General features: G+C 42.9%; 5 protein-coding genes across 8 annotated transcripts in view; 2 read left to right on the top strand and 3 right to left on the bottom strand.

Moving 5' to 3' along the window:
* Nucleotides 1-10,988: 10,988 nt before the first annotated feature.
* bnip3lb (BCL2 interacting protein 3 like b) lies at nucleotides 10,989-26,301 on the bottom strand. The gene is made up of 6 exons (XM_037116501.1): nucleotides 25,794-26,301; nucleotides 20,799-21,030; nucleotides 17,421-17,499; nucleotides 16,899-17,002; nucleotides 15,518-15,667; nucleotides 10,989-13,438 (listed from the first exon to the last, which is right to left on the bottom strand). The coding sequence occupies exons 1-6, from the start codon at nucleotides 25,849-25,851 to the stop codon at nucleotides 13,390-13,392; spliced, it is 672 nt and encodes a 223-aa protein (XP_036972396.1). The 5' UTR covers nucleotides 25,852-26,301; the 3' UTR covers nucleotides 10,989-13,389.
* A 385-nt stretch (nucleotides 26,302-26,686) lies between these two features.
* Nucleotides 26,687-42,046, bottom strand: ppp2r2ab (protein phosphatase 2, regulatory subunit B, alpha b). Of its 2 annotated transcripts, XM_037116500.1 has the most exons (10): nucleotides 41,744-42,046; nucleotides 39,573-39,641; nucleotides 36,773-36,870; nucleotides 36,350-36,515; nucleotides 35,424-35,536; nucleotides 33,953-34,130; nucleotides 33,152-33,316; nucleotides 31,827-31,996; nucleotides 29,547-29,638; nucleotides 26,687-28,409 (listed from the first exon to the last, which is right to left on the bottom strand). In XM_037116500.1, the coding sequence occupies exons 1-10, from the start codon at nucleotides 41,748-41,750 to the stop codon at nucleotides 28,130-28,132; spliced, it is 1,338 nt and encodes a 445-aa protein (XP_036972395.1). In that variant the 5' UTR covers nucleotides 41,751-42,046; the 3' UTR covers nucleotides 26,687-28,129. The 2 variants fall into 2 exon arrangements, with proteins under 2 accessions (XP_036972395.1, XP_036972394.1); XM_037116499.1 differs by lacking the exon at nucleotides 41,744-42,046 and having other exon boundaries at nucleotides 39,573-39,651.
* A 7,866-nt stretch (nucleotides 42,047-49,912) lies between these two features.
* Nucleotides 49,913-72,703, top strand: gsna (gelsolin a). 2 transcript variants are annotated; one of them, XM_037116702.1, is made up of 17 exons: nucleotides 49,913-50,087; nucleotides 59,092-59,292; nucleotides 60,421-60,575; nucleotides 61,092-61,253; nucleotides 61,366-61,515; nucleotides 61,594-61,683; nucleotides 62,031-62,163; nucleotides 62,433-62,737; nucleotides 62,969-63,102; nucleotides 64,164-64,254; nucleotides 64,525-64,551; nucleotides 67,369-67,539; nucleotides 68,818-68,992; nucleotides 70,409-70,530; nucleotides 70,828-70,905; nucleotides 70,986-71,046; nucleotides 71,781-72,703. In XM_037116702.1, the coding sequence occupies exons 2-17, from the start codon at nucleotides 59,097-59,099 to the stop codon at nucleotides 71,948-71,950; spliced, it is 2,220 nt and encodes a 739-aa protein (XP_036972597.1). In that variant the 5' UTR covers nucleotides 49,913-50,087; nucleotides 59,092-59,096; the 3' UTR covers nucleotides 71,951-72,703. The 2 variants fall into 2 exon arrangements, with proteins under 2 accessions (XP_036972597.1, XP_036972598.1); XM_037116703.1 differs by lacking the exon at nucleotides 64,525-64,551 and having other exon boundaries at nucleotides 49,915-50,087.
* Nucleotides 72,704-73,606: 903 nt separating this feature from the next.
* Nucleotides 73,607-84,311, bottom strand: stom (stomatin). 2 transcript variants are annotated; one of them, XM_037116704.1, is made up of 8 exons: nucleotides 84,075-84,311; nucleotides 83,181-83,207; nucleotides 81,933-82,042; nucleotides 81,520-81,592; nucleotides 78,816-78,898; nucleotides 78,404-78,607; nucleotides 76,376-76,510; nucleotides 73,607-76,266 (listed from the first exon to the last, which is right to left on the bottom strand). In XM_037116704.1, exons 1-8 carry the CDS (start codon nucleotides 84,133-84,135, stop codon nucleotides 76,078-76,080), a joined length of 882 nt encoding a protein of 293 aa, XP_036972599.1. In that variant the 5' UTR covers nucleotides 84,136-84,311; the 3' UTR covers nucleotides 73,607-76,077. The 2 variants fall into 2 exon arrangements, with proteins under 2 accessions (XP_036972599.1, XP_036972600.1); XM_037116705.1 differs by lacking the exon at nucleotides 83,181-83,207 and having other exon boundaries at nucleotides 84,075-84,307.
* Nucleotides 84,312-119,436: 35,125 nt separating this feature from the next.
* The window catches only part of barhl1b (BarH-like homeobox 1b), a 7,056-nt gene continuing 3,297 nt past the window's right edge, over nucleotides 119,437-123,195 (top strand). Inside the window, exon 1 of the mRNA XM_037116303.1 lies at nucleotides 119,437-120,764. Within this exon, the coding sequence (XP_036972198.1) occupies nucleotides 120,314-120,764 (451 nt within the window). The 5' untranslated portion in view covers nucleotides 119,437-120,313. The remainder of the gene's footprint in view (nucleotides 120,765-123,195) is intronic.

Genomic DNA, 123,195 nt, shown 5'->3' with positions numbered 1-123,195 from the left:
TATTCCTCCTCCTCCTCCTCCTCCTCCTCCGGATCAGCGAACACTTTGGTTCTGCTTACTCATGAGTCTGAATTTGCCTCCAGCCTGCAGCCGATTTCACCAGCTGTAAGTCAGCACATAAACTGAAATAAACACCCAATGGTGCTACAGGGTGCAGGGAGGATGCCTCTCAATGAGGGGGGGGGGGGACTGTTACCTGTAGCCTGCATGAACCCGTCCAGAACATGCTGCTGCTGCTGCTGCTACTGGAAGATGGTTCTGGTCCAAAAGTGAAGAGCTTTAATCAGTCAGTCAGGGTACAGTGACCTGCCTGAGAGTCTGAAAGCTTTGTGATTCAATAAGAGGAAAGAAGTCAAACATGTGGTTTGTGTGTGTGTGTGTGTGTGTGTGTGTGTGTGTGTGTGTGTGTGTGTGTGTGTGTGTGTGTGTGTGTCTGTAGTGTGTGCACTGTGTTTGAGGTCAAGAAGGCGATCAGCACCCTGGAGAGTTCCCCAGAGTCACACCCAGTGCAACAATGAAGGGCGCTGTCCCTTCAGCACCACACCCTGCTGCTCCCACACACACACACACACACACACACACACACACACACACACACACACACACACACACACACACACTCAGACACACACGCGCCTCAACATGCATGGAGACTGTGGAAACTTAAATAAAGCATCAGCTGTGTGTCTTACAGGCAAGGCAGGGTTATTTGTGAAGCACTGTTCGGGCACACGGCTGCTCAAAAGTGCTTTAAATTGGTATAACATTACATTAAAAGACATTTTAAAAAAACACAAAGGGAGACATCATGAAACAAAACGTTAAAGCAGGTTTGAAAAGAGGGAAGAGAAGCTCAAATAGAATGGGATTAAAAGAGAGGAGACACTTAAAGTTACAGCACAGGTCAAGATTTTAATCAAAGCCAACAAAACTGCTTCAACAGAAGACAGGCTCGGGCTTCAGGCTTCATTAAAAACAGCTGAGAGTTACAGTTTTATGGGATTTTTTGGTCTGGATGGCAGCAGCAGATCACAAATGTATTTTGGCCATGAACCGTATACTCACTATACAATAATCATGGAAAATCATAGTTAATTAGTCAATAGTTATTTCACTGTTAATAAACAATGATGTGTTTTTTATAAAACAATTTTTAAGCAATTGTTGGCTGTGAAGTTTAAACTGATGTTTTTATTATTTGTAAAAGATTCATCTACAAACATCACCTGGATGGTCGTCATAAAGCAGCTCATGTCTTTGAGCCTGTACAGTTCCTTAATGAAAAAGTTATAAGGCATTTGATTGTTTGTTATCAGTGAAATAACTATTAAAGTTTAATTAAGTATAAATGTATAATTTATCAATGAAGGCTGAAAGCTAGTTTCGCCTGTGGATAAACTGCAGATGAAGTGATGGCGGTCCAGATGTTCTGCAGCTGTCCTGCAGGAAAAGACGGCCCTAAGGTCGTTCTTATTAATGACTTATAACAGATCTATGAAGTAAATTAGAAAACTAGAAAAAAATCTCATAAATATAACGACACCACTTATGAACCCATCATGAGAGATCACGTGTTCAAAACTGATGTTGGGACTTCATGTTCAAAGTTAACACGGACAGTGTCGGAGCAGCTGACTGTGCGGTATGATGATGGCACAGTGATCACCAGCAGGAACAGAACACATGTGGTCACAGAGAGAATAAGAGCAGAGAAGATGCTGAATCATGACACACTGACAGGCAGCAGAGCTCGGAGAGAGCTGATGATGTCATCAGGGTTGTCTGGGATTGAGCTGGGAGATTAAAACACTTAAAGTCCTCATTTAATACTGGAGACATGACATTGAGAAAGACAAACTCACCAGGCGGAGACGGTCTAATTAAACAACGCTGTGTGCTGCATTGTGGGAAATGTAGTGTATCTTTTGCTGGTTTCATTTTGACCGTTCCTTTTTTTAAAAATTCTAACTTGAACGACTTTATAGCTCAGGTGCCTCTTTAAATTAACTCTCCAGTGGTTTTCATCAAGTCAACTGTTATGCCTGTAACCTTAAAGGTTCTATATTAAGTTTTGATCATTATTATAACAACCTATTTGCCACATGTGGCATGATGGCATCCTGACCACAGAATAAAGTCTCACTTCCTGATATGTGTTTTAATCCAAGCTTCTCTGTCCTCTTTTGCTGGCTGACTTCAGCAGGGGCTACATGTTTGGCCGACTGGGGCCATGACAGCCCATCACTTCACCACAATTTTATCTTTGTTTCTTAGTTAAATGTCCACTCTAGTTACAGTTCTACTACTGAAAACAACCAGAGTCTCACACTATCCGGTAAAACTGTGAACCTCATTATACTCCAGGTATTGATTGTTACACCTGCAGAATGCTGCACTGCTAACTTCTGCTTAGACCAGTGTTTTAACATTAGATCGGCTTCTCCCGCATGGTTATACACCTCTACAGGTCTGCATGCAGTTACAGTCTGGTAGACAGACGCAAATGCGTTTTCTTGCACCTTTTGTGTCAGTAATGCGATTTCCACTGACCTTTAACACTTGAAAAACATCACCATGTCACTGCTGTACACTTACTGAACTTTAGGTATGCAGTATTCATTTTGTAATCAGTTGTTACATTGAATTACTTAAAAGACATAATGACTGACATACGGATGTGGTTTGATGGACAGGCACAAGCTCATTACAGAAAAAAAGGTTTTGTGACAAACAATCAAATGTTTCATGTTAGAGGGGTGTAGGATGTCGGTCTTTAGTCCAAAATATCAAAGACATATATTAAAAGTATGCCAGAAACTGCAAATGTTTGTTTTTTGTGGCAATCCTGGCAAAATTCTTAAGGCTTTTAATTCAGAGTGACACTGTAACACATCTTAGTATATTGTTTTTCACACCTGTCAAGTCATCATCAAGCACACGATGTTGGCAGATCATCAGTGTTCCACTGCTGGATCAGAAGAAATTATGATATACTATAAAACATGTCATGAAATTAATCAGATATAGAAATATCCTTTTCAGCACTTTAGAGTTATATATTTGGGTATATATACATATATACATATATACATACACACATACATTTATATTTAAAGACACTACAAGGAGCTTTAACTAGTGATGAAGCAGTCTCAGTTTTACACTGATGCCTCCATAGTACCTGCATTAGCAAACAAGACAAGCTGCGTTTGACTCTTTCTATATAGTTATTATAGATATTTGGATTAACATCTTCAGCAAGGCCATGGTGCTCATTCTGCTTTTGTCCACAGGGGCCGCCAGAATCAACACAAAATGAACATTCCATTAAGCAGCTTTAATTGAAAATATCTTAAAAGTATGACTGTGCTAACAAAACAACAGGTCATGAATATCATCTAGCACCGCAACCAAGAGCATGAATCAGGTGTGATGAGGTCATCAAGATGTGATAGGTCTTGTATTAAAAGTGTTATATGTAAGAATTGGCCACCTGTCAGAGAAAGAAGGGGTAGCATATCCCTAAAGGAACCGCTAACTGCTGCTCACTGTAACCGATGTTAGCTAGTTAGCTCAGTTAACGGTGTAGTAGGCATATTAGCTGACTTTGCCCGGACTGGGAGCTCTGACCATCAGGGGGGAGTTTTGGTGGAGTTCACAATCAGACGATCCCCATTCAAGGTGCAAAGTGGCTAGCTGGTTAGCATGCTAACTTTAAGAGATATCTCTGTGACACAATACAAATACTTCTTTGTCATCCAAACTTCTGTTTCTTTGCACTTTGTTGATGATTTCAGCTCAGTTTTGAACGTTTGAAACAAAGATTCTCACATATTAAACCGTGCATAACATTATCATAACAGGAATTGCATGTGTTATAAGTCATGGAAAAACTTGATGAGGAATTACAACTGATGTAATATTTCAGATTGTCCTTGTAAGTGATTTGTATCTGCATTAATTATGGTCTGCAATAGATATTTTCCATTGTTAGCCATGCCTCACAGAGGATAGATGGCTGCGAGGTATAAATAAATCAGTGCTGCATGGTGATCAATACGAGCGGGCAGCTAATGCTAACACACACAGTTAATTCTTGACTCACACTGTAACAGACAGAAACCTCTGCTGCCTGAATGGCCACGGAAAACATTTAGCACCGAGCCTGTGTCGGCCCAGTTTCCATAACAACGTGGTGGGCAGCAAAAACCATTTGCTGCTACTGTTTCCTCTCCCAAAGGCCTGAGAGGGCCTGTGTGTGTGTGTGTGTGTGTGTGTGTGTGTGTGTGTGTGTGTGTGTGTGTGTGTGTGTGTGAGAGCGAATGAGTGTATGTGCATGTGGGTGGTCATCTCTGCAGGAGAGGATCACAAAGTCTTCTGTCTGAATGTCAGAGGTGGACCTGGAAGCCCAACATATCGACGGTGCAGCCACGCCCAAAAAGGCCAAGACGGTGCACTGACACCACCCTCCCTCCCTTCTCGCTGAATTGTAGTTCCACAAAACAAAACAAGCGTCCCCCTGCTGAGAGCAGAGACAGGGGGGCGGTGTTAGATCATAGAGGGGAAAGTTGGCAGCGTGCCCGATAAACAGTTGGAGGAGGCGGAGGGAGAGTCTGGTCTCTGGACAGGAAGGGCACGGTCCTGGCATCCAGGAACAGATGTAGGACAAGTAGTGAGATCAGCAGTACGAGCCGACTCTCTCATCTGCTGCTCCTATTGGAAACATACTGGAACTGTTCATGGGGTTAGACTGTCAGTTTTGTTCAGGTTACTCAACAGGTTGTCGATCTGAAGGATGTCAATTTAATATTTGCTCTGATTTTTGCAGAAAGCAGATTGAAACAACAGCTGAAATTATGCAGAATGCACCTTTAATTACATTTTAAGACGTTTCCAAAAGGAGAAAAGTAAAGATTTGACAGAAACGATTCAAAAACAATAGAAGCAGCGTTCACCTCAGTTGTTTTTCTCTTCCTCATTTTACTCCACAACAGCGCCCTGATGAGCCCATGTAGGGGCCCTGGGGCAAAAGTGAGCTGTGGGTCCCCACTGAATTCTCTGCAACTTCAGTTGTTATCTTGGTCAGGTCTCTCTGCAGAAGACGACAACCTCAATGAAACCACTGACTTGGTTAAATAAAAGTTCAGTTAAAAAAGAAATTAAAGGAAACTATCACAAACCGAATGGCACTAACAGAGAGAGGGGGGTTCTTGGGGGTCCCTGGTCGTCTGAGGCTCCGGAACAGCTGCCCACTTTTGCACGGTGGATAATCCAGATTTATGTGTTCAAGTCACAACATACTTGTACAAATATCTCAACAGCGAGGCATGTTTCATCGATCGCCATCAAATTCCATGCATATGTTCACAGTCCCACGGGGATGAACCCCGACTGACTGGACACTGTTGTCAGGCTCAAGTTTAAAGTTGTCCTTTACCTAATAATGCTTGCCTCAGCTGTACTACTGTAGTTTTCAACTTTAGGCTTTGTTTCCACTAGTCTGACTAACATTTAGCCTTTTCTTCTTTGTCTCATGACTGCGGTCTGTCTGTTAGCCTACCCAGTATAAATGCTGCTGTTTATCTTCTGGCTCTTCTTCTACATGCAACCTCTTTGCATGTAGCCAGTCAACTTACTTCAGTTTGTGTAAAGAAGGCTAGCAAAACCGCCACGTCCCCCGCTGACTGAGGCTGACAGCCACACACAGCACAAAATGCTTCTGTTTTTAAAGGCCACGTTAAAGGTCATGTCTCCTCCTTATCTACAAGCATGGTCAAATGTGCTGTGATGCACACTGGCTTGTAAAACAGGCCAAACCAACGTTCAGCAGAGGACAGGCCCACAGCTAGTTAGCTAATAAGCTAACTTGCTGTAGCATATTAAACAGCTCAAAAGCCTTGCTGCAACAATGAAAAACTTTTTTTTTTTTTCAATTTCATTAAAAACAAAAATACAATTGAATATGAATTTAAGTTGTATAACTGCAAAAGGGGTGAAAGAAGTGAGTTCAGTTTGACTTTAGCCCACATTTTTCAAGACAAGTGCGAGTGAGCGAAGAGGGGAGACACGCAGGAGGAAAAACTAACAGAACAAGACATTTGTGTGAAACGCTGCATGTCTCTGACTTTGTTTTCTAAATCAATATGAACGACTAGACGTGGCTCCTGCTGTATTTCATGACTGCGTGTGTCTGCAGTGTGTCTGAGCTGTCTGATCAGTTGTTTATACTTCATAAATAAAGCACGAACGCAGCGGCTGTCTCACATCTACAGCACACAGCTATCAGACAGAGCATCCTCGCAGCAAATCTGGCTCAAGACCACTCTGAGTACACTGAATTATTACTAATTATCGATGGACTGTCAGGACTCTGATGTCTGCCTGATCACACAGTGTGTCTCTGTCTGGCAGTGGGAGCCGCTGCAGTGTCGGTGCTGCTGAATCCTGAGGAGATGAGGAGGAAAGTCTCCTCACCGGAGGGATGGAGACAGGGAGCTGGCCACCACCCTGTAACCCATGGTAACACCATCAGCTGCAGTGGGAGGTGCTACGTGTCTCGCTGAGCCTGGATTGGCTAGGAACAGGTGTCCTGAGGTTCCATATAGGGGAGACGGAGGAGGAGCGGAGGAGGCATTGTTGAAGAGGAAGCAGGGCTCAGGAGGGGGCTCACTTTCAGATGAGTTATTGTTTACCTGATTACAACTGAGCACGGTGACATCACTGACTTTATCCAGGGCTTTTTCTCAGATCATGTGAACGTCTGACAATTATATATGTTGTATTAATAAGGTTAACTGAAATGTACATTTGGCACATACAGTCAGCAGTCAGATGAACATGAAGTGGGGTTTTGACTTTTTCTAGAAACTTCTTCCTTGAAAAATTCCTTAATTTCTTCAACAAGTGCCCATTCTTAAAATGCTCTTTGGCACAACATATCTGGTAATGTGAGTTTTCAGATTCAGTCTTAAGCCTCCTGAGCTGCTCGCAGACTCATCCAGGCCACCTATCAAACATGTTTCATATTCACAATTAAAAAAAAAATCTGTGCTTTTCCAGACGTACCGTGACAACCAATGCGACGGCGCCCGCTATCATCAGCTAGCAAACTACTGTTGACATAAACCTAGTCCCACCTCGCGTTCTTGCTGAAGAACAGAGACCCTGTGCTGACCACGTCTCCCCCACTCATCCAGACTCGTCCAGCCTCCTGCTTCTGTTCTCTTTTGTTGCGCCACGCAAATCTTTTTTTTCTATTTATGTCTGCTTCCCCATGAAATCACGTTAAGGGATCAGGTGTGAGTCCAGCTTCAGTCTGCAGAGCCATGAAGCCAGAGCGCTGCAGCCGTGCCCCGTCTGCTGAACAGAGTGGCGTTCGCTGTCTATTCAGAATGTATTCATGTGGAAGGTGTGTTTCCAAATTGCCCCCGAACTACACACCACACATTACTGGGTCCTCAGGTCCTTGCTTTTTGCCCTGCTTCCAGTCTTTATGCTGAGTGAAGCTACCAATCCCCCGGCTTCAGCTTCATATTAACTTCTCATCTAAATCTCAGCAACACGAATAGTCTGATGAAAAATTTTACATTTCTGTTAATTTCACAGGGAATAATGTGCGGATCTTAATGTTGATGCAAGTTCTCAGTCAACAGGTTGAGTGCTTTATCATAGGCAGCTGGACTTGGTTCAGGATCAGGACTAGTTTTCATGGACCATAATGACAAAATCAGATGTATTTGCAGAAGTTGGCAGGTGTCTAAGAGTGAGTACCACTGCTCAGGAAAATCTGGATCTTGCGGTTTTAACTGTTCATGGCAGGTTTTCCTTTTTTAGCTGCCATATGGCAACAAATAGGATATCAGATTAGGCTTAATTGAATTAAAGGAGGGTGGGCCTCTCTACTGAGTACCATTCTAGTTGGCAGATACATTCCAACGCTGTTCATTTCGAGACAAACGCTTCCACATGGGGGTCAAAAGCCTGGTGAAGGTAGGGTGGTGGAGAGGCAAAGGCAGCAAAATGATGTTGTATGCAGGGTAGCTTGAATAATAAATGAGAGGTGAAACCTGGGTGTGAAGAAGAATCAAAGAATTACATTTAAGCTTCACGAGGCAGCACAAAACGGTGATGTACCATTGTTGCGTAGATGTCCTTCATATGGCTGCACTGAAGTCAGTTTCCCAGAGTAAGGAAGGGTCAATATTGTGGAAATGTAATGTCACAACAAGACAGAATTCTCAAACGGGGGCATGAAGAAGGTGTTTTCTCACACGGCTTCGATGCACGACATCTTAATGTTCAACTGAAGAAAATGCGGCTTGATTGCGAGTGAGAGTTCCTGGTTGTTGTGGGGAAACACAGAATGAATCAGGAGGCACCAGTGACTGTCAGCACTGCAGTGTGTCTGCCACTGGAGAGCAGTGCTTCCCCAGTCAGCTCCCTGCAGCAGATTTACTGCCGTCGTGTGTTACGAGCACGCAGGGGGAGAGTTGTACACACTGTGTTGTTCGGGGGGGGGGGGGGCTCGCAAACAGCTTCAGAAAGTTCCAATCAGTGCTGACGTGGCTGTCCTCCTGAAGGTGCCCCCCCCCCACTCAGGTTTCAGGCAGCTAAGACATCCAGGTCAGACAGGGTCAAAGGTTTGTTTGATGAGGGTACCGTGAAGAACAACTTGACATTCCTAGAAATGTTGGAGCTATTTGACAGGAACGGCTATTAACAGGTTGGTCATGTCGACTGAGGGTTAAACTAGGCACTCTAAGAACTATGTGAAACCTGACAAGTGCTGCTCTTTGACCCTAGAATTAATAACTTGATGTAAATGGACTGAAATGATGTAGCCTCTGAATCAGCACGGAAAACTAATTTCATACTTTTGTGAAATATTGAAAAACCCATTGACACATGGGATGAACCTTGGTATTTGCTAGATGATGCACAGATGTAGACTCATTAACCAACGGGGCGACATGATAACCATTATCACACTTATCAAACACTCTGGTCACAGCTGACGGTGATATACTGACATAACACTCAACATTACATTCTAGTTTTCCACTTTAAACAATGTATTGGAACATAAGCAACAGGTTAATGCTGGACTACGGCAAAACCACTTGGACAAACAGAACACACACCTGCAGTAAACCACATTGCCGGACATGGGTGTAGCGGACGCGGGGTACGCGGGTGCCCTCTGTCCCCCGGACTTTTTTACAGACATTATCGAGCTCTGTTTCCTCATTAAGATTTGTTTCCCCTGGTCCCGCCCCCATTCGAAATGGCCCAAAGGGCGAAGGAAGCGGGCGTTCACAAAAAGCTCGCCCCCGAGCAGTTGTGCTCTTACCACAGAGGCACTGTGGAGAGAGCTAAGGTTCAAAACTGACTTTTTTTTAGCGAGTTTTATCTGAAGCTGTTGTAGAAATGAAATCCAAATTTCATGACTGTCTAGTTAAATTGTTAAACTGGGACAACAGCACATGTGTTTTTCTTTTTATTTCTTTATTAACACAACCAACTACTTTTATTTCTATCAATAAATATATTATATTTGTGAGAGACTTTTCATTTTGAAAATTATGGTTTTTGGTAGAAAGTGTGCTCATTCATTTATAGGCTAAATATGAATTGCTATTTTATCATAATTGTCTTAAATCCAGCTCCATTATAGCAGCTAAAGCACATCCTGACAGCTTGGAATATTACTGTCAGATACTGTTCAGGATGCGTTCCCCCTGTTTTAAATGGTCAAATTGAATGATATCAGCCTGAAAATCACAGGACTTATCTGTTGTGGGGAAAGAAGTCAGGAGTATGAATTTCAAAGATGTGTGAGTCTCCTTTCATTTTAAATAGAGGTGGAACAGTACCTGACAGTAGTATTTGACACTGTCAGAATGCGTTCCCCATGTTTTAAATGTGATTTTAGATTTTAACTTCATATTTTGATAGTATATAATTATAAAGACCTAATTATGTTTAGTTATCATCATGATTACAGTTGATATAAGTGCTATTGGTGGGTGGTGACCTGTCACATTATTGCAATTAGTTGACTTTTTAAACTTATATTTTGATGTCAACATATTGTGTGGGTATTATTAGTTCCAACACCTAATAAATAGATTTCACAGAAGACTTCTCACCAAAGCTGCTTCACTCTCCTGACCAATCCAAGTAACTGCACACTGTAACAGAGTTCACAGGAATTTCCAGCGGGTTGGGAAACGTCTTGTGACTTCCCGAGAAGCCCATGCCTCAGGTCCCAGTTATGCGAGTGAACTCACCACGAAGATAAACAAAGCTTCTGCTGCTGCGGACTCTAATCATCTCCTAAAACAACAGTGGTGACCTGTGACGGCAGCTGAGGCTGACAGGGCGCGAAACCAAGTCAATGGAAAAAAATGAAACACGTTATCATGACAACATAATGCTAAATATGGACCGTGCTTTTGTTCTGCAGCGCTTTACTTCAACTCTTCTTGAAGCAGATGGAGTTTGCAGATTGTCACGCAATCGTAAATGTTTATACTTCAATTACAGGACTTCCGTGGCAATATCTGAGGTCATTTTGAGGTTTGGTTGCGTTTATTGGTTTCATATTACAGTAAATTGAACATGGTAGATATCTCTGAACCGCTGGTCTGATCATTTGAATAATTTATATCTTAATAATTTTTTTTTTTAGACAGAATGGTTCATGGTTCAATGGTTCTTAATGTATTATGGAATTGTAACACTGAAAATAATCAATTAGTTTAATGGTTAAAGGATTACGTGTTCATCATAAAGGTCATTACATTACAAGTCAGCGAAGCATTTAACAAAATTAGACAATTTATTTCCCTGACACCTTCAAATGAAATCAAATTAGATTAAATACTTCCTCCATTTCTTACAAACCATATTAAGAGTGAAGTGTAGTAATTAAAACACTGAGGGTTTCCTCTGAGAGTCTCAACAATGAAAAAGGCACACTCAGTGAATAGCTTCATTCAGGTAATCTTTAATGACAAAATGTTTATCATTTTTTTTCCAATGTAGTGGGAAAAAGAAAAATCAAAGCAAATGCATCATTACAATAACTACTGTTAGACCTTCGCAGTCTGAGGGAAATCTCTTTCCACACCTTCCAATTCCTATTCATGTTAGGCCCTGCCACTGACAATAGGGGATCTTTATTTCAAACACAATCAGTCAAACTCGACTCCCGCTCTGTGCGTTCACAATCTTTACGCAACACAGGGAAGAAAGAAATAAAGCAAAAAACGGACGAGTCAGAACAAGACAAACAGGAAAGAACGGTCCAAAATGTCGCTGTGGAAGCTGCGCGAAGTGCCGACAGTGCAGTACCTCTGTGGCTGTGATGGAGACAGTACAGAAGTCGTAGCAGTTAAAGAGTTTGTCACGAGAGGTAAAAGGAGACTAGAACATGTCCTGAGTCGACCTGCTGGGTCAAATAGTATTTGCAGCTAAATTATTCCATGGCTTTAAAAAAAAAAAAAAAAAGGCAACGCAGCAACGTCCATTTTTATCTCATAATGTCAACCTGCAAGTTCCACTCCTTGTGTCATTCTATGTCAAAGCCTGTACACCTGTCACTAAAGTGGTCAGCAACAAAGCAATTAGTGGAAGAAAACCTGCAGAAGCTCTGATAAGAGATTATGTAGTCCTGATCACCAGATCTCTAAGGGACTATTCACATCTGGTTGGTGAGAGTTTGCTTCAGAAAGGCCCCGATGAAGTCCTGCAGGAATAAAGACTAACTTAATGGGAACTACATCAAATATCATTTGACCCAGGTCTTCCTAAGGAAGGTCCACTGACTACAGTCCAGCCTCAGAGATACTGCAGCCAGGCGATTATGCTGCAGACCGTAATGAGCACGATGGAGCCAAGTACCTGTGTGTGCTACCCTCCCTGCATGCAGTCTGTCAGAAGCTGCTGCACGCCTGCAGTGAGGATCATTTAGTACCTTCTTCTTGTCTGCACTCAGACCAACCCTTCACCTGCAGCTTCATGAAGGATTACTGCTCATTTTGGCAAAAAGTTGCTGGGAGTGTAAGAAGGCAGGGCTGGCTACCACTGGAGGTTTTTTCTCAGCGAATGCGGCTTTAAAAAACTAAATCCCAAATCCAAACAAAATCAAATGTCTTGTTTTATACCAAATTAAAGATCTTTTTGTGAAATACGTCAATTTTTAAAATAAAATTCCATTGTCAAATGCCAATACAGCATACTCTTTATATGTTAAATCTCATGGGGTTCTTTTTGTATCAGAATAATTTCTGATGACCTTAAATTAAAAAACAAAAAAGGGAAACAACCAGTGACATCCAGCTCGATCTGGAGTAAAAAAAAGCACATGTAGCTCTGGGATATGTAGCAGACAAACACTGGAAGGACAGCGGAGACAGTTTGGACAGACGATTGAACCTTTTTCTGGACCATGCAGTGTCATTACCCGAGACCCAACCACGAAAATACTGTTAGTGGACACAATGAGAGGGACACATTGCCTGTCTGCACAACACATATCCACACCCTGGTTTCCAGTTATCTTCGCTTTGAAAAATATGTTCATTCATATGAAGAATTGAAGAGAATTCCTAATTTTCCGCCACAACAAAAAACGTCACATAAATCTCTCTCGTCTGGCACACAGAGCCAGAGACTTCCCGCCTCCAGTGCAATTCTTGAGCGCTTGTGGTTTGGGATGGCCACTATGGTAACTCCCTCTCATCGTCACAACTTCTCAATAAACCACTTCTTTCAAATAAATTAAAAAAACAAATGATATTAGCTAAAGAAAATGGCTACTTTCAAAAAAGGCAGGATCACTTATTCAGTTCGCGTAGCCGACTCTGAATTTTGGTCGAACCCTTTTTTCGAGATCGAGCGTTGGGCTACTCGTGTGGGTGGCACAATCCGTGGTCAGCTCTAAAACTGGGCAGTCCTCCCCTCGTTGTCAGATGATCAAAGGGGCGAGAGTTTGGTTTGATGCTGTGACCCTCCCTGAAAACCCACCCGTTATAAACACTGAAACCCAAATGGCTGGGGGAAGAGGAAACACAACCTTAATCATTCTTTGAAAAGCTTCTACAAATGAGTGAAGGATACGAGGGGAGGGGGAGGGGGATATCTACAGACGGCCGGAGAACAGCGATCGAGAAAAAAGAGGGGAAGGAAAGGGGAGAGAAAAGGGGAGGAAAGGGCTGATGCATTTTCTCCTGAGAACATGTCATATCTCAGGGACGAGGGATGGGGGGGAGGAGCTGAGGGGGCAGGCGGGACAGAGGGAGGAGAGACGGGCGTTCTTCTCACGACAGCAAAACTTTCTCCAACAACCCATGGCCACTTCTCAGGCACTTTTCTTCTGGTTCGGGTTCAGAAAGAGCTGGCGGGTGGTGTGGTCAACCTCTTTCCGATGTAGACTCTGGCGGGAAGAAGACGAGGAGAAGGTCAGGATCACAATCATCACAGTGTTTTTACTGCAGTGTGCGAATGCGACTGTTACCTGTTACAACAAACCCCATGACAAACATCCTGATCAACGAATGAGACATTCATTATTCTATCTTTACCTTTCAAGGGAGGAGCTATCTGACATGTCAGTCTACAGATGTTACTGATAACTAACTGCTTCATTTTAAGAACTGCTGGAACAGATCTGGTGTTGGTGTTATTGCTTTCCCCTGCACTTTTCCTGCAACAGACAAGTCGCTATATCCACATCTTTAATGCATATTCTAAACAAATTTCCATAAAATTGTCAAAAAGAAACGCAAATTCATGTGTGTTTCTATCGATAAGGTTATGGGTCATACCAGGAACTCCAAGATCATATCATGGGTGCAGAGCATTTGAAGCTGTGTCTGTGTATTGAGGCTCAAAGATTTAGATTATATCCAGACACAGAAAACAAACCAAGCCATTAAAAGTTATTACTTGCAAATTAGCAGAACCATATGATAAACAGGCCTAATAGATATCAGACAGATAGAACACCTTGAAGTCAGAAGTGCTCAAGGAAATTCAAGTAATCCTTCACACAAAACAGCCCAATAAGTGGGTTTTCCAGCTCTGAAGCTACAGGATGTTTAACAAGATCTGTGGCACTCATGTTTCTTATGCAGGATCAAATAACGTCTAGATGTGATACACCTACAATAATACGCCACAGAACCAGCATGTGGTTGCAAGAAAGTAAAAACTAGAATGATACGACCCTTATGTGAATATTGGGAGCTAATGCTTCAAGATGTACAGTTTGGGATGTTAATACTCGAGTCAAGTGGCATAAAATCAAGACAGAGAAAAACGGTGCAACTGGAGGACCTAATTGAAAAAGCGCTACGCTTAAAACCATCGATGAATGAAGTAGAAGAAAACGTGACAGAAAAGTCTTAAATATGCAGAGAGCTAGTATTTCACTCAGGAGCTCAGTTTTAAAGAGTGAAGCCTTGTGTCGTTGTGTGTACAAACTCATAGAAACTCACTCATTTCACTTTAAGCTAACACATTACTTGGGAATCATTCTGTTCCTGTTCTGTCCTATTTAACTATTCTTAGCCTGCAGCTTGACATGCAGACAAGGATTCAAAGATAATTGTGCATTTTTTGAGCTAAGACCATTACACTGTCCAATTCCAAACTAAACTCTTTTCAGTCATCTGAAGAGTAGAAAACTAGAATAACACATCCCCAAAACACTAATTTTGCAATCAGATGAATCAAATCCATTATTTTAAGCAAAAGTGATATTGGAATATAATCGATACAGCTTGTGTCAGGTGATATCAAGTAAAAATGATGCCTATGAGGAATCACTTCATAACAACTAAAAAACAACAAAAAAACCCCCAGCACTGTAGATCAACGGATGATTTGAAAAATTAAATGATTAAATTATGAGACACTAAAAAACAGAAATGATCCAACGATTAGCCCACAGTTCAGTGAGAACACCACAGTGACTTCTCACGTAGTCGCACAAACCCAAGAAAGGTCAACAGGGGTGTTGTGACTCTGACAGGTGTGTTAATGATACTTATTACATGTCACATCACCAACAAGAACAGGCGGCTGTCGGAGGCCATCAGTGCCGTGACACTATCTGACTGAGAAGGCAGGATTATTGCAACATGCATTATCATGCACACAGAGCACTCCTGGGAGCGTCGCAGCGCTCTGCCAGACAGCAGGTGTGCTGCCTCTCACTCAGCAGCTGCTCTGTCAGTGTCACACAGATATGAAGGGAGGGACAGCGCTCAGTCTGTGTGTGGCTCTACAGCTCCCCCTACTGGGCCTTCTGTACAACTGGAGAATGTTTGGAAGTATCAAAAATGAAACATAAATGATGTTAAAATACTAACTACAAACACAAATCAATGTGAGCTTTGAAAAAAAAAAAACATTCTGATGAGCAAAATTGGAATTAGTTCTATGCATTTCATTAAACAACTGTCTGATTCAGTGCCAGCGTGACTGGACAAGCAGTGTTTTTTTTACTTACCCCAGGCCCAGAGCCAGGATGTGTGATAGTAGCAGCGAGGGGATGAAGACTTTGAGGAACTCGGCGGAGAAGATGCCTCCTTTCTTCATGGCCCCGGTCTTCCTCATGCTGAGTGTTACTGAGCGCCGAGGGTGGCGGAAATGAAACTCCCTACACAGATCACAGTCGCATTAGACAGAAGTGTCTGCCCAGAAGTGACTGCTGATTGTGCAACATCACAATGATTCAGTCTGTAATTTGTCTGACAAGATGAGCAAATTGAAGACATCAAATTCAGTAAATGTGATGGACAAACAATCGCTTTATCCATAATGAAAATAATCATTAGCTCTAACCCTACAGTAGTTTTCAAAGCAGCCACTAAGACACTGATCTCAGGAGCTGAAATTAACTCCTAAAGGCTGGTTTAGAATGGCTCTATGCAGAGCCTACATTGTTATCTATGCAAGCAGTCTACACCATTGTCAAAGTTTACACATTTGTGCTGGCATGTCTGAGTTGCTCTGTGACTACTTTGGGTTTGGTTTTGAGAGTTTCCACAAACCATGGTGAAAAAAACTGAGTGCATTATTTTGGAGTGGAGCTAATAAATGTAGAATGTGAGGTCCTTATAGTGAAAGATCTGCAACACAGAAGTGAGAGAAGGCGTCAGAGGAGGTGGTCTGTACCACTACTTGAGGCTGAATTTTCTCTGCCAAGTCTGAGCTCTTGTGGGAAGAAAGGGATTTCGATTTTGGGTTTCTAGAGAGATTCACCTCAAACACAGGTCTCACAGGTACACTTCAATGTGAGGTCATAATTTAAAAATCATTACAACTTTAGATGACTTAAGCTCTCAGTTGTGGTGGCTGCTGCTGGAATAAATGGAAGATGGGCAACCTGGGCTTTTTCCAGGCCTCATCCCATATTTGTCTGAAACACTGGCAGCACAGAGCTAGCAGCAAGCAGACACACATCTAGCCCAGGTTATTGCTGCTAGCCCTTGGCAGACTACGTTTGTGTTGTTTCATCACTAATAATGGCACAAATAATGACCAAATAACTTGTTATCATGATTATCAGATTATATGACTGTGGCACTGAAACTAAATGTGTTGCTGAGCGGCATTAGAGAAACATTTGCTCATGACAACAATAAAAAAAGGAAGAAGAAGAAGAAGAAGAAGAAGAAGAAGAAGAATATGGCTTCACTTTGTAGCTCAGTTAACCTTCAGATCAAGTTATGTCAGCATCAGAGTTTCATACACATTGACTTTATATCTGTGCTTTAGATCAACTTTATTGCTGTACTAATTGACCATTTTCTGAGGACAAACGAGCAGCTGTCTGTGTTCAGTTGCCGTGGAAACAGTACTGCAATGTTTACCGAGTTGAGACTTACTTGGGTGGAATGTTTTCCGGTCGACTAGACCAGTCAGCAACCCAATCCGAGTCCTTCATCAGAATGTCCATGTCTCTTTCCTTGTCCAAGACGTCCTCTTCTGACTAAAGACACACACATACATATAGTTCGGCCTGCAATCTTTATGTTCATGATGAATGTTCTTTCATGCCAAAAATGAAATGTTCTACATATTCATGCGTGCATGTGTGTGTGTGGTGAACATAAAGACTCATTTTTAAATCTGTTCTTGACTACAGAGAAACGCACAAAAAATTTGTTTCCAGGGTGCTCTGAAAGATCAACAGAGAAGAAGTCTGACAGTGATGGTGACAGAGCACTGTGCAAAAGAAACAGACATCCACACTGGGTGTGGCCGCCATCTCCATGGAAACTAAAGGTAGGCAGCAGTTGTAGACACATGACACATGCTCTCCTGTACACACAGCACTTCAGGGCCAATGGCTGAGGTTGCCTTGGTAACAGACTGATGGAAAACCTGAGAGGCACATGAGCTCTTACTTGGCTGTCTCTTCTGCCGGTCACGTCCACGTCAAAGATGATCTGTCCCTCATCCTGGGGACTGTGGGGCCGCGGGGGGCTGCAGGCAGAGGAAAAATATAGACGACACGTCAGAGGCCTCACTATTAGCAAAGTCATGAACTCCTGACTTCTTATGAACTTCACCGCTTGCTGGGAAATTCTCATGTGTGAGTTAACAGGATTTAGACCATGGGAATGGAAAATATTTCAATAATTTCACAGAACATCTCAAACGTATTTCAGGTCAAATGTTAGAAAACCATTATAAATCAGTGCACAGAGGATTTTAACAAGTAACCATGGCAACAGTGCTTCAGATATGTCAATGACAATTCCAACACAGCTTCTGTTTTTTGCTCTAGGTACATTGTGGTAATACTGGTGCTTCCATATCCATGTTCCTTGGTTGGATTTCTTTATTAATACATGAATACAAGATCATGTATTGTACCATAAGGTCTCAAAGCTAAAAACATGTAATAAAAAATATCACCAAATCTTTGTACTTGATCAAATAGTCAACAAACATAAAATGAAGCAAAATCTATTCTGATGATCAAATAAATGTCATATGGAAAATATGTATTATACAATTAGAGGGGTAGTTAGAAGGGCAGTTTTTCGCTATCTCCCATCCTTAAAACATGATTTAGGGTATTAGTGGTTGTTCTGACAAAAAAATAAGCAACCAAACGCGCGTGCATGAATAGCAATGGGAAGATTACACGTTTGGGTTAACTTGGCCTTAACTTATTTTGTAGTAATTACTGATTGGACAGTGCCTTCAAGGCTTTCACCAAGCTATTCAGTCTGCCACAAGGCTAGATTTTTCCAGGAAAAAAGGACGGACAAATTACCGCACAAAAGCACCGCTGCCACTGCATAAATAGAACAGGAAGTAGCATTGTTTTCTCAGGTCAGTATCTCCGGGTAACAATGGAACTAGTGGAATCACTGTGGAAACTCAACTCTGGAGGAGATGAAGAAGGTGAAGAGGGAGAGCGATAGAAACTGAGGTAAAACAAGAACCAACAGGGGGGAATTTACTCGATGGAGCACTCCAGTGGTGTTTCGAAATCTGTTCCCCCACTGATACACGTTTCCCCTTACCAGCAGGACTGAAGATGTTTCAAAAGCGGCATTAGATCAGTAAGTTACAAAACTTGCCTAATTATTAATAAAAGCGGGTGTTTACTTTGCCTTCTACTAACAATGAGATCAGGGTTTCTAGGTCAAATTGGGATTCTGATGGTTGTTTTTTCCACTCCAATATGAAAACAAGCAAAATGAAAATAACTGTTGCTAACTTGCAGCTCTTGTGTTGGCAGTACTTGTCATGCATTAATGTTTACAAAGAGTTCTCCCTCCAGGCATAGATATATCTTTGTCACCCCCTGCTGTTTTTCAGTTTCATGTAGCTCCTTTTTAAGTTGGTGTGTAAACAGGAAGTAGGTCACATGCCATCCTGTTGTTTCCTTGGCAGAGGAAATGACTGGAAGTTAAAATATTATTGCTTATCACAAGACATTACTATTGTTTTATGGATATTCTTCAATATGGTTTAGTCCAATTACATTTATTCTCTGATAATAATTATTAATTTAACAAGTAAACTTTCTTGCCCATATTGTGTTTTCTAAGTTGTTGTTTTTGTTGTAAGTGGTAAAAAAAAAAGCAACATTTCTTGTGTGATATTACAACAAATGTTTATTTGTCCTTTACTGAGCAGTGAAGTCTAGCTGTTCCAGTATTGCGTCTCACTTACAAACATCCTCAGGTGACTCACTGACAGCTGGCTGACTGACTCTCTGATAAGCTTGGCTTTATCTCAGCCTCGAGGAGCACACAAAAGCACATGATGTGGCTGGGAGTTGAAGGGTCAGGGATTTTTTTTTCCAAGTGCTCAATAAATTACAGGAGACAAGAAGACGTCAGTTTATTTACAGAAGCCAACTCAGCTCCTTAGCATCCGTCACGTCAGAGTCAAAGCTGACACAGCATTTTGAGAAACGCAATCATGAAGGAGAAGACAAGTTTAACTTTTCGCTGTGGGCTTTTATTGGGTGGCTAGCAGAAAGAATCAAGGCCATCTGGACTGAAAAGTTATATTTCAGTCAAGACACTCAAGACTGCTGTTTTCTGAACAAGTAAACTATCCAGTGATTGTTGCTCTTAACTGCTTTTCACCAAAGAACACTGATTGTTTTAAACAAGTAAGATGGGATGAAGATGCCTTCCCCCTTGATTTGTTTTATGTCCCCACACACTAAAATATTATTCTCTTTTCTGCTGCAAGATGACACTGTTTGCTGTAGTTCAAAAGAAAGAGAAACTGAAGAAAACAACTGGAAGGGAACGCAAATAAGCTACTAATACACACCAGGTTAACATAAGAAGCAGCAGCAACAACAGAAATGGAGAATTAGAATAATCATCTGACAAATGACTTCTGAAGCGGTCTGCTCCTCTGAATGAAAGTCAAGAAGAGCTTCAGGCAGGAACAAACCTCACATGGCCTCAGTCTTTTAGACTATGAACACAGACTTGTATGAACCCAAGAACTCATGACTTTCTTTTAACTCATCAACTGTGGTGGAAATTCCCGCACCCTTATGTTCAGCAGACCAGGAAATATAACAACCTTTTGATTTAAATCTGCTTTTTCTTGCAAGTTTTCAAGTGAATGGCCAATTTGTTATTTCCATATGGTTTACTGCATTTTTAAATAAATATGCCTAACATTTTGCTAATGTCTTACTTATGTTGCCTGTAGAACAGCACCCTGGAGATACTGGGGACTAAGTGTCTTCATGGGGACCCTTCAGCTTCCCTTCAGATCCTGGGATATTTTGAACAACTGCTTCAAAACACCTTCAGTAGCTTCTGAAGTGTGTGCCCCACTGATTTAGCATTCTGTTTCCAGAACTTTGTGGGATTCATGAAGTACTGTTAAGAAATATTGTTTTAAAAGGATCAAAAAGAAGCACTGATGGCTTGTTTTCATTCCTAACATTCCTCTTCTTTAATAAAACCTGGCACCTACATTCCACACCACTGACTTGGTTGGAGATTTGCTAGTAGTGGTCAATGTAGCCTCAAGCTATTAACCTTTAAGCAGAAATGAGGAGCAGCCTATGGAGGTCTGGTTAGTTTATCACTTTAAAACTCCACACAGACAGATTTTAGTAGTAGTCCTCAGCCCCAACTGAGGTTGGACACCGATACAGTTTATCCAACTTCACACAGCTCCCTCTTGAGCCATAAATATTTACACAACTTCTGCCACATTGTCAGTACTAGCCCAACACCTGAAAACAGACTTCGGTGTTAATCGGTGGAGCTCCCCTTTAACACTACCTGTCACAGGAGGAGTTGCTGCGACTCGACTCATGCTGTGCGTCCAGTAGGATCTTCTCCATGTCTCCGTTGTGGATCGAGGACGATGACGGGACGTGCTCCAGCCCCCCCACCATGGCCTCCTCTTCCTCCACCTGAGGGAGGGGCAGCAGGCCCGGGGCCTGGCCTTCTGTGGGGGGTGACTGGGCTGATCCGGCTGTGCCTCTGTTCATCGCTAATTCAACCCAGGACCCTGCGGGGAAATACAAACACAACTTTCATTCACTCATCTCAGTCAGTGCTTTGAATACCTAATGTGGTTTTATGTTTTTTACCAAAACAACAAACAATTATATTTAAAATGTCATTAATTTCCTTTTTGTTCAATGGTAAACATATGACATATGGCGGCTTTAACGTGACAACGAGGTACAACTTTTCCTTTCTTAACCAATATCAGAGAAGAGCAGAATGACTGTGGTGAACATTTAATATCACACATTTTAAAAACATTAGTTTTTATATCTTTTAAAAACACACCTTTTAAAATAATATGATTGTGTCAACTCACTGTTGGGGAAAGAGTGAGGAAGTATAACTTGTAGTGGTGTGTCTATACTGCACATAATGAGAGACTGAACCAATCAAAATATTCAAAATATGCATATGTACTCAAATAACATTTTTGACAACATTTCTTTGTTGGATGATATCTAGTCTAAAATACATTGCATGGCAGCCAACTGTTTTACAAAGAAGTGTTTGAACTGAATTTATGAAAAAGAGCTGGACTGCATGAGGGTGATACCACATTAATATAAATATTAGCATGTAAGTTTTGCAACCTTTTGCATTGCCTGTCAAAGAGTTTCTCTGTTGAAACATGTCTAGATAAAAGGTGTCATGATCAACTGATAAGACGGACCCAGTAAAGCCATATCAATTACTAAAAGGTCAACATCCTGCTCAGTGCTCATCAGATATAATCTAAGCTGCAGGCTTTTTTGCTTACATGACCATAAAAATGATTAGGGCCCAAATGGCAGTGCCATTTAACTGTTACCTTGTTTCATTTGGGTGCATATTACCACATTTTGGTAACATTTCCAGAATAATAGCCAATCTTTGCCTCTGCAGCGGTGGAAAATGCACTGCCTACCTATTATATTTTGTTACAGCCACTGATGTTCATGTATACACTGACGTGTCACAGCAGGACAAGCACAGGTGTAAATAATAAGATTAATGTTGGCTCTCTATTAGTGTCCTGGTTAGCAAGCACGCACAATACAGTGTCCTGAGAACTGAAACAGACTAATGGATTTGCACACACTGTTAATGTTTTAAACTGCACCTTCACTTGCTATGACATGTCAAAACATGTCAGCAACTAGTGCAAGGATGTTCAAGAAGCCACAGCGCTCACAAAGTGCAGCAAAAAGGCCTTAACTCAAAAGCCAACGTAATGTTGGGGGATGAAATCGAGAGGAAAGATGTCAAAATGATTTCCTGGTCCTAAGCTGGGACAAGATAACAAGACGTACAGCCTGAGCCTGTCAGTCACAGAAGTTCAAGAGTAAAGCTCTATTTACTGCTGTGTGATGAAAGGGCAGTAAATGCCTGGACGTGTGTGTGTGGCGGTTTCTTGTGGACCTTGACTGTGATATATGATGCTCTCCCTGCTTGTACGTGAGCTCTGGCAGGGGCTGGCAGCTGAGGAGGCACAACATGTCGGAGTGAATTTCAAATATAGAGGAGGGGCAGGTTATTGGGGGCCACAATTTGGAAAGCGGGGGAGAGAAATTATCTCATATGCCTCTTTCTGCAGCTTTAAAATCACTTTCTCTCCAGGAACTCACCAAAATAAAAAATGAGAAAGTAATACTGAGGAGGTCATGTGACCCCATGACAGTAAGTAAACGCCATGTTCACACGAGCTTTCATTGGACTTATTTTCACCGTTCAGGCACTAGGCCAGTTATACCCCCTACTCAAACGATGCAACCCCTCCCCCTCCCCAAACAGGCCTGGACTCAGCACTCGCACCCATCCTGCAGATTAAATGGTGGACAGCGAGCCAAGCTGCTGTCGACAGCCCATTGTCTCCGCTCCATGGACTAAAACCACACTGCCATGGCGCTGATGCTCCCGAACATTCTGGCCACAGAGCCGTTATCAGCTGTTGTATGGGTTTAGAGGAAGTAGACACGATGTGACCTCTTTGATCCACTGATGCCGAGGTTCAGACAGGAGGGAGGAGCTCTGAGGCTGCCCCTCGCGTGAAGATCCCAGGTATTAGATAAAAATGTTTATGACTCTGGTGTAAGAGCTCCAGGAAAAGCCAAATATAACACAGTCTCAGATAACAGAGCTTGCTGCTGGCCTCTCCATCTCATAAGTCCAAGGCCTTATTGTCCCTAAAGCTGTGACTCAGTGGGACTGTTACAGTCAGTGTCCTGACTATCAAATGTTATGCAAAAGTATGGTAAACAACAATAATGCCGGGTGTATGTTGTGGAAGCAGAGGATTATGGGGCCCCAAACAAAACAGAATGTCTGAATGTCCTTCTTAAATGTTTGCAGGCCTCCTCCAAGACAGATTTACAAAATACTCGAAAATTCATTGTCAATTAAGGCTGTCACGATACCAAATTTCACTATGCAATTACATGTAGCCAAAAGAATTCATGAAAACGATATTATCCTGTTATCTATCCTTAAGTGTCTCACTCTTGTCCATCATCTTTTTCCCCTAATACTTGAAAGAGTCCCAGTAGCCACACACTGTGTCACTGTGCTGCAATCCAGTGCAAGATGGAAGTCAGTATTTCCACGTTGGAAGACTTTCAATCTGCATCCCAGTGCGTTTGCTGAGAAAAACATGGATGCCCAAAGCATATTAATGTTTGTATGGCAAGTCTGTGAACATCATGACAACTACTGCAGCTGGTTTAACAAATTAGGGCTCTTAAAAAAAAAGGAGTGGTAGTAGACTCCTTCTGCATGCTCACATACACTTCTATCAAGCAACTACAAAATTGTTGTTATAGCACATTTCACAACACAAACACTACATTAAGTAAAAAGTGCACCACCATACTACTGTGTTATCCTTTGTGTTTATATCAGAAAAGTCGGGTCTGGTGGATCTTGCCAAAGTTTCCGACCTGGAACTCCAACTTGGGTGACCATTCTATAGCACTTTTCCGTGACAGAGGTTGTTTTTTTTGTTTTTGTTTTTGTTTTTTCTGAGTGCAATGGAATTCAGCATTAGCTAGTTACAGTCTCTTTTTTTTCATGGAAGGTGACAACCACCAATGTTTTTTCTGCCACCTACTTTGACAAGGTGAGAATAGAAAGAAATGGAATGTTTTTAAGAGGAACTGAAATATTTACACAATGTTATTCTGAGTATCATCAATACTACGACACTCCTATTATTGATTAATCTGATGATTATTTTCACAATCAATGAAATATCACACAAATTTAAATAGTGTTCCCAAAAGCCCATGACCATGTCCTCAACGTCTTGTTTGAATTGTCCACAACTCAAATCTATTGAATTTACAGTCATAGAGGAGAAAAGACACCAGATAATGTTCACATTTTAGAAGTTGGAATAAAACAAATTTGATTTATTTTTTTTCTTAAACAATTACTCAAAATAAATAAACTATAAATCTAGTATCAAAATAGCTGGCAAATAATCTATCAATTGGCATCTAATCAATTACTTGAAAGATTGTTGCAGCACTATTGTTCTAAGGTACACAACAGAACTAGTAGACTTATAATATAATATACTGACAAAACGGTATTGAGTAAAAGAACACTTGTTGCTTTCCACGTCAAATAACAGGAAGTTACCGCCTCACTTTCTATTACACGTACATGACAGTTAACAGTTGTTAACCACAGAAGAAGGACATTAGTACCCACCACCCACCTTGCTCACACCACAAGTAAGTCTTTTATAAATGTAACCATCTATCACTGGCTATCTGACACGCTGTTAATGAAAAATCTATGTGTGTCTGAAAGTAAGACGAGTGGTTGGAAAGTTTTATTCCTGCCCAGATTGAGGCTTTGGGTCACTCAGCCTCCATGTTCCTACAGGGCTGTGTGCTGTAACACTTTCCACACCGTCCTCACGTCCGAAACGTCTGTCCCCTTGTCACTGTGGCCATAAATAGCTTGCCAAGTCTCAGCCCCCCATAGTGTGGTAAAAACTTAAACCAGAGCAGCTCTTTACAGAGGCCCTGAGTCAGTGTAGCAGTGCAATAAACAAGCCTTTGTTTACGTCTCCAATGGCCTGCGCGAGTCGAGGTCTTATAATGTAGCCTCTCCCATTTCAAGAACTGAATACTAAGGTGACAAATTGCCGTTTATTTAAAATGATCCAGTGAGAAAAAATGTTGTTTGCCAAATGCTAATTGAGTTAGTTAATAATTTAGAAACAGACGCCTGTCACTTTGAAAGACATTATTTTTTGATAACTCATATGTATATTCATGGATATGAATTCTTAATAATAGAATGCAGAAAAGATAAAATTAAGTATAAACATTAGATATCCATGCTGAAGTATGTTGTTTATACAGAATTAATTCACCATAACGAGTGAGTACGTGCAAGTTGTCATTATTTCTGTGCCCCCATTTTTGCTAGTTCTGACTTCTTCATCTCGCCTTGTTGACAATGCTTAAACCCACCTCCGCCCCTCCGCCCGGATCGCTGATTGGCTTATTTACCTGTCAGCGCCTGCCTGTTGAAACCCCATTGGTCCGACCACTGTCAATACACACACGGAACATAGCGTTCTTACTTCACCCCCCTTCAGTGTAGCTTCACGGCGAGAAAAAAAGAAAAACGTGCACATTAAACTATCATTAATGGTTTAAACCCCTCTACAAACCCTTCATGAACACAAAGCCACGTACCCCGACACGTTCCTCAGCGAAAAACACGCTGACAGACAGTTACAGACTAGCATAATGTTAACATGTAGCTTACCGTTTAGCCCAGAGTCTCCGTTGTTGTCTGTAGAAGTAGTGTTAGCAGCCTCGGACATCGTTCTGTCTGGCGAGCAGGGCGGGTTTCATAAAAGTCTGAAGTCAGGGCAAAGCGTGCACTACCTTATCTGCACACATTCAGACGTGCGATAGTACGACTGACCCCCTCGCCTTGTGTCCCGTTTTTCAGACAGCGGCTAGCTAAGCTAAAGCGCCGCTGCTGTTTGTTTTGCGTCTGTAAGCTAGTCTGTGGGCAGCAGCAGCCGCGAGCCGCTCAGACCCCCACCCCCAGGAGCTGGCTGATGACGTCAGACTGTCCCGTTGATAAACAAAAGAGGGACAGGAATTACATAACGAGCTCAAGACAAAAACACCAGCATGGGCGACTGCATGCATGAACCGCTGTGCATCGATCGTGGATCGAAATTCAAGCACTGCGGCACCTATCCATCAAGTGACTGCTGCTCGCTCAGTGTGCCCATGTAGGAGAAGGCGTGCGTGCACACACGTACTCAGCAGACGCCAGTCAAGTCAGGAGGCAGATGTGTCCCCAATCAAAGTCTACCACACACAAACCAGCTGATGTCAATACATCTTCAGTGACTCCAGCACTGAAAAGCGGCTGGGTTTTGTTACGTTCACCTGTCAGATTCACAGCTGGATTTACACCTTTAATATCAGGCAAACTCATTGCTTCATGATGGAGAATCTCCAGCTGGGGGTGCTCTGTGATCAGGGATAGCAGCTGGTCCAGCGTGTGTGTGAACATGATTCTTGGGTATCTTATTCTTGGGCAACCTTGAGGACTACCTATCATTACTGAGAGTCATCAAAACATTGCATAAAACAAGAGCATTGCATCAGATCCCATCAACCATGAGGCAATCACAAGGATGCAAAAAGTATTTCCTTTATTATCTTCACTGTCATAGATTAAAATTGTAGTTATACATTACTAGAGGCATCAACATAGTCTGAACTGACCACATTTTAAATACGGTGTGGAAACATCAATGGCTGCATGTCCTTGTGCAGCTTATTGTACCATCACATACAGTAGCAGTAATAATGTCTGCAGTAGTTTGAAACAAACACTTTTAAGTGACTTAATGCCTCAAATAATGTTTTCTTTTTAAACCGCAGTCTTATAACATATCCAAGTACTTTAAGTTGATGCAGTAATAGTCCAGTGTCAAATAAAAAAAAAGGTTTTTCCCTGTTGTGAAGTACGGCTTCAGAGCTGTGGTACACCATGGGAAGACAATACTTAGATCACTCAAAAAAAAATAGAGAAAAAAAAAAGATATGTGCAAGGTCCAGCTTCATTTCACAAAATAGGACGGAACAAATCTGGTGACATTTTTAACTTTGTTTTAATATAAATATGACAATCATAATAATTATCTTTGAATAGGCTATCTCTTATACCTGACTATTGTTGAACACAAACAAAAGGAGGAAGAGGAACCAATGCACAGAAGACGTGAAGACACAGAGCCAATCCAAGAAAGAAAATCAAACAAAAACATATCTCCTCTGGAGTCTGGACTTATTTGGCCACTCAGAGCCTGAGGCATAGCGAGAGTGAGCAGGACAGCTACTCACGGGGCCAGGCTTTCAATCTGTGAACACACTGTACTTCTCAAACTCCTGGAGGCAACCGCTGACGTGTTGCTGTCCAGCATGAGCAGTTAAGTGTGTAAAGAAAACTGTGAGCGTACATTTGTGACTGTTGAGTATGCATGGTTTAATGAAAGATGGGACACATGTGAAGAGACTCAACAAATACTTTGACAGTATAACAGATGAATTAATAAAAGGTGTATACACAAAAAAAATGTCTTTTTCTTAGAAAAATAAACACTAGAATGGCACAGGACAATAAGGGGACAAACTAAATAAGTGTTTTTTCTTTATCTACCACAGAGCCATTGGGGAAAAGTTATAAAAATAAGTGTGTCTGTATTCAGAATTTTAAGGAAACTAAACTGGTTTACCCATGTTAACCCAGGGGAAGAAAAGGGGAAGGTGGGCTGGCAAAAAAAAAAAAAAAAAAAAACATACCAAAAGGGAGGGGGAAAAAAATAAATTGGCACAACATCACTTAAACAACAAGGCGGGTGTTACTCTGCCACAGACAGGCCGACGATGGGCAAGAGCGAGGCTTCCTCTGTCCACATCTAGAACAAAGTGGCAAGGACTGGTCACCCAGTAGCGACGGACAAGGATGCTGGTTGTCGGCGTTACCACAGATCACCCTGGATGAGGCTGCGAGGCTGCAGGTGGGATGACACATGAAGTCACCCACGCCAGATCCCACATGAGCTCACCACCTAGTTAGTTCACTTTATCCTGGAATATGTAGAGGTTGTTGGTCGTCGCCACTGCGATGATGTTGTCCTGGGGATGCCAAGCAGTGTGAAGGATCTTCTTGTTGAAGTCCAAACTGTCCACGCTGATTTCATCCTTCTTACGTTTGCCACCAGCGCACACTTTGCGGGGCTTTAGGACCTGCATGGGCTTGCTGTTTTCCCGGGACGCTTCTAGAGTTACATCCCGTCTTTGGCCACGGTCGAACATCCGGAAGAAGTTGTTGTATGAGCCAGTCATCACCACACTGTCAGGGGGAATGTGAGAAAGGTGTGAGCAGTGTCCAATACAACATTTCTTCCCAACCTGTCCACTTGGCCAGTAGATTAGAGGTTGACTATACCATTGTATATTTTCACTGGTCGAGCAGCCCAGAAATAAAAATAACTTTTTTTTTTTTAACATAAAATAGAAGCAAGACAAACAATTCAAAAATGTCTTGGACGTGTTGCAGTCTCTCTACTGCTACACTTCCAAGACATTTCATTGCATAAGACTGCAATACAGGACATTGTAGGGATGCCATTATTTCTTTATATTACTGTGTGCTTAAGAAGTAGCTAAGAACAGCATCACTGAACAGGTCACACTGCTTGTTTAGTCTGCTGTCCTCCTTTGAATTAAAATAAACACTATCAAACATTATGACTTATTTTGTCTCTATGTGGGAAATTTGTGTGAGAATTGACTGCCTGCCCAAAACAGACAGTATTCGACATCAGACAGTCCATTACAGTACAAGCTGACATATGCGTTAGTTCAATACTTAAGAATAATGATACCAGGCAGGTTTTCTCTCCTCTCCGTCAGTCTGCAGAGCATGTGTGATTGACCGCAGACGGGAGAAGAGCGAGGGCACACAGTTCACTATTCAACTGACTGCAGGCAGCATATTTCTTGTGGATAGATTAAAGTAATTTAAGTATGAAATGCTTAAATGGGTCGCCAGATACATTTTGGAAACACAGCTTCATTTAAAAAAACAACCTCAGAAGTTACTGTGGCTGTTGAACGCGATAGAGATGGCTACATAGCTAACTAGTAGTAAGAAGACTGGGGGACCAGTGGACTGACCCTGTGCAGGAGCCTTTAACACCAGTCATTTGGACATAATATCATAGTTCAAATATTTCACGTTTTAGGTGAAGGCATAGAGTAAAAGCAACACTGGTATGGAGCCGATGTGGAGATTAATATAAAATAACATATTTAAAGGTCCTGCAGTCATTACTAACAGAGCTTTGAAGGTTAAAGTCATCTTTGCCCCAATTTGCAGGTGCATCACTGCATAAAACTGCAAAATGTAAAATTAGGACATCAGTCTTGAAAACCATGTAACATCATGAAAGACAGTCAAAGTTTTGTTTCATCCACGTGTCCTCACCTGTCATTTCCATTCCAGCAGCATTCAAACTTGTCAAAGATGCAGTCATTCTCATAGAGCGAGCACAGCTTGCTCCTCAGGTACTCATGAACCTGTAATGATTAGAGGCAGGTGTGACAAGGCTGCACACATCCACTGTCAAAAGATCTCCATTAACACTGCAGATGAGGATATCCTTAGAAAAAAATCTGACATAAACCACAGATACACATAAGCCATCTACGTGCTCATCATTTGACATAGAAACTTGTCACAATAGAACAAACAAAGCCAGAGCATGGCAAAACCACATATTTATGGCGCCTCCTTGTGGTCAACATCTAAAATTACAACAAGGACTCAAAAAAGGTGTGGTCACTGAAAAAAGTCTGCATTTTTTTTTTCACCAATGGTGCATTTGTAAAATAAGGCTACTACAACACTGTATCACTATTAAGAATGCATGCACATAACCTACTGAATTAAGTATGAGAGCAAAATAAAATAAATGTTCTGTTCCATTTACAGGCTGTTGATACATGCAATGCAATAATAACACAAATACACTGCTCAAAAATATAAAAAGGGGACCCTTTGTCATCACATTGTAACACTAAGTCAGTTAAACTTCAGGGATATAAATCTATTTAGGAAGCATGAGTGTTTGTAAAGCAATTTGGTGCAAATTAATGTGACAACAGGTGCAATGGAAAGGTAAAAGAAAACCCCCAGAAGGGAATTGTTTTGCATGTGGTGGCCACAGACAGTTGCTCTCTTCTTATTCTTCCTGACTGATTTTTCTATAGTTTTTGTTCTGCTAGTGTCCTTGTCACTACTGGTAGAGTCAGGTGGCACCTGCAGCCCTATCAGGTTGCACAGGTAGTCCCAGCTTCTCCAGGATGGCACACCCATTTTGTGTAGTCACAAGAAGGTTCACTGTGTCTCCCAGCAGAGGAGAAGGCTGGAGAAGGGCATCAAACCAGCAGCAGATCCGGCATCTGCTCCTTGGTGAGAGGAGGTACAGGAGCCCTGCAAGAGCCCAGCAAAATGACCTCCCGCAGGCTACTGGTGTGCACGTTTCTGACCAAACTGTCAGAAACAGCCTCACCGAGGGTGGCATGATGGCCCAGCGTCCTCTAGTGGGACATGTGCTTACAGCCCAGCATCCTGCAGCTCGACTGGCGTTCACGAGAGAACACAGGAATTGTTCTCCTCACAGATGAGAGCAGGTTCACACCAAGCACACAGGTGTGAAAGAGTGTACAAACACCATGGCAAACGTTATGCTACCTGTGACATCATCCAGCATGACTGTGGGTCAGTTTGGCCTGGGGAGGCAAGCAGTCCTCCATGTCATAGCCAACAGTACCCTGACTGCTGTTATGTACCAGGATGAAATCCCCAAGAGCAATTGTCAGACCTTGTGCTGATGCATTGAGCCCTGGGCTCCTCCTGGTGCAGGACAATGTCCAGCCCTCTGTGGCCAGAGTGTGTGGTCAGTTCCTGTATGACGAAGGCACTGACGCCACTGACTGGCCCTCTCGTTCCCTTGACCTAAACTTAGCGCCTATCGGACGTTATGTATTGGTGCATTCGATGTCGCCGAGTTCAAACAGAGACTGTTCAGGAGCTCACTAATGTCCTGATCCAGGTCTGGGAGGAGATCCCATTGGACACCATCTGTCCACGGAGTAAGGAGTCCATACAAGGATGCCAGGGCCATACACACTACTGAGTCACATTATGAGTTGTCGTGTTAAAGAAGTTTGATTAGCCTGTGATTTCAATTTCTTTACTTAGATTTACAGTGATGACTTTGTTTTCCCATTCTGATGTGATTAAAGTGTTCCCTTAACTTCTTTGACCAGTGTAATACCTGAGTGTTATTGTTGTTGAGACTGTATTAGGTCATCTGACTTCAGATCAATGGTCATTATATTCAGACAATAGATTAGGCCTATACATAATGAAATTTTTAGCCTGCAAGCTGAGGTGACTTAACAGAAATGTAAAATGTAGACCATGTTCAATTTAAATGCAGGAAGCTCATATTCAAACTAATTTCTTTGTTAGTTTGATACAAAACATTAGCTGTGACCACTAAAAAGACCACTCCAGCATGCGACTTTTACAACACAAACAATGTAACATTAAGGGACTGTCATTCTAAATGTTAGACTATTCCCTGATCAGTAGAAATTCCTTTGCAATCCAATGCCAACGATAAATCCCTCATAGCCTGTTTACATATGTGCAACAAAGCTAACACCACACATGCTGCTGTGCATCTGCCAGTCTCACCTGATAGGTCTCCACTGGCCTGCTCTCCATGTTTAAATCCCAAACCTTGACAGACAGGTAGTCTCTGGTCATCATGTATCGTCCATTGTGACTGAACTTAACATCCGAGATTGAGGATATGATCTCAGAGAAGAAGGAGCGATTACTGGGATCTTCTGGCTCCTCAAACACTGGACAAGAGAAAGTAAGAGGATAAAAAAGTAAGTAAAATGTCTGCAGTACAGACAGGCTTTTGAGTGACAAGAGGACACATAGGGGTTACACAACAAGCCAGAATGACTGAGATCTGGAGATAAACACAAGAAGATGGTTTTAAGCCATAAACTAAAGAAATCACAAAAGTAACAGGTGAGAAACAGTTGCACTTAATTAATTTACACTTATTTTTTAAGAAATCCCAAACGGGTCTGCAGAATCTAATTTCATGATTTTATGGGGCTGATAAACACTGAAATCCTTTATTGACATGGTGTGTTATGAGTGAAGCTGTCTGTTTACAATGCAGCCATCTCATTGGAGTTTTGCTGTTATGTAACAACGATATTTCCAGTGTGTGATATATTTTGAATAAACTGCATACATTCTAACAAATTTTATATCCAGAATGAAGGTGGTTCTTTGTTTTTGATTTGTGGGGCAGGTAAACAGCAGGTGTTTTATGTATGTTAATATTACATACTTTCTTCACTCTGTTGCTCTTGATGTTGCGAGGGCACAGTCACTGACAAGTGGCATCTGGTCTTGCATACCAGTGATGACAGAGCCAGATCACAAATATATGTCAGGAATGCACCACAAGAAGTATGGAGTCTGATTTTAGTCTTGTGGGACTGCTTTGAGGGCTGAGATGCATCAGCATTTCATCAAACTGTTTACTATGTCAAACCTTCCCGTCAGCGCTCTGACAGTCACTATTTTTCTGACAGATGAGCTCCTGAAAAATCACACAGCCAGGAAGTACTGTGTATTATGACAACAGCAACAGAGAGCGGTCATGTCATTACAGTTGCTGTGGCATAACTTGATATGAGGCAGTTTTTAATTAGGTGATTTTTCTGTTTTATGTGTTTGGAAATGTCAAATAAAAAAGTTAATTTAAATACTGCTAAATATGATGAAACTTGCAGGGCCATGATCCTAGTTCCAAGCAAGATGTTCATCCTGCCTGCTGCATTAGCCTTGCATTAGCCTTTGTACATGTTATGTAATGTTTCTAAAGGTAAGTTATGAGATGTGTAGGTCTGTGACATTGGGGTACTTGGCTCAATTCATTGGGCAATAAGAGCAAAAAAAAAAAAAAAAAGAGAACCAAATCAGATGCTCACACTTGGAGTGTTTGTCACACAGTGCTGAAATCCTCATGTCACACAGCCGGATGGTTCCTTTGCTGCTGCTGTAGACAAAGGTGTTACACTGATGGGGGTGGAACTCTGCTGCTGTGATGACCTCCGTTAGCTCCTCCATGTTGGCCGGTTTAATGTCAACAATATCTGAGAGGCACGGGGTTAAGAGGAATAACCCTTGTTTATGTGATTAGGATGTTAACTGGTTTTAAAGTACACGTGATTATCTGTCCTGTTCTGTTCCGCAGCACAAAAACATTTCCTAAATTATGCTCTAAAATCAGGGCAGTGTCCTTTGGCAAGTGTCTAATTTGGTGATTTCCCTGAATAGAGCAGTTGCACAGCAGGCAAAAAAAGAAAACAAAGACTTGAGACTGATAATGGACCAGTGTCTGGAAGCAAAATAAATATCAAGGATGACAATTAGGTTTTTTCAACCTAATTATTAGCTAGACATGAAAGACAAACAATGCCATGCTTTGTCACACAAGTGGAAAACAATTCTGAATAGCTTGTCTTTGTCAATGTTATTCTGATGACAGCATTGTTAATTTTCCTAAATTCTTTCCCTTTTCCCTGTCAAAGGTTCTGAGTGCCAACGCTGTCGTTTTCGTGTCAGGGGATCAAAACATGTGAGGCCGCACTATAAAAAAAAAATACTGCTGATAAACATTTTGCTCACACCTGACACTGATGATTATCCATCTGGCATTACATAACAGAGAGGGTTTTATGAATTAGGCAGGTGCACAGACACACATGGCCACATGTATTTAAGGATACTGAAGCTGCGGTCAGTAATCTCGAGGTGCCAGAGATTGATGCGGAGGTCATCTGCAGACAGGTAGGTCTCATTGTCACTGTTGACTGAGATAGAGTTGATATGGTAGGTGTGAGCGTTGGCGAACACCCTCCGTGGACTGGCTTCCACCATGAGGTCCATGGGTATTAAAACTGGTACCTGAGATGAAAACAAACAGGACATCACTGGAAACTCATATTCAAGGCAAGAATGAATTTGAAAAGGTCAGAGGGGTAGGTAATAAGTTTCCATTCTTATTAAAACCTGAATTGCTTTCCTTTAATTTTTTTTTTGGCAAGGAGTCCCAATAATATAATACTGCAGCAGGTCAAATTATGAGCTGCATTCATCTTTGCCATTGTCAACAGAAAATGAATCAAAACCAGTAGCCCTTCATGATTCATAATGCACCCATTAATACTTTTGCATTTGAGCATCAGATTTGGAGTGGATGTAGATCTAAAAATAATGGCCTTTGGCTTTTCCTCTAGTTTGAGTCACAACCTTATATATCTTGTACATTATATAACGCTAATGCCTTTGCACCCACAGTTGAAGCCCACACACACCTGTACCTTTACTCAATACTTGACCAACACTCCTTTTAGTTTTGTCACATCCGTCTGGAAATTGCATAGAGCTGAATACAGTGTCACTCATCTGCAGCAGCATGCTCGCAGCAGAGATTATTCATTATGATCAACTGAAGCTGCTCCACTGACCACGAAAGACACATGCACCCAGGCAGGAAGTCTTTTTTTTCTCCCTGCACATCTACACGGCCTTTCACATGTAAAAATGAGTACAATCTATTTAAAACTGATGAAACTAAATACCGCATTGTACCAGTAGAAATAGAGACATAGCAGAGCAACCATGTGGGAGTTTGCCAATTCATATAAATCACATCTGTGTGTATCCAGGATGGTGTAGTTAATTAATTCATTAACAGGTTAAACAGCCTTCGCTATTGAACCTTGCATAATCAACTGCATTTTCACGAGGCAAAACTCAATGAGCACACCGTGAAGCCACGCTACAAAGGCGAACTCCGTAGCAGCTACATCAAGTCTATGCCTCATGTTTTCCGGCCGTAGCACCCATTTGAATGTACTGAATATATCATTTGGTGATCCAAGCATACTGCAAGCAAAGTTTCACAAAGTACAACCTTAAATTAAGTTTAGTCAACCAAAATAACTGTGGCTATTCAGGGTGATTCTACCATAAGTAAGGCACTAGGCAAGTAATCTGAGCAGTCGATTACCTAAGGAAGCACACTTACTTAACTTGGCAGCACTGCTCTCGCACTGCTGTATATGAAGTATCAAATATGCCGTAGTGTAATGTACATGTAGAGATTATTTTGAGCTCTGTGCTGAAACCCTGATCTGGCTGGGTAATCCCATCTCCTGAAATGCCCCTCAGGCCGTGTCTGACTCAAGGACTGACCCGCAGTGACGTGATAGTGTTGGGGTCTTTGTAGCGTCCATCCTCCTCCTTGAGATTATAGCCCTCTGGTCTCTTGTCCCGTTCGCTGATTTTCCACAGCTTGATTGTTTTATCTGTCAAAAATGAAATAAATTATGTAAATAACAACAGCAAGCAAATGCACATTCTAGAGCGGCTTCCCTTCCCCGGGCACATCTCTATGATGTTGTGAGTGCAATGCGGTTTTGTTCTGTCTCTCCGCACAGCTTCACACCCCACACAGTGTTGTAGAAGCATGCCCGTTTTACACTGTTGACATAGATTAGGTTTATTCAGTAAGTTTTCCTTAAATTTGGGGTTCTCTAAGCAATTCCACAAATGATGAGTCATCATATTTTTAATAAGTGTCAAAAATGCTTGCCTTCTGCTTAGTTTTTTTTTACCATGTACTGCAACCTTTGCTCAAATATATCACATAACAGGTGGCAGTATAAAAGCAACCGATTATAGAGTGAACCGATGCTGAGGCTTTGAATACTTTGCCATTAGTCTGTCTGCTGTCAATGTGATTGCATCACATCTGCACAAAATGGATTTGTGAAACTTTACAGGTGTGTAACTGAGACCAAAATGAAGGCCACATTTGAAAACGGGTGTGGCCAAGCAACACTATAGTAATCACTACTGAGTAGTCATCTGTCAGCAGGTGTACGTGTCAACAGGAGTTCTTCTAGTTAAAAGAATGCAATCATTCAGGATACGATGGTCCAACATAGGTGCAGTGTGCCTGGATATTGTATTGTATAAGTGTCAAAGGGCCAATAATTACCTTCTCTGTTAAATATGGCTGTAATGATCCCTGTTGCATATAAAGTCTAAAACTCACTGCAGATTGGTGTTAAAGATTATCAGGGTGTGCAAGCAATGAAAAGGTTAAACCAACTTACCGTTAGTTGACAATAAGAACTGGGCAGCATTCTTCTGAGGAAGCCAGCGAATCTTGTTGATCTTCTCTTCTATTTCCAAACTCTTCAAGTAGTCAAACTCGGGCTCATGGCTCTGGAAAGTGCTGTAAACATTGTATTCGCTCCGGAACTGAGGCTGATTTTTATTCTTCAGGGAGCCAGAGCGAAATATCAGACAAAGATGAGAAGAGCAGACGTTAGACAAGAACAAGCCAGTGAGGATTGTTTTTGTTCTATATTTGATAAATTTCATATGTATCTCTTGAATAACAAGTGACAGCATCTTTAACTGAGGCATGGATGTATAGTGTACCCTTTGCTTACAGAACAGTTTCCAGAACAGTTTACTCTGACTAACTTCTGACTTTGATGTTTGTAGTAGTAAAGCTCAACTTGCAGCTGTACCTCTATTTCCTGCTGGAAGATGACTACACGCCCTCCCTTGTCTCCTGTGGCCAGCAGCTCCCCTGTGTGGTTGAACTCAACAGTAGATATGATGTCCGCTGAGAGAAAAACAAAAAACATGACAGATATTTAAACTTGCATTTGCAATAATGTTACTTTTACTGGTGGAGATAAAAAATGACTTCTCTCGAATAGTGAATACAATAAAGCACCACTCAGTTCCTCCTCACTGATGGGATATATCTGTCCTGGAATCAAAAAGCAGGATGGACGAGTGTGTAGGCCGAAAATGCAGAAGGATGTCAGAGCATGTAGAGCAAACGGAAAATGATCAGTAACCTAGTTTTTCTTTTTCTATCCCCCCTAGTCAGACAGCATTACAAGTTCCCCGAGCAGCAGCATCTTGCTTTATAAAACAAACCTCTGTCACACACATACACGCTTACTTAATCCTTTGTTGCCCACTGGAGCAGAAGGACAATGCTGCAAAAGGTTGTAGCAGGAGGTCTTTGTGTACATTATACTCCCTGAGGCCCAAAGTAGGGGGTAATACATTAGAAGCAGAGGCAAGGCTACTTGAGAGGACATACGTAAATCTTCTATCAAGGAAACAACTTATCATTTTTCATGATCAATAAATATCATTATCTTATTTATTCCATTAATTCAAGAATGTAGCAAATGTATGAAATACTGAGCAATGCCCATCACAGGTGTAAAAGCAAAACTCAGACACGGCAAAGCAACTACCCCCATTAGTAAAGTGCATTAGTTATTAATGGAATAAGTTATTAATGGCAGTCACTATTCGCGGATGCTGCCTGAATCAAGAACAGTGCAAATAAGAATGTAGGCTGAAGATAATGTACTATTTTTCTGTCACTCTGTCGTAAAAATGTGCGTGACTGGTGCAGGATCCATGAACTGAACATTACTGCCCCACAGTAAAGCATGCTGACATCCTTTAGATTTCAGCTTCTTGGTCGTCCTTAGTGTATTCAAAACAACAGCGCAGACAAAGAATTTCATTATCAAATAGGAATTTCTTTCAATCATTTGCAGATAGAAAAGACAGAACAATATTTGTTTCACCAGCTCACTGAAGCTTAAGAATAAATAGTTTCTCTTGATGATATACTTTTTCCTAAGCACAAGGTGCATCAAGGTTGAGGAAAATATTTTCCATCTCTTGGGGAGAAGCCACCAGCTAGAAATTTGACAGGAAGACCAACAAAAGCACTTGTCCCAAAGGAAAACCAAACAACACACCACACAAAAAACACATTTAAACAAAAACAGAGCTTCCTCATCATTTCAATGTGTCAGCTGTTTTGGGACAGGAGGAGTGCCACTATAACGGGGCTCCAGCAAAAACATAGGATTGTCCAGTAAAAAAGGTTGACTTGGGCTCAAGTTTTGGTTGAGTTTTTAGAGAGGGTTTCATTCCACTTAGTCATTTTTTAAGGATGCTGTTTGTGGTGCTGCTGAATTTAAGTGCTTTACACTCACAGGTGTTTGCATTGTCTCCACACCATTTATGTCTGTGAGGGTAGAACATCTCTTTAAAACAGGTTCTAGAAAAAAACGTTAAAAAATAAACAATTAGTGGGGTATTAATCCCTATGTTTTTAGGGCATCCATCACCTCTGTGGACCTTTATCAATGTGTAATAACTACAGACGACATCTGATCTAATCATGAATCTGCCATGTCCATAATTTGTAAAGTAAAAATTCCACTGCAAACTATATACCATATTTCACCAAACACAAAGCATCAGTGAAAATATCAGCACTGTGTGAATCCTCTTCTCTGTAAGTTTGGGTTTAAAATTATTTTTTGACTTCTGTTTTCTGGTGACAGACAACTGAACAGGCATCATAATTGTGAATTTGTAAACTATCAAATAATGTGGAAAAGATGCTACGCCTCTGAAAGTTGATAACAGAATAATGTAATGCAATGCAGCATTATTTGCATAGTCAATAGCCAGTCAAATACGTGAGCACTTACAAGTTCTAGGTAAATCCGTTATTTTCTACTTCCCTATATTTAGGAGACCCACTGCACACCATGAGCTCAGAATTCATGATGCAGGCAAAGCACAGGTGGCACCTGCCATCTTCTCTTCATCTGCCCAGCTCACTGTTGTGGTTTTAGTCGATACTTTGCTGGACTAATCTATAAAAAGGACATTGTAGTCAGTCACCAACCATAGTGACAATTAAAGATGCACTTCCTGCATCAGTAAAAGCCTTCCTGTGGCTTGCCAGTGGAGAGCTTTAAATGTGACTCAGCAACAGCAAGATGTGTTTGGTTTGCATTTGCACTACCTTTACAATCAACTCCAATGCAGCCAATGAATCAGAAAACAGGCTGTTGTGTGAGAAAAGAAGAAACCAAAGGAGAAAGAAAAGCATACAGACCTATGTAACATGGGAGCTGTAAAACATAGCGAGTCTTTTGAAAATGGCATTTTCTCTCTAGTCATGTGCATTATGACCTCACACGGTGAGCCAGGCGATGGATAGTCACAGTTAAGGTTAAGGTTAAGACCCATTATCTTATTGTTCTGCTGCATGGGTGTGTGCAGTTGAACTGCATAGCATCAAGGCTTGCCACACCACAGCAGAGTAAAACTGTGCTACCTCCAGCCGGTGGACATGGAACAAATGAGGAAGACAGTGCTATCTGCTTACTCACTGCAAGTTGTTTGTATAACCCAACAGCTATAACATTTTTCCCACTTCCCATCTGTGCTTTACACTTGTAAATGCTCAGTTCCTGGCAGAGCTCATACCTTCAGCAACGTCGTCATCGATGGCTCCTTTCACCTGAGAGAAGCACCACTGCATGTCACCTCCAGGTCCTGTAGACATTCAACAAATAATTAAGTTAAAAGTAAAATTCTGGCAGATTGCAAGTATTCCATATACAATTTAATTTCAAGCCTCATAACGTTTCCCAGAATCTAGCTGCACTGCCGTTGGCATCGATTACGATGCACAAGTGACAAACTTAGATGGCAGAGTTTAACTTTTCTGGCTGATTGCCTCAGCAATAATTTACAACATGATGTCCAAACAATGGACTGATTGTGTGGTGGGCCCTTTCTTGCTCACACATTCAAGTCATTCAAAAAGTAGCACATCTATAAAGCATAAGCTTTTCCTTCAGGACATTATCACCTTAGGCTGAGAGGGATAATTAAAATGATTTTGGAACTACAGTCAGATGGCAGCCATGCTGCAAAAATGTGTGTTGTCATACGTGTGCAGTGTGCACATCCTCTGACAATTTCTGCAAAGTCAAGGCTCAAAAGATAAACTCATTGTGTGTCACACTAATGATATCAAATTAAATTTTAAATGCATCCACCAAATCAAATATCCGATTTGAGCTTTACTCTGATTTGGTTCTCTCAGTTTAGGGGGGGAAACTTCAAATAATGTGCATACATACTGACTAGACTCTAGATCATGGTAACAGTAGGTGAATTAAGCCTGGACAACTCCTACACCAGCAGGAGATGCTCTCATGCCAGGCTCCTAAAAATATCAACAAGAAAAAACATGCTTCCTAGTTTGATAATGACCATCACTCGCCTAAACAGGTTTCTTCATCAACACAGCTCATTGCTCAATGAAGCTAATCCTGTACATATTTACACGTGATCATTTCTGTCATTGCACAATGAAAACTGGTCTGATTTGTCGATAACAATGTCCAAGATGTAGTGCAACATCTCTGCAGAATAATCAAGGACATTTATGAGTCACCGTGGCTTCATCATACACCCTTTTTATGAAATGATTCATGATTAAAAACTAAAAATGCAAGGACAGGGCTGCTCCTGGCTAGGACAAAACGCATCTCTCTAATAGACAACCTTCATTTATTGCAAATTAAAATGCACAAAGCAAACAGGTGTTTCAGTGTGCACATCAGCGCATCAGTTCAACAAGAGGATGATGTGCTCCTCTGCCCGAGGACCAGTGCCATTTCCCCGCCCAAACGGACCAAACACATGTACTAAATGTGATAGTTCTGATCCATCTCTTGCAAAGTAGATACATACCCGTCAATCTCAATCGACCACAAAGGGCCAAAATCGCGTTTAATTTTTTGATAACCAACATTCGCTGCTTTAGCGTCAGCTGATGAATGAAACGCGAAATGCTACGTTAGGCCAAATAAATCCTTGGCCATCTGGGTCTTAGTTGAGGGAGATTTTTCCACTTTTAATTATTTACTTCACCGACACTGGCTCTCCAGACTTAACAGTTCTTTCATTCTGAAATCGCACAGAATATCTAACAGCTTACTCAATCTGCAGCAGGCCTGAGGTGCTAGCCTGCATGTGGGCAATGTCAAAGTTTTAGCTAACGTTAGCTAGCCTGGCTTGTCAAGCCAGTCATGGCATGTTTAAGAAATGTGTGCAATGGAGTGGAAACCGCCAGCTTCGCCTCCAGCTAGTTCCATACTGCTCCGACGTTTAATGCAGATCATATTACTCAAGTGAGTGGCGTGTATCATTCAGTCTGGTGCACAAGTCTGAGAACCAGCCGTCAAAGCAACGATAAGTTAGCTTTATGTTAGTGTCACGGATAGCTTTGTTTGGCTAACGCGGTATGCGGCTAGCTTGCAAGACTGGTCCCGGGCCGGCGATAATGGTAAACAGCTACCGCTCGCTAGCAGCAGCAGCAGCAGCAGCAGCAGCAGCAGCAGCAGCTGGCTAGCTAGCTTTAGCATGCAAGGACAGGCCAGATGGGCGATGACACTCGAGTACGCTGGCTAGCTAACGTTAGCACTAGCCAAGTTGTGTTAGCTAGCCAAACTGACGCTCGGCTGCGTTAGCGAAATGTTGCAACCGTCGGGGCGGAGAGCTTGTCGGAACAGCGGCGCGTTGTAAAGAAAAAGGCCGGCCTGTTCGCCGCGTTTTCACATGTGTGCGATGTTTAAATGAATTACCTGCCATGACGAGACAGACAGTGGAGCTTGCCTCAGTCAGTCACGATCCTGCTTCCCACTCCCACGCGCTGGTTCGTGGGATCTGAACTTTCTCTTCCGCTGAATCTCTCCGCCGTCTGCCTGCGCAAAACCCCGAGTGTCAGGCGCCGAATTCTTTACCGTAACGCCACTTATTTTCACTGGGTTCCCTTCCTTTTATTTCCCGCTCCTCTTGCTGTTGTTTCACTGAATCCTCTCTGTCAGTCACTCTCCCCCCTCTGTCTTCTCTTGCCGCATCCCACAAGTCACTTCTTCCCCACCCCTCCGCTCTCTTTCCGCACGTGAACCAAAGGGTTTTTATAATGCGCGCGCACAGTGCATGGCAGACACACACGGACGCGCGTGCACACGCGAAGGAGCAGTATGGCTGGGGCGTCAGTGTTCCTGTGCGACAATACCACTGCTACTGAACACACACTTCACATTAATATTAATGTTTGTGTTCAACATTCGGTCACAGTGAAAGTGACATCTCGAGGTATCCATTTCAGTATGGCCAGAGAGCAGTCTTCACTTCTATGATGGCCTCCAAAGTAGTGGTCATGTTATATTTATGTGAGAGCCCTCTCCATTGTATGAGTAGCGGTATGTAAAGTCTAAGCAGACAGTTACATGCTGCACACAGGCTTCCTCTCCAGTAATATCAGTATGCATGTAAATCGTCTCTGTACAGGAAGTTATTATCCATACAGTTTGCCTTGCCCTGCCATGCGCTACCATAGTGGCAGCAACAATCTGGCATTAACAATCTCTTGCTTACTATTTTGAAAATGTTATCCTGTAGCTGTATTTCTGCAGGCTACTTAGAAAAGCCTTTCTTTGCAGTGTAGTGAAGGATTGCCAGAGCCAGAGCGCACAGGTTATAGTCCTTGTATTTTCTCAGTGACCACAAAGGTTTCATCTGATGAATCTCATGAGTTATATCCCTGACAAGGCAAATGAATGTATTATTAAATATAAATTTAAAGGTATACTATGTAGTTTTGCATAGAAGGGGGAGATCTTCACTGATTTTTCAACGGGAACACAAACTAAATAAACAATTCAACTCTATGTTTCATGACTGAATAACCTGAATAAACAAACTAAACACAGTTTCATATGGTTTTACTTTGTTTAGATGTGGTGGACCCTGCCACCTCTCTAGCTTCAAACAGTGTTCTGCAGGACTTTTTTTTCTTCTGAGAACAGCAGTTGGGAAAAATGAATATTTCTGAGTTTGTATTATTACCTCAATAATATTGTCCCTTTAAAGGGGCAGTATGTGACAATTATCCTCTCAAATTCATTCTCAAAATAAGTAGGGGGTAACTATGAAAGTAACCTCAAACTTCTGCTAACTGTAGATGCCCTTAGCTAGTTAGCTCAGTTAGCCGTGCAGCTAGCAGTTTGAGCAAGGAGCTCAGAGATCAGGGGAGTGTTAGTGTTTACGACACTAGCAGAGGCACTTTGGAGCCGGGATGGGCCAGAGCTAGCTGGTTAGCATGCCAACTTCGGTAGATATCTCTGGAAACGAAAATGTTATTTACATTATGTTGACGATTTGAGTGCATTTAGTTCATATCTTACATATTGCCCCTTTATGTAGACTTTAATCTTCCTGATGATGAAAGACAGCAATTCAGCGTGACTTTCCAGAGGTCGTTGAAAAGTGCTCTTACTGATTTTAGATTGTACTGAAACCAGGCAAAATTACTGTTTGCAGTCAGTCACCTGCCACACGTGACATACAAACATGAGCCCAATCCGAATCATCATCATCGTCATTTTAAACGTTGCAGCATTAACCCCTTTGTTCTCCACGCCTATTAAAAATGACACACGGTAAATATAATACCCATCCCTGCTGAGTTATACTGACATTGACAAGGCCGTACAAGGAATGTTCCCTTTCTAGTTTTGGGGGGGAGAGTCTCGGTGACACTATTAAAGTTTTACTGACACAGAGCATTAACAGATCTTTGACTGCTACATGTGAGACAAAAACATTTGGTTGTGGAACTCCTTACCTGCTTCTATCTGTGCTAATTTTATGCTTTCTTTTTAAAGCAGGAGCCAGATAAATGTTTTGGATCTTGGCCAGAACAACAATTTAGTGTTGCAAGACTATGTTCCAGACAATCCCAGCAATTATGGACATTTTGGATTCTCTGGGTTTGAGTGGTTGAGCTGACAGAGATAAAAAAAAAAAAAAGAAAGGAGGAATTACATACACTGCAAGAGAAGAGACACGGATACACTTGAATGTGCTTATGTCAAGAGGGCTGTTTCTACACACTTCAATGAACTGAAATATGAAAATAGTCACCTAACACTTCAGTCCCTATGTGTACCTAAGGGACTGTGCCTGTAAGCCTATCCTGAACATTTACATCCATTCGTGACTTTTCCAATCCAAAATGTAACTCAGTTGCGTCTTTTATTGCCTGTCAGAACAAGATAAGCTTCTCATCACATTACTTTCAGCAAGTCATGTATAGACTGCTGCTCCGAAGGAACTGCAGCCTGTTGGTGGACTCCAGCGAAGAGCACGTCTCAGCACCACAACACAGAGGCCTTCAGATGTGCAAGTGATAGTTTCACCACCCACACGGACACTTCAGATCCTTTATCTCTCTCAGAGGAAGTGTGCCCACTGAAGAGAAGAGAAAAAAACACCGCAGTGCTAAGCTGCAGCCTGCTAAGAAATGCAGGAATGTGAGGAATATCTTCGAATCAGATGGCAAGCTCGTGAGACAAGGCGCCGAGATGAACATCTCAGCTGGAAGCTTGATCAGTTGGGCTGCTAGAGCGATCAAATCTGCCAAGTGCAATATCTTATTAGGCCGAGTAAAGCTGTCAATTCACTCCCAGACACCGCTTTCCGACTCGCTTGAACCTGTCAATGATTTCACACCCTTTCACTGACGTTTCCCAAGACAAGATCCCCCTCGATCTTCTCCAAGCCACCAGCAGCAGCGCGCCCCTCTGTTGGCCCACCACCTGCCCCTCATCCCAGAGACAGACAGCACAAACAACCCTTCAGCAAAGAGAAGGGAGGCAGAGCGGGGCACCCCTGCGACCAACTGGCAGTCTCAGTTTTATGTATCCATGCTTAAGGATAAGCCTCAGACCTCAATGTCAGCAGCTTTCCCTGGAACCGGTGTTTGTCTTTGGAAGATTCCGATGATAAATGTTCAGTGAGGTCTGTGGACCATCTGGGGCAATTGGAGGAGACACTGCTGTTTAGTTTTTAAGTATCATTTTTCATGGTTTTAGGTCACACGTCAAATTCCATTTTGTAGACGCTGCGTTGCTTTGAGCTGAATGCCAACACTAGCATGCTGACATCCTCACTTTTGTTCTGCTCTTGGGTTGCATTGCTAACAAGCTTACGTTATGCAGACTTAACGTGAACACTGTATACTATATTAGGTTAGCCTCCTACCATGATATGATTTAGCTAATTACACTGGACAGTCCTACGCTAGATAAAAAATTCATAAGTCACTAAAGCAATTCAATCTGAAGTTAACATATTCACACCCCAAATTTCATACCTTCCAATAGCCCTTGAGATATTTCACTGAAAACCACAATTGTCAAACTCAAGGTGGGAATTGGAGGAAAAGTCAAGCTATCATCAAATTCAGTACGATCAATCCTCTGACGACCACGAATGTCTGTACAGAATTTCATGGTTTGTTGAGATATTTGAGCATGGAGAGCATCAGTTATTAGACAACAGTAATAAAAGCATCATGTTTAAGGCTAGTGTGTTGTAATTTTGTCAAATCCAATCGAAGCGATCTGCATGGCTGCCAGTAAAGCTTCATGGGAAAATCTGTTTTTGTGATCAGGGTGAGCTCCCCCTCGAAGATGAACTCATGTTCAAGTCTCAAGTGTAAAGCTCTGCCTGTTAAAGGTTGCTGGACTTCCTGTCAGACTGAAGGCAGCTTGTGTTGCAGCCTCACGCTGCAGTGATGGCACAAAGACAGGACTTTCTTGTTTGGATGTTTTCATCCTCGACTGGAGCCCATCAGTGCGTGCATGAATTACAGCTCCTGATACAGGAAACTGACAGTGTACATCAGTGAGATTAATTCAATATGCAGTTTCTGTCGAATGAATCAGCGATTTGCATAAATCTGTCAGCATTTTCCTGCCGCATTAATGCAACATGTTTGACCACATGTTGTGGCCATGCAACTGATTAGTGTCAATAAGAATGTAAAGTAAGACACCACTCAGCATTATCACAGAATACTGTTCATCATTATATTGTTACATTTCACATAAAACTCAAAGGTGGTAAAAGAGGAAGCGTCAGATAAATACATTACGCAACTGACAGTCGATTTTTCATTTTTCACTCAAATCAGATGTCCTGTTGTGTAAAGACTGTGACCAGCTTATAACACTACCCTTTCTTACCTTTCTTGTTCAGTCAGCAGTCTCTTATTTGTTCAGTACACATGCCAGCACCGGTGAGGAGTGGAGTTCAGCCTCTGTTACTCTGTTTGTGTCCACTAGGGGGCCACCAAGATTAGAAAATGTGGGTCACAAAGGTAGAGGGCCTCTGGGTTAATGGTTGGGGTCTCCTCACCACATACCTAATGTTAGTATATTGTTATATTCAAAATGTCTCGGTTCACTTTTTTTATTTCCACCCTATAACAGGAGGGAAAGTGAAATAAAGGCTAAATTAACATAAATAAATAAATAAATCATAGAATTATGAATTACTTAGCACAAAAGGTAGGTGCTAATAAGTAAGTAATTAAAGCAACAGCATTTTTATTATCACCATGATGAAAGGGTAAACAAAAATCTCACGTTACATGCTTTGGTAGCACAACAGACGACAGACATACATTACATTTTGTCACTTTAACAGTCAAACGTGCCGAATACGATTGAAGCCCATTCAGTTGGACAACATCTGCCAATGGCCGACCAGCATCCAGAAGGTCTTGTGCAACTCATAACTCTGTACATTTACTATAAATGCTATTCCAGAGATTACAAGTCACTTTGATTGTTATTGGCAGCAGTATCAGAGTGTATGAGACAGAAGACAGAAAAATCAAACAAATGTTCAACAACATAAAAACCCACAGATTCGACGGCAGCCTGGCAGTGTTGACGACTGGTTTCTCCGTGTTCTCTCTCATGTGTATTTATAACATTGTACAATATAAACAATTAGAGCAAGTGATTTCTGTGGCTGGCTGTGTTTGCTGTGTGACAGTATGCCTGGTTATGGCAGCTCACTATCATAAAAAGTTGATATAATGTTAATGGAGTAAAAAATGTTTTGCATCCATTAACTCCATAATAGGATCAAATGAGTGAAACATTAACAAGGTTATACAATAACTGGTTCAGTGTTCTGTGATAATGGACAACAGTGTCTTCTTGCCTCTGGACAGCTTTGAGCAGGTCAAAGACTCTCTCACTATGGTTACGTACTCTTTTCATTCCCCCCGAATATCTGCAGCATCCATCACCTATGACTTGAACATGTATGTGAGCCATTAGATTGAAAAAATATTTCATGCTCGCAGGCCTGAAAAAGAGATCCACAGGGACTGTTCGCTGATTTCCAAAAAGCCTTTTGATGGTTTGCGATGCTACAGATGGCTCCATGTTCCTATTATCCAGTTTTAGATCATATTTAAATAAAACTTAAACATGTTGTGCATGCAATACAGTGCCGGGTTTCCGAACTAGCAGGTGGCCACAAATCTTCATTTCAAGAAGACAGAAAACATTCAGAAATGATAATATACATGTTCTTAGCTATCTTCACTTCCCCTTATTTTTGTGGTAATCATTGCATAATGTTTCAAAGCCTAAAGAGAAGTGTTTTGCAATATGTGTTCAGACTCTTTTTGTAGACATAACAATCACACACAAGTCAAAGTTTGTGAACTGGAGATTACTGTAGTAACCACTCCAAGAAGAACCATGTTCTGTTGTTGCATATTTTTCATTGCACAGAAACATCAATCCAAGATGCAACCTTGGACGTGTTCAGTATCTCGGTATAATATGTCTACTTTCAGATTCATCATTATTAAACAGTGTTAACAGACAGGGAGACAGATTATGAAAATGCACACCTGGTGCCTCATGCAGGTGCTTACATAATAATTTGGCGCATTAGGATGATGTAATTATTATGATGTAACTGATGTAATTGCAAAAACAGTGTGCAGAAATCGCTTCTTTGTGAAAAAAAATAAAAGAAAGAAAAGATTAAATGTCACAGGGCTTCAATTCAGTTTGCCTCGTGACTAGAGCTGCAAACCTTCTGGGTCCCTGTGAGCACATAGAAATTAAGCAGAATCAGAATCAGTACCGGTTTTATTGGCCGAGTAAGTGCGTACACATAAGTGTCAATTACACTGGGGATGCTGATTCTGTCCCCACCACATTTTCAAAAGCCCAATTGTATCCCCATTAATATCAAATGCTAAAATAAATAAATAAATAAATAAATTGCACACAGAAATGTTAACCAAGAAATGATATTCATTATATTTTTTAGGACCGTTATGCAAAAGCTGTAATTATCAAAACTTTAACCACATAACATAAAATTCATGAATTGCATTGCCTAAAATTGCACATATTGAAAACTATTCAACAGGTTTTTTTTTTCATGTGAACCCCTTTGGGCCCCATCACTTTTCAGCACAAAGCGACACCCTACATGCAGGGGGCTGGACTCCGGTTTCACATTGCTGTCAGTGTGCTCATACAGAAACAGGCATACTGCCAGGAGCAAGGACAAGTAGAACTAAACGAATGAGTTCAAGAATAAAAGAATGATGAGCATGAGTATTGAATGGCACAGGACTGTGCTGTACAATATAGCATGTGTAATCTAAAGTAGGTGTATATGCAGTCTATCAAAATCACCAGTGACCAACACATTACATCAAGACTCAGCCGCGCTGTGTGTTGTGCGTATACGTAGTGCAGAGAGACAATAAAAGTAGTGCAAGTAAAGAATAAAGAATACTAGATAAATATGTGTACATGGGGGGAGTTATGTATATGCTCTATACACACAATATTATTCAGCGAGGTATGCAGTGTAGGCCTATTGATTATCAGGGATGTGAACTCCTGGTGTGATGTACTGCTTTAATGACGTGCAACTTGACCAGTGAGAAAATGACTTCACACCCAAACTGGACACCAGCGACTCGAGACATGATAACTCAAACGACTTGTCCGTGATCATTTTCTGTTTTTAGTTTTTTTTAGTTTTTTTTTAAATTCTGCCAGTAATTCACTGTCCAATGGTGATAGGAATGGAATACCTTTTTTTAGATTTCATATTTTATAAAATATCTTATGTGTTGATTACATTTATTTTACTGGACATGAATAATTACTGGACATACTTGCATTCTTTTTGGACAGGTTATGAATTTGCTGATAATATTTTCATGAGACTGCAGATACTAACACATTACTTTTTCTATTACAAAAATCAGGTGGTTGGGGGAGGAGCTTAAAACTTGATTTAGCTTAACTAAGGACTCAAAAATGACTTGGGACTTAGACCTCAAACTGCAACATGTGTCTTGAGTCACATTCACTATATTAAGTGAAAGATCTGTATTCTATCTCACTCGCATGACGTGCGTCACAGTGCAGCGCAGGTTTGGCCCGTGAGCACTGTGGCACGGCAGGACCAGGCAGCGGCAGTGTTGTTCAACACGCACCTTCTGTCGGAGGCCGGAAGTGTGGAGTCACTCCTGGTCCTGGTCTTAAAGTTACAACCTCTGCAAGAGGGAGGAAAAAAAAAAACTTAGTGCTTAATTATCCACTGAGATGCTACAATCTTTAACATTTGCGGCATTCATTTTAATTTACCTATTAAATATATAAACCTAGATGGTCCTACAGTTTATTTAATCCGAACGTGCCTCCTTTATGACACAATCATAAAACATAAGCAGAAACGTTATAGATAGATAGATAGATAGATAGATAGATAGATAGATAGATAGATAGATAGATAGATAGATTGATTGATTGATTGATAGAAGGTTAGACATCCGTGCGTGTGTCCGCCCCCCCCCCCCTCTGCGGGCGGTGCAGCAGGAGGCCCCGGGTACTGGGAGTGTCGTAACGGGGAGTGTCCCGGTCCAGCAGCATAAACAGCGGCTCTGCGCTCCACCGCCCCGCCGACTCGACGCCTCTCTGCTCCCGCTGCAGCCAGAAGCGCTCACCGCGGCTCAAGTCAAGTCCCCTCAGCTCAGCAGTCGTCCGTGCGTCCGTCCCCGATCGCGACCTACACCTTCAGGTACGTTTAAAACCCTTGATCCATCTTCGCTGACGCAGTAGTCTGACACGGTGGCACAGATTGCACATCTGATCCCTTTAATCAGAGCCGAGGAGGAGCGAACCGTTACTTCTCCGTGCAGGCTGGAACAAAAGGCTTGACACGCTGGTGGGAAGAAAGAGAGGCACACTTGGCTTCTTTCTTTCTTTAACGCAGATTTGGTTTACTTTTTAGCTCATTGAAAGAAGTGCAAACCCTGCTTTTATAGCTGCTGCCATATAAGGACAGGCAGTGGAAACCCTGGATGATGACTAAAAATGCTGTGGTTCCACTTAAACCGGCCACAGCCTCTTAGTCACATTCTTTCTTGACTCTTAAAGTGAGTTCAGGCTGGTATGATGTGATGCACATCCCATAGCAACCATTCACATGCTGCTGTCTGTTGCATTACAGGAGAAAGAGTTGAGTCATTTGAATGAGCATCTCATTTTCTAAACTCTTCTCATCAGCAGCAGCTGCTCCTCTCTTTTTAGAAACATCTGTGGTTGCCATAGAAACGCACCACCAAATAGTGAGGCTGTTTACTGAGGAAGTTGGTTACAGTATCCTGTGTGGGGTGGATTGTTACAGCAGAAGTGAGGAGAGTGTGTCAGACAAGTGTGGTGTATGTTTTGTGTGTGTGTGTGTGTGTGTGGAAAGGATAAAGACAGACCCTTGTTCGCCCAATCAGAAAGCGCTGTGTCAGATCCGCATTCAGCTGTTAGATGGGCAGAGATTACAGGATGCCTGAACCCAGTTATTGTGCTAAACCCCACCTCAGACTCAGACATAAACCTTCCAACAACTGTGTGCAGGCTCTCTGTCCACATGTGTGCACGAGCGCAGGGCAGTGGATGTTCGTATGTCAGCGTATTCCCCATATTTGGAAACCAGGTTAGAAAAGACAGGAAACATTGGTCTCATTTTCCTGGAAAGTCACATTTGTGGTGCACTGTCTGTGACATCACCAAACGTTTTCTAAGGGGACATGCAGAGGCCTCAAGTTCGGGCTCCTGGTCGCTGTAATGCAAGTCAACTGCTGGAGCCATGAAATGCAAATTTGGGCGACTGTCCTCACACAAAAAAAAAACTGACAGCATACGTCTTTAATTCAATTGTGAACATTGTTTGCATCTCCTGACAGGCATTCTCTTGCGGTCATGCAGTCATGTAATGACTGTCCTCCATGTCCTCTCTCTCTGTAGCAGAAGCTGAATCGTGACATTGCTGTAATACCACAGAAAGTGTCGGGGCGGACTCTTTATAGAAATATAGCATGTGAAACACTAGCTTAGACATCTGAAGACCTTTTACCTGTCAACAAAATGTAGCTAAATGTTAAACAGAAATGTCAAAATGTTTTTTCCCACTGAGCAAAAACGTAACCAAAAGTTGTTGATGGCGTTGAGCCAACCTTTGAACATCAGCCTACCTGATGAAAGTTGGAAGATCAAAACATGGTATTGAATAAAGCTGAGAAAGCTCCCTGGGTAAAGCTCATGCATCATGCAAGCTACTGAGGCTGAGGCTCGGCCTGTAAACTTTGCTGCGTGAGGTCGAATTTGGCCGTCATAAAAACTTCAGTGTTGAACCACTAGAAGTTCTTCAGACGCATGTAGCTGAAGTTGAAAAAATGTCTAAGATTACGTTGTAAAAACTTCAATTTTGCAAATCATCAAATCGGTGCTTACAAAGAGATGTTCGACAGTGTTGGTTCCCTCTTACAAACAAAAAATGCAGTCGTCTCCGAGTGTTTTTATTCGGGTCGTTTATATGGGTCGTGGTTGGGTGGGGCACTAAAAAGACCTTGAACATGCCCTTTGTTTCAGTCTTAATAACTTCTAAATGAGCAGAACTACTTTCAAAATTACAGACAAAACACCCTTTAAAGAGCGGAAGTTAGCAGCCGAGACCAGAAGTTGTAGAAATATTTAATGGCACCGTGTATTAGGAACTTTGTGGATTTCCCATTAATTATAATGAAGTCAATGTTTTTCAAGTAATGGGACAAAAGCCACACCTCTCCGTCAAAACACACATCGTTTCCTCTAGCTGCTCGACATTTAGGGCCTTGTCAGCAGGCGATAAAGTCAGATCCCATGTGAAATGCTTACCGAACTGTTAAGAAGATTGCACAAATACGTGTTTACATGCTTTATATGGTTAACTAGGCAAAAGAACTGGATGAAGACACAGACTAGAGGTAGATCACTCCTGAAACACCCATCCCATATCTTTTAATAACCATCCATATATCAGGGCGGTTATTTACAGAGCCATAAACAGTCATTTTGATTGCCTTTGTCTTACACCGTGTACGCAGATACAAGCGAAACAGAGTGCCTACGAAAGAGTATTAGTCCGTGCAGTGTGTTATCTGTCCCGAGCGAGCTGGAGAGGGCAGCTGCACAGTCCTCGAGAGACTCGGAGCGGCATGAGTGGAGAAAATGAGTCATTCAGAACCCCCCTTCCCTGCAGGAGGACTCTCTCCTCTTTGGAACAGAGGGCCATAATTTCCGATTTCAGAGACTAAACCATTATGCGCTTGTTTTTGAAGAAGGACACCAGCAGACAAATCACAAGGGGGCTCAAAACTTCCCATCATATGAATCCAGTGTTGCTAATCTGCTCTGGGGATCAAGTATTTTCTTGTGCAGGGCCTGGAGCGTGGAGGGAGCTGACACAAACAAAAGAGAGGCTGGTTAGAAAAACGGGGGAGGGGGATGGAATAGCTGAGGCTGGACTGACAGACTCGCTCCACGTTCGTTCGGAGGCGTGGTGGGCACAGAGAGCCTGCAGTGAGAGGGGGCAGAAGCCCCCGACAAATACCTCGGCGGAGGTGTATGGGTAGCCCCTGCAGACGCAGACACCATCTGCTTTTCCCAGCACGCCTGCGAAGGAGCACTTACCCAGCGGTCACGTGATGTGTTCTATTTAAGCTCGTGTGTGTGTGCTGAGTAACACGCTGCCCCTCCTTGAGTCACTCCATCCAACTCGGAGCAGCTGCCTTTACACCAACTGTTACTGTTTCATTCAGCACAACTTTGCTCGTAAAAAAAGAATCTCCCAAAAAGCTCAAACTCACCGCCTTCCCTCTCATCTCCGTCAGATTTGTTCTCATCTACCTTTTATCAGAGTTGTTATTATGTTTTTATAATACCGCCTTTGATTTTTTTTTTTTCAAAGTGCGAGGTGATCCAGACGCCGTGCATCCCCTCTGATGCTCTGCTTTATTAAGTCAGCGACTGTACGAGCGGCTGCCTAACTGAAGGGATAAAGCGGCCTTGATGTGCTGATGAGACGGTCGGAACAGCTCTCTCCATCTGAGGAGGAGATCACAGTCAAAGGCAGCCATGTTTATTTAGTGCCACCGTAACAAAGATCTTCAGAGTGTGGAGTCGCACAGAAGTTACGTTTTCAATGGGTGAGATGTTTCGGAGTGAAGGTAGTCGTCTGCTGCCGGATGAAAAGTCGCCTTGAACAAGTCGGCTTTTCAGGATTTTTTTGTTTTGTTTTGTTTTTACATAAGAGAAGCAGCTCTATTTTCAGGCGACAAGCTACACATGTTTTTGAACATTTCTTATGGGAATTATTCATGTCATGAAACTTACACCGTGCAGAAACACTGATGCAGAACTTTACTTCAAGTGAAAACTGAAGTGACAAGTTTCTCCTGTTTCTCTTTACATGACCACAGTTTTGGCCTTGTGTTACAGTCAGAGGCTCGGTTTCAAATGAAAGTTAATTTCTCTGCTGTCTCTGCGTTAATGAGGATCCCTGAGCTCGGCTCAGACGCAGTGTGCGAGCCGTTTTCATATTTCTGGGTGTGCCGGTTTAAGTAAATGAGTGACAATGGGAAGTTACTGATTATAACCAGTTGCTCTGGAACATGAAACTTATTGTATTCACTCACCCCAGTCGATTGAGGAGGAAGTATCAGACAGGAGGATGTGGTAGCTACCTCATTTAGATGCATTTCAGATAGTCTCTTGTGTTGTATTCAGCGAGGAGGATTTGTCACCAAGTATGGTTATGGGAGGCTAACTGGGGTCACTTATGTCGTCTGTTCTATTGTCATAGAAATAACTTAGCTTGCCTACTCGCCCTTTTGATTTGTTTTCAAGCATGAATCAGGGAGAACCACTCTCGTGTTGGTGTGTAAACCACGGAGCTGGCGATGGGAGGCGATTAGCCTAGCTGAGCGTGAGGACTGGACGTAGAGGGAAAACAGCTATCCAGGCCCTGTCCAAAGATTAAATAGACGCCTACCAGAAACTCAAAATGACCATCTGTGGTTATAGAGGGAGTTTTGGTGTTGACGCTGTTTGATGACTACTGGCACACTGGCAGTTTGACTGTGACAGCAGGACTCTTGCTGCCTCCTGCTACTGTTTGGCAAGAAATAGGCAAACCTACAGCGTGTAATTTCCAGTGGAACATTGAAAACTTGTAATTCTTGCATTATCGCTCCAGTATGGATCAAACAAGCAAGATATAGCTGACAAAGTGTAACTAATAGGGTTGGACTGATTATGTATTCTGGCCAGTAACCCTAACTTGAGTTAATTTTACTTTTTACTCTTTACTTTTTTTTCATCAATGTTTGTTTGAAAGTTTGCCACACAGAGTTTCATTTTACTGTGTCTGAACATCAGTTCCAAATATCCGTTTTCAGTCTCCTTGATACTCCTTGAGTAAAAAAGCCATATCAGTCGACCCATAGTACCAAACACATGCCAGTGGCATTAAGCCTCCATTCCAGCTCTTCTTAAAACAATAAGCACGTTTTCCAAACTCTCAAGCTATTCCTCTAAGTTTAAAAGTTATAATCAACGGTCACATTTTCCTTTGCTGACATTTTTGGGGAGATAACAAATCAACTCTTCAATATTTCAGACAACATACAGTCTACCACTGCACCGACATACACTGAACATCCTATGATGAATTGCTTGTGGTGTAGCTGGCCAGCAGTTGGGTCCAGACTCAGGTCTTCTGGAGGAATAAACACCCAGAGTTTCATCTGATTGTACTCTCATCTGGAGCCATTTACCAACGGGAGGAGAGCTCAGAAGTTACTTTTTAACTTTTGAGATTACAACACGGATTTAGCTTCACTCCTGTTTATCATCCTGACTGCAGCAGTAACGATCTGCGGAGGTCACCTCCACTGTCAGTGTTTTCTCTTGTGAGTGCTGAGTTCAATGAGGCTTCACCTGGATTCAAACACACTCAACGAAATATATAACAAAGGTCTAGCTGTTAAACATTTTAATGCAGAATTCTTACATGTTATATCTTTAACACACAGATTTTGGTATCCTAAAGTGTTGATTTCACTCATATCCAGCCTTTCCATTCGACTTTTTTTCCCATCACTGGGCTGAAGAGAGATCAAACAGGAACTCTCGCTGATTGCTCTTTAATAAATGCGGCTCTTACAAAAACAGAGGGGCTGAGATTTACCCAGATATGCTGGATCAGTATCAGCGCCGGATCAGCTTTAAAACCAGATGATCCACATCTAAAGCTGTTTCTTAGTCACTGTTGTTATTAAATAAAAATCTCGACAGCATATGACACCCTCTTTCCAAATTTGATCATCTCCATGCCTCAAAACACGACTGGTCAGTGTTTCCGTTTGAGGAATCCTTTAAATAAGTTTGTCAGCGTAACTCTTTTTTTCCATTGTCACTACTATTAATCTGCCAGAACCTTTGTTTTCAGGCTCGACGAATTACAAATTAAACAGTGCTAGCACCCTCCTGGGGTTTAGACAAATCTCCCTTTTGTGACCACAGACGCTGCAGATTTGCTGTCTGACTTTTATGGTGTTCCGAGCTTCTCCAGACTGGAAACTCCACCAGGCTACTTTAGAGCCACTGTAGGAAAATTCAACTTTCCACATTGTGCAGCAGCCCTGGTTTCTGACTGTCCAGCCAAACTTTGACACATGCACTGCGGTGTCAGGGAAGCTCAGACGGTGCTTGACCTGGTTTGACTCCAGGGTTCCTGATCGTTTCCGCTGCATTTCACTCGTGTGACTGGGTCAGTTTTCCTGTGAAGGCTGAAGGAAGTATAAAGGTGTTAGGCCTTGATAGTCTCTCTCTAATCAGAAAACTAATCTCAGAGACATCTGCCAGGCAGCCACATGTGACCAAATGGTCATTGCCAAAATTATCTACTTACTTTTCCATGCTGAAACATTCCACTGAGCAGTGAGTCCGGCCGTCGGATACAAGGAGATGGAAGAAATGGGGGAAAAAAAAGGAACCCCACATTTTTTGGCCCGGTTACGTGAATACCGGGCCACTTCCCTCTTTCAGGGTCAGGAGCAGATTCCTGCCATGTTTGTGGGCAGACGGCCGATAGAAGAATGGTCCATTCTTGCTTCAGTGTTGACGGTTAGTCATGCAAATTGAGAGGCAGCCGGTCCAAACAGCATTCCTGTGGAAAACTGGATTCTGTGTCCATTTTGAACTACATGACCTCTAGTTTTGAATGTTATTTTTCGTAATTCCTGAACCTGAGCATTATCAATGGCTCTTCACAGCTAAGAACACTGTTGGTTTGATTGTCTTATAATCACACCACCATTTACTTAAATTGGTAAATAAAGAGGAAATGCACCGTGACGGGTCACAGAAGCCCTTTTCAGAGGGTCAGGGTCTAATTTGGGAACACTGCATCACTTCACAGAATCTGTTTTCGCTCTCTCTGTAGTTTCTGTGTTCTGTGTGGGAGCAGTTAATACGTGGTGTTGGTCAGAGTCTGCAGCAAATTCTCAGAAGAAACATTGGTTCACATTTGCATAATTGTTTAAAATGATTGCTCCATACTGTGCATTTGCGCAATTCGACATGAGTTCCTTTTTACATTTCTTTTTTTAACCCTACACCATCATCCAAAACATGAACAGACTAAGCGAAGTTCCTCATTGGACGCCATAAACTCTTGTACAAACAGTGTTCAGGCAGCCATAACAAAGATTGTAACAGGATGCCTCGACCCCCATCTTACAAATCTCAAATATCCACACATGCTGCCGAGGGGGCCGGCAGGTTGTAATCCAATGCAGCACAGACACCTACTTCAAACTCTTCGTTTGGCGCCAGCTGTCTTTTATACTCTGAGATACGACACAAGTGTATGGCATGTGTGTGCATGAATGTTCGGATGTGAGTGTTGGTGAATTTGCATGTGATTGGGCCATCGACTGACTGCTGATGTGTCCATTGCTGAAATATGATTTCTTATCAGGCGACCGATTTGTGAACTGTTGGAGTTTTGGCTCTGTGGCTATTTTGCAAGGTTTCTACTACTTTAAAGGGGCACTCCACTAAATCTACTTCAATGTAAAGTTGAAAGAGCCCGTAAAACAATAAAACAACAACGTCTTCGTAGAAAGGCTGTGTGACGCACTGGTGGAACATAAAATGCTATCAAGTTAATCACGTTACTAGAAGAGCAGAAATCAGTTAGGTTGTCACGAAACCAGAAATTTGATACAATACTAGCATAAGAAACTGTACTTGATACTTTCGCTACCATAGAAAAAAGCAAAAAGTCATAGTTACATATAGTAGGACTTATACAATATTAATGAAAGGGGCTCTGTAGAACTGCTGTGTTGTGCTAGAAGCTGGTCATTAATTTATGCTAGCGGACTCCCTTTACAAACTAACATTAGCCACTGATGCTCTCTGATCGGAGTGGAGAAAGGCACGGAGAAGAGCGTAAAGTCACATCCTTAACAACCTGCACACATTGCTGGTACAGAAAAACACACCATACCAAAAAGATTTTTAATAATGTGTTTTTTTGTGTGTTGAATATGGATATTGTGTTGTTTCAAAGTGATGAGTTCAAAAAAGTGTCAATACTTCTGACAACCTCAGGATCCAGTGCTTTTGGAGCTTGACCAATTTTGACCACTCTATTTATTTTGTGGGATTTGTCTCTCAGAAGTCCAGTTATGTTCTGGCAATGCCCCAACTCCGAATCACTGAAATACTTTCTCATTCCCCTTGGTTGCATTAGGCCTGGCAACGACCATGACTTTTATGGCAATAATTGGATTTATGAGATTTGTGCATCAATGTGATGGATCTGAGACGTCAAGAGGCTTCTGTCTTTTTTCGTTCTATGAACTCCAAAAGGTCTGTATTTAGACCTGATCAGCCCGGCAACATTTTCCATTACTGTTGTTTTTCTAGTGCTTTAATCATATTATTTCTTTTTCAGTATTTTGAAGATTTTAGGTGAATGCTTGGTGTCTTTAAAGGTCTCAAGTGTACAGACCAGTGCCGCCAAGTGCCTGCTCATGGGGGAAATGTTGACGCTCTGTAAATAAATCAATCATAGAGTATGGTTAAGACCTGCTCAATGTGGAAAGTGTCATGAGATGACTTGTGTGTGAATTGGTGCTATACAAATAAGGACTGATTCATTGATTCATTGACACAGGCCTACTGCGATAGAAGATTTTCTCCCACCCTTAGTATCCATGTCCTGTGGCTGTGTGCATAGTTAGGACAGACTGAGGAACAGGATCAGTGATACACCAGTTTTTTCCTGCATGTAAATATAGGCCGTGTTTCTTTTGCCAACATCTCTGTTGGTTATGACAACGCTTGAGTCAGAAGTGGAAGGACTTCCTCTCCTTGTCCGCTGGAGGAAAGGCCCTGAGCCCAGAGCACCAGTGACTCACCCTGCTGTGCATTAATGTCTAACTGCAAACCTAAACTTTATCTTTGAATCCATGGCAACAGCTCAGCCTCGAGGGGAGTGGCTTTATCTTTTTCCTGAGCAAACGCCTCAGAAATAGGGAGTCCCAGTCTCACTTTTAAAAGGTTATTACACAGTGTTGGGACTGTTAGCTCTGCAGTGTTTGACCACTGAGTCAGAGCTTGTTGTTGCCTAAACGCTCCTGTTTGTTTTGGGCTGTAGAATTAAACTGAATCTCAGCCGTGCGATTTTGCTGCAGGCAGGATGGCAGCGCACCACCCAGAGTTCGAGCGGGCTGGACAGAAGCCAGGCCTCCAGGTGTGGAGGGTGGAGAACTTTGACCTGGTGCCCGTTCCCGAGAAGCTGTATGGCGGATTTTACACCGGAGACGCCTACCTCGTCATGAATACCATCAAGCAACGCTCCGGGAACCTGCAGTACGACCTCCACTTCTGGCTGGGTGAGTGAGTGCTACAGTGTGATGTGCCATGTGCCAAATGGATTCTACTTCAGCAATATTAAAAATGAGGTTAAAGCAACAAGAGACACACGTTTCGAAAGCTGTTTCTTTTGAGCGTGTATTTTTCTTGTTTCCATGGATATGTAGCCGAACGTAAAAGAGCTGATGTCAGTTCTCCAGGGCAGCTGCGACCTGTTTGGCCTGCAGAGCAGATGACAAGCTGAATTCGTGCCCCTGGAAAGTAATGTCTCATGACAGTGTTGCAGTGTTTACCCCACCGCTGCACCGCTGTGTTTCACACCTGTGCCGCGTCTCATCCTGCCCTCTCAGGATGTGACGTACAGTGTTTCCTTTTAGCAGTGTGGCACAGATGTGTTTGAGATACACTATCAGCTCATGCAGCGGAGTTTCATAGCTGACATTCTTTCGATTATCTAAAATCTCTCATGGTACACATGATGTTTTTTGGTTTCAGCACATGGGGTTTTTGTCTAAACCAGTGTTTTAGCAGACACAAATCTATTTGGCTGAGACACAGGCAGCAGTCAGATGTATTGACGACAATAACTTCTCAACATTAAAGCATGGGAGCATTTTCTAGTATAAACGCATGAACCTGAAATTGAACATGATATGGGACCTTTAATCTTGCAACCATGTATTCAGGTTTCACTGCAAAGCAACATGAATTTAATGGCCTCATCCAAACATATAGCAGTTTAAATAAGGGGTCAATTTGGTATGTAGATCAGCCAAAACAGCTTAAAGCAAACAGGAAAACCAGAAGCTGAGTTATGTTTTTTTCCCCTATTGATTTCATGTGCTTTTAGTCAGCCAAATTGATCATGGAAACAGCGTTTTCCAATACAGGATCTGATGTAACCCTCCCACATGCTGCTGAACCCATTTCTGTGACCAAAAATAGAATAATGTTTCATGTATTAATGTGTCCAATGTGGACTGACCCACTGCTGCTCCAGCATATTGATCCCCTGACTCACTGAGTCCTCACTGTGGGAATTCGTCAAACACAGAATGTGGTTGTCATGGTAGATGTACAGAATGACTGCTGAGACAAAAGAAGGAGCGGCACTGACATGAAGCACGTCTGTGGTTCCTCTGGCGCAGGTGATCTCTGCACCCAGGATGAGAGCGGCTCGGCGGCCATCTTTACTGTCCAAATGGACGACTTCCTGGGAGGGAAGCCCATCCAGTACCGCGAGGTCCAGGGACACGAGTCCAAAACCTTTCTTGGCTACTTCAAGTCTGGAATCAAATACATGGTAAGATGTCATGTATGTGGCTGCAAATAATTTATCTACAAAGAAGACGGTGCATGTTTTGTGAGGATTGTTGCTTTTGTTTTGAAGCATTTGATCGTATGTATGCATTGTTACATAACATAACATGAGAAGTGTGATTTTTGCCTCTATTGAAGGTTATACTTCTTATCTTATTATAAAATCATATTTTAAAACACAACATGCATTTTTTCGTCATCTGTGAAATGAAAGATTCAATCACTTTGTCAAATCAAAATCTGCAAGTATACATTAAAATGGCCTCCTATATTTATTTTTTTCATTTATTCTTTTTATTTTTCATTTATTCTTTTATTACAATAATCATTGTGAGAAAACACAAGCTTAATTAGCCTGTAATGATGTCATTATTTTATTTGGAAAAATGTTTAACACTCCAAATATCCATCCTTTTTTAAATTTATAGTGTTGAGATCTCAGCCATTTATTCTTAAAAGGCAGGTATTTTATTTTGAAATGCGACTGTTACCTTTTCAGAAAGGGGGTGTGGCATCTGGGTTCAAGCACGTTGTTACCAATGAGGTGGTCGTGCAGCGGGTGTTCCAGGTCAAAGGCCGCCGTTCTGTCAGGGCAACGGAGGTGCCGGTCAGCTGGGACAGCTTCAACCAGGGAGACTGCTTCATCCTGGACCTGGGAGACGTGAGTCAGACTGAGCAGAATAATCAGTATTACATATTAATGCTAATACGATGAGGCCCTCAGGAAAGGTTTCATCCAACTTAACCACCCGTGCCTCTCCTCTGCTCTGCAGGAGATCTACCAGTGGTGTGGCTCACAGAGCAACCGCTTTGAGAAGCTGAAGGCCACTCAGGTCGCCAAGGGTATCCGTGACAACGAGCGCAGCGGGAGGGCCCGGGTTTATGTTGTTGACGAGGGGACGGAGAGAGATAAGATGTTAGAGGTGAGATCAGTGGACTATGACAACACATGATGTCCAGAGAGTGACCCCTGTGTTAAAATGGCTGCTGCTTGTCCTCAGGTGCTGGGTCCTAAACCAGATCTGCCACCTGGAGGCTCTGACGACCTCCAGGCTGACGCTGCAAACAGGAAGAGGGCCAAACTGTACAAGGTGAGAGACACAGACACACACACACACACACACACACACTGTCTTTGTCTCTCTAATATCTCTTGTTCTAAATCTCTATTTATAAAGGGACTGTGATGCATAACCAGCAGCTCCTTTGCGCCTCTTCCCAGTGAGGCTCTTCATTCTCATCTGTATTTGCTGCAAAAACACAAGTTTTACTGTTGATTATGGTGATCAGTGTCTTCTGAGAGCAGGAAACAAACCTATGCAGCTCATCAGATACTCATGAATATTGTTTTAAACCAATCCTCTGATGAAAAGTCTGAGCACTTTAGTGAGATTTTGACCTCTAATCATCCGCTCTCATCCTTCGACCCCTCATTCAGGTGTCCAATGCCAGCGGCGGCATGACCATCGCGCTGGTGGCAGAGGAGAACCCATTCGCCCAGAGTGCCCTGGAGTCCGGCGACTGCTTCATCCTGGACCATGGCTCCGATGGTCGGATCTTTGTCTGGAAAGGTAAGTGCAGGGTGCTGCATCAGATTCCAGCTGGAGGTTAAGAGTGGTATCAATATTCTTGTCTAACTCTCGAAGAATAAGATTGTTTCCAAAAATGTCATTTTTGTTTGAACTATGATAACAACCTTGTTTTAGCCCCTTTAATCATATCAACAATCAAGATGATATTCACGAGCATCATCATCACCATCACGACTGGGCACATGAACATGTTTTTTTTCACACTGCTGACAACTGTTCAACTGTCTATCATGTCTCTTTGCCTGCAGGCAAAGATGCCAACATGGACGAGCGAAAGGCAGCGATGAAGGCAGCCGAGGAGTTCATCAAGAAGATGGACTACCCCAAACACACCCAGGTCCAGATCCTGCCGGAGATGGGCGAGACGCCGCTCTTCAAACAGTTCTTCAAGAACTGGCGGGACAAAGATCAGACAGTGGGCCTGGGCGTGGCCTACATCGCCAACAGCATCGCCAAGATCGAGAAGGTGCCTTTCGACGCCGCCACCCTGCACGAGTCCTCCGCCATGGCCGCCCAGCACGGTATGGTGGACGACGGCAGCGGAGAGAAACAGGTGAGAGGACTGAGACTGGACATTTGCACTGTCTTGTGCCAGGTTAGAGCAGTGGGGCCTTTTGTAGGGCCCTTTGTGAAGTTATGTTTGTGTGGGATAATGACCAAATGGCTTCTTCTAACACTGGTTATTATGCAATGTAATTTTCAGTAAATGAGATACAACATTTGAGACGATAATACTCCCTGAACCTCACAGAGATCTTTCTTTACTTTGTTTGTTTCTTGACAGATCTGGCGTATCGAGGGCTCAGACAAGGCGCCCGTGGATCCGTCCACATACGGACAGTTCTACGGTGGAGACAGTTACATCATCCTTTACAACTACAGTCACAGAGGACGTCAGGGACACATCATCTACATGTGGTGAGAATACGAGCAGCACATAATTTACTTGTATGTTTGATGCCTCCATCAGTACAGTACATTTAAGTATATTTATCTAGTATGTATCTGGCATAATTAGTACTCGATACTTTGAGGCTTTCACTTTTACCACAGTCATATTTAAGATGATGTCTTTACTTTTACTTTAGTTCTTGATACTTTTGCTACGTCACACTTTCAGAGGGAAAGCTCGACCTTATAGATTCAGTCTTCCAATGCAAAATATGTAATAGTCTCATGATACACAGATGGGGTAGTCCAATCTCTAAAATATCTGTTACGAGTCTTAACATCAATGATGGTCTCTGCATGAAGTCGATTTTCACTTGATATTCATTTACTAAGAATAACCTTGCGTGTGTTTTTTAATTATCAGGCCAGCGCACAAACAGTTCAATTAGGAAAGATAAAGACAAATGAAATTAAGACATTAGCAAGCTTGCGAATCAGCTCTAATCAACTGCAATCAAGTTTAGGAGGCTTGTGACGCAAAAAAACATGTTAATATTTAAAAGTGTGTCCCAAGAGTACGACATTAAAATCTATTTTCCAGTTTCAGAACTAATTAACTGAATGTGGAGTTGTTTTGTAAACACATGATAAGCACCAGTTAGTGCCTTACAGTGTTGTATAAAGCACCCAAAAGTCGTATTTGAGTAGAAGCAAAGATATAGTTAAAATATTACTTTGGCTAGAGTGAAAGTCTGATATTAAATGTACTTAAGTACATGTAAAAGTATATTTTACATGTATCTTCTACTGTATACTATGTGTTTACTGATTATTGAAAATCAGAGCTGATATTTTGCTTTTATTTCTGATTATCAGAGTAGGTAGTTACTACAAAGTAACTAGTAACTACAGTTATCAAATGAATGTACAATATTTGCCTCCAAAAAGTAATAAAGTGGAAATCTACAGCAGCAGAAAATGAAAATAGCCAAGTCAACTGCTTCAAAATTGTACAGTGCTTCACTATCACCATCACTGGCCTGTTAGCATATTTAGTGTAATGATCATGTGTTTATTTTCTCTTCCAGGCAGGGAATGGACTCCAGTCAGGATGAAATCGGGGCCTGTGCGATCCTCGGCGCTCAGCTGGATGATGAGCTCGGTGGTGGTCCTGTGCAGGTAAAGCTGACGGATCCTTTGGCGGCTTTATGTTTTCATCAGCTTGAATTCATCTTATCGTTCATGTTATTAAATTCTGTCCCTCCCTGGGCTCACTCAGCGCTGTCACCTCCTCCCTGACCTTTACATCCTTTCACTTTTTCTCCTCTCCTCTCCTCTCCTCTCCTCTCCTCTCCTATCCTCTCCTCTCCTCTCCTCTCCTCTCCTCTCCTCTCCCCGCTGCTGCTGCTTCTGCCCTTCTTGGTTTCCCAAACTTTTCTGTGTCTTCAGGTTGTTGGTGCTCCTATAACCACTCAGGTATTCCCCCCTTCCTCCCCTGCTCCTCGTCCTCCCAAAAATGACTCGTATGATTTTGTCCAGAGCCACTGACAATTTTCTCTTTTTCTCACACATTCGAGACGACGGTATTGGTTTCGATGGAGCGTTTATCTTAATTTCTGAGGCTCCTTTACGACTTAATTAATGTGTTAATGATTTACAGTAAAACCAAACACAAACAGGACATTCCAATGTGGATGTTTATGGGAGGTTTCCTCCTCCTCTGTCGCCAAGTCTGCCTGCCCCACATAAACAACAGCCCTGTTTCCAAACTCCAAAAGATATGATGAATTGTTTCTTCGCTTATCAATGGCTACTGATGCCGGAACTTAGAAATGACTGCGGAGATCATAAAACAGGATGAGTGCGTAGACTGTCAACTGGGTTGTTTAGAGTGAGTCCTGGCTCTGTACTCTGTAATGTGAGTCCTCATTCATTCATTTGTGTGTGCTGCACTCGCACGTCACTATGTTTTGCATGTACATGCATGACTTCCTGTGTGTGTTAGAGGATAGAGGGAACTTGACACTAAAAAGTAGGATACTCACTTGGTTTGTCAGTATTAGTTTGGAATTTAAACTTATAGTTTATATCAACTGTACTAATAGCTTGACACTTAAAATTTAGAATGGGGGACATAGTCTGAGTTAGAAAGTCTTAATGTAGAGCTGTTTGATACTATTAACACTTGTGTTTTTTTTGTTTTGTAACAGAATAATAGATATCTAGATATAAATACATGTCCTATATATATATGTGTGTGTTCATAAGGGAGAATGGCCACTCTTGTGGTTCGGCCGGCTATCAACTTATAAAGCAAATCATATTAAGATCATAATTCTTGTACAACAACAATAATACCAGGTGACTGAGGGGAAAACTCTTACACCAAACTGACGTCAAAGAACTAGCTGCGACAAAAGCTGACTGTTGCATCGCCTCACGTCTCCCGTGTCTTGGCCAAGAAGCTGCACTTGAACACGCCACAAAGACCAGAGCTGATGGCCAACAGGGCTTGTATATTCTGCATCTGCGTGAAAGGAAATACCTCTCTACCACACACAAACGGTTGTTCTGCTTAAGCAGAGATTTGTAAAACCACTTATGCTGATATAGCTGTGTTTGGTCAAGAAGATGTCTGATAAAAAGTTACAAATGACACTGGTGAAGAGGCAGAGAGAAAAAAAATAGGAGAGAAACTGCTCTAAAGGTTGAACTCACGGAAGCTACAGCGACAGGCTCAAGGAGCCGTCCCTTTCCTTTCCTTTCCACACTTGAAGAATTGTGAACTTGAACTTTATGATGAAGTATTTCAAACATCTGCACAAGTCAATGTTTCTTTGTTCCAGATGTTTTCCTGCTCTTCCAGCAGTCTTGCAAATGTCACTATCGTTTTTTACAGCTTCTTAACCTCAACTTGACCTGGCTGGGGCAAGCTATCATTTCTGATACTAGTCCTGATACAGAACCTGAGTTTAGGCACAAATACAAAATTGACATAAAGAGAAAATGTTTTCTACAAAACCTACTTTTGACTTAACTAAAGAAGCCAAATGTCTCAATAAATGTCGGCTGAGCAGAAGAACTTTGTGCCTAAATATAAACTTCTTCATCAAAATTCTTCATGTGGAAACAGACAATTTCTCCCCCCCCTGCTGTTCCTACATGGTATTACTGTCACAAACACAACTGGAGTATCAGCTACCAACGACACAGGACTGCTTGCTCATTGAGTCTATATTGGAGACATAAAAGCAAAGATTACAGGAGCCAACATTTCATTCATAACAATTTGTTGAGGCAAACAACTATTGCCTGTTTAAAAGTAAATAGATCAGGATAAATAAGAATAAGCCTGCGAGACGATGAATCCGAGCATTGAGTGTGAACTTGTTTGCACTGTGTGGCAGTGACACGTTTTGGCAGGTGCCAACTGGGTGTTGAGGTTCAACACACAGAGGTAGCAGAAACAGGAAGTTATATCGGCAAAAGTGAAAATATGAGGTAAGACTGCAGAAGACATGCAAACACTGGATTTTGTGAATTTCGGTGAATGTTTTATACCCTTTGCTCCGACTGACGGCGTCTAGTTTTGGGTTTAGAGGCTGAAGCCAGGCTTTGTGAAGGCCTTTGATTTGTTTGCTCGGGTGGGGAATATACACAACTTATAGACACCAAAAACAAAATATTTCACTGCCGATGTAAAATAAGATATCACAACTTGAACACAGACGATCAACCGTGGCTGACAAGACAGCTTGCAGGCAGACAGACTGTTTCTCTGATTGTAGCAGAGGATGCACAATCACAAGTGTGTCTGTTGTTTGGAAGTGTGCGACCTTGGACAACAACATAAAAATCCAGTGATTCACCGTCTTCTCTCCCTCCTGTCATATAAACTCAGGATACGCTTGATTTGCTGACAGCCATAAATATTTGCGACAAGGCTGCAGACCTAAGACTAACATAAAACAGTTTTCAGACACAACTTATGTCATCACTCCTCATTGCACAAACCTTGACACCCACCAGCCTGTGGAATAACACCTGGCTCAGCACCATGCTGCCATCTTGTGTCCGCACTCAGGATCGCAGCAGCCATTTTACACTTGCCGATGATGCAGATTTCACCCGACACAGCAGGGGGGAGGATCTGTCGGGTGTGATTTGGTTTCCCACTGCTTTGGGATAATTCACACGTCAGTGTGCACGAGTTTGTTTTGTAAAAGACATTAATACCGTAACAATCGTCTTGTCGTTCTTCCAAGTTCTGACTTTGCAGTTTGTTTTAACCAGGTGAGGGTGATTCAGGGGAAAGAGCCGGCCCATCTGATGAGTCTGTTCGGAGGACAGCCCATGGTGGTGTACAAGGGAGGGACGTCCAGAGACGGAGGTCAGTCGGCCCCTGCAGAGACTCGACTCTTCCAGGTGCGCTCCAACTCTGCCGGGCACACCAGAGCTGTGGAGGTAAGAGAACTTTATCACTGCAACTGGTATTTTTTAAAAGATCTTCCAAATGTTCTTAAATTGAACTATATGTTTGTGGCCTGTTTCAGTAGTTACTATTGGGTCAGACACTGCCACAGACAGGGTAGCCAGATGTGAGGTGACTAAGAAACACACTCATGTATTTGTGGTTTTTGCACAAGATGATGTAGACCAGGGGTGACCGAACTGAAACTTAAAGTTGGACTACAGGCCGACAGCACTGTCCTGTATTATTAAGATGTATAATGGTGCCATACAGGTTCCATCAGGGCAAGTAAGAAAGAAAATATAGTGATGTATCTGAAGTGAGTCAGGCTTATTTAAATTGTTTTCTTTCTTCTTGTTTTGTTCACGACTCAAAAACAGATTAAAAATCATTCCGTTACAGTGGAATCCCAATTTGAATTAAATGACTGACTTCCTGCATAATATTTAACATTGCCCACTACGATTAGATTATGAAAGATTTTTTTAAAATTTCAGATCCTTTGTATTTAAAGAGCACTTTAACCTCACCAAATATAAATCAGTGAAAATGATAATTCCATATATACTTTTTACACAGTGATTGAGACAAAAAGAAAAGTGAAGAATAACACCATATATCCTTTATCCTTTAAAATAATGTGACTTTTCTAGTACAACTTTTTTTTATACGTACAGTCAGGTTTTGTCTCACATTTTCAGGACTTTTTGAAATAAATCTATAATGACAAGTCTCAAGTTGTTTTTCATGGTTTCCTTGTAAAAATTAGGGTTAAACAAGAGAAAAGAAGGTTGATGGCTGCCCATATAAATCTCACTACACTGGTGGGATTTTTGTGACACTTCTAAAATTGACTATATAGCTTATATAGCTATATGCGACACACAGTATATCAATGTCTCGCTGCCCAGTACATTTTTTTCCCATTAATATGTGCTACCCTAGATTCTGGATTTTTGTTGGAACATTAAAATACTCATCGCCCTACAACCACATATTTATGTCACATAATGCGGTCTGGTTTGCAGCTAAAACAATCCAGTGTCATCTACAACCTTCCTCAAAATCACTGGGAGAAATGAAGTGAATAATCAGGAATTCAAGAGTGCAGATCGAAAATAGAAAAACAGAAATGTAATATTTGTCCCTGTATTGTGTAGCAATGAACAGAATTTGACCGGATACGGACTGGAACAGCTGGAAACACAAAGAGTGGCACCTCAGTGGAAGAGCTGCACATATTAACCTGTGTCACCTCTGTGCCCACGCAGCTTGACGTGGCGTCATCCCAGCTGAACTCCAACGACGCTTTCATCCTGGTGACCCCCGGAGGCACCTTCCAGTGGGTGGGAGTGGGCGCCAGCGACACGGAGAAGCAGGGTGCCCAGCAGCTGTGCGGCATCCTGGGAGTGTCGGCCTCCGAGCTGTCTGAGGGAGGAGAGAGCGGTGAGAAGAATAGAAGTGATGAAGACAGAATAACAATTTCTCATTATCTGTGCAAACTGAAATCCATTAGCAGTTAACACACTCGCAGTCGTGTTTGTGTTGGATACAAACCAGCTGTTAAAAGAGGGCTTTCTAATGTGAAGCTGGATAGTCGTCTTTTTGTACTTCAGCTAAAGTAAGTGCTTGTGTTCATCTATACTTAAACAAACGAGACCAGATTGCATCAGCCCTTTAGATGCTATCAGCGGTCTTGTGATTTGCTTTTTCAAAAGCTCTCCGCTCGCAATTTCAAATATAAAACCTCGGGCTAAAACATAACAGAGTAAATTTTTTATAAACACCCTGCTTTTAAAGGCTGGCCTCGGCTGAGGGCTGCCAAGACAACAGAGCAGAAATTCAGCGTTTTGATTCTGGGAGCTGGTGGTTCATAATCTTTGCGATACGAGATCCCCACAGTGAACCACAGATTAGAAACATGTTGTGTCACGCGGGGATTATTTAATCAATCATTCATCCAATCATTGCATTAGGTAATTATATATGTGCTCGTTTAATTAAGCATTCAGTGAAGGGATTATTTATGAACTGATATAGTTTCGGCCACACAAAACCTCCATATGTAAAACATGTGAACGACAGTTACCTTTGACACTGAGGAACACAAGTTATTCAACATTCTTTGTATTTCTTTATCACTACACTGATCAATAGTTGGCAACTCGATGTGATGTGAATGGAATTGCTCAAAGGATCAAATCCACAGAGACTTCGTTGGTGTTCTACAGACTCAGCACTCTCATCAAGCTAACAGGCAGCTGGCTAGCTGCAGGGGGAGCTAGCCTTACCCTAACCCTAGAGCGAAAAGAATATTGGATATCAAACAAAGAGCTGACTTAGCTTGAAGATGACTTAGCTTAAAGCTAATGCTGCTCGCTCTTTGTCCGCTGGATGTGTAAATAAGCTTCTTCTACTCCTAAATTGCCAAAAACCTGTAAATACATATGAAAAACAATAGCTTGACATTGTGGGAATAATGCCCGCTCACTATCTGGCTGAGAGTTAAGTGAGAGCAACACCTCTCTCATACGTGCGTGCTATGCTAAACATGAAGCTTGTCATCAGCCAGTTAGCTTAGAATAGTCTTGGAAATGCCCATGTGGTTACATTGTGTGTTATAAATTAAATAAGGGGGATGTAACCTAGCCTAACCATGCATTTCTTTTTTACCATCTCTCAGCAATGCTAGCTGTTTCACCCTGTTTCTACCATACACATCCATGGTTTTAATTTTTGGACTGTAGCTTCATCTAAGCGAATATTTATATTTCTAAAATGTCAAACTATTGTTTGGAGCCCTCTGGATGTTTACTGCACACTGACCTATGATAACTCGAAGATTGTCTGTCCCCTTCACAGACGAGTTCTGGGAGGCTCTGGGAGGAAAGACAGAATATCGCACTTCTACCCGACTCAAGGACAAGATGGACGCTCATCCACCCCGACTGTTCGCCTGCTCCAACAAGACTGGAAACTTCATCGTGAGTCTTTTGGTTTGAGCTTCTGCACTTGTTTTAAAAGGAGGATTTCACAGAAGTTCACCCTTTTGGTAATGCGATGGAAACACCGCTAAGACTCCATACTCATGAACAACTTGCCTTTCCCGAAATAATGTCCCGTTTCTGGAGATAATACACAGAAGTTTTTCTTTGGTGTGTGTTTTTCCAGTAAGTTAAGTGAACTTACCCTTTAAATCAGACTGAAGAAGAAGAACACTATCTCTAAAATGTAAATGTGCCGGCCTCTGAACGCACCACATCAAATTCTCTCCCTCTCAGATTGAGGAGGTACCCGGGGAGCTGACCCAAGACGACCTCGCCACTGACGACGTCATGATCCTGGACACCTGGGAGCAGGTAAAGAAAAAACTACATGGGTTCGAAGCACAGTCACTGCAGTTACAAACAAATATGCATAAAACTTTTCCATTTTTCAGGTGTTCGTCTGGATCGGGAATGAGGCCCAGGAGGAAGAGAAGACTGAAGCAATGGCATCTGGTAAAAACCTCAACGTTATATCATTAGGATATGATATATAACTATATGGCAGAAATCTTGACGACGATTTTTTTAAAGAGTAGCATAACACCCCCTGAAAATCTTGTCTTTGCTGACACCCACTGCTTTAACCTCACTCCTCACTGCAGTGATGTATGGGTGCACGCCAGTGCCCTATGACATCATCAGTGGGTGTGGTTACAGGTGCAGCAAAGCACATTGTGGATAACACCCCCCCCAGAGCTGGAGGTGAAACTGACCGGCAACTTTCAGCCACACGGGGGCAGTACAACGCTGCTGTCAGGCTGGTGTGACGTGATGATTTGACAAAGTGTAAAAGATTGCGGTGGTCTCTTTCACCTTTTGGGCAGCTGCAGGCTAACTGTTTCCAGCTGTGCTATGCTAGGCTAAGCTAATGTCACCTGGCTCCAGTTTGAGTATAGGTGTGACAGAGGTATCGAGTTTTTAACAAACTGTTAGCAAGAAAACGAAGAAGCGCATTTTTTTCCCAAATGTCGAACTTTTCCTTTAACTGCACCTGTAGTACATTGGCAGCCCTAACCATTACCCTTTAAAAAAGTCATACCAGTCTTCCTTTTTTTGTAAATTTGATTAGATCATTTTTGGCCCTTCACATACCTTCTGCTTGTTTAACCTCAATACACATTATCCATCTGTGATTTAAGATTACACTGTGACTACCACTAATACCGTCTTTTCCCGTTCTTCCTCAGCGGCCCGTTACATCGAGACAGACCCGGCCAACAGAGACCGCAGGACGCCCATCGTCAAGATCAAGCAGGGCTTCGAGCCGCCCACCTTTACCGGCTGGTTCCTGGGCTGGGACCACGAGTACTGGACCAGCGACCCCCTGGAGCGCGCCATGGCTGAGCTGGCCTTGTAAGGTGTCACCCGACCCTGCCTTCGTCACTATCAGCCCTGACCTTTGACCCTCCCTCCTGCTCTGCCGCAAGCACTGAGCTTCAGTGATAAGACTTTTTTATCTGCCAAAACTGCCCTGAAAAAGTTTCTTTTCTACTTTTTTTTTGTTGTGATTTTAAAAGGAAACAGGCCAATGAAGCCATGTTTTAATTCACTTTGTCTCACATGCTACGGTGGTGCCTTTGTACCTGCAACAAAACCAACCAATAGATGCTTCAATGAAAACACAGGCTTCCGTCAGGGTTTTGCACTAAATAGGTTGCTACTACAACTTCTACTGTAGCCAGTCTTTCTCATTGATTTTATATGTTGACAATAGAACCGGTTAACTAGTGACATGTCATGGAAATAGTCTTGGTGTGCTGCAACATCTGAACTCACTGCCAAGCAAACACCGCTTATAAAAGCAATACAACCAATGCCTTAATAATATTCTTTCCTTTAGTTTACAGTAAAATGGCTTCTTTTTTTTTTTTTTAAAAAAAGGTATCTTTTTAGGTAAGTTATGTGCACCTTCAGTTATGAAGCCTCTTCTAATATTTATTTTTGAAAAAAATGCCATAGATTAATTCAGGAAGCTTATGCGATGCTGCAGTGGCCAACCTTTAGACGGGAAAACCAACGCTTTGCTGCTTTACGATCCAGTTACGTCTTCTGTGACACTTTGAGGTTTCCCTGAGCCTTATCATTTCAATAAAAACCAAATAAAACACAAGAGTTTGGTGTCTCTGCTTTCACAAACACTCACAGGTCCCATATTATAGAGAATGAGATTACCATGTCATGTCTGTCAGCGTGAGAACTCTATGCACACAGCCACTAAACGAGTTTGTTTGTAGTTGGCGCCTACATTATGTCAGACAAAGAAACTGTGGGGAGCGCCAAATCTCACAAACTGTTCATTTCTACATAATGTTGCTTTAAGAGACTGTAGAAACAGGCTCATGACCTCCATAAGGTTGTGATGACAATTTGGGTGCACTTACCATCGGCAATCCATACCGTGCCCAAGCCTGTTTGAATCCCAAATTCCAGTTTGTTTGACCAGTGCGAGCGCTCTGTACAGTGAAGAGGCATGCTTTGTCACAGTATGGTTGCTCCTTCCAGGAAATCCAGGAATGTGAGAGGGCCATCTATGCCCAAACCACAGAAGAGCCACAGAAAAGTCAGTAAAGTTAGTTGGTTCTCTGTGCTAGTCTCAATTGTGCTGCAATTACGCTATGATGTGACGACACACGTACGTAAAAGGTAACCATGCTCAGGCCTTGTTGCAACCAGAGCAACGTGAGTGCAGGCCAGCACAGGAGTAAGGAGGGGGGACAATCTTACTTCTGCATGGTTCTGAGCAACCGGGCCAAGTGTGAGTGCACCTTTGTACAGCCACTGCATGGCCATGGATGGGAGAAGGGCCTTAAAGAGACAGGCACTAAAACAGACAGATGGTTAAGACGTGCTTAAGCAATGGACCACATGAGAAAAATTATGTATTTTTTAAAACATTAAAGCATATATCATATATCTTAATAGACAACCAACATTAGTGTGTTCACCTGAAAATGAGCATGTCAGTCCTTTAATTCAACACTGATCTATGAAGGAAGAAATCCATGGACAAAAATTCTTTTTGGTAGAATCTTTATTTAAAGTCTCATCTAAGTTTTGTCGAGATAAACCCATATCAAACATTAGCAAACTGTACAAAACATACGTAACCTGCAAAACTCAACATAGCAAATATGAAATAAAACATTGTGAAATTAAATTAATGTGTGTAACATTTGTCATGACAAGAGAGACTTAAGCACTACTACACTTTAATAAGCAAGGTTTTTCTAGCTTAGGAAAAATCCAAATAATTAGAGAGCTCAAGAATGAACCCTCACAAACTACTGGTGACCACGTTACCGAGGAGCTGCCCAGTGATGTATACAACCACTTCTTTCTGTAACAGACTAACTCAAACTCAACATGGGTCAACAGTAAGAACTCACACATGAAGCAGTAGCTGCAGTGAAATAATGTAACAGCCTTTGTATTACAAAATAAAATAAAATCTGTAATGTCACTTTAAATCTGCGTTCAGCTTAACACTGAACCCTCGTCTAGCTACAGCAAAACTGCAGTATAATATACAGAACTGCAGTCATATAAATTTAGATATATGTTATATGCACATAGAGAAATACTACTAAGTCACACATACACTAGAAACTTTAACATACATTTAGCAACACGTCTTCCTCCCTTAATACATGAAAAAAGGAGGAAAAATATCACAACTACAGCTTTAAAAACAAAAGATGACTGAGTATTTGGCTTAGTGGTTTACACCCAGAAATAGCATATGTAATAAAATAGTGTTTATATTAAAAAAAAATAAAAAGGAAAGGTAAATAAAGTCAGTCAGTTTCTTTTAGTAGTGCATAGAAATGTGGCAATAGGCTGTAAAATGAGCTGATGGCAGTAGGTTAAGGCTTTTGGCAGAAAGATTTGCGATAAGTGTTTTTCTAACAGTCTCTGCTTCTCCTCAGCAGTGAAGCCAGATGGGGTGGACAAAATTATAGCAACAACTGACAGCCCTATAATACTAATATTACTAATATTTTGTCCACCCTTGTACATATAAAGTGTGGTATGTAGGTATTAAGCATACTGTAAACAAATCCAAGTAACGTCTAGTCTGTCAGAACGACTGTCAACATCTCAGCCAAGGCAGAGCTTGTAATCTGAGACAGATGCGTTGACAAGAGAGGAAAAGTGTGTGTGTGAGTGTGTGTGTGTGTGTGTCTGTGTTTCTGGATTATCATCTATACATCACTCTGCTTGATCACCAATTTCTGAAGGCTATTTTGAGATTGCTGTATTTCTCGTGGTAGTTTGTGTTGTAATACCGAATTCGTCATTGCAGCTGCTGCATGGATCGGCCTCGTGCCTTTAGAATTTAAACAGTTCATTCTGTTTAAGCACCATATTAAATGTATGTGTAGCATAGCCAGCGTTTGTTTCTTTCAGTCTCCTGGTGTCAGTAGGAGAGCGAAGCAGGTCAAGTACAGTAAAGTGTATACTGTAAGTCCTGCTATGTGTTTGAACCTTCAAGGCTACAACGTTAGTGAAGATGAAGCTGGAATCACTGAACACTAAAACCGAGTGAAAACTTGCGATGGCATTTTTTTAACATGTTTAAAAATCGTATTAGTTTTGTATAGGGGATTGGACATTGAATGGCTGTAGGAGTCACTACTTCTACGTATAAAATTATCAGAGCACAATAATGCTATGATTCTGGTGTATGTGTGTGTGGGCAACAATATTCAGCAGGAACTTTACTTTGGGTTAGAGCTTCGGCCGCTGCTTTGACCGTCAGTTAAACACTGTCTGATTCCTAAATAGGAGGACAGATAAAAGTGCAGGATGAAAGCTAACGCGCCTGCTGCACCGTGGCTGGTTTTGGTAAAATCTCACACACAATATAAAGACAATAAATTCAATTTGTGGTCAGTTCTTGGCAGACACGCCAAACTGACTGAGGTGATAAGAGATCTTTCTCATCGGCTGTTTAGCCTATCAGATCAGTGCAAAGGAGAAACTGATCTGGGCAACACAACCAGGTCACGTATGAAGTTATATGTATCATTTCATTCATATAAAATGTAACACATGAAGTTACATTTCATATTTCCATTGTCTGCTCATCTGCTTAAGCTGTCAGACTAATCTAAAAGATTTCTTTAAACAATAAAAATGTTAATTTCATAACAAAAGTTCCACTTGCTATAAAATGGTTAGTTAATTTTTGTTATCTTTTTTTTAGATGATGAGTGCAGTTCTTTCCTTTGATAAAGATGCAGAAAATACGTTCATGTGGGCTGTCAGTTGTGTTTGCAAGCAGCCATGGCAAGGGGATATAAAGTAAATAAGCAGTGATTACTGGCTACCAGTTTTTGAAGCCTAACCCTAACAGCTGAGGTGCATCATGAGCCACAGGCACAACTTCCCAAGCACCATCTTAGCACTGCTTTACAGACACAGGGCCTATATTTTCGTGTATGACCGATGCATGTGGTGCGTGCCGTGTTTTTAAACTCCCCCTCAATGTTTGATGAACCCCTGCATCATCTCCAGCGGCAGCGGGAAAATGATGGTGGAGTTCTTCTCGGCGGCGATGGTGTTGAGGGTCTGAAGGTAACGCAGCTGCAGGGCTGACGGAGACTCTGCGATCACCAGGGAGGCCTCCTTCAGCGCCCGCGATGCGTTCATCTCTCCCTCCGCTGCAATCACCTAGAGAAGAAAAATTTAATGGACACAAAGGCTGACGGGTGGGCACTTTATGAGGTCTGAGAGGATCTCCTCATTTGATCACAATCACAGAGAGGCAGCAGCACTTTACCTTGGCTCTGGCCTCTCGGGAGGCCTCAGCCTCAGCAGCCATGGCTCTCTGGAGCTGAAGGGGCAGCTTGACGTCTTTGATCTCCACCCGCTCCACCTTGATACCCCAGTCATCTGTAGCATCGTCCAGAGTGGACTGAGGGGATAGAGAAACAAGTACATCATTATGAAACATTATTCAACATGTTTTGTTCCAAGTTTCCAAGGCCTCTATTAAAATATGTTCTTGTTAATGAACACAAGTTAAGTTGTGTTCATTAGCCCAGACTGTCTAACTAAGATTTAAAGAACTTTTTTCAAGATCAGCCAGAAAACTCTCTCCTGTTTCCAACTCAACTATGTGGCACTGTTCAAAATCCTCCAGCAGATGGCAGTCTAACCAGGTGTACGTTTCTCTTTCGTGGAGAAGAATTACAGTTAAAGCACAGCTGGTATAAAAGTAAAAAAATAAGGTTAATCAATCATGAACGTTGGCTAAAGCATATTCACAATTAAAACAATCCTAACATTAAACAACACTGTGGCACCAGCAGTCCTTTTTGTTATAATGCCGTGAATAACACACACTGAATGAAGAGCAAGAAGCAGATTACACCGCTTATTTTCACTTGTATGCATCAAATATTTTATAACAAGATGTTTTCAGATCAAAATGTAAATTGAGGAGCTTTTAGCCATAAAAACTGTTTGGTCTTAGTACTTGATACACGATATCCTACTGTGAAAACCAAATGTAAATGTCTGAGGCTATGCTCTGTGCTGTAATGGAAGAAGAGTTTAACCACATATCTGCTGTGGTTACATTTACAGTGTTTCATTGGAAATTGAAGACTGTAAACGCTGGTGTGGAGACAACAGAATCTGACACATGAGCAGTGTCTTACACTCTATCCACATCAGTGTGAAAACAATTAGCACACTGTAATCCTGAACTCATATAGTCTATTTGACATCAACGAACCGCCAAGGGATCGCTGACAAACCTTCTGACTGTGTGTGCATCAGAAGTTAATATTTAATCAATTACAGAAGCTCAGCATGAACTGGAAGTAAAAGTTTAATGAATAAATAAATTATTGAACTAAAGGCAAACTAACAGCTGTGCTCTACATGAACATGGGATTACCTCCAGTTTTCTTAGTTTACAGCTGATGCACATTTTAACTGCAGTTTGTTAGTTTAACTCAGAGTTCAGGCAAACCTGGCTCCGAGCAAGGTGGCACCCTAATCCTCCATTCTGTTTTCTCCACCAGTCAGTCTGTCTTACTGGAGCCTCACATTATTGCCTACACTTATTTTTACTGACTCCATAATAGGTTTTCTGCAGAATGCCTCAGTGTGCCTTCCTTCAGGGGTCCAGCTTTTCAGTTGCAGCATATTTACAACATTTTCTTTTCTGACAGTCACAGGAACTTTGGAACACAGTGAAGGCAATGTCAATATAATGAGTCAGAACTACAAAAATGACTGACGTCACAGCATTGTCTTAGCAAGACAGACCATTTTGGAGAGTAGATTGAACATATTGTCTCATAAATCATATAAGACAGACACAAAAAGCGGAAAAATGTACATACAGAAAAGGCTAGGAAGATAGGGCATGCTCAAAGTGAGTCTTGAGAGCTCTCTGTTGTGATTATAGGCTGTACATTTTAAATTCAACAAATCATTAACAGTACCAATATTTTAATTGTTAGAAATTTTACATAAAAACTGACAGCCAATTCTGGGACAGACATCAGTGCGAGCTAAGGTTATGTAAAAGAAAAAAAAAAAAAGAATCTCCATTCTTTTCTCCAACGATTCAGACTGGCACTGGAGCCAAAGCCTGAAAATAGACCCCCCTTCTCTATTTATTCAATCATTAATCAATTTGAATCGAGATTTGTTTTGAATCGCAAATCGATTCTGAATCCGATCGGACACCCAAAAATGATCAGACTGTCAAACATTCACACCCCAAGTGCTAGCTTGTTGTTTTGGATTATAATATCAGCTCTCAGTCTGTACAACATTTACAGCACTCTACCTGCATACTGTGTGCAATTTCTTCACGGTCAGAAAGGATCTCTGCCAAGTTCTTGGTACCCAGGACGTTCCTCAGGGTGGTCTGGGCCAACAGCCGGGTGGCAGCGTCTGCGTTAGTGATGTTAGCCACAGCCAGGGTGGCATTCTGGACGCGGTAGTACACCACACCATCAACACTCACTGTTACAGAGTCTTTGGTCAAAACCTGAGAGCAGGACACACAAATTAGATAATAAAAGACAGAAATTGGTATGTGGTGTCACATTTAAAATGATTGTGTCATTTTATTTACCAAAGATTGCATTACCAGTGGAACGTGCCAAAAACTTGCAAAAATGATTTTGATGTCTTTTGAATTTCTGTGAATGTGACAAAGTATTTGTTTAATGTAATTGGGAGTGTGCATGTCATACCTCCTGCGGTGGGATGTCGAAGGTGATGGTGCGCATGTCCACGTTAATGAAGCTGTCAGTGCACGGCAAGATGAAGAACAGCCCTGCGGAATCACAAGAATGCAAATAGTTTTAACAAAGACTAAAGCCCCTGTAAACACAATAATGAGGAAGCTTCTTCACAAATGTTTGAAAACACCGGGATGAATGAAATTCGGGCAGGAGGCCAAGTCAAGCTCTCTTTATAAGCCTGCAGCTGTGCTGACAGCGAGGCAAAGCTGTGGATATTTGCAGCTTTCATAAGCCCGTTTCAAGTCCCAATGATTGAATTAGTGCATTAAACAATACTAGGCATGTGCCTGAGAGAAACAGACATGTGCTAGGTGTGCAACCATTTAGCAAACATTAATGCCACACCAGTTTGAGACTACTGGGCTGCATTTCCTGTCAGGATATTGTGTGTTTAAATGGTGAGATCAGAGCCATCTGTTCCGGAGGGGAAATCTAGTCAACGTGCTGTTTCTATCATGACTTTTCCAGCATACTCAACAGTTATAGCTGCTGTCAGACAACAGGCCTCAGTCGCTCTCACACACAGACTCTGTAAACCATCTTGTGAAGCAGTGGAAAATTCCACTGATAGGCATCCTGAAAAAACGCTTTGTTCATGAATAAACATCTCTGTTCGTGTATACAGATGCAAAGTGTTCCACAAACATACTCTTTTCATTTATGACGGATTATCCCCATGAGCCTGTTTTAAAAGAAACACACAGGGAAAGGTTGTAATTACTGTTTTATAGCAGCTGTTGTTGATGAAGAGGGCGCCAGATTATGAGCTTGAGGGTATGGAGCATTACGGGAAACCAAATGCTGAAATAAACTTCGGCTTCGGCTCCTCCAGCCCCTCATGAATGTGGAGTTCGCTGGCAGGGAGCTATTATTACCCCACACTGTCATAAACAGGGTCCCCTGGCTCTCTGAGGAGTCACATTTCAGCATTTTGAGAGGACACTGCCTGGTTTTTAGATCCAATAAAACAAAAAAATCAAAGATAAAGAGACAGAGAGTTATGAGATGTATGCAAATTATCCCTCGTGGGAGGCTGTATTTTTACTTAAACAAATATGCTGCCTTTCAAAAACAGAAATCACATCACTGAGAATAGAATGATGAAGGCATTCAGACAGCGAACAGACACATGTGCAGCAGCACTGCCAGACATAGAGTATGGTTATGGTATGTGGACTGGAAGCGCAAATAAACAGAGCCGAGATGAACTTGTGTATGTTGGGTCTTGCGATAGCATTGGCTGAACTTTGAGGCGGGACATCCTCTTGTTATTATTAGGCCAGTTTATTTCCCATTTTTCAATTTGGACAGCTGATTTCCTTTTTGTCATCCTGCCCACCAGCAGGGAAAGGGTGGGTGGGAAAGTACAGTAAGCCCTCCCCCCTTTCTTATTCTTCCCTCCATTTCTTTTTTTTCCCCAGACATGCAGCACGGCTCGAGGGATGACAATGTCAGACTGTCTGTCAGTCATTCTAACGCTTTGGCCAAGACTGAAATATCTTCTCAACTACTACGTCTTGTAATATTTTGTTACTAAAATATGTACTTAAAGGAGGATTTGTCCACATGACTTTGATGACCTCCTTACTTTTCCCCTACTGCAGCAGGTCAAAGGTTTCACTTGTCGAGTTAAGTACCTTAATGTCTACTCAAAGGATTGGCACAAAATTTATGGTTTTTTTTGTTTTTTTTTATTAATTACAAGATGAAATTTAGAAAAACCTGATGGCAGAATTTGTGACATACAAACTATTTAAAAAAATGAACTTAATTAGCACAGATATGTCAAACAATATTATGTATTAATCTTAAGTATACAGAGCGGGATTCTTGTAGACAACAGCTTATATCATTTGGTGGCTTTTTTGTTTGTTTTAATGCAATGTACTTGTTTGTATCTTGAACTGTATATATGTGTTACTATTAAATGTGCTGTATTGGGGCGGTTCCATGTGTACTGCAGTTTGGCTTTATACACCAGCACTGACATTAAATAATGACCATAAGGGTAGTGCTGACTTTATGCTTTGAGAATGTTTAAGAGTGGTTAACTTCATACTGGGTGAAAAGTGGTAGTAGTAAAAGCCTGGCAACATATTAGCAGGGAAAACTTGTATTTAAAAGCTAACTGATAAACAGGAGATCTACACTGTCAGCTTTGTCATTTCTGTGCCTCAGCATGCACCTTGCAGGTCATAATAAATATATGTCAATGTTTATATTTTGATTCCTGCTGCCTGGAATAAAATGGTTTGGATAGTGATCAGGGCTCCTCCATGTGCTGTCATCACAAAAACATAAACAAATGTACCATGGGCTTTAGGGGAGAAAACAGTGACATTGTAAAAACCAGAGAACCTCTGTGGATCTCTGTGATGAGAGCTTAACACAGTTGGGAGTGTTCAGTTGTATGATGCAATTTTCAGTATTTTCTTCTAGGCCCTAAACCAAATTGTGGCTGTTTAGGTTCACTGTGTCAAATATAGCACTTGTCAGGCAGTAAACATGTCTTAACTAAGAGATGAAGATGTGCGTGAGATAATCCAGGGGGATTTACAAACACTGGAACCATGTTTGAAGTACATTTTAATAAAAGAACTGAGGACCTGGATGGAGTAAAAAATACATGGTGGTGTATAAAAAATGTTCTGACCTGGTCCTTTGGCTCCTCCTCGCAGAATGCGCCCCAGGCGAAAGATAATGGCTCGCTCGTACTCCTTCACAATCTGTGTACAGAGACAAACCGCATCAATAGCTTGTTGATGAGTCTCTTTTATTTGACTCCTACAGGTGTAACTGGATATTGAGATATGCTGATGGATAACAATTTAGGAAAAGGCACTAAGCAACCCTGCTCACTAAAGGATACCATTTAATTAAGTTAATGTAAAGCAATGGTTCGCCGGCTTCTAAAGGCTGTTCGATAAATACACATTATATAAGGGATGAGTCTGTATTACAAAACACAGAATAAACAGAGTGGGCCATCCCTCTATAATGTACTCTACTGTACCAGCCAGCTTTTCTGGTTAAGTGGAAAAACACTGGATCTGACAAGCAGCTGACCTTAATGCACATCCATATGGAGAGGGGCAGGGTAACCAGCATCAGGAGAAGGGACATGCCGACCAACAGCCAGCCACACAAGCCAATGTCAGTGTCTGGATTCTCCAAAGCTGGGGGAAAGAAGACAAACACATTAATGGAAAAAATGTGACTGATTCCAATTGCCTGAGGGCAAAGATTAATATGGACTGACTTAAGTACATTTGCAAAAAGCTGTCCAAATAGGAAATTCTTTCTGATGCATTTCCATACAGTATTCTGCTAAAAGCCTACAATGCTAATCCAATTACCCTTTAGAACAGCTATGAAACTTGTCTGCACCCGCATCTATTGTAGTTACATGTACATGGTTAGTCAGGTTTAAATGTCATCTCTGTCCCAACAGCCACCACCTTAAGGCATTTTGTTAGAATAAACACTGGGAATCACGTCAACCGCACTGCCAGAAGTGGGGGTGGAATACAGACACCAGGGCTGCAACTGGTCGTTATGTTCGTTGTTGGTTATGTTCATTCTTTTCCTGATTAATCGATTGGCTGATTGATCTAAAAGTTTTCTTTAAGAAAAGGCAACACATGGCAGTCAGTGTTTAACAAAGCCAAAGACTTTTTCTTGAGAAATTACTCATATTGGCTAATATAAAAACAAAAACAGCTGGTGATGATTTGAATTGTTAACAACTCCAGTCATGGCAGTTTATCATATTGCAAAAGGAATTCATATGCATCTATATATCAATATTTTTTTCTGTCTAAGTGAAACACATTCCTCTGCCAGTCTGACTCACCAAAGTCACTACTTCATAAATCTTTTTTGGTGCAAACACCTGAAGATAAACAGATTTGAGTGAGGCATAGTCGGATCCTTCCTTTAAACATTTTAGCTCCAGAACTGTTCTGCTTTCTGTCAGTTCTGTATTTTCACACAGTTTGAGGCTATTTGACACTGGAACGAAGACACACAAGGCCAAGTTGCAGTCAGTGTGTGTGGGTGTGTTTGTGTAAAAAGAGCTCTAAAGCCAACATGCTGTTTGTACGTTGTTTTAATCCATTTGTCAAATTGTGTTTATATCACAATGCACTTTTTTCCGTTTTTAGGAATATTTGTTCTTCTACAGTTCCACAGACATTGTGGTGTGCTGTAGGTGATTGTCTTTGCGGGTTATCTGTGATTCCCAGCCCCTAGCCGGCAGCATTTACTTTACTCAAATATGAGAACATGCAACCAGTCAGTGACTGGGATCCGTACCTTCCATCTCATCATGTCTGCTTGAACCTACAGACAGAGTTAGAAGTCAAAACGCCATCGGACGACTTGCATAACGTTACAGTAGTGATGCAGACATGTATACATTGACGTACTAACTAAAACGGTGACTAAGGGGCACTGACAAGTTACCTTAGTGTCTCGACTGGCCTGCATTACTGCTGGCTACGGACATAATCAATACTGATTACCATAGGGGTTCACAAACAGACCACACCCTGTGATTATGGATACAGTCCAGTTGAATCCAGCCAGCTTTTGGCTGGATTCAACTGGACTGTATCCTTAATCGATTCTTCTTGACGATTGACGATTCCCAAACTAATGCAACAATCTCAGCCGTTATTTCGGGATGTAACTGGATGCATGAAACTAGCTGTTTACCGCCGTTAGTAAACGGTGTTAGCTTCTGGACAAATTTATGAACGAATACAACCTGAAGAAAAAAAAAAGCACACCACTAAGTTAAGAGAAAAGAGTCTGTGTAATTTTCAAATACATCCATTATTATCCTGTTCTGTTGCGGAGTAGTGTTTCTTTGACACTGGAAAGTTAAAGTCACTAGTCACTAGAAACGTGACCGTTAACGCACGTTACGTGACGCTCACTGGTGTATTAGCTTGTGATCTCAGCATGCTAATCACAGTTAGCTTTGGGTCACTGTTAGCAAACAACCGCTGATTGCTATCGCTGCGTTTCATATTTTCCTAGTATTTCCACAGCAGTTGGACGTACCATCATAAGCTGTGTGCCGTTAATTGCAAAGTAAAAAATACTCGGAGACAGCGTTTTCCTTCACATTTGCGTAATTTATGATGCTTTCTGTGACCGAACCACCATTGCATATTGCATACATATAAAGTGAGCAAACCTTACCGTCTTGTCGTTCCCGTCTTTTGGAGTCCCTCATCGCTAATGCCTCGCTGTCTGAATGCATAGTTGACACCGGGTAAAATATCTACCGTGGACAGCTAGAGATTGTCGCCCACTGTTTACAGGAGTGACCGTGTCTCTGTTACTGCAGCCGGCTGCTGCTGCTGCTGAGGAGGCTGCTTGGGGATGTTTCAGCCCTCAGTTTGACTCGCAGGTTCTGTGACGCAAACGGGAGTCCAGTTTTCCTAGAATACTGCTGGGCGCGGTCCAGGCTGCAAAATAGTGGACCAACTGTATAAGCAGCGCATTTGAATTATCTGCCCTCGCAGAAGTAGCAAGGGAGTTGTGAAAAACCAAACCTATGTTTTTGTTTTGTTTTTCCCCCCAGATTGATCATTTGCTTAACATCACAATCAGACAGCGGTTACCTAAAGGCTAGACACAAAGCAATGAATTCCTGAGCTCATTGTTTGGAGCTTTTTATTTGTCAACTTAAGAAGAATTTGAAGTTCTCTCCCCTGTTTGCTTTCTCCTGCGATGTGGATGTCGTGTCCCGGAGTAAACTGTTCAGCCTGAAAGTACGCTGCAGCCTACACATATTCAGGGTTAAGGTCAGGGCCTCGGAGGTCCATTTTTAAAAAGCTTCCTGAGACACTGAGGGTGCGGTGGGAATATGGCTGTCTGCACTGTGGCAGCTGGTGTCTAAACTAGGCAGCTTTTTGAAACTAGCAAATCTCATCTGGCTATTTATAGGCCACAGTGCAGGATTAGATAACAGCCGAAAGCAGCTTCTATCAGTAATCTCCCCAACTTCTTTTTCAGTTGTGCCTTGTCATTGTTCAGCTTTTATCTCCTGCGTGGTTGTTTGTTGAGACAATGTCCGCGGAATTCCTGAACCATGATGAACCAGCACAAGCCAGAGTCTTTACAGCTGCCTGGCAAGTTTGAGATAATTTAGATACCCCAGTATAGCAAATTGTCACCTGACTCGTGGTAAGTGAGTAAAGAGCTTTGGTTATTTGTATTGGCTACATAAGAGAAATACCTATAAGGATGACATCTGTTTAAGACATGGTAATGGACAGTGCTATATAGAGATATAAGCGATGGAAGCAAGCAATCTGACATAGAGGCCATGGGCCGTTTCTTTTAATTCATCCAGTCACAGATCAATAATTCATCACGGATGAAGATGATAAGAAGTATATTGATAAAATCTCACTTTAAAGACTGTTTGATTCAGTAGTACTGTATCTATGTGGCTGCTTAGAAGGCTGCTCCTAGTCACACTGCCTGCAAGTCCTGATGCTGGACCCAGAATTCCCCAGAAACACTCTGGTCAGGCCTATTTATTTTGGGCTTAGAGAACAGTATGGATGAGTCTATTTATTCAGCTAATCCTCAAGTTATGCACTTATTTTGGTGGCTTCTGTTTTGTTTAGGTTTTCAATATTATTTTGATATTAATCTTCCTCTGCAGAGACTAATCAGAATATCTATGATAGTACGCAGCATACAGCCATAGCCTCTGTCACTGTTTATCCCTGGCATTGCTAACTTACATAAACAGCTAGGCTAACTTTAGGCTAACTTTAGGTTAAACATTGGGTTTAGCTAAGTTCACAAACTTTATACGTATTCACAATGTTTGTATCGCCAGCGGTTTTCATCATTCACCATTAACCCTAACCCTTACTTCTCCTGGCATGGTTGTGGTATGGTTTTGTATTACAGAGTAATTCTGCCATTGTCACTCTTTTCCTCCCTTGTTTGTTGACTCAGTGGTTGTTTTTTGAAAGGTCAGGGGCAACTTAGTGACAGTTAAATAATTGGAACTTTCAGAGCAGCACTCAGCAGTAATTTCAAGCAGTGTGCCACCAATAGTTGGGCCCCGCCAGTGCGGTTATATCGTGATCATGCAGGGGCACCTTAATGAAGGTAGTCAAGATGTCCATCTTCCTGATGGCTCCTGAGGTATTCCCAGGCCAGATGAGATATATAATCCCTCCAGTGTCCTCCGGGTCTACCTCTGGGCCTCTTACTAGGTGGACATGCCAAGAATGCAAGGGAAGGAGCTGAGGGGGCACCCTGATCAGATGCCAGAACCACTTCAACTGTCTCCTTTCAATCCGAAGAAGCAGTGGCCCTACTCCAAGCTCCCTCCGAATGTCTGAACTTCTCACCAAGGTAGTGCCCAGCCACCCTGTGGAAGAAGGTCATTTCTGCCAATTGTTTCCACGCGCTTAATCTTCCTTTTAGTCACTACCCAAAGCTGGTGTCCACATCTGAGGGTTGGGACATAGATCGACCAGTAATTCAAAAAGCTTTTAATCTGACTTAGTTGTACCTTCACCACAAGTCCGGGACAACAACAGCATGACCGGTGGTGCCACAAGATTCCACCTGTTCATCTCGCACTCTTGAACAAGACCCTGAGATACTTGAGCTCTTTCACTTGGTGCACCAACTCACTCCCTACCTACAGGGAGTAATCCACGGTTTTCCATCAGAGAACCATGGCCTCTGATTTTGAGGTCCTGATTCTTAAGCAGAACCGCATCAGTGCGTGCTAAAGGTCTCGGCCTGAAAGTCTTGGTCAGACCCACATCGTTTGCAAAAAGCAGAGATTTTCAGGTCCTAAAGTTGGACACTCCCCTACCTTAATTGGGGTAAAGGATGGCACCCGAGCTCAGTGTTGGGACTAGATTTCACAAACTGTTTTTTTTTTTTTTTTTTAAAAAGAATTTAAAAAATCAAGCGAATGTATCTTGAATCACTTTCGATACCTCCACAGCACAAAATAATCCATTAACCATCAAGATTCAATTTTATAATCACAAATTATGAGACAACATTGGAAACAAAGCCAATTTTGGGTATACAGATAGACCATGTGTCTACACCAGTTGGGGAATGGCTACAGTGCCTGTTTTTGGTCCAATCGATATCTGTAAGCCCCTTTAGTCCTGGCACCACCTATTTAAGTGACACGCCCATTCGTTGAGTTCAGGTGGTGGCCTGCGCAGAAAACCCAGGCAATTCCAGTAAGTGTGATTATCCTGGGAAAGCAAGGGGACGATGGCTATGCATGTTGGAGTGGCCTAGAGCTCCATCCCGTCTAATCCTCTTTTAATTAGGGTGAGAGAAATGCGGGACCCCTCCTGGATTAGTCACAGCACATTGACAAAGCACCAAGTGGGGACCAGTGTACAGGACTGGTGGCCAGAGTGGCCAGTTTGGTACAGCGAAGACCCTCTCAAGCGTGAAAAAATGCTCTCTCATCTCCCTGCGGCTACCTGGAGTTTGGCCCTCCTGCTTCTCTAAACCAAAGTGTCTCAGGTCTCTGGTGAGCTGGGAGGATAAGTTACAGCATATGATTCGCTCATTTCCAATCCTTCCCCCATTTTTCACTCTCACTTGATAGGCTACTGTATCTGCGGTCAGACTTTCTCCCTATTATCCACCCTTTTTGCTAATCCTACAGGGTACTTTGCCCTCCTCGTTATCTCTCCCCATCACTAACTATCTCTCTTCATGCTCTATCTGTCCGGTTCTCCATCCCTCCTTCTTTTCTTGGCCAATAATAGAGGTTTAGGCTCCTGCTGATGGGGACTGAGGTGAACAAAAGAATCAATTAAGAGCCAGATGGTCTGCTCTGCTCTCTCAGATCTTTGAAAATAAGTACAGATAGGGCGTCCACAAGGCAGTTTAAAGTCCTTCAGTCATTACAAGATTACAACTTATTACAGTGCAGAGGAATCTGGATGGAAGTGGCACATATAAAAAAAAACAAAATCTGAGGTCAGTGTGGGTTTTACTTTCTTGAAATATATATATATATATATATATATATATATATATAGACACACACACACACACACACACACAGTATATTGGCTGTAGTCAATACATAGTGATTGGATAAGTGGCCACTGGGGGTCACTGAGGTGGTTCCTTTGAGTTCCCTGCTTGCAACTATAAGCAGACAAGCAGCAGGGAGCAATGAGGGAATGGAACTGATCTGAATTAATTAAGTTATAACGAGTCAGTCTGAAAAAGGAGCATTGCTTTTATTCTAGTGTTCACATTACAACAATTTGGAAACAGTATTAATGATATAGCTTTTATATTACCTAAAATAAAACAGACCTTCTGAAAACAGAAATAGACTGACTACAGGACACAAATGTCTTTTTCAGATTAACACTCATTAATATGTAGACAATTATGTGGTTGTGAGTTAAATAAGTTGTGAATTTTCAGAATATAATTCAACAGGGGCGTTCAAAATTTGGTGAAAACAGATCATGTATTATGTATTATAATGATGAGCAGTCTGAAAGCTGTGATGTGGGAATGCCAGAATAAAGTAGTGACACACACACACACACACACACACACACACACACACACACACACACACACACACACACAACAACAACAACAACAACATTATGCATCTGTGACACTTTGTACTGAAACCATCAAGGTTTCATTTGTGGGAGGCAGGTTGGATACCTGTTGAAGTCGACAGCCATTTTACTGATGATGAAGTATTGGAGCATCGTGTTTGCCATGACTGATTTACACATATTCAAATATACTGACTGACAAACACGCCTCTCCTTGGTTTCATCCATTGCAGCTGGCAGGGTGTGTACTGCTCATTAACATGAATCCATTTCAGCAATTAGCTGAAATTAGTGTATTTATTGGGGTATTATTTTAAACAGTATCAACAATGACCACTTACTCAAATGAATTTTAAACCAGGTAACACCAAGTCCCTTGGAGAGCATGGTTATTTAGGCTAATATTAGAAATCCCACTGGTCAACCATTTTTTAATTAAAAAAAAAAAAATGTGTTTCCTGTTTAAATAAAATTATAGAAGAATTGAGGGTTCTACCATACATATAAACAATAGCCTCATCTGTGTACATCTGAAAACCTGCTTCATGCATGATTCTGTTAAATCATTTTATGTAATCTGATGCGAAGTGGAGCAAGGACAGAATCCTGTGGAACTCCTGTTTCACTCTAAAGACAAAACTGTAGGTAAGAGTTGGACCATTGAGGGTTCAAAAAAAATAGACTAATTTGCTTTCTTCCCGTAAGTTATCTGAGAACCACTCTGTACCACACTAATGCCCAGATGCTATGTGCAGATAGAGCGAGCAAGCAGTGATACTTAGATTAGCATAAAGATTGAAACAGAGATAGAATAGTGCAAGTCTTTCATTTTTTAACTGGTCAAGAATTAACACAAAACGGGATCTTGAGATAAATTATTTATTTAAAGTCTCTATTTGTGGAATTTAACATTTGTGACATTGCCGCCCCCTGTTGGTAGTGTGATCACAGACAGTCATCCTGTGTGCATCATATAACAGTACTGATCCTGTCCCCAGAGTCAGATTTGATTTGGATATGGATACGTACTATGTTAACTCTAGGCCTAGAAGTTATACTCCTGTTGAGGAGTCTTTCATTTCACAACATGTACAGCTCACATTAGTGGATAATTCACAACATCACTCAGCCAGTTGCTCTGAATAGAATTAACATCAACGAGATGTATTAATACTGACAAGTATGATGTGGAGTGACTGGTGTCAGAAATGGGAAAATAAAAAAATAAAATCTTTAGCTCTTCCTGCCTCACAGCCTTTAACACTGGGTGGCAGTGTGTCCCTCTAAACAAACAGATTTCACCTTCTGTCTCCAGCAGAGGAGCTCAGGCTGTGTGAGTCTCTGAGGTTACAACTTGGTTTGACCAGTCTGAAGATTAGAAGAGATGAAATAGTCTAAAAATGGCTGAACACAGTGTAAAACACTGGACATTATTAGCTTCTCCATCCAGAATGGAACTATGCTTTAAAAAAAAAAAATTAAAAAAAACAACTTGCTGGTTTTTGTCTATTCCCAGTGATGTGCTGTGCGGTAAATTAATTAATGAATGAATTGGAAAAAGTGCTAATACGTTTGTTTTTTTAAATAAATGCCTGAGGCCAAAGCGATAACAACTAAAAAAAAAAAATTGACAAAACAGAAGTTTGGTTTGCTTTAAAGATGGAACCAATCATACAGAAATAAATCTAAATTATTTGCTAATATCTGTGAAATACAAAGAATACACTCATTTGTAATAAGCAGAAAATCTATTTGAAGCTACAACATGTCTTGTTTATTAATTTAAAAGAAAAATCATATATTCCTTTTATACACTAACTGAATGTAATTCAGATTATTGGTATCTTTCAGACAGCACACTTCATATATTTTAGATCTTTATATAAATGTACAATCTGAATAATGTAAAAACAACAAAAGACCATTGGAGTAATTTCTCTAAACACCATTAAAAACACTGCATTTTAATGACCCTACAATCTAACTTGACATAGTGCTATCATACTTACCCCTTTGATTTATACTGACCCTTGTTTGGCATTAGCAGCAAACAAAGGTGTTAACATCAGATTCTGTATAGACAGCGCACGCACTAATTCACAATGCAGCCTAATCCCTCAAAGAGCTGTTGTTCTGTTCACAGTATCTTCCACATTACACTCCAACAGGCGGAGGGATTTATCAGCTCTGCGTGAAGGAGCAAGTAGGGTCAATTATAAAATCACACTATGTCCCCCCCCCTCTTTTCTCTTTTGGTATGAAAACAAACAAAAAAAATGAAAGAAAAAAAAAATCAATTTCCATTATTATATATATAATACCAGATTATCCTGGAAAAGTCTGCAGCAACTGCGAATAAGCCTCCAACATCTGATTTTTACTCCGAAAGTTGACAGTGAAGATTGAGGTCACGGGGGTCACGGCGCAGATAAGCTGAGAACTTGTAAATCCTGTCAATCTGTTTTCAAATTACTGCAGTAACAGCATGCGAGGTGTTGTTTCCGTGTATTATGGTAATGTAATAGCTGAGGCAGGCCTTGGTCTGCGGCTCCTGTTTGTTCGCAGGTACGGCGCTCGCTGCGTTTGGCATTCTGCTCCACTTCTCCCACTGAAATGAGTTCTCTCCCTCTCTCTCCCCCTCTAAACTTACTGAGGATGCGGCGCCCACACAGCTGTTCTCCCCTGAGCTGGCGTACATAAAACATAAAAGGCGAGCCTATATGAAAAATGCACAGAGCGCTGGAATATAATGTGCTTGATACCCTGCTGCTGTCGGGCAGGCGAGAGATAAAGAGAGAGGCCTGCCCTGGATAGATTCCTTTTTCTGCAGAATTCGTTTGACTGCAGGCTTGGATGGCTGCCTGAGCAAACATTTACTCACCGCGCTCGATTCGTGGATCACATTACAAAGATTGATTGTTCGCTTGCCTCTCACCCTGCACTGTTTCATTGGCCAATATGAAATCAAATGGGATTCTTGAAAAGAGGGGTGGAATCTGACGGGTAGACTTGTTATGCGCGAGAATAAGTGACTGTGCTTCCCGGGGAAGGACGTGAGCGCGGGTGCGCACCGGGTTTTTCGAGCAAATTCCTCCCATTGTTCTTGTGTATTCCAGATGAATTGAAATGCTGAGTGCCAGGCAGTGAAAAACAAATCAAATATGATTGTTACACTTGGAAGAGTGGCACGCTGCGCCCATGTTTCCTCTCCCTCATATCGCCATGTAAATCAGCCCCGCCGCCTTGTGAACTTGCCAGGCAATTAATTCGCGACACACAGGTGCCTCGCTACCTACCGCCGCGTAATTGCAAAGTTCACAAAAAGGGAAATTAAACAAGGCAAACACTGGATTGCGTGCGCTCTCTTTGGAGAATTTGTAGTCCAATTAAAGCTCGGTATTGGTTTGAATTGCGGTGGCGCACACGCCTGTGCCAAACCTTGGCTCATAATCATCATTTCAGCTCGAGCAATTGCCAAATATTTACTCAGTTGTTTTTAGGGGCCTCTGGGTACTGTATCAAGAAGCCTAACTAAGAAAACAATTGTTCAGGAGGCAGAGGAAGGAGAGGAAACTCAGAACGAAAAGGCGACGTGGATGAACGCCCGCCGGGCCCCTCGGCGCGCCGCCGAGAGCGAGATCGAAACAGGCATTACTCTGAGTTCAAGGTGACCCCTCAGCTTTTACCCCAGGCTTTTCCGACCAACTACACCAGCCACAGAGAATCACATCCGCCACGCGTAATTCTCTGCGGCGGGCGGGACATGATGCTCCCTCCCTCCGCCTGTTTTTAATCAATAAGCTACAGAAAAAAAAAGGGGGGAGGAGGGTAAAGCAGGTAGGAGTGAGCGCTGAGGATGCGGCTGTGTCAGAACTGCCGGAGTGGAAGTAAAAAGAGGCGAGATCAGGTGCTTTGACCCCGGGGACGGGAGGGGTCAGCACACCGGCCGCCAGGGGGCCTTTCTCCTCAGCTAACCTGCTCTCAAAATAACCAAACTGCTCCCGGAGACCCCGAGCAGCAACAGATTAGCCCCCCTCTGCTGCGTCTTGTCCTCTCCTGCCAAACACACGCTTGCGCTCTCTCTTTCCCATTTTCCCCTCGCGCGTCTTCCTCCCCATCATCATTTTCCTCTCTCTCTCTCTCTCTCTCGCTCTCGCTCTCGCCCCCTCACATCGTTAGCATTTAGATAGTTGAGAGCAGAGGAGCTTGGGTAATAGGCTTTTCCCTCCATCCCCTCTCTCCCCTCTCTCTTTCTCCTTCTCTTGCTCAAATCAGCTGAAGTAAGAGGGATTAAATCAAAAGAACAACAGTGATGATGAGAGCAACTGCGAGGGAGAGAGAGAGAGGGGGGGATCAGGGGGGCGGCGGCGCATAACGCTTGATCGGCTGTGAGCTCATTAACCCGGGCCATGGCAGAATTGATGTTAGAGGTGATTGGAGATTATCACATTTAGGGGATACTTCATCCCCTTATCTCTCCCAGCCCCCCCTCCCCCTCTTCGTCCTTCTCCTCGCCTTCACTCTCTTTTTCCCTCCCTCGTCTTTTCTCTTCATTTCATCCAGGTCAGCTGTCCCCCCCCCCCCCAGTTCGATTCCCCAGGTGCCGGGCGGGAAGGGGGGCCTCGCGGATACCATCCACACCAGCTCCTGTGTCTGCTTGATCTCCTAATTCTGCTTCATTTAAACTTCATCAACTGTTCCACTGGACCGGAAGCGGAGAAGAATGAAAACAGCTTATGCGGAAACAGCTTTCTCTCCCTCGCTCCTCTTTTGTTGTTCGATCTGATATGATATTCCCCAAAGCTGCTGCTGCGGCAACCCCCCACCCCCTTCCCGACGCCCACACACACACACACACACACACACACCTCACAACCTTCACCTCCCCTCCTGAAGCACACATTCTTGCCCATGTGTTGACACTTGCACCGGTAAAAAAATGTCCAACCTCATCAAGCAATTTTTGACAGTAAAGACCTAGAAATTGTGTTTTCTTAAAACGTGTGAATAAATCTTCCAGCCTACGTCAACTTTTTCCAGGAATTGTTTGTGTTTTGTGTTTTTTTTTTTTTGTGGCTGATCAAGTGACTTGACACTCGGTTCTAGTGCTGAAATGATTGTTCAGTTTTCATAAAATTCAAAACGTTCGCTTCAGGATCACCAGGCCGTTTGACCTCCACCACCAAAAGCGAGCAGGGTTCCTCGAGTTTCTCCTGACTTCCTGAAAAGTGAAGATATCTTGACTTCTGCTTCTCTTCCTTTAAAAAAAAAAAAAAAAAAAAAAGAATCTCAGTCCCTCAACTTTGTGGAAGCTCAAACGTGCGTCAGTGTAGAGGCCCTTAATTTGACAACAAACAGTCTCTGGTTCAAGCTTCTCAACCGAGAGGATTTGCTGCTTTCCTCTGTTCTTCCTCTGCCGAGGAGGTTCTATTTTCACACAGATTTGGATGAGGGATGGGTCTCGGCCCAGAATAGACCCAATTAACTTGTTGTGCCGATCTGCCTAAGAGAGACGGCTCTAGGAATTTTTTCTCACTTTCTTTAACAGAAAAAAAATGGAGGTATTTAGGCGGCTGGTATGTACTGTATGAGAGAGTGCAACTTGAAGCGAATCCTCGATCTGGTGATCTTAAATTATGGTTCAGCAGTTATGGCTGCTGTTAAATTTAGAGTGATACAGGGCTATTGAATCTGACATTGGATTAGGCTTGATTGAATTAAATAGGACTGTTTGGCTTTGGCAGAGGTCTGCTATGTGTCACTTTTGTCATTGTGAAGTGAATATCTTTTAGTTTTGGGCTCTTGGTTGGACAATAAAAGACTTTTGAAGACGTCTTCTTGGGGTCGAGTAACTTGTGACAGGCTTTTTTCCCTTCATTGTATAGATAATGGATTAATTATTCTATATCTTCTTTCCTTGTAACATATCTATAGATATGAAAATGACTTTTTTATACATGAGAAAAATAATTAATTGGAATTTATTTTTAAATATGAAACAAAGTTGGTTTAAATCAGAAACACATGGATATTAATTAACTGACTACACTTGTAGTCTTATTTAAATGGATATTCTAATTTATCACAATGTATTTTTGTATGTTCATGTGTCTTTTTCATCCATCAGTTACAATAACACTGTACATAATTGATTATCAACATCAGGGGAACACACAGCAAAGTCTGAAAGCTCAGACAATCGGAAGTTGGAGGAAATCCAGCATTTGGGCTGGATTATCAAAACCAGGCCCGTTTGATCGGCGGCTCTCAGGGTACACTGGACCCACAAGCAACCTCCATGTGGCCCAGCATGCAGAAATCCAATATATAACAACATATTTAAGCCATATATAAATATAATGCATACTAATACTGCTATTTTTTATTACATTCATTTGCATTTCTTTAAAATGTGTCGTTACCCAAGCTTACAAAAGAAATTCAGTTAGTAAATGAATAACCCTGCTGTCAACCATTTTATATGAGAATGTCGGTAAATATCCCTGACTGCACGGAAAAACTGTGTTCACACAACTATGGAAAGTAATGTGACAATGATTTAAATGTTTGCTTCAATTTGACTAACCTAGAAGTTTGTTTACAACCCGTCTGAGCTTGTTTGTTGACTTCCTTGACTTCTTTTCTAGTCGAGTCTCTGCATTCCCAGATCTTTGCATTAAATCTGGGAGCTTGTTACTAAAGCCCAAAGAACGAAGGTCATAACTAAGAAAATACAATCTGATTGTAATAAACCAGGATTAGACTTTAAGGACTCAATCGTAGACAAAAAAATAAAACAAAAAAATAACCTGTTAAAATGGATTTTTGCAGTGTGCCACAGCTACAACCCTGCAAACTGACACACACACACACACACACACACACAGATTGGGAAAAGTCACTAATCCTGCATGCCCTGGACGCCGTGCACACCCCTCCCTCCTCCTCCCATCACACTGGGAAATTTAGCATGCCCCCTCGGCTGAGGCAGAAAATGAGATTACTGTATTTAAATGACTATGGTAATGGCGAGCATGCTGCCGGGCCCCTGTAGGATAAGGGATTTCTCCTGTGCTCATTGTTAGCAGTTTTGCAAAGTGCCATCGTCCTGCTCCGCCTCACAATGGGGATGTCATTTAAAAGACATTTCTCTTTCTTTCTCCCCCCCCCCCCACCCCCTCGCTTCTTTTTATGCCCCTCCATTCCCCCCGTCAGGCCGTGTTCCAGTCCCCAGGAGGGCCCGTCCCCGAGCATGTGTACGCGCGTCAACCCTCTCAACCCACCGGTCCAGACATAAGGTGAATATTCTTCATTCAAAGGCACACTAGAGTGATTGGACACGGTCAGTCTGTTTGGGAAGACATAATCCAATCTATGTTTGTAATGAAGTGTACTCTGAGGAGTGACACCATGTGTTCCCTGTAGAAAGCAGAGGCCAGGTGGCCGGGAGGTCAAGTGCCTGGCCGTACCTGCCTGACTCGGAGCCATTTTCAAAGGCCAGGGTCATTTATAAAACGGACCTAAGATCAATTTGGAAAAAAAAGCATTTATTAGTAGTTATATTATAAAGCCTTACTTTGAGGAATAAATTTTATCCTTCACTAAAGTCTTGACGTAACTGATTTTCCCGTCTGCATCCAATGAGCACTATCAACGATGTGACGGGAATGACCAACATTGTTCACTGCAGCAGCGACACACTCCAGATCTTCATGGCTTTAATCACTAATCAGTCCCCAACGTTTCAGCAGAACACTGACATCTTCACATTTGAACGAGTTACAGAATACAGACACATTGGACATTACATGTTTGTGACCTGACATTCAGATCGAGAGACGGAGGCGATGGTGGTGGAGCTGTTCAACACTGCATTTCAGCATTTGTGAGTGAAGCGATGGGAGTCTTTGATGAGGGGCGACTTTCCAGGGCGAGTTTTAACATTTATCAGCGCGACACCCACTAGAGGTTTTGAAGAAGACCTCAAGACAATTTCCAACCGTGGCGACTAAACCAGGTATCTTAGACCTAAACATGATCTTTCCCTAACCCCAACCAAGTATTGCTGTTCCTACGCCTAAACCGGAGCATAATCGCAGCATTGTCACAAGGAAAAAATGTATAAGGTTTTTAACATGTCCATGGTTTGCGGATCGCATTTTTGCTGATTGGGTTGCACCATCACCATGACCTCATCTTCCAGAGTTACGTTTTGTTCTTTGTCCACTACATTGACATTAGATATGGGGAAATCTCAGGATAGGTGCTGTCAGTTTAGCTGCAAGTGTGATCCTTAGAACCCCACTTAAGGTGTTTTTTTTTTCATGAATCCAACACAAGCACACTGGCAGAAATGATCTTCAGACCAAGTAGAACATTTTTATAAAAGAGGCCTGTATCCACATAAAACTAAACTAAAGAATGAAAAGTGTCTTACAAAAGCCGTTGGTATTTGTAGACAAGATTTAGTATCTTTGTCAGAGTCAGATTTAGCTCACTTCCATCCATGTCCGTCGTATTTTTCTGCCTCACAAATGCACACGATCGCATTCTGATGTGTTTAACGATTCTGTCCACACATAAATGAAATGACAAGCCTGCAGCGGCTACAACAAGTGGATGAAAGGATTAGGAGCGGATGAACATGAGCAGATGAAAGGTGTCTTTCTCCGGCAGCTACTCGGTGAGCTCGTGTCAGGATCAGTGGTCACACACATCGACGGTGCAGTTTTACATCAGATAGCTTACGACCACGAATTTGTCCAAATCTCTTCACTCACCGGGGACAGAGCTGTCGTGAAGAGGACACATGGTCGGTCTTCTACAGGCCGGTTCCAGTGAGCTCAGATTTGATATGATTAACAAACAATAAAATGAATTAAAAAAACAAGGGCTGGGAATCAATTTCAATCCATTTTTGCATTAAAAGAACAGTCAAATTTCCATCCATCTTTCAACCAAATCAACTACTTCCATGTGAATACTAGGATATTGATACACTGACCTCATGAACAGTTGATAGAACTAATTCTCTGGTAGAGGGCGAGTTCTGTACCTCGAGTCCGAGTGTGTTAGAAAGCTACTGTCACTTAATGGATGGAAAAGCTCTTTGAGAAGAGGGATGAGAGCTAGCCACGGCAGACAAGCTTACCTTAGCTCTGATAAACAACAGTTCATTTCGCTAATTACCTGAAACTTCATCACACTGATAGTGAATTGGAAGAGCACCTCAGAGGGCACTTCTACCACAGGAGCATCTAAGAGGGCTGTTTTTGAACAGTCCAGTGTGCACCTTTCTCCAGCGCCGGCACAGTGATGTGGATACAGATCTGGCGACGCAAGACAAGTTTGCTCCTCAATCAGTCTATACTCTTATCGGTGTGTGTGTGTTTTCCTTAATAACAACAACAACAATAACAACAAAACAACCAGTTACTTAGCGGTTCAATGAGTGAGGGGAAAATGAACGGACACTTACATCCCCGGTCCAAAGTTAGAAAAGTTCCCCGATAGTTACTGTCAGTGGTCTAACATGTTTAATTCATCATGACATGTTGGATCTGATGTTCTGGTCGACTGGCATATCTCAATGTCTCTCGAAACCTTCTGATCTGACACCATGATGGTTATGCTTTGGTTAGGGTGAAGCAGGAACTGACTTGGTTAAGATCGTTCAGATCACGGTCTTGGTGATTTCAAATCAACATGAACAGAAGATGATTTACACTGTTCGCAGGAAGTGAAAAGTGAACAGTGGCCTACAGTGTTCCTTGGATGGCATTTTGTTTACCCAGCGGTCCAGCCTGACCTCCCTCCGTGGACTGTTGTGGCTCTGTAACAGCTTGGCACTATTTCCCCCTCCTCTCCTGACAGAGTTGACTAATTGGGGAAGAGTTACACTCCTGACTTCGGTATTTCCAGATTGTGGCTACGGCCATGCTCCGTTTCAGCCATCGCTCGGCACAGGGCGCTGATCCAAGCTAATTGCTAAAATTATCCCTGTGCTGATATTAAAATTCAGTCCTCATGAAGGAGGACGGAAGAGCTTCAGCAGGAGAGGACGCTTTTCTTTTCATAGAGAAAAGCAGATGATGACACTAAGAGAGACACAGAGAAGGACACTGGAGGAAAAGAAGAAAGAGGAATGCGCTCAGAGGGACGGCAGGACACCGACTGCGAGCTGTAATGTTGCTGTTGCTTTTCCTGCGTGTCACGGAGCACTTCATCATAGGTGGGTTTTTCTCCGGGTCCCCTCCCTTCCCATCCACCTCCCTCCGAACCACCATCCCCATCCCCATCCTCTGTCCCTTCTCTGCCTCCCGGGCCCCCCGCCGCAAGCCTGATCTATTGGTTTTCAGCGGCGCGCAGAGCGATAAATCATGGGAATGGGGGCCGGAGATGATTAGGTTGCGGGGTGCAGAGAGAGAGAGAAGAGAAAAGAGGGGACGGATGGATTGGAGGAGGAGGAGGAGGAGGAGGGGTGAAGGTAGGCCCAGCAGCCTTGTGTACAGCAGACAGGTTACTGATGGTGTTTGTTTCTCCCAGGCCTGTACCTGTGCAGGGGGCAGATTCTCCTGGGTGTTACATAAAGGAGCTATGGGTCTGCCGGGGCCCCGACGCAGCCTCGAGGACACATAAAGTGAGCTGGAATTACCCAGGCGCCGAGATATATACGGGCACGGCAGCATTGCTTATTCTGGCCAAGCCCATTATATCAGCCCTGCTCCTGAGACGAGGAGGAGGAGGAGGAGGAGGAGGGAGGGAGGTAGGGCGAGGCAGAGTGGGAGCGAGATGAGCCCATGGGAGCAGGAAATGTAGATTAATACTGTTGCATATTTTAGCACAATTAAAACTTCATTTGTCTAAATGTGTGGACTTTAGCCTCACTTAAGCCTCGGTGGCGCGGTAGTTTTTTTTTTTTTAAACAGGAGGAAAATTAAGAGATTGATCAGAAAAAAAAACATCCACAGCTCACCTGTAATAAACACTGCTGTTTTTTTTTTTTTCTTGTTCTGTGACATTTTAAAAATGGATAGTTACACCTCATTTTGCCCAACACCGAGAAATTGAGCTCCCTGTCAATTACCGATACCCCCTCCGAGCCTGATTATATAAATACTGGGGGGGAATGTTGATGAGATTTGTCCGGAACTTGAGCAAAACTTGAGTTTATTGCCTCGCTGACAGAGATTTGCCAGTCAAGCACCCTTTAGCCTGTCACCTTTTCCTCAGGTAACAAATCCCCCACAATGCACCCCAGCCCGCCACGTCTGGGGGCTGAGGGAGTCGGAAAACACAAACACAAGCGGGGATGATAATGAACAAGCTAAGCACGCGCGTGTGTGTGTCTGTGTGTGTGTGAGACTGAGAGCGGGGATGTGCCACAACAAGCCCCCCTCACATTGTACAAGTCGGTTTTACCGCGCGCCCATTTAATGGCTGTTCTCTGTTACTGTATGTTTCATCAGCGGCGCGGGGTGGCAGGTGGGAGGGATCCTGCCTTTGGAGGAGCGGAGAGGGGCTTTGTTTGCTTTAGTTTACACGCTCGCTCGTTGTTTGTTGCATGTTGGCGCGCCAGCTCTCTGCCGTCAGCCCCGCTATCATCGAGTCTGACAGCTCCGCGGCCATGTTTTGAAGGGAGAGGAGGAATTAAAAGATAGAGGCGGGTGGCGGAGAGGAAGAAAGGGATCCAGGTGCCGGCGCTTTAACCTCACCTGCCGAGATCTTACCAAGCGGTTCTCCTTTTTCAGGATTTTTCAGGTTTGAGGTTACAGAAGGCACCTTTAGAGCTAATGTGGGTGATTCTCTTCTTTTTCTTGGGTGTGGGGAGGAGAGGAGAAGGAGGAGGAGGATGGGGGGCCTTGGATTACAGAGATGATCCTGCCATTCATCCTAGCTCTAAACAGAGCCCCGTCTTCCCTCCCCAAACCCCGCTAATTCCCTTTTGATGAGGCGTGCTAAATAAATCCTATTTCCACGCCTTTATTCCCCACCGACTCCTGGAGCGTAGATCAGGGACGCAGATTTTAGGGGCTTCTGCCGCCGTTTGGGACCCACAATGGAGCCCGTCTGCATGGCGGCCCACTCTGTCCAGTCAGCCTCATTATGCTTTCACCCCAACACATGCCCAGTGGCCCACAAACACAAACACAAACACACACACACACACACACACACACACACACGAACACCAGCAGACTGACACATTTACACATATACTTGCACACTAATAAACTATGATGTCTTTGTGCAATTGCTAGGACAAATGCTGGACATCATGTCATGTACTTCAAATTTGTGGTTGGAGTGTGAGAGGATACTCCAGGTGACTCTGTGTGTGTGTGTGTGTGTGTGTGTGTGTGTGTACTGTACATCTCCCTCCTGTCCTGTCGGCCCTTCCACTCTCACATGCTGAGCCCCTGCGCTCGGCTATGACGCTAACAAGCTCCTCCGTCTCTCCTGCTCTGTCTACACCCGGGCCCTGTTATTAATGGGGACCAGCTGGGAGTGGTGGAGGTACATGCACAGCCAGACAAAGCCCCATATATAATCATAAAGTCATAACAAACGACCTGATGTAAATGAGGATGGGGGTGTTTTGAGGGAGGCTGGGTTTTTTTTTTTTGGGGAGAAAATAGGGCCACGGATGCTGGGCTGCGCTAAATGGAGAATCGAGGTGTCATCTGACATCAAAATGGCCAGTGCCCTCTTGGCTGGCTGGCAAAGACCTGCCTACCCAACCTTTGACCTCCCCCTGGACGTGGCAGACGGGGGGGGGTCAAGCCTTGAGAGGCAGCGCTGAGTGCCTCTCCGACGGCTCAGCCCTCCGCTGATGGGGCAGTTAGCCTGAGAAGAATGCTGCGCCTGTACGTGACCGGGCAAACAAAAGACAGCTTTCCAGACTCTCTGCACTGATGGCTTGGCCTCTTTGACATATGGCACCACTGTTACACGCGCTTCACGGCCCGACCGGCTTGCAGAAGCCTCCTGGAAATTCTTATTTTGTGATGAAATGATGATTATGATGTTACGTTTACAGGCGGCGAGGATCCTGGCCTGCTCATCTGCAGCGTGTCTGCATTGGCGAGGCTTACCCAGACACATGCTTCCAATTAGCTGGGCTTCTTCATGTAAATGCTTCATAAATTATCCCCCCTGCACTGGGATTAGGTGCTCATAAAGAGAGCTAGCATCTCAATAAACAGCAAAGGTTGTGTACAGAGAGCAAATTAGAGGGACAGTGAGAGGGGAGAGGAAGAGGCGGAGGGAGGGTGATTCTGTGAGATGGTCGTATGGGTGAGTGTGAACAGACCACACTGCATTCTTAAAGAGAATGTGCTCCATCAGGGCAATTTGAAAGGTGTCATGTTACAAAAAAGTATCTGCTAACATGCAAACTGTTCCTACTGTTTCAAATTTCTGGCAGTTTTTAGATGTGACAGGATCACCTGCCGGGCAAACATACCGCTTGGAAAAAGGAAAAGCACAATATTCTAATAATATTCAAGCAATATCGATAATTAATCACATTCAATTCTTCAAATCAACATGAACAGAAAGTGCTCAGAAAATTTTTTTAGAAAAATTGTACATGTCCCACTCAGGGAAGATTCCATCTGCAGATGAAGACTGTATGATTAAACGCTCCACAAAAGCTACTTAATGCACATTCTAGTTAAACAATTTATTATATAACACATAATGACAATCATCAGTATTCCAAAACAACCTAGTAAACCTACTGAATGATTTAAACTACAAATATATAAAATGATAATAATTATTTCTACCTGTATTATTTTATATACTAAAGCAATGTATAAAAAAGCGTCACATAGGGACAAATACACATTTGAATATATATATATATATATATATATATATATATATATATATATATATATATATATATATATATATATATATATATATATATATATATATATTATATTCACACACACACATATATGTTGTCAATATGTGTAACTTTTTTATACATTGCTTTTGTAAACACAGAGGTGAATTTTAAATACATAATTGTTATAGATAAATTTGTTTATCTTCATATATAAACTATGTTCTTGCAAAAAAATCAGTCAGTTATTTAAAGGGTTATTCACCTGTATTAAATGCATACATTTAAACTGAATGTGCTTAGTAGGACAAATCAGTATATACAACCTGTGCTGTTATTGATTTTTTTTTTTTTACGCTAGGTTGATTAGAGACATGTTTTCCTTACAGTTTCAGAAATAGGGCCTAATGTCTATCATTATTTCTATGATTAGTGAGCAGTTGTTTGTTTAGTCCACTGGATGTCAAAGCGCACATTAATAAAAGAAAATCACTACGTCCTAGAACCGGAGGTGTTCCTCCAAATGACTGACAAACTGTCTGAAAAATAAAGACACTCAGTTGACAATAATATAAAACTGTGAAAAGCAGCACGCCCTCACATTTCTGCTGTTTTTGCTTGGTAAGTGACTTAAAAATGAGTTACTGAAAGTGTCTGTCTGACAATTCATTTGAGCACTAGTCAGACATAAATTAGTTGTCAGTCATTTTCAAGCTGGAGTAAAACTCCTCGCTGCTCAAGTCTGGGGCATTCAATGGTAATGACAATAAAGCGTCTTACTGAGCACATACTGATGCAGATCAACTCCTCGTGCAGGAGGAATGAGTCAATCCGCGGCTGCTGTGTACGTCCACAACTTCTCCTAAACAGCGCCGGCTGTGTGTGGAGTACGTGATGGGATAATTTAATAAAGCAGCGCTCCTCTGTTCAATCCGACGGATAATAGCCGGGGCATTACGTGAATTAGGCCCCTTCGGTTTGCGCAAAGGTGTGGGGGTGAGCGAGGGCTTTTTGAATTCTGCCGGGAACGTAAAGCGTCTGTAAACACGACGCACAAAGAGTCTTAACGCGCTAAACCTCAGGCCACACTGCCCATACAATGGACTGTCATATTGAATTGGCCCGGAGCTGTGGGAGAGAGGCTGTTTAAGAAGACGCAGGGTGGGAGTTAAGCTGAGAAAGAACCCAGCGTGACAGACACTTGTCCATGTTAACAGCTCTGCAGAAACTCACACCGGGCTCTCAACAACACTCTGCTTTACTGTCGATCACCAAGACACTCAGCAACACCGGCTGTCACCCGTACATGTAATATAAATGCAATCTCACTCTTTCTCTGTGATATCTATCGACCATCTCAGAGGGGCAGACAGAGACTGACACACATGCGCGCGCACACACACACACACACACGCCTCACTTTTGAATACAGCACCATACAGACAGTCAATAACAGAATGGGGTGTGAGATTAAGCCTAAGCCCACCTTCTTTTCATGTGGCAGAGCAGCCGCTGCCCCGAGATCTGGCACCAGATGGCGCTGTGCCGGTCGGTGCCAGGAGATAATCGGGACAGATCGGGCCGCATTACTACCCATTATCTTCTAATTATTCTTGTGTGGAGCGCTGATCCTGCCGTTTGTGTAAGTGGATGGCACAGAGAGCCTGTCGCCCCCGGCAGCACGAAAATCCTCCCCACTTCCCTCACCCCCTCTGGGGATGGAGGGAGAGATCAGCCGGGGGAGGGAAGGAGGGAGGAGGTGCTGTGCAGGGGTAAGGCAGCTAACCTGGTAGAGGGGAGACACGCCTGAGATGCAACACGGCGTCCAATTTTCCTACCAAGGATGCCCGGTTGAGGAGATGCCGCTGACCTTTGACCTCTGCGTCGCTGTCAGGTGAAGTGACATCTTCCTCCGTGACAAAAAGCGGAGCGAGCGCGGCATCCCTCTCCTCTGATGACTCTATAACGTGTGATAAGGATACAGTTCAGGTCTCCCAGGCTCCATTTACAGTGCTTGTGTGGAGACAGGCCCCAACCCCCCTACCCCAAAGGATAGCGCTAACTGCGCAGAGGCATATGGCTTACCATGTGCTCGGTCCCACGTGCACACTCTTAAGCGCGATTCTACCCAGAACATCTTCGCTTAATTATCAGCATTTTGTTCAGCATCCTCCTATTTTGCATATTAATATCTGTCAGCTCTGTGTGTAAAACGAGGAGATGAAGGCTTAGGCTACGCTAAAATACCACCGTAAACGCGGGCTTCGCCGAGCGGGAATGTACACGTTCAGCCGCATCAACTCCCGCGGGGTGTGCCGTCCAAGATGATGTGTGTGTTTTCGATACCTCTTAACCAGGTCTCAAGTGTGCACGTATGCATATATGTTTGTAAAGTGTCAAAACCTGGAGGCGACGTGTGAGCTTGTGTGTGTTTTGCTTGCGAGCGTGTACCCGTCTCGCGCGCGTCACAGCCAACACCAACACCCACCGGCATATACACGCCTGCACACGTACACACGCGTGTGCCCACGGCGGGCGGGAACCAGCCTTCCGACTGACATGTAATAAAACACGGCATTGTTGATCAATCTCACCAGCCCACGGGCCGCACAGCGAGGGCATGTACATGCAAATGAGAATAGCTAAATGCCACTGAGGGGGCGAGAGAGGGAGGCAATCACTTCAGCTGACAAACCGCGCAGGAAGGGGGGGGAGATGCGGTCGGAGGGAGGGAGGGATGAGTGGGAAAGACTTGACATCCAGGGGGAAATTTTTAATGCAAGGTGATCCAAGAGAAGTAAAGACAGCGGGCTTAATTACAGGAGGCGCCGCGAGAGATGAGTTTATCTTCACCACAGTTTAAAGTACAGGTTAAAGAGAACCATCACATCATCTACTGTGCTGATCATTTTGCCGAGCGAAGAGAGAAGGAAAAAAAAAAGACCAGTGTGTGTTCCTGTGTGTGTGTGGCAGCGCTAGAAGCGACGGAGAGCTGTGATTAAAATGTAAGAGAGGCTGCAGCTAAGACCCGAACCATTCTCCGCCGAGCCGGGGTCAGGTCAGCTGATCTGGGGGCTACTTGGGCAAATCCCAAACACAAACATGGCTGAAGAAAAGCACAGAAAGCGCAAGGAGGCCGGTGGTAAAAAGACTGATAGAAGGCGTCCATGGGAAGATGAACAGCGAGGGAGATCATGAAGGGAGAGCTGATTAACTGGCTTTTAGATCTCTGGGAAATATCTGAAGGATTGTGCCTCCAGCGCCACAAATCCTGACCCCTGATACTGAGTCTATCAACCCTGGGAGCCCCTGCGCAACAATGAGAAGTCTATAAGCTGGTCCAAGCTGCTCCATTGACGGTTCATTAAGTGACAATGAGGACAGATAACCAGCGCATTGCTGCATTGGTGGCTTTCGCTTTACACTCAGAGAGGGCTTTTAGCTTACGTCACCCCAGCGTTGAAGCGGAGGGCATTCCCCTTATGCTAAGCCGGGGTGGCACATTCAAGAGGCAACAGAAAAAAAGATCGGAGCAGGTGTTTTCTCTCTCTCACACATGTGGATGCTGCGCTACATGTTCTAACTGTCAAACATGCCATCATCAATCCGTTTTTTTTATCTCCCTGACGATGAAATGGCTGGATGACATCAAGAGGAGAGAGGAGGGAGGGAAGCTGGGCATGGAAGCTGGAGTTGAAGGCTTCATCCAGCTTCAGAGGGCCTTTCCCTGATCAAAGAGAGAGCAGTGGGTCAAGGATCACAGAGCAGCTGGGTGGAATACTGGATAGGGAGCATTGTCCTGGAAAATGAAGGCTGCGGGTTTTATTCTTGGAGTGGCCGGCATGCCAGCACCTGTTAATGACCGATGTGAAGTGTTCCTAACGCGAACCTGGAGTCCACCCTTGAGTGTTACTGAGCGTCTTCGGCTGATTGTTACTGTAGCTTTGGTGATATTAACTCAAGTCGGCCTTTCTCATCATCTCATGTCCCCTTTCAGCCAGCGCTGCTCAGGTGCTGGTTGGGAGTCAGGGCCTATCATGGAACCATTTTTGAGAATGGCTCCAACACTTTGCTAGTCTACCACTTTTATCAAGGGGATATTGTGGCCAAGAACCAACTAAGACTGCCCTTTTTAAAAATCAGAGTTGGTGTGTGGCGTTTTCTGACTTAATTAAAGATCTGAACTGCTGTATTTTCACTTACACAAGCAACAGTGGTCTGAGATGTTTGGATGTCAATGTAGACTTGCAAAGCCAAGATCAGCACATATAAAGAGTCAGTGTAGTCTGCCATACATGTATCTGTTCCTAGCAATGCTGGGAAATTAGATATACATATAATACAAACACAGCAGCTTGATCAGTGGTAGAAGCTTCAAACTATGAAACTCTACTGAGCCCCTCAGTGGCAGCTATGCACATGCGGGACTCCCCGGTCAAGTGAGCAATAACAAATATGACATGTGCAATATGCAAAGCTTGCGAACAAACATCACATTTTACACATTTTGGCCAGTTGACAGATGTGGACTCTTGGTTAGGTTCAGAAAAAGATCATGTTTTTGGTTAAAACAAGCACGTTAGTTCAAGACGTAAATTATGCAGCGCGGGCCCTCACCAGCATGCTCTCAGAACCAACAGAACCACAGAAGATGCCATATCCACTGCCCTTCACTCAGTCTTCACACACCTAGAGAATAAGAACAGCTCCATCAGAATGCTGTTTGTTGACTTCAGCTCAGCATTCAACACAATCTCACCCACGTCGCTGATTGGTAAGCTTAACACTCTGGGCTTGGGTACACTCTGCAACTGCCAGTGTGCGTTGGAATTCACAAACAGGTCACCTTTGACATTTGTCTCACTCGGGTCCCCTGTATTTGACCCACCAAACCACCTCCTTTTCTCGCGCTTTCTAACATTTCGCTAGAGGGGTGCCTCCAGGAGTGATGCTACAGGGGTATCAACTGCAGGTGTGAAGCTTTGGGTCACTAAGCAACCCATCATTTATGATACATTGGGAGTGAGAACCGGCTGGAATTTCAATTCAATTCCAGCAAGACACTGCTCTCTTGGAGGGTGGGCCACGATTGGCTAGTTGTGTTGATTTTTACCCTATTTATCCATTTATGTTCTGATCATGTGACCACGCTGTTTTGTGATTTCCTCTGGGTTTCCTTTCAAGTGTGTTTCCCGGATGTTTTTTCGGAGTGCAAGTGCAGGTCACTCGTGCATGTTAGCGGTCAGGTGGCCACCGGCAGCTTCAAACGCAACTTCAAGCAGAAGACATGTGGTGATGTGATCCAGTGCATAAGTTTGCCTTTGTGGGCGCCAGGTCTTTAAGGTCAGTTTGGTGTGAAACCTTCTTCTTGTCCATTTTTTAAGGCTTGAATTCTTTGACAGCTGCTTGTGTTTGGACAGAATTCCACATATAAGAACTGTGTCTTCTTTTATTGTTTTATTTCTGTTTCTCAAGCAATTCCTTCAACATTTGTACCGAACACTAAGCCATTCATCCTCCGTGTACGTGCGCTCATTTGTGCCTATGTCATTCCTTGCACACTCCATGCTTTGATTTCAGGGCCTCGACCCTGACTCGACACCGCACAATCACTCAGCAGACACCTGTGTGTTCGCCCTCGGCAGAGGAGGTCAGCCATCCCGCGAGGCTTTGCATTCACTCGGAGATCAGGCTTCACTGGGAGCGGCGGGGTCCACCTCGCGACAACAGGCCACTGCTTTTTCTTCTTGTCTTCCCTGCCTGTGAGTGTCAATCAGTGGCGAGTCACAACCCCGTGTGACAGTAATCAAAGTGAATAGAGGAGTGAGCCAGGTGGTAATTGTGTATTATTCAACTTACAGGGAGCTGCTTTAGCCTGTTGATCGCTTATGTATAATTTAAAGCAATCTGTGCATGTATTATAAATGAACAGGGCTTGCGAAGTGGCAAATAGGGTGCAATTAACGTCTCGGAGCTCAGAGCATGCAGATCGACTATCTTTCGCCTATTTTTTTTTTTTTTCCTTTTTCCCGTTGCTCATTTCTCCCCTTTCGTCCTTTTTATCTCCCCCCTTCTCTTTCACTTCCCCTCTTTCTCTCCCCTGTTCCCCAACCTCTGCTGTCTCCCTCTTTCTCTGGGAGTCAACTTTATAAAGGAGTATGAGTGAGAGTGAGTGAGTGAGCACTCTGGAGGCAGTCAATACCTTATCAACTCCTGCCGAACGCTGACACCTTGACGTCCTTGACAGCAAATTATTACTTTTTCATGACGCAACCAGGTGCAATTACAGCAACATCTTTGCGCTGTATCCTGCTGCTCCTGCAACTGTCAAAAGGCGTTCCTGGTGGGATCCTGGAGGAGCTGAGACATCAGTCTCTCAGTCCCTCCCAGATCTCGGCAAAGACAGACTGACAGACAGGAGCGAGGTGGGGGGACGGAGTGCAAAGAGAAAATAGAGGGAGCCATTCAAACATGCCCAAAGATTCAGTAAATAGTTGCATTCTACTCAAATTCCTTTTTCTGGCAACACCGAGACGTTTGTTTGGAGGCCTGTTGACTGACAGTGAGAATGTGCCAGAGTTTTGTTGTTGTTGTTCGCTAGACACAGGTAGTGAGCTAGCTGCCGCCGCCGCCGCTGCTAGCAGCCCCGGTAAACAACCGTGTTTGTAATGTCATCACACGCTCCCCGCTTTCCTCGCCTCACACTGTAAACCCTGTAGGCTTGATTATAAAGTTTAACCACACTTTAACGCTCAACAACACTGAGGAGAGAAGAAGAAGAAGAAGAAAAAAAAAACACACCAGGTAAACCTCAATTAAGACTTCAGAGTGTCACTTTCTCCCCGTGGCGCGGCAGCAGAAGAAGAGAACACAAAGAGCCCACAAGCCTGTGATGCCACCCCTGTGAATATGGGGATGCTGGGTGGTGGGGGAGAAACTTTGCCATCCTGGAGGTGGAGTTGCCTCATGTCTCTTTGTGTGTTTTTTGGTGTGTCCCCTGGTTGGGAGCAGAGGAAGGGGGAGACATGAGGGTGGCGGTGGCAATAGTGTGTCTGTGTGTGTGTGTGTTTGTTGCTGTGTGTGTGTGTGTGTCATGGAGAAGAAGGACAGGTAAGAGGAACAGAGCAAACTGTGAACGTGCTTCAGAGACACCTGAGAGTCTCGCCTTTCATCTCAGACTCATCATCCACTGATCCTCACCCCTCTTCCCCCTTCTTCCTCCCCCATGCAGCCAATTTCCACACTTTCCCTTTAACGCTCCGAGTGCCTCGCAGATATTTCTTTTTTTTTTTTTTTTTTTTTAAATGCGCGCACACATCTGACTTATGTAGGTAATGACACCTCAGTGAGCTATTGGTTTTTCTCGGCCCTCTGTGTGTGTTTTTTTTCACTCTCTCCTCCTGTCGCCCTCTCTCCCTCCCTCCCTCCCCTCCTACCCCCCGTCTCTCTTCAAGCACTGCCTCCTCTCTCCTTTTACTCCCTCAGGCCTCCCTCCTCCACACCCCCCACCACTCTCTCTTTTTTTCCTGTGGTGTCAGACACAGATTTATTCTGCCTGTGATGCGTGTAGAGCAGAGGAGTGTGAGTGAGCGGGGAGGTGGGGGTGGGGGGTGGGGGGGGGGTTGGGGTCAACGGGGGAGGGAGGTGTGTGTGTACAATAAGAGATAAGATCATGGCTCCCCAGGGGCTTGTTTGGCCCTGTACCCGATCCATCAAACGCCGGCTGCAAGTGCCAAGGTCAACTCTAATGAGCATTTTCTGGGGTCTTATTCTCCACGCTGAACACCTCCACCCACACCCCCACCACCACAGACACCGACACACACACACACACACACACACACACACACACACACTTTCTAAAACACACCTTAGATGTACCTGCCTAGCTGCAGGATGGATGCTTGTGACAGGAGATATAACATGCGAGCATTAATCCCAACAGGTATTTGACTCAGGAATCAGACGCCGCTGCAGGAGAGCGGGTGAGTGATCCGCGTCACGCATGGTGACGCAAACCCGACCTCAGTCTCTAAATACCCACAAGACTGCGTCCGTAGTATCAGACATTTCTGAATCTAAATCAAAAATTGAATAACTCCAATCAGATACACCCTGGGGTTAGGGCCGACCTTAAAACTTGACCCTAACATCCAATTTCAGATATTAGAACAACTCTTCATAGATGTTTAAACCCATTTAAATATACAAATCCAAGTAATTCATTACACATTTCCCCCAAATTCTACCCGACAAATGTTGTGTTTTTGGAAACTCTCTTCACCCTGACCGAAACACAGGTGGGTCAGCAAAGAGGTTCACACTGATGCATTGGGAGGTTTGAACACAATGCTTATTACATTGGCAAAGTATCAAAAACTTAGGTCATCTCCTCTGCTGCGAGTTCTCAGGTGTGACAACCGGAAAAAGCTTTCACGCCGGCTCCCCCAGCTGTTTCGCCTTACTTTCTGCATCACCAGTTCGAACGCACACTTGGACAAAAATGGGCCACGGCGCCAGGTAGGTGGGCTTTTAGTAGAAAGAGTCCCTCATCATCTCCTCATCACGCACTGATCTGCCAAAAGTTGTTAGGGTCTGAAGGCTCGCCGAGCGTGGGTGTGCGCCGGAGCATGTGGAGCATACTAATGAAGCAATAAAAGTCACGGCGGGAGGGGGCGAGGGGTGAAGGCATGTTGGAGGGGAAGGTAGTGGCGAGCGGAGGATTGGGAGCCGCTGACAGGAGGTGTGATAATTGAGATGTTGCGACCCCACATATTACCTGCATATTGGCCAAATTAGGAAGCAGGTAGTTTAAGGCCGGAATGGAGCGTTGGAACCCCCACCACACACCAACCCCCCGCCACGCAGTGTGTGTGTGTGTGTGTGTGTGTGTGTGTGTGTGTGTGTGTGTGTGTGTGTGTGTGTGTGTGACAAAAATAAAACAAGGCCTGACATTTTTTTCCCAGTAACAACTGCTCAGTCTGGCATCGGAGCAAAAAAAAAAAAATAGATGGATGGAAATATCCTTTACAGCCAAGTATTCATAGTAAATTGCCTCATATATATTTTGCAGGATTACATTTATGATCGGTACAACAGAATTTAAGTTTTGCAACATTTTGCTCTTGACTAGATTTATCGATTTGGACAACAGAGTTTTGCAAAAACAATATCAAACTTCTGTTGGGAATTTCAGATTCATCAATAACAAGAATCAACAAAATGGATCAGTGATGATGATAATTGAATGTCGCGGCTCTAAAGAGCAGCCAAGGTCGTTACTTGGCTCGAGAAAGACATTAGAACCACTTTCCAGAGCATCTTGTCGAACATCGGTTTCATTACTCTTGCATATGCGTGTGTGTGGGCGTGTGTGTCCTGAGTGACACACAGTGTGATTCATGGATGTAAGCACGGCCTCTTCAACGCCTCTGTTTCCCCACATGGAGGGAGAGGGCCAAGGGCCCGTTCCTCCTCAGTCTCCCCTGGCAGGGTAGAGGGTAGAGGGCAGACCTGGACCCTGTGCCCTCTCCTTGGAGGTACAGGAGCTCTCCACACTGTCCACCAGCTTGTGTGTGTCTCCCTCTGGCAGCTGCGGTGGACCCCCCGCCCAATGTGAGCCCACCAATACACCATCGCTCAAGGGGTCCGCATGACAGGTTAACATTGAACTATGAAACCTTGCAAATATGCCTGTTATCTAGCACTGGTTTGGCTGCTGGGATGCAACATTCACTGGTTCCAGTTCCTCAAATGTAAGAATTGTACTTTATTTTATATCTTCTTGTTTAATCTCTGTGCTCTAATATGTATATAATGCTTTTGCTTCTCTTGTGTTTTTCTTCTTTGCTTCTTCATCTTCGAGGCTTCTTAGCATTTGGCTAACAACTGGTTTTGTTTGTAGTTAGTGGTGAGCCTTCTTCGACTCTGTTTATTACAGTCATGAGTAAAGCTTGTCAGTGTTTTTAAAGCGTTGTAAATGTTCAGTGTTGGAAAATTTTGCCTACTCGAAAATAAAGTATCCAATAACCAATGGAAAGAGTATATGCAAAGTGATGCGTACATTGCTTGTTACATTATATTCGTTGGCCCATTATCTGACAAAGGCAATAATGTTACGCTAACGTTAGCTCATCCAGGTTAACTGCATGTAGAATCCACACGAGTCCATTGAATGCTTACAAACCAAATGTACACAAAGCTACGAGTGACAGCAGCCAAGACGATACAAAATGTAACTTTTGATTTAAAAGGGAGGTGCATTTTCCTTCCTGTGGATGAGGCAAACCCACTCTGCTGCTACCTAACACATCTCTCTGTTCACTGAACTGAGAATCAGCCTCCAGACATCTATCAAACTTCAGGTAAGATAGCAAACACATCGATCCGCGGATTAAACTTTACTGAGATCAGTAACTGTAATGTTATTACTGAACTTCACTGGGAAACTTCACTTTCAGTAGAGGATTTGGCCATTGCTCCGACAGATGAAAGAGTCATAATTCACAAGGCCACAAGGGATCTGTGTAACTTAAACGTTAACGTACAGTATCTCATTCTAAAGTATCCACACAACTGGGATGCTTTGACTAATTGGTGATTAAAACAATAATGAGTTGAAGGCTTACTGCTAATTAAATTCCTGATGGCTCTAATAGTCTACCTGGTTTAGGCCCAAGGGGTCAAAGGTCAGCCAAAGTAGCGTTGGCCCTAGTTTGAAGGAGCTGGCATTCCTCATGAGGGAGACGGTTATGATGGATGGTTGTGGGTGCTCGTCCTCCGCCTGCTCACACCCCTCTCCATTGGCTCCTCACTCACCTCTCCGCCTCTTGGCACTGTCCCTCCATCCCCTCTTATCCTCTGACCAGATGTGTTCGCTGAACTCTGTCAAGAATAATAAAACACTGGCTGCAAGGGGCGCACACCGGCCCGACAGCGCAGGACTGGAGGGGAGCTGCATATTCAGATGCATGAGTGGGCCTGCAATTATGAAATACACACACATTAGTCAGGAGAGCCAACTGAGGTTTCCCATCATTATTAGAGAGATTAATTCAGAAGTTATGGTCTTTGTGATGGTGTTTAGAGGTGATGCTGAACACATTTAAAAATCATTTCAATTGCAATGTACTGATTGTTCTTACACACACACACACACACACACACACACACACACACACACACACACACACACACACACACACACACACACACACACTATCAGTCTTAGTTTCATCTGGCACCTGGAAAAATTGTAATGTCAAAATGCAGCTTCAGTGGCATTACGGAAATGTCATATATACACACTGTTATGTAATAAAATATAAATGTAAATATTTACTCAGGTAAGCAGCCCTGTGGGAATCCAAATGTAGGGAGTTAACAAGCTGCACATCAGCCACAAGCAACATTAGTAAGTTTTAACACTGTTGTCGGGTGATGAGGCCTGACTCACAGTTCATTCTGTAGGTGCTGTGAGGTTGAAGGCCAGGACTCTGGAGGGCCTTCAGCACCAAACTTGGAAATCTATTTCTTAATGTGTTTATCTTATCATCTTCACCTTATCACAAAAAAACCCCAACAACATTGTGAGCTGTAGAATGACATGTAACTCCACCAATGTTCCACATTTAGATGTGTTTACAGGTCTTGGGGAGTACTACAGCATGATATGTGTCAAAGTAGTTTAAAGCCTTTTGTGGCTCCAGAGGAAGTTTATGTAATCTGATGAATTGCCCCGGTGATGTCAGTTGGTGGCTGAATTACACTGTGGGTAATGTAGGCAGCATGTTTTGAAATAGTAGAAGAATGTGTTGAGTAAAAAAAGATGGTATTGTGGGTTCCGCTGAATCAATTTTGATCATTTGTTTTAAAACTGTTCATAATTCAGCATCAGGCCAGTTGATTGTTTTCATGAACTGGTGCCTAAATTACCCAAAATGCAACTACATCACTAAGTGACATCACTGGAGGTAAATTATTAGATTACATGCAGCTTTCTCTGGAGCCACATAATACTTAATAATTTTTTTTTCCCATATGCAGTAATACTCTACAAGACCTGAAAACATACTTTAGTGTGTGAAATTTGCAATGTTACCCTTTAATATTTCCATTATAATAATTCCAAAAAGTTTTTCTATTAAGACTTCTGATCTGACTTCCAGGTATAAATGCTCTTACAAATGGCAGAAACAAGTTTCCGGCCCAGTTCAATACAACAAAAACAGAGGCTACACAGATACACATTTCACTGCTGGATTCAGATTCAGTACACTAACTCCTGAACCTAAACTTGGGTTTTGTCTTTATTTTCGCTCCATGCTCCATTTGCACTTTAGCATCAACTGTTTTCATATCCGTCAGCTTCCAGCAGACACGTCTTTAACTAGCACAATGGATGGACACATTCACTGTGCGGTCGCCTCACTGTGACATTTGCTCTCGCAGAGAGAAAAAGTTTATGATTCTCCGTCTCACCTGGTCGGGCGAGTTTTCAGCCGACAGAAGTGTGCGAGAAAATGTCAAATATTGCTCATTCTGTTTTGAAAGGCTGGCATCTGCGGCAGGAACCCGACTCTCTGCTGATGGAGGATGAAGAAAAGGGGGGAGAAGATGAAGGAGAGGGGAGAAAGCGCTCCTCGCTCTGATGTGGCGGCTCGGGAGGCCCCCCCCCGGGGACGGCATCAAAACCTGCCTCTCCTGAAACCCCTCTCACCGCGGGCGACCGGTGACCACTCGCCCCCGGAGGACGAGCAGCGGTGGCAGAGATGGAGGCAGGGCGAGAACATTGATGGCTAGAGTGATGATTTCCTTCACACGCGCAGACACAAATGCCCCCACTCATCCTCACACCTCCCTTCCACCTCCCCCTGGCCCTGGCCCTGCAGGCAACACACACACACACACACACACACACACACACACTTTCTACCTCACACACACACACACACACACCATGGTTAGGCCTCCAATTAAATCAAAAGTGGTTTGTTTTTATTGGTCTTTTGCGCTGACAAGTGGGCTATCATTCTGACGGCTCTACCTGTCAGTGAGCAGCTGAAAATCCTCCGTTGACAATGCCCAATGCTTCCAATTAGGGGAGAATCAGACTCCTGGCGCGCTAGCCATCTTTCCACCCTCCCCCCCAGGCCCACCTTCCCTCCCTCTTTTCCTCTGCACTCGCTCCACGATCCTCCACAATTCCCCTCTTTCCCTCTCTCTCTCTCTCTCTCTCTCTCCCTCCGTAATATCTCCTCCCTCCCTCCCTCCTCCTCCTCCCCCTTCTTCCTCTCTTCCTCCTCCTTTCCCCCTCTTTCTCTCCAGGAGAAGGGGGTCTGTCTCCGCTGCAAATTACCGACACAAAACGAAGGTGGTGGCGGCGCTGGCGCTGGGAGCTGGCGGTCCAGGGCCCTGTCAGCATTAATGAGACGATGAAGGTTTATTTCGCCCGCATGCATGTGCTAAATTCTTTCTTGTGTGACAGCTGACTGGGAAATGTGAGTGTTAACCTTATAAAAGATTCAGCGAGTTCTCATTATTTTCTGTCAACTCCAGTACCTGATGGCGTTAAGGTGCATCATTTGCATCCCTGACTGGTCCAGGGTGCAGCACCAGCTCCAGAGCAAAAGCCGTTTCCTTTTCTTTTTCTTTTTTTTTTTATGCTGTTTGTTTGTTGAGAGGAGTCATCTCTTTACATACATACCCCTCGAAAGACACGCTTTTTTTTTTTTTACTCCGTGTTCCAAAACGACAGAGATGCCAAAGTTTATACAAAGGCGACACACATTTTTACAACACATATCTAGATATATATTTAACACACCTGCTCAATTGAGCAAGTAAATAAAATGTTTGCTGTTTCTTTCCCCCCTCCCACCAACACACAACAAAAAAACCCAGGGAGCTGAGGAGGCCCAGCAGGCATTATTAGCAGTAAAGCAGACGGACTGGATTCCAATAATGCAAAGGAAAAAAAAATAACAGCAAAATAAAGCACATGTCCACAGGTAGATTATTAACACTGACAGGGACTATTATGGTGCCACATCATCTGGTTTTAGAATTCATATTTTCTTGATATTTTACTAATTATTCATAGACTAACAGCCTGATCAGAATAAAATGTTGTTTTTTTTTAAAATAAGTACACAGAGATAAATTAAAGTGCACAGCTGTCAGCACAGCCAGAGGAAAAACAGTCCACACTTCACTGAAATGGCCCAAGGGTGCCAACTTTACTTTGAAAAAAAAAAAAAAGAAAAGAAAAGAAAAAGTGAGTGGAAGATGTGAGGCTGTTTAATATGGATCAATAATAAAGTATGATTTAACCTCATCTGATAAGAAACAGATGGAGAGAGAAGTGAAGAGACAGACAGCCAATTCACCACTCGCTGACCATCTCCTCCCTGGAAACATTCCGGTTTCCTCTCTTTAACATGGATCAATAACATCCTCCCACAACATCACTGTGTGTGTGTGTGTGTGTGTGTGTGTGTGTGTGTGTGTGTGTGTGTGTGTGTGAGAGAGAGAGAGAAAGAGAGATGGAGAGTGGGTGAGCGTGTGTGTGTGTGTGTGTGTGTGTGTGTGTATTTCATCACTGGGGTAACAGTTGCTCTGGCCCTCAAATTCAGACCACTTCCTGGAAAAAAAAAAAAAAAGAAGGGAAAAAAACTGAGCTTCGCTTGACCAGAGGGACACTTGTCCAAAATCAGCAGCAGCATGAGCCAAATCATTACACTACACTACACTACACTACACTACACTACACTACACACACACACACACACAGTTACAGTCTAGCTGTACTGCCTTTTGCCAAAAAAAAAATGTATATGTCAGATTTTAAAGGATTTGTACATTTCAGCAGAAGCCTGCATCATTAAAGCTAATTTTAGCTGCACAAAAACCTCTTTATTTAAATCAGCGTGCACACTTATCATAGATTACAGTTAAAACAATTATTCAATTAATATTTCGACAATGTGCTAAACATTTAAGGCGCTAAAAAGGCAAAACTGTTTTTTTCAGCGAGGATTTGCTGCTTTTCTCTAGTGTATCACATTTTAAACTGAATACATTTAAATATTCTGATTTTAAACTATTAGTTTAGCTTAGTTTTTTTTTTTTAAAAAAAACATACAAAACTAAGAATAACTCATGCTAATTTAAAAAAAATAAAATATATATATATATTTTATTTGCTGACAATTTCAAAAGACTGCGTGTTATCAAAAAATGATTCTACAGACCAGAACAGCAACTTTGGATCATTTCCATGTGTAATGCCTCTGTCAGTGTCCAACTGTTTTATATATTTTTTTGGAAATGCTTCAACATTAGTAATGGGTCTATTTTATATTTTTCAGGGAGCCACTGGTTGTTTTTCATCAGATGTAAACACATTTCATTTCACACAAGTCTGACATAAACACATGTGGTTAAAATAAAAAGCTAAACTCAAAAGCAGCTTGGATTCAAATTAAAATCAAATAACTGAGCACTTTGGAGCTCTTTCAGGAGACAAAATCAAAAACAATTGAAGCTTCTCTCTGACTTCCACAGGCCATGTGACGACCACAAAGAGGAAGGAGTCCGTTTTAATCACCTTATGATTTATTTACTCCCAAAAACGACTGGAGCCAGTGGACATGCGGCGCGGCGAGGATAAAGAAGAGACGAGGACAAAAAGAACTGTGAGAGGAAGCATCAAACCACTGCTCCTTTTCATGCACCAGCAGAGGAGAAAGAAACAGCTAAGTCAGGGTGGGTGTGTGCTGCCTTATATCTGTGTTGTCCCCGCCTCGTATGTGACAGCTTGCAGCCGTGATGGGACCCCATGGGAGCGGGGAGCGGATTCACTAACCTGCCGGTGTCTGAGACCGACGCGCGCCTCCAATCTGGTGGTCACATGGGGTGGAGGAGGAAGAGAGAGGGGTGGGAGGAAGGGGTGAGGCGCGGGGGTGTCGATGATGATGAGAAGGGGGTTAGTTAGATTATTAGGGGCTGTCGGGGCAAACTGTTGTGCGGGGTTGGGTGCTGAAAGTGCGCACAATGGTATTTCACGCGTGTTAAGGTGAAGAAGTGCGCACAATGGCGCCTCGCGCGCCTTGAAGTTCTGCGTCACGCTGCTCGGACCATTGTCTGCAATTACCAGAGAGTGTTAGAGAGTTAATATCCTCTTAATGAGCCCTCCTTCAAGATACTGTGCGTGCCTAAAAAAAAAGAAAACATTTATTATATTTGTTAGATTTTTCATCCTTAAATTCGTCTCATTTGAAAGAGAGCAAAATAATAAAAGGTGTCCACGGTGAACGAGCGAACACTGTCCTGGGATTCTGAAGTTGAGATTTTAGACGGAAGGTAAAATGTTGACCGCTGCAAATAAAAATATCGAGGGGTTCACAGTTATAATATTTAGAAATAAGAGCAAATTAAAATCGCTTTAACAATATAATAACAACAAAAATATAATGATAATAATCATTAATGTAATAATAAAAATAATAATAATAATACAGTTCTAGTTTTAGCACTTTTTTCCAATTCGCAGTGTGGAATCGTATGAAACTAAACAGTACTAAATCGGATTATTTGATAAATAGAATATAAAAAATAAATAATAATAAAACGGTGAAAAAAAAGTCAAACGTTAAAAAAAAATAAATGTGCAGGGGGGAGTGAGAGGAGCGGTGGAGGTGGAGAGAGCTCCAGCGACAGACAGGGAGTCGAGGAGAGAAACACGGCGCCGCTCCACATAATAACCCCATTATAAGCCTCATCAATGATGTAATGAAAGCAAACAGTGTGAAAATTGCCTGTAAACAGTTGGATCTGAGTCTCCTGATGAATTCAGTGTCTCTTTTATCAAAGTGAGGATGAGCCAGGGAGGAGAGGGAGACGCTGGGAGGGAGGGAGGGAGGGAGGGAGGAGAGTGAGTGGGCGTGTAGGGAGGTCCACTTCCAGCTCCCCTCAGCCAATGAAGGCTTGTCACAGGGGACTCACGTGGACGGGGCGCTCTTAAAACCTAGCTCCTGACTTTTCCTCAAGTTCAATTTTTTGGGATTCCCTCCCACCCCCGTCGCATCTCGTCCTTTTACTTGCCAGTTGTGACTATTTAACCCAGTTTACCTCTCCTTTCTTTCCGCTCCTGCGCCGCGCATCGCCTCGTCCCGCGTCTTCCGCCTCTTCCTCTGCTCCTGCTGCAGCTCTCGGACTCCCCCCTTCTCTCTCTCTCTCTCTCTCTCTCTCTCTCTCTCTCTCTCTCTCTCTCTCTCCCTCTGCCTCCTGTTTTTCTTTAAAAGGTTTTGTTGTTCTGCTCAGAAGAATGCGAACAGTTTCCCCGTGTCGTCCGTGTGGCCACATGACGAGCTGCCCTCGACGGTTTCCTCCGGTCCGGCTGCAGGTCTGAACCTGTCCATGGTGCTGAAACGCGCTTTACGCCGAAGACATCACCGCCGCTGCTGCTGCCGCTGCTGCTGCTGCCACATCTCCAGAAAACAGTCAATTGTTTCTGCGTCTTTTTGGGTTCTGTAGGTGAGATCATTTCAGCAATAACTCTTTTCGTGTTCCCGTCGAGGCACTGTGAAGTCAGAAGCTGAAGGAGTGAGGGACTGGAGTGTGACTCTCCCAGCGGCGGCATCGATTTCAGGAGGACTCATCTCTCCAGACTTGACGAAGAAAAAAAAAAAAAAAAAGACCAGAACATCGGATGAATGGACGTTTTGCTGTAACGCAACTTAGCCTGGAGATATTTTCTCTTTAAAGAACCAGTTGGGGAGCTGGAAATAGCGGATGAATAAGCTTCATTTGTAGCGTATCCAAAAAAACACCTTCCCTGGCGCGGGGAGGGGGGCTCTTTCTCTTCTGCTGGACCAACTGAGACTTTCGCATCCCCCCCCTACCCCTCTTCCCTCCCTCAAATAAAACTTGTCCTGAATACCAAATGGTAGTTTGAGGAGGCCTCGATCAAGACAATGGAGGCGTCCGCCAACGGGTCCAGTTTCGGCATCGACTCGCTGCTGTCCCACAGGCCTGGAAGTCCGGTGTCCAAAGGGGACAGCCTGGTGGGGGAGTGCCGCTCTCCCCTGGAGTTCAGCCCGAGATCAGACGTGGAGAGCGGCTGCTCGTCGCCCCCGTCGCCGAGGAGGGAGTGCGTGGAGGAGGTGGCCCAGAGGCAAGGTCACGGCGTCGGCCTGCCGCCGCACCTCCAGCACGCACAGATATCTGCGGGGTCGCAGCAGAGGACCGTGACCTCGTCCTTCCTCATCAGAGACATTCTCGCGGACTGTAAGCCTCTGGCAGCGTGCGCGCCCTACTCCAGCAATGGACAGCCGACCCAGGAGGCGGGCAGGCTCGTCTCCAAGATAGCGGACGACTTTATGGAGAAAATCCACAGCAACTCGTCGTCAGACAGTGAATATAAAGGTAAGGACGGTGGAGGGGCTGCCGTGCTGAGGACAGATTGGAGGGGGAAGTGATTTGGCCTTCTGCTCTTACTGACCGGCTCCCGTAGGAAAATGCTGCTTTTTAAAAATATAAATTTAGTTCTATCTAAAGTAGCTCGCTGATCATTTGAGATGCATTTTTTCTTTTTTACCCCCCTACAAGTCAACATTTTTGTGTGTAGTTCGGCTGCAGCTTGTCTGGTCTCGGTGTTTCAGTTTGTGTCTCAATAACTTTTTTTTGTTTGTTTGAATAATAATTTAAAATTAAATTTAAAAAAAAAAATGTTGGCAGAGACACGTTGACACAAAATGTGTGGTGCAATCTGGAAAGATAGCGCATGAAGTTTGAATCATAACAATTCATTTAACTTAATATCTGTAAAAGCCGAACTACCACATTAAAATATTATTTAGGCATTTTGTTGCAGCAAAATATTTTAAAACCTTGAAAAAAATATATACATTTTAAATAGCTCGTTTTCATTTGGAGTTTGGGCCTTTTTAGATTATTTAATGATAATAATAATAATAATAATAATAATAATAATAATAATAATAATAATAATAATAATAATAATAATAATGTATTTTAACTATATGAAAATAATGCTCAGTAATGTAACATTTTTATTTTATTTTGTTAAACAAATAAAAACGGTACCGCCCACTGATCGTTATCAATAATCTGACATTAGTATCAGGACACCGGAAGCCATCAATACGGACAAATCGACCCGGTCCTCCGCTGATGGTAACACCAGCCTGTGCACGGTGGCGAGCTCGGGCTTCATTTTTCATCCGAGTTTTTACATTTAATAAAAGGCAAACGGCCCGCCCGCGTGCACGCGCGCGGCGCGTTGAGCAGAATATCCCAGAAAGCATCTGTTGATGTGAGCGAGGCAGGAGCGCGAGCGATGACAGGGTAGCCTCCAGATAAATGCCATCAAGGGCCTCTCTGTTTCCAATCATGTCAGCCATAACACACATGTCACCTCCACTGACAGTTTAATGAGGCAGAGCGAGGAGGGACGAGACCGCTGCAGGCCAGGAAATACAGAGAGGACATCTGACACACCTGCAAAATTATTAGTATTAATAAACTATTGTTATCATTATTATTATTTTATTATATCTTTATTAGTAGTATTATTAATTATTATCATCATTTTTATTATTTTTGCTTTATTCTGGTTAATGTTTTTCTCTCAGATTCACTCGTCTTGTAAACTAATTGATAAGGCGTCACGTCATCAATTCGCTCCACAATTTCCGTGCACGTATGTCCGCGTGCGTGCGCGCGCGACAGCGCGGATGGAGACGCTCATCGACGCGCTGATTGATTGCGGGAGCCGCGGGGCCCACAGAGCGCCTGTACGGTGGCTTTGATTTCCGCGAATCCGCCTCCTATAATATTTGAGGGATTTGATGCAATTTGTCCCCGGTGCTAATCAGATTTGTAACCGCGCGAGGCCGCCCGGCTCTTGATTTCCACTCATTTCCACGGTCCTGTGAAGTTCCTCCGGTCGCGGTTGAAAGGCTCGTCCTTCCCTTGTGGCTCAATTAGGCGGATTATTGTGCTTCTTGAGACGACTCAACTATTCAACTACCAAGATCTCTCGCCTCGCGAGCTTCCCCCCCCTCCGGTCCCCCTCACCCCCCTCTCCTCCCCCGTGTTTTTTCACAGAATTGACTATAAGGAGTGTATATCAATGCTCGCCCTGACATGACACCACGCAGAAGGAGAACAAAGAGCGCGGCTCTGCTGACGGCTCAGATATCAGATTGGAAGTGCGAATATTGGAGGAGCTTTTCATAACAATTTAAGACCAAATCAAATAGCTCCACATCGCCTATAGGCACTGTTCCCGACACACACTGCGCACTGCAGAGGCCGACGCTTCTTACTGCACATTAATAGTTATTAAACACTGACAGGCTGGAGGAACCTCACACATGTTTTTTTAAAAAAAACATTTTAACAATAATTGCTCGCAGCGTTTTCGTCACTTTCTTTCAGTTCGCACCGAGCAAACATCAGCTGTGTGTTTGATTCAGCTGCTGGTGAAAGCAGTGGTTTGAAAACAATACAAAGTTGCGGTTTCCGGTTTTATTTCCCACAATTTCTCTGTTAAAAGACGAAACACTGAGCTGGATTGGCAACGACGACTGAAGCGCTTTATTGTCACAAAGTTTGGCTTCTTCACGTCTTTTTGCGAGAAGGGAGCATTTCCTTCTTGTTATTGTTGTTAACCTTTCATTAGAATCCTGTTAAGTCTTGTTCATTAACCAGCCAGTGGAGCTCAAAGAGTTTTCAATTTCAAAATACACAAATTTGATGTTATAAGAATTCAGTCAGACTTTTATTTTGGAGTTTTTTCTCCAGTATCAGATCACTGAATAAATGAAGCAAT

The sequence above is a fragment of the Acanthopagrus latus genome, chromosome 12 (assembly GCF_904848185.1).
Source record: "Acanthopagrus latus isolate v.2019 chromosome 12, fAcaLat1.1, whole genome shotgun sequence".
In the NCBI taxonomy this organism is placed as follows: Eukaryota; Metazoa; Chordata; class Actinopteri; order Spariformes; family Sparidae; genus Acanthopagrus; species Acanthopagrus latus.
This window is presented reverse-complemented; position numbering and strand designations above follow the sequence as displayed.

What these genes read in the sequence shown, in the direction of transcription:
- bnip3lb (XM_037116501.1), bottom strand. Translation starts at nt 25,851, where the DNA reads ATGTCCGAGGCTGCTAACACTACTTCTACAGACAACAACGGAGACTCT. An exon ending in AGCAACTCCTCCTGTGACAG is followed by an intron (nt 17,500 to 20,798) that starts GTAGTGTTAAAG and finishes CTCTGCCTGCAG; the next exon opens with CCCCCCGCGGCCCCACAGTC. An exon ending in CCGGCAGAAGAGACAGCCAA is followed by an intron (nt 17,003 to 17,420) that starts GTAAGAGCTCAT and finishes GTGTGTCTTTAG; the next exon opens with TCAGAAGAGGACGTCTTGGA.
- ppp2r2ab (XM_037116499.1), bottom strand. Translation starts at nt 39,651, where the DNA reads ATGTCTACAGGACCTGGAGGTGACATGCAGTGGTGCTTCTCTCAGGTG. An exon ending in ACACTATCACGTCACTGCGG is followed by an intron (nt 34,131 to 35,423) that starts GTCAGTCCTTGA and finishes TTTTCATCTCAG; the next exon opens with GTACCAGTTTTAATACCCAT. An exon ending in GTGTGACAAACACTCCAAGT is followed by an intron (nt 31,997 to 33,151) that starts GTGAGCATCTGA and finishes TCTCTTGTCCAG; the next exon opens with TGTTTGAGGAGCCAGAAGAT.
- gsna (XM_037116702.1), top strand. Translation starts at nt 59,097, where the DNA reads ATGGCAGCGCACCACCCAGAGTTCGAGCGGGCTGGACAGAAGCCAGGC. An exon ending in TCATCCTGGACCTGGGAGAC is followed by an intron (nt 61,254 to 61,365) that starts GTGAGTCAGACT and finishes TCTGCTCTGCAG; the next exon opens with GAGATCTACCAGTGGTGTGG. An exon ending in TCCTGGACACCTGGGAGCAG is followed by an intron (nt 70,906 to 70,985) that starts GTAAAGAAAAAA and finishes TCCATTTTTCAG; the next exon opens with GTGTTCGTCTGGATCGGGAA.
- stom (XM_037116704.1), bottom strand. Translation starts at nt 84,135, where the DNA reads ATGCATTCAGACAGCGAGGCATTAGCGATGAGGGACTCCAAAAGACGG. An exon ending in AAGACGGGAACGACAAGACG is followed by an intron (nt 83,208 to 84,074) that starts GTAAGGTTTGCT and finishes CTCTGTCTGTAG; the next exon opens with GTTCAAGCAGACATGATGAG. An exon ending in TCGACATCCCACCGCAGGAG is followed by an intron (nt 78,608 to 78,815) that starts GTATGACATGCA and finishes TCCTGCTCTCAG; the next exon opens with GTTTTGACCAAAGACTCTGT.